At 50.0% G+C, this 144,179-nt stretch overlaps 1 protein-coding gene across 1 annotated transcript; it reads right to left on the reverse strand.

Moving 5' to 3' along the window:
• Positions 1–33,191: 33,191 nt before the first annotated feature.
• LOC144730622 (uncharacterized) lies at positions 33,192–108,137 on the reverse strand. The gene is made up of 6 exons (XM_078611269.1): positions 107,614–108,137; positions 45,529–46,690; positions 35,830–35,917; positions 34,352–34,637; positions 33,854–34,222; positions 33,192–33,215 (listed from the first exon to the last, which is right to left on the reverse strand). The coding sequence occupies exons 2-6, from the start codon at positions 46,688–46,690 to the stop codon at positions 33,192–33,194; spliced, it is 1,929 nt and encodes a 642-aa protein (XP_078467395.1). The 5' UTR covers positions 107,614–108,137.
• Positions 108,138–144,179: the final 36,042 nt, after the last annotated feature.

A 144,179-nucleotide genomic window follows, 5' to 3' on the forward strand; every position in this document is an offset into this window, starting at 1 on the left:
CACGGTCCATGCATTGCTTTGCACGTGTCGGAATCCATTCGGGTTAATGGAAGTCAGTTTGCACATTCGTTAAAATAGATTAAATCACCCTGTGAGATTTGTTGAAATAAATATAATATGCACGCGACCAGACGCCGGATTCACAATCACGGAGGAGGAGGCGACATCGTCACAGCGGCGACGATGCACCACTCCTGACGTAATCATCTGGCTCAACCACCCCAAATGTGACATTATAGCCCTCGCTTCACAGCAGCGCTCTTCATTGCAAGGCCCAGCGGGCCACTGGCGGTCCTAGGCCTCGGCAAGGTAGGGTCATTTACCCTTTTTACCTAGCAACTCACCCACGCACTCACTCACTCATCCACCTACCCACTCACATCCTCACCCGCATGCCCACTCACACAAACACGCACTCAACCACTTACTCACCCATCCACTCACTCACTCCCCATCCACCCATCCACCCACCCATTCACTCGCACACAAACTGACTCACACACTCACCCACTTGTCCACTCGCACAACCATACACTCGCCCAGTTACTCACCCATCCACCCACCCATCCACTCGCACACAAACTCACTCACACACCCACTTGTCCACTCACCCACTTGTGCACTCACACAAACACGCACTCAACCACTTACCCATCCACTCACTCCCCATCCACCCACCCATCCACTCGCACACAAACTCACTCACTCACCCACTTGTCCACTCGCACAACCACAAACTCGCCCAGTTACTCACCCATCCACTCACTCACTCAACCAACCAACTCCGAACGGCAGTCGGCACTATCAGAAGCCAACGTGCGGAAGCGTGGCCACGCGTGACTGAGACGCACGGTCCGTGGAACATCTGTTGGTCGGTGTCTCGGCTCCACCCTGGAAGAGCCGCGTGCGTTCACGACCTCACCAGTGCTACAAACCCAGGCCACACCATCGTCATCATCATCATCATCATCGCGAGCCCACGGTCGATCGCTACGGGCCGGCAACCTGCGGCTGCGGAGACGCATGCGGCTCTTTTAATGACCGCTTCGTGACCCCATTCACATTGCATTGTGGCCCTTTGGAATGTTGAGGGGTCAGGGAGGGGGTGGGGGGTTACTGCATTAGTAAAACAAATGGCTCTCCGTGTTATTTTGGTTGCCGACCCCCCTGGTCGACCCGCTGCTGGCCATTTCACCATCATCACGTGGCCAGTTCTCGATGCACACGTGACTGGGGTGGCAGCACATGAGAAGCAGCAAAAAATACATCTGTGAACAAAAGCGTTATAGCTCATCGGATTCCTCCAGTATGAATACATATTCTGAGTCTGACTCCACGATTAACTCAATGTGGCACAAGTAATCCGAATCGGAATATTTATTTATGCCGGGGGAATCCGATAAACGCTCGTTTTTCGCAAAGATGTTCCAGCGGGGTGAGTCTCTGGGTACACGGAGCCACAGTGAGTAGGAAACAGCACAAAAGCCGTCGCCACTCTACATAGCGTTTCAATTTGTAATTGTTAGAGGGTTGTTGCATCGAGAGACAGAAAGAGGGACACGTGGATTAAAGAACGTACACGCGTCAAGGACATCGTTTCATTCATCATGGCTGATAATGAATGTGTGTTTGCTGAACTTCTTTCACACCGTACGTAGCCAACCGCGCTAATCGAAGGTGCGGGGGAAGAACAACAAACTAATAATGATCGTGGCTGATAATAATGATCGTCGTGGCTGAAAATTCACTGTGCAACAATTTTTTGTATTCCTGGGTAGTAAGTGTTATTTCCTAATTGCTCATGCCTCAAAACTACAGAAAATGGCTATAATTCCCCACAAACTTTCTTTTTGTGACCAGGACAGTGATATTTTGAAATTTACATAATTTCCAGAACATTCCAGATATATTCAGTGCTGAGAAAACTTGGAGTAACTTCTAGAAAATTCTAGAACTGTTCAGTAATATAAATAGTAGTATAAATACAGGGTCCTTAAGCCCACCAGTTCAGTTTAGTTCCAGCTGCCGAAGTGGATACACATCTGCATATTCCTGAGATGGCATCAAGAGGCTGCAAGCATTTGTCAGACGCATTTTGCGAGGTCTGCGGCCAATTTATCAAGACAGCATCTGCTAAGATGTGTGAGGCCGACAAGGCATATTTTGGCATGCCTGTCGGGGATCAAGACAAGAGGTGGAGCTGAGGAGAGAAACACATACTACCCCAACCAAATAGACCTCAACGACTTGATCAGAGATCTTGGTCTCACCAATTCCAATGCCGAGCTTTTGACGTCTAGGGTCAAGCAGTGGAACTTGTTGGATAAAAGCGTGCAAGTCGCAGATCAGAGGAAGCGTCACCAAAATGTTTGCAGCTTCTTCACCCGTCAAGATGGGCTCTGCTTCTGCCACAATGTGACCAGTCTGTTCGAGGCAATCGAAATCGCCTGTAACCAGAATGAGTGGCGCCTCTTCATTGACAGCTTATCCAGGAGCCTCAAAGTCGTGCTGCTCCATAATGGTAACAAGTACCCGTATCTTCCCCTGGCTCACTCGGTGCACCTCAATGAGGATTACAACAGCATCAAGACCTTGCTGGACCCCTTGAAGTATGATGAGTACGGCTGGGAGGTCATCGGACACTTCAAAATGGTCAAATTTCTGATGGGTCTCCAAGGCGGTTTTACCAAGTTTCCCTGCTATATTTTGCCTTTGAGACAGCAGGGACACCAAGGCGCACTACCACAAGCGGGACTGGCCACAGCGGACCGAGTTCTCTGTGGGGAGGAACAACGTCAAGTGGGAGCCACTGGTGGACCACCGGAAGGTGCTGATGCCACTGCTGCACATCAAATTGGGCCTTGTGAAACAATTTGTCAGAACTGTAAATAAAGAGTCGGCAGCATTCAAGTACCTTCAAGACTTATTTCCTAAGATCTTTGAGGCAAAGGTCAAAGCCGGTGTCTTCGTCGGACCACAGATAAAGAAGATCCTGGAGTGCAATTATTTCCCCAAGTAGCTCACTAGTAAGGAGAAAGCGGCTTGGAACAGCTTTGTCGCAGTGGTTCGTGGCTTCCTGGGCAATCACAAGGTCGAAAACTATGTGGAGCTGGTTGAGACTGGTGAAGAACTACGTCACAGTGGGCTGTAGGATGTCCCTCAAAGTCCATATCCTTGATGCTCATCTTGATCAATTCAAGGGGAACATGGGAGCGTACTCGGAGGAGCAAGGCGAGCGCTTTCACTAGAATATACTGGACTTTGAACGCTGCTACCAAGGACAGTATAACAAGAACATGATGGGAGACTACATTTGGGGGCTGATTCGTGAAAGTGATTTTGCAGTATAAATCGTAAATCTCGAAAAAACTACTCACTTTTAAATATTTTGTTGTAATTTTTGTATTACTTTAGTATAAATGCATATACACATATGTTAATTTAGATTCATATTTTGTTGTTTTTCTGACTTTATGTGAACGAAAATACACAAATTCGCCCGTTATCTCATTGTATATAGATAAATGTAAATATCAATGTCCTGGTCACAAAAGCAAAGTTTGTGGGGAATAATATCCATTTTCTATACTTTATAGGCCAAAGCAATTACGAAATAACACTTACTACCCAGGAGCAAAAATTGTGTTACATAGTGTAATGAGTGTGGCTGAAAATGATAGGCGTTGCCACAACTACAGATCCGTCTCCAAATCAACAAGGGCACGAAAACAAAAGACTGGCTTAATCAAGGGCTGCTGTTCGGGAGTGGGAAACATCATTGAGGCTTATTAAACGTTCCGTGGTTAATTCTAGATTTGAAGCTTTCGTGACTGCATGGATTCATATTTTTAGGTTTTTTCGGTAAAGTCACGTAGGTAAAACATCATCGTGATCTTTATTTTATTTTATTTTTATTAATTTTGATGTTTTACCTACGTGACTTTACCGAAAAAACCTAAGAATATGGTTCAGTGGTTATATCATGGCAAAACTTAAACGTGTGATTATTTACATGTTGCTACAGTGGCGTAGTGAACGACGTTAGGAGCTCAAGGAGTGCAGCAATCGGTCAGTCGGGGCCCCAATATTTGATTTGTCTCGCACGGTCGCACCTAGGCCATTGTATATCCGTGGCTCCTCTTGCCTCAATCACACCATCGTTTCGCTCACGGTCTCGCATATTTAACGCTGCGGGCAGTGTGGGGGTGGGCTCCGTCTTCGCAAGATGCAGCCACTACAGCTCTGTAGTGTGGTGGTTGTCAAGGGAGCCCACAACCCGATGCGTAGGCCACCAGGAGGGGGGGACAAGACACCCCCTGCCCCCACGCCGGTTACGCTACTGATGAACGTCATAAAATTTGAGTTGTGCGGTGGTTACCACTCCGCGCAGCGAACCTGGGCAACCCCGGGTTCGATTCCCACGTACGGCTAAGCCATCAGTGGCCAGTGATGTCTGAACTGGCATGAAAAAGTAAAATTGGTTTTACCCTTTTTGGCAATCAAACAGGTGTTAAGATGTTCAAACACCAAATAGAAACCTGTTGCAAGCAATCAATTCTGCCTTAACCACGCGTACTTGTGGTGAACATGCAAACAAACATGGTCTGATAATACATGGGCATTGTCTTTGAAACTGATTGACCTACACCAGAGACAGCAGCCTTCTTTAGGGCCTGGTCTCACCAGTGTCAGACCGGCGAACGCCAAAAGGTGAACACAGCAAAGGCAATGCACGGATCAGAACATTTATAGCTTGGGGTGAGCAGCTATGATCATGATCAAAGATCGTGACACCTGTTTTCTTTCTAGAAAGGGTAAAACCTATTCTTATTTGTTTCATACATTGATGCTGTCAAAAAAAAGGGTCCCATGATAGATGTCTGAACTGGCCTTGGGACTCGCCACCACCACTCACCAACCTGCAGTGAAGGGTGCCCCCCTCCCGCCCCTCCCCCGTTCATCCTTCAGGGTGCCCCCCCCCCTCACATCTGCTCCTTCATATCCCAGACGATGGCACGAGTGCTCGATCCAGAGTGCGCTCGTCGGCGAAGGTGATGCACCTTTGGTCGGGGTGTGTAACTGATGCACGGGGGTTTTGGTTTGGCCATACTTCACCACACGGGTCAGTCAGGTGTGCGGGTTGGCGAAGGGAGCACTTTTTCATCTCACTTGACTTCAATGTTCTCCAATTTTTTTGGCAGATCACGGTGGCCGCACAGACCACTGAAGACGCGGCATACCTGATGCACAGGTGGAAACTAAAATACAAGTCTCCCTCCTGTGTGTTTGCGACTCTGGCTTCGAAATCCAAGCCACGGAGTGTAGCACTTCACACTGCCCCTATGATACACGTGGAAGGCAGTTAGTGGGTGGGTGGGCGAGTGGGTGGGTGGGTAGGCGAGTGGGTGGGTGGGTAGGCGAGTGGGTGGGTGGGTGGTCGAGTGGGTGGGTAGGTGTGCCTGCAAATCAACAACCCTCGGACAAAGCAATTTGAACGGCTATGTCACTTAGAATAGAAACTTTCATAGGTGATCTTCATAGGCCAATCTGAAATCATCAACAGGGGGCGGCTCATTGAATCACACTAAGACCCAATGACTTACATAGAGACTCATAGACTCACACAGAGAGCATTGTTGCCAGCACCACGTCCAGCCGCCTTTGCCTCCCCACTACTGATGTTTGCACGCCGTACCAGATAATCATTTACGGCTGAGTCGGCGTAGCGGAAGCCTAGGACTTATTCAAATATCATCCACTGATGTTGGTCGCGGCCGGGAATCGAACTCGGGTGTGGCCGGACCCGTAGGGCAGTGCACTAACCACTGCGCCACCACTCCACGCCATATGATTGACAGCCAAATGCATCCAAAGACAAAGATCCCCAACATCGCCTGAGCAGACTCTTGGGGCAAGTGCTGTTAGCGAGCACATTTGATGAATACATCCACACACATATAAACGCGCTAATGAATTTAAACAGCGGATTCTTCGGCGATTACACCTTTATATATGAGCAGAATGAAATAGGTAATTTACTTTGAACGAGTGAGACGTAAAACCCAACAACGTAAAAAACCGACGGCGTATCTGAAACGCGAAACTTAATTTATTCAAGACGGACACTTACATTGATCAACGCACAAAGATGCAAAATTGCACGGACAAAACCTCACGGCCTTGTGCAAAACCACCAGTTCAGTAGAACTGCATTCTGGCCCGCTTCGCCTGAGCTCACCGTCAATGAATTGAGGCAAATGTGGACGGCCGACGGGGCAGCCTTGAGACAGAGACACGAGGGTAGACTAGTGATGTGTGCTTATCGGGACTCATCAGCCAATTACGATCGTTAGTGTTCGCTGCTGCCCATTTACCTCGAGGACATCTCGTCTGTATCTGAGAGGGCTTGTGCCGTTCCACCATGGCGACTCATTCGCGGCATATTTTCTGTTTCTCCATCATATAGCAAATAAATTATTGAAAGGGCGCCGCCGTGGCTAGGAGATGTTAACAACCTCGCCTGGTATACAGGAGATCGTGGGTTCGATCCCGACCCTGATGCCTGCTGTATATTTGGAGTTTGCGGTGTCTCTCTCCCCGTGGTCGTGTGGACTTTTCTGCGGGTCCTCCGGTTTTTCCTTCGACATTTAGAATCAACATGCATTTAGAGTATTTGGCTGCTATACATTTCCACATGATAGGCTACTTCGTTGAACTATCACTTGTGGTCAGGTCGCTATATAGCTCAGTGGGGCCTTTCCTGACAAAATGAAAACAAATGTTGAGTAGTAATTTAGCTCAAACCTGATTTCAAACAGAATTCCAATTTTCGAAGAAGCATAATTGAGTGTTGGATCAGGTCGCGCGAGTAAAATATTTGTCGTAAACCCTCGCCCACCGGACACAGTCGATTAATAAAGTTGTTTATGAAGTTATTCATTGGTTGTATCGGGTGGAGAGGGGGTTTTACGACACACATTGGACTCACACGACCTGACCCAAAAAAAACTTGTGAATCGTAATATCGGTCGCGTGTTCAAGCCCCTGGGAGCGAAACGTCAGACACCTTGCTTAAACAGCGCACCACCGGAGAGCCGTACGCAACCCGACCGCGGAAAACTGACGTGGCAGTTGGTAAATAATTCACCAATTTCATATAAAATATTGAAAGCGAGACATAAATTTGCACCCTTTGCGGGTAAAAAAAAAAGCACGCACAGAAACAAAGATAAATTATTAAGAAACAAAGTGCGACATAAAACAGAATTAAACATTAGTCCTGTAAGAAATCTAGAATCCTTTGCTTCTACCGCCGATGCAACCAGATTGCGCCCTTATTATGAGCAAGCGACTGCGTAGACAGTTGTTCGATGAGATGAGCGAGCGTCGCTCATGTAATATTTACAGCCGACTTCACAAATAAGTTTAAACTCTCACAAATTAGCCCCGCGCTTTAACGATCGCTTCCACTTGTACGCATTGATTTTTTTTCTTTATATTTTCACAAACTCCTTACCGTTGCAAAAACATTCAGCCGAAAGGCAAATTTTATTTGGTGTGTGTGTGTTAGGGGGGTGTGGGGGGGGGAAGCGGCCATTGGTCAGCTGCTGATCTTTATTGACGGACAAAAAAATTGGAACAAAGGGCGCTCCTTTGCGTACTTTCAGCCGAGACGGAGAGAGATGATGATGATGACAAACGCATGGAATCGAGAACGTCTCCACTAAAAATGGATAGCCTACCACTTGAACCTGTTGAGAAAAGTAAGTGGGCTTAGGGCGGGTCGCAGACAAACGACGGAACGGAGTGGCGGGCCAACGGGAGGGAACGCAACCGCCCGGGGGAGGACGTCCACCTGCTGAGGTTGAGCGATGGGGTTGAGCTCGTGGGCAAGGAGTGAAGGATGCCGACAGCTTGGGGAGTGAGTCCTTCATTCAGCAGTGGATAGATCAGAGACGACGACGACGACGAGTGAAATGAGTGTTCGCAGTCCGCCGTTCTCTTTAATCCCATCATCGCGGCTGGTTGCAGGGGGCCACGTGTCCCGCAAAACGAACGCTACAGAACTACTTCCTCTTCTTGGTTCTTTCGGTAAAGTCACGTAGAAGGGAAGTAATAAATAATAAAAATAAAACATAATAAAATAAAATAATTCTCACGACGTTTCGGCTACAACGCAAGCAGCCGTCTTCAGGTGAAGATGAAGAATGTCAGGTGAAGCATGACGGCAAGCAGCCGTCATTCTTCACCTGAAGACGGCTGCTTGCGTTGTAGCCGAAACGTCGTGAGAATTATTTTATTTTATTATGTTTTATTTTTATTATTTTATTACTTCCCTTCTACTTGACTTTTCCGAAAGAACCAAAAAGATGAATCCCTGCAGTCACGAAAGCTTTAAATCGAAATTCAGAGCTACTTCTGGGCCACTTTACGAACGATCCACAGAGCGCTCGCTGGTTGTTGTTCCGTGCTGCGTAAATTGTCGTCGCCGCTTGACGCACATTGTTCGCGTTATATCCCCTGGCAGCCGGGCAGCTTTGACAACCCTCTCGTTCCCGATGCATTATGGTTGTGTCTGCAACTCATTATGTAATACTGTGAGGGAGGTGGGGGGGGTCATGGGTAATAATCCGAAAAAAATGTGTTTCTCGCGTCTTTGTGAATAATTTTTTTTTATATATCGTTGTAGTTTATCAGCATGGCAGAGGCCTTTTGGAACAATGTCTGATGGCAGAACTTAGTTTCAGCAGGAAGACACCGGAGGCCCAGTGAGTGAAAAGCGGCTCCGTAAGCACGGTCTGTGCAGATATCCACGTTGGTGCCCCACTGCACATTTCGTCATCTGTTGGCACTTTCCTCTCTGTCTTATGCCAATATTCTCACGTCGTGGCCACATCTTTCCGGCACCAATATCTTACGATGTCGTCGTCAAAGCCATTGTCCCTGTTGGGTCTACGTCTCTTTCCGGTTCCTTCGATTTTCCGAACAACACACGTTTTTCTAGATGTGAAGTTTTCGTGACTGGTTCTTTCGGTAAAGTCACGTAGGTGAAAATAATAATAATAATTAAAAATATATATGAAAATAACTAAATTAAATCACGACGTTTCGGAAGCAACACAAGCCTCCGTCATCAGGTAGAGATAATCAGCAAATTATTTCTTGCTGTGACTGTCCTACCTAGATGACGGAGGCTTGTGTTGCTTCCGAAACGTCGTGATTTAATTTAGTTATTTTCATTTCAATTTTATTTGTATTTTTATTATTATATATATATTTTTTCACCTACGTGACTTTACCGAAAGAACCAAAGAAAACACACTTTTTATTTTCCTGTTTGTTGTCCATCCCACATATGTGCCCAAAAAGTAAAAATGTTTTCGTCATGACAGCCTCCACCATCAGGTCTTCTTCTATGTGCAACCTTTTTCTTACCTTTGAATTGGCCATTCTTTGAGTCCACTTTAGATCCAGCAGTATCCTTCTGTCGCAATACATTTTGAATGCCAATATATTACCTGTCGCTACGTTGACCAGCATGGAAAACAGCAAAAACACAATCGTGCTTAACGCGAATCGTGAGAATTTATTGAATCGTGGTGTGGGGGAGGGGTGCATTTAATTAGTCGCAATATAAATCACTGAATTGCGAGCCGGTGGAATTTAAAATGATCAAAGCCATACTTCACCGTACTTGTCGCAGACATACTTAACTATTTTTTTATTTTACACTTTTTTTTCTTTTTGTCCCATGAGAGAAAAACCGGAGGACCCGGATAAATTTTCACACAACCACGGGGAGAGAGTTAGAGACACGCAAACTCTAAATATACAGCAGCAGGCGTCAGGGTCGGGATCGAATCCACGACCTCCTGTAGACCAGGCGAGGTAGTCAACATCTCGCCACCGTGGCGCCCACTGCACCGCGTTCGTCTCATACTTCACCGCACAGCACACGACACACGCCACGACACGCGAGGCGACAAAGAAGGGGCACGTTTTAAATATTTTTTTCTTTTATTGTCACGAGGTCGCCGTAAGCTTGAATGGCACACACTTATAGGGCATTTTACACCCGGTTCACAAGCTATGCCTTTTAGGGTTTTTTTTCAATGGATACAATTTAATAATAATAATAAATGTTCACGAATCCAGGGCACGTTCGCCACGTTCGCATTCCGACGATGCAGGTAACTTCTAACTTTGCTGCTGAAAAGTAACATGGGAGGGGTTCTTTTTTCTCAAATACACAGCACAAGAAGTACAGGGGTTGGTCTCTCCTTTCCCCCGCCCACCGCCCACTCCCCTCCGGCTTGTCGAGTCTTCTCCATTTCAAGTCTTTTTGTTATCTTTATCGGAATCTCGAAGAATCCGATGAGCTCAGAAGCTCTTTTTGACAGTAGTTTTACTCACACGTGTGTCGCGCGGCCAGGATTAAGCGTATCCCTCCCTCCCGCACGACACACACACACACACGCGGGTGCTGTAGCATCACAGGCACTCTCACCATGGCAAGTAACAAAGTCGCATATCCGAACTGAACGTCGCACATCCGAACCGAACTTCGCACATCCGCCCCTCCTGGACAATTAATCGATGACCTCCAAAGACAAATATCCCCCGTGTAGGCTTAGCAGGTCGTAGGAGCAAGTACTGTTAGCGGAGGAGCACCTATAAAGTTCGACACTGCACAAGAGCGGGTGGCCAGCGCCACGCCCGGCCGCCTTTGTCTCCCCAAGCGGCGATGTTTACAAACCGCACCAGGTACTCATTTTGAGGCTGAGTCGACCTAGGGGAGGCCTAAAATCGGTTCAGGTAATTGCCACCGGTGTTGACCGTGCGTGGGAATCGAACCCCGGTGGCCGGGTTCGAGCACTGCGTGCTAACCGCTGCACTAACGCTTCCAACGTGTTGTACTCACACGTGCTATATTGCACGGGTGATGGTTTCTGCGTCTTCGCGCACGCCCATTGTATTCGTAAACACGACTCTTTGTCCGGTAACATGCGTGCGTGTGTGTGTGCCCAGTCACCTACGCGCTCACGAACAAAGGGGGCAATTGTCTGAAACGTGGCCGATTATGTATTCCTCCTTTTCAGGCCGCAGTTCCGATGTTGGGATGACGCTCAGAGCATCTGGATATGAAGAAATTAAAAAAAATGACTCGAAACACTTGTCAACAGCATCGCCTTGAGATATATATATAAGAGGAAACATTTTCATAGCACATGCCATGAATAAGGGCCGTTGAACAACTGAAACGTCGTCAATGATATTATTTTGTAATATGATTTTATAATAATTATATGATATGCTTTAAAGGCAACACGGTGGTGTTGGATGCGTTGAGTTCATTTGTTAGATGTATGTGTGTGGCGCAATGGTTTGGAGCGGTGGTGCAGCGGTTAGCGCACTGCGCTATGAACCTGGTGACCCCGAGTTCGATTCCTGCTCACGGCCAACACCGGTGACGATTATCTGAACCGGTCCTGGGCCTCCCCTAGGTCGACTCAGCCTCAAATGAGTACTTGTGCGGTGTGCAAATATCACCACTGGGGAGACAAAGGCGGTCGGGCGCGGTGTTGGCCAACCACCCCCTCGTGTGCCGTGGCCGGCCTTCATTAGGTGCTCGCTAACAGCACTTGCCCCAACAGTCCGTTCAGGCTATACGAGGGATCTGTGTTTTTGTTTGGCATAACGGTCTTTTTTTAAATAGATGTTAACAAAACCCACCCTGCACATATTTGCCTACACTCAGTGATGGGCAATTAAACAAAAAAAAAGAGAGATAGACATTTTTTTTTTATTCGGTAAAAACAAAAAAACCCATAAACTCAATTTTTAAAGTGCCGAACAACGCACTGTGGGTAAATACGAGACGGTGGTGGTTCCTGAACAAAGAGACGGTCACGAAACGGTCACTTAACGAGGCCGTCACGCGGCTCCGGAGTCGCGGGTTTGCCGACTCCTGTGGGCCTATTTACCCCACAGTCCACTGCGAGTCGGATATGCGACGTGGTACCGTACAGGCAAACTCTCGATTATAATCGAGACTTTATCCGGGGCAATCGCGAAGTTGGGGGGTGGGGGGGTGACCCAGAATAAACATGAACACGGATAGCGGAACACGTGTGTCAATTACGGATTATACCTTCGGCGGAATTCAGTCGATTGTGTTTATTCAGTCCGAAGAGCCATCGGAACGAGAGAGAGAAAAAAATCTCAACTCGTTTGGGTCAACCATTTCTAACGTGCTATAAAGATGAGCCGTTGCTCATTATATGCATTCCCCTCCCCCGCCCCTCCTCTTAAGACCACAGTGTAATTAACGAACGTGGTGACTTTTAATTTGTCCTCACGTACCACTGCCAAAGCAGCAGCAGCAGCAGAAGCAGCGGCGCCAAATAATTTGTTTGCGGTGACAGGAGCACTCGGGTTGCAATCCTCGGAGGCTTAAAATACCGGGGCACATGACACGGGAAGAAAAATATCTCACAATATGGGAAGAGGGATGGGGGGGGGAGGGGGGCAACTACACGTAAAATATGTCGTCTTCAGTAGTGTATTCCTACGCAACTGACAAAAAACGGGACTTGTCACGTCCCGGGGAGACTTGTAGAAGACTTTCCCCAGCCATAGCGACCTCGAAAAGAGGAGATCTTGGGGAGAAGCAGGACGGGTGGCAACCGGAGTGGACAAAGATGCGTTGGGATGTATTCAGGTGTTCTCGCGAGCTCGGTTAGCTTGCACCCCGCTTTCATCCGCTCACGGATAATCGAGAGCTCACGAAACGACGACTACCTCGGGCCCAAGCGAGCAGTTTCGATCGGGCACCGCCGCTCAACGGTAAAAAAAAAGTGATGAACCGAAATAAAATAACACCGACGGGCTTAGATTTCTCCACGCTCGTCAAAGAACGACAGTGTATTGTGCTACAGGGAATGACTTTGGCAAGCTGTGAGATAAATTCAACCGGTGTCATTTGTTTGAGTTTTGTAACCGACAACAAAGCTGAATAATTGTTTGTCAATGGAATCTATTTTAAAAATTATAAATGTGTAAAATCAATAACAAGTGAGTGTATATGTACAGTACACACAATGTACAGGACTGCGTTCCATTTTAACGTTTAAAAAAATTGTTGCCACTCAATAATGGATTTTGGACTGCAGAAATCAGCTTTAGAAAGCTATATACAAGAGGCTAATGGGTGATTGTATTTTATTTTTTTTATTTGGTAATTTAAATGATTTAAAAAGCCATATATTAACGGCACCCCGATCCATAAATACACACGAAGACTACATTCGATTTTTCTTCTTACTCAGACCAAAATATCGTCCCCATTTACATCCCGATATCCAAAGTCACATTTTAAATAGTGTAACTGGTCACGGAAAACAATGGTTTTAAAAACCACGTTGCGTAATTATAATAATGTAAAATATGTATCCAGGAAAGCCTCGACTGAGTCTCGTGACTCGCTTGTTTTTTTCAGGAGTATCCCACTACATTGCGATATTTTGCCCTATATCATTCGTGAGTGGGCTTCACGTGGGAGGGAGGGAGTGGAGGGAGGGAGTGGAGTGAGGGGAGGGAGGGTTCCAGACGACCCGGAGAAAACCCACCAATTTAAAACCCACCAAGCACACGTGGAGGGGGGTGGGGCATGGGGATTGATACTCGTCGCTGCAATCTCTCGTCACCACAGACCTCCGCAGCCTCCACGGCCGCGACAACCTGGCAGGCCCTCCCCTGGCGGTGGTCACCCACCCAAGTAACTTTAACCCGGCACAACCTCTGCTTTGGGTCACCGAGAGCCGACGAAATCGGGCACAAACGTGGAGTGGGACAAAAAACGCCTCCCTCTCTCCCTCTCTCTCTCTCTCTCGAGAAGCTCCATTGCCAACGTTCAACGTAAACAAAGCCACGCGGCCCAGTTTACAGGCTGCAGGTCGTTATTAAATGGCAATTTCGAGATGGCCGTAAACATGTTCACAAAGTGTCAATTATAGCCATTAACCGGCAGTTTTAAGTTCAGCACTGAAACAACACGAGTACTGTCTAAACTCTTACAGATAGCCGATATATGATCACGTCAGGCAGAGATGACAAAATAATAGACTTAGCAAAACAATTAAAGTGTTTCTCAACAATATAGATGTATTTTTATATATATATATAGTTTTGTATTCTCGATCTTTTTTCATTTTTCGTCACATTTCTGCAAAAACTCGCCATCACGGGAACAAATGCGCGCGTCTCTGCCCCGCGTGTACAAAAACATTGGAGACATTTGTAACATCATCCACGCCACAGACGCTCCACGCGGACAGCAAAGGCAACTCCTGACAAATCGCCACATTTTCAAAACGTCTCCATTTAAACGGCAAAACGGCAGAGATGTTTCCATAGTTCTTTCCTTCCGTTCCCGGAGGAGACCACCACCCAGCCACCCACCACAATGCACACACGGCGAAACAAACCCTCGACGATTGCTTTAGCCCACCCGTTTGGATGGCTCTGGAAAAAGGTGACGCGTCGCTTGCGAGTGACCTGACTTTATGCGTCCGATGCAAATCCGTGGGACGGCGGTTGGAAGCAGAAGGGGTGAGAATTCTACTGGGAGGGGGAGGGGAGGTGTGGGGGAAGTTGGTGGATCCGCTCGTTCGGTCGTTTCGTTCGTCTGTTTCGCTCGTCTAGCTTCAGTCAGCGATGGATAGCGAAGCGAGTCGGTTTTTTTGCGCGGCCGTGCAGGGCGCCATGACGCAACTGGCCACCCCAACATCACCGTCGCCTGTCGCATCACGATCTTAAAACGTATCGCAAGAAACGAAGCAGCACATTCCGATTGTGTCCTCAGGCAAAACTAAAATTTGTTTGCACCGGGAAATTCCAATTTGGTTGTTTGCAAAACTCGGCGGTCAAATAATTCAGTGGTCTGTCTTCCTCGTTCAGCGCAGAGCATTCAGAGGGCATCCCAGCCGGGTGTCCATTTCCACGCCAACAAAGACAGGTCTTCGGGGGTTCTTTCCTTCGGTCGTGCTGTTTTTTGTGTGTTGTTTGGTTTTTTTCCTGCTTAACCAGTGGTCAAACGTTGTGGGTTTTCTTGCTAATTCACGACACGTGTCCCTGCGTCTCCTTGCCCCTAAATGCGACAAATCATAGAACGGCCGCCGTGTTTTTTTTGTTCCAGCTTTTAAAATCTTGGTCTGTAAGAGTGAAGCGACACGATGTCAGTTATTATTATGATTAGTTGTTGTGGGATTTTTGTGTATGTGTGTGTTTGGTAAAGTTCCAAAAAGTGATTATCACCATTTAACGAATGGAAAAGTGCCAATCGGACAAAGTCCTCAATGGTGCGGTGAAGGTGAAGGTCAAAGGGCATGGTTAGACAGTGGTAGATCGCCAGGTTGCTCCCGTACAGTCTGTTTCTTCATACCTGACAAGATTTACACGTGTAGGCGTTATTCACTTTTGAAATGCTCTCGGTTAATAAAATATTGGTAAAAAACTAAAATTGTTAAGAAAAAATCATATCAAACTATTACAATTTGAGCAAAAAAAAAATTCCGTGAGATTCCATTATTAATATTATTCTTATTTTTGTCACATAATTATAAATAATCATAGTAGCAAAACGAAAGGGGAAGAAACAAACACACAAACAAATGTTACTCCGTTGTACTTTAAAAAAAAAACGTGGGACGTAAAAAAATATACAACTCTTGAGCGGGAAGGGGGACCGGGGGGGGGGGGGGGGCCTCTGTGAGGGGCGCCGCGATTGAACGATGGAGCAGAGCTCGGCCAGAGGGGGTTTCTGCTCGCGTGCAACAATAACAACAACAACAACAAAAACAAACATGGGAACGTCCCAACGCCGACGCGTGCGTGCACGGCGGGCAAAATGCAAAATACATGCTTCGGTAACAACCGCACTTTGCATTGTTTTCAGGAACGGAAAAGGGCGGGACTGGTTGGAGAGAAGGGGGGGGGGGTGTGATATGTTGCGGCTGAGCGCGGCGTTGAATCAGAATCGGAAAATGTATTTATACCGGAGGAATCCGATGAGCTGCAAAGCTCTTTTGTTCCACACATGTCCAGTCGTCTCAGATGTCCAGTTATTATGCAAAGCTGACAGCAAAATGGGGCCGTGCAAAAAAAAAAAATACCCTTTACGGTAAACGTTGACATTTTTTCGTCAGCATCGATTCCGCCACTAAAACTAGTAACGTTTTATTTTAATACATTAATTAATATATGTGTATTCACAAGAGTGCTCAACAGTGCAGCACTGCGTTTGTGGATATTTCCTCCTTCACCGTCGTTTCGATTGGCTTCAGGAGGATCGCGAATTTAGACTCCATCATCGAAATGCCTTTTTTGTTTGTTTAGAACTTCGGAAAAAATGTCCCACGACGCAACTGGGCACCGAATCACGTGGGACGCTCGTCTCTGCCGTCAACTTCGCCCCGACGTGAAGCCTCGGGAACGCGTTACGCTCCAACGCCCCCCCACCCCATCTTCTCTCCCCCAATACCTACAGCTGTTCAAAAACAAAGGTTTATAGTAAAAAGAAAATGATTGGCTCTCGCCAACTTGGAGAATGATAGGGAAGCACGGCGATGGGGAGGGTTGGCGATGAACAAGTCAGGGACGGGGACGAGCGGGGGGTGCGGTGCTAGGTGCGGTGGGTGGGGGTAATGGACAAAAGCTTAAGATGTAACTTGAGAGAGAGAGAGACAGAGAGAGATACAGCAGCTCATAGTCGCGAACAACGACACGCGAGACCCTTAAACCAAAAACCCGCGTTTTTTCCGAGTCACGGCCATGGAGTGAAGACGCTAAAAAATTAACCCGTAAAAACAAAGTTTTGCACTATAAATCCTTTATATGCGTGGCGGCTAGAGTCCTCTCGTCCTCTGGCTTGAGATGGCTGCCACCTATGGGTCAAATGATTGCCTGCCACCATTAAGCAATTGGTAATTAAATATTATTTATTTTTTCTTGAAAAGTGTAAAATTTTTGAAAAAAAATTTCACGAAAATAAATTGTCACGCACGACGAGTCTGTGTGCAAAATGTCAGCTCGATTGGATCACGGGAAGTGGGTTAAAAAACGACTGAAAGATTTGCACGGTCGTAAGCAAGCAAGCAAATGCGCAAGCAAGCAAGCGAACTTAATATAAAGGATTTTAAAAAAGGCACCCCCCTCCCCCCCGCGCCCTTTGTCCGCTTTCGCGGTCCGAGCCGTCACGGCTCTCCGATGCGACCTCGGGATGTGACCCCCCCCCCCCCCCCCGCGTGCGACGTGCGACGTTTCGCAGCGGCACCCTCTCTTCGGGCCACCGAGCTCGGCTTGAGAAATTGCGCCGAAAACAGTTTCCCCAAACACCCCACACACACCCACCACCCCATTCAACAACAACAACCGCCATTCGCCACTCAGTGGCGGTGACGTCACCACGACGCTTGTGCCAGGCTACGTGCACGTTGAGGCCACGTGAAGTGTCGAAGGCCTGCTGGCAGGAGGTCACGGGGCAGACCCAGATGCCACAGGTCGACTGACTGAGAATACTGGCTGATGCACCACCTGTGCCTCCTACTGTGCCAACTTGCTGTGCATTAGCTACCCGGCGCTCTGCTCGTTGTTGTGAGCGTTGTTCCTCCGCCCTCTGTTGTTGTTGGAGCGCGACTGCCTCCAACTGCCCAGTAGCGTCCTTCACGAGTCTCCTCTACAGAGGCCGATCTTGACACCGCTGGTACCAGTCATCGGCAAGTCCACTCAGCTCCACGTCCTCCTGTACCACATCACTCCATCTCTTCTCTAGCCCGTGCCGCGCCCGTTTAGCTCCCTCGATCCGGCCGAACAAAAGCTGTTTAGGCATGCGGTGGCTGGGCATGTGGGCTACATGACCCAGCCAACGCAGCCTTGCCTGCCAGAGGAGCTCACCGATAGGACTTTGCCCAGACCTTTCAAGGATATGTGAGCTCCTCACACAATCCAGCCTGGTTAAACCCAGGATGGATCGTAGGCAGGCCAGCCTAAATGTTTCTAACCGGCGAAGATGTTCCATTAGGGGGGGTCCACGTTTCGCAAGCGTAGAGAAGGGAGGGAATGACCCGTGGCACGAAAGCACCGGACGGCATTGCGGGACGGCAGCCGGGAACGTCCCGAGGGGCGCATCGGAGAGGCCGCGCCGTGACAACGAAAACAAAACAAACAAAAACGGCCGCGCGAGCCGCGGTGTCCCGGAGAGGCCCCCAGCGAGCGGAAGGGAAATCATTGCGCGCCGATGTCCCCAAAACGACGCGCGGCGTCACGCGTGGGGGGAGCAGCGACACGACAGGCAGAGACTTTGGGGGCGAGGCACTCTCGGGCCATTGATCGATGGATGAGCGAGGCTTAGCCGAAGATAAAAGGTCCCCTCCCCCCCCATAAAGCCTTTAAACAAACTGTTGGGGCGAGTGCCGCTAGCAAAGCCACCGCGGCGCACGAGGAGGTGGTGGTGCGGCCAGCACCACGCCCCCGGCCGTCTTTGTCTCCCCAGCGGCGATGTTTACACACCGCGCCATGTCCGAGTCGACCGAGCCGAGGCCCAGCGCCCGGTTTGGGACAATCGCCAACCGGCGTCGTTGCCCGCCACGTGCTGGCACCGACACTCGGGTCACATGCTGTGACCTCCGCGCCGCCGCTTAACCACCACCCACCCAGGGGCCTCGCACACGCTTGCTTCGTCGAGCACGCACACGGGACATTTTATATCGGAGCAACAGACGCGGGACATCCCCGCGCCGCTCCGGTTGACGGCGGATCATTTTAGAGAAACACCCCCCCCCCCACCCACCCCCGGTTCATTTTTTGCGATGCTCGCGATCGACCCGCGGCCGTGGGGGGGGGGGGGGGCATTGAAATGCGGTTCACGAAGTCGTTCTGCCGTCGGTTGTCTCCGATAAAAAAAAAAAATCGAGCGGTGGAAATTTTAAGAGATGCTCCAGAACACTCATTGGCACTTACCGGAAATGAACTCTATTGTATTATTCGCGTGCAGTATAATGCGTTCAGGAGCCTAAATGGAAATTTCGAGGTCGGCTGGCCACGTTCAGAGCACTTCTCCGTCGAAGGAGCGCAAACCGCAGCGGTTTAACTACGCGGTCCATAGTTATTTTGGTTGCACGGCCACAAAACAATTTTTAAAAATGCACGCATCGACTGAGATATCATTCTTCTAAGTGACTTCCTTGAAGTGGCGGTGCAGGGCACACGGGCAAATTGAATGCTCAAGATGTTTGAGCGTAAAAGCCGAACTGGAGGAGTATTGAATTTCAACCCCGTAAAAGTACTCGTGTCAGTTACTCGAGAACTTACTCGATGCCCAAGTTGTTTTTTTTAAGTATAATCTACAGCTCGTTGTCGATCCACTGCTGCTAGATCAAAGCCTCCCTTGCGCCGTCCTTGATCACGTGGGTTTTTTGACCACACTTGACCGCACTGGTCGGTGAGGGTTTAGTTAAAAGGTTGGTTCAGATGTCATTCCAAACTGATGGTGCTGACAGGAGTCATGTTCGTGGGTTCATTGTCCATTGCGCTAACCACTGCCCCTCCCATCCCCTTTCAATTATATATCAAAGAATATGAGAAATATTAATCATAGAGCACCGGACTACTCACAAGTGCAAGGCATTAAAAGTTCAAATATCAGACGGATCAATTCAGCCTACATCATTGACATGCTGCACCCACATGTCCTCTCAAGGTCTCTAAGATCTGGGCATGAGGCAGATCTTCTCTGCATTCCTAGGCCGAGGCTTCTTTCTATTGGTAACCGAGATGTTTTCCCGGGTAACCCCCCAGGCTAAGGAACGCTCTTCTACGAGACATATCAGGATCTCAGAGTAGTGGACATGATTTATATGCGCCTTAAAACAAATTTATCCGCTTCCGCTTATTTTACTTTCAGTTAATATAGTAAATTATTATTAGAAGATATTTAACACATTCCTGCGGAGGGAGCTGGTAGGAACGTTGGATTGCTCGGTCAATGGCCAGAGTCAACGGCGGCGTGGTGTATTCCGCAAATATGGCCGACTGTGAGGGCGGGCACAAGCCGGCGTGAGTCGGTTACACGTTTAAGGGCACCGCGGGGTGACCAGCCCCTCCCCACCCAGCCCCACCCCTCCTACCCCCCACCCAGCCCCACCCTCCCCACCCAGCCCCTCCCCACCCTCCCCTCTCCACCCAGCCCCACCCCTCCCATTTTTGGATGCACGACGGACGGACGGACACAATAATCCCCTGTGGGCTGGTGTAACCAGGATGTTCCTACCAGTATAATGTCATTGTTATGCTGAGTGTCTGCTGCTGCTGCTGTGTCCTGTACAGCGCTTTGAAAGCCTTGATGAAAATCGCTGTATAAATGGAATTATCATTATTATCATCATCACCCCGCTGGGTTTACAAACAAACAAACATTGTGTGGGTGATCCCAGCTGTTGTCACGGGAAGCCAATGATCTCTCGCTCGGATAATGGAAGGTTTCCAATCACTGGCTCGGGACAAGCAAAACTAAAATGTAAACTATTTTTACTTCATGTTAAACTAAACTATTTCTCTTTTGCCATGTAAGGCCCACTGAGCGATTCAGCTCTTTATCAGAAGCGACCTAGCTATCACAAACGAGAGCTCGACGAAGTAGCTCATCATCATCATCACGTGGGCCTTTATCGCAGCCAAATACTCTAAACGCGTGATGTTGATTCTAAATGTGGAAGGGAAAACCCGGAGCACCCGGAGAAAAAACCCACACGACCACTGGGACAGGGACACGCAAACTCTAAATATTAAACGGGCGTCAGGATCGGTATCGAAGCCAGGATCTCCTGCATACCAGGCGAGGTAGTTAACATCTCGCCACCATGACAGGCTTTGAGTATAGGGGACTTATCCATAAGAGGTTTTTGGGTTCAATCATGTAAACATAAATGCGTCGTTAAACCCGGCACCACCCGACACAGCCAATTAGTAATATGTCACTGAAACAAAACATGGCAATTAATTACAAAATCAACACACCGGTTGTGTGTTGGAGAGTAAAAACCCACAACACGACTAGTAACGAACATAACTAGTAACGATTTGCCACGCTTTGTTTACGTGACAAACCTTACTAATTGGCTGTGTCAGGTGGTGGCGAGTTCAACGACACGTTTATATTTACGTGATCTAACCCAAAAAACCCCGTCTATTATGGATAATATTGGTCGCGAAAGCCTATTGCGTGTTACAGGGGACTTGTTGAGGCGATAGGAACTCAAGTTGCCATTCGCTGTAGATTCCTCTCTCGGTGGTTCTCAGCGGTGTGTGAAATGTACGCCCCGTGCCGTACATCTGCACGTGCGTAGGCTGCGGTGGTAAGATCGGCGCGCGACGGTGCCAGGGTAGCGCTGTGCCGTCCGAAGACTCGAATCCCCCAAAATGGAGCAATTGCCCCAGGTGCAAAGGTGTCCCTCGCACAGATTAACAAAGTCCTCAAGTGTGACCTCCTGCTCAGGTGAGCGATTGGTTGCTCATCTCCTGCTTTTTTTCTTTAGTCCTGCACAGTCAGCGGTGGAAATTCCACGTTTTTCTACGAGGGAGCAAGTCTGTCCATATAACCATCCAACTGTTGCCTTCATCACGAAGTGGTACTCGTTTTATTCACCCTGAAGTAGGGAATGGGCCGAGTCAACCCGACAACCAAGATTACTCTTTGGTTCCTTCGGTAAAGTCACGTAGGTAAAAATGAAACAAAATAAATCACGACGTTTCGAACGCAACACAAGCGCCCCTTTTCAGGTGAAAATCGCGATAGCCGCAATGTCTGCTGCGACTTTACCAAAAGAACCAAAGAGTATGGATTCCTGCAGTCACGAAAGCTTCAAATCTAGAAACAACCAAGATTGTTGGTTGACCCCGTGGCTACTCCACCCCGACCCCGTGCCAACTCCACCCCGTGCCTACTCCACCCCGTGGCTACTCCACCCCGTGGCTACTCCACCCCGACCCCGTGTCTACTCCACCCCGTGCCTACTCCACCCCGTGCCCACTCCACCCCGTGGCTACTCCACCCCGTGGCTACTCCACCCCGTGCCTACTCCACCCCGTGCCTACTCCACCCCGTACCTACTCCACCCCGTGCCTACTCCACCCCGTGGCTACTCCACCCCGTGCCTACTCCACCCCGTGCCTACTCCACCCCGTGCCTACTCCACCCCGTGGCTACTCCACCCCGTGCCTACTCCACCCCGTGCCTACTCCACCCCGACCCCGTGGCTACTCCACCCCGTGTCTACTCCACCCCGTGCCTACTCCACCCCGACCCCGTGGCTACTCCACCCCGTGGCTACTCCACCCCGTGCCTACTCCACCCCGTGCCTACGCCACCCCGACCCCGTGGCTACTCCACCCCGTGCCTACTCCACCCCGTGTCTACTCCACCCCGTGCCTACTCCACCCCGTGGCTACTCCACCCCGTGGCTACTCCACCCCGTGGCTACTCCACCCCGTGCCTACTCCACCCCGTGCCTACTCCACCCCGACCCCGTGGCTACTCCACCCCGTGTCTACTCCACCCCGTGTCTACTCCACCCCGACCCCGTGGCTACTCCACCCCGTGGCTACTCCACCCCGTGCCTACTCCACCCCGTGTCTACTCCACCCCGTGCCTACTCCACCCCGTGCCTACTCCACCCCGACCCCGTGGCTACTCCACCCCGACCCCGTGCCTACTCCACCCCGTGCCTACTCCAACCCGTGCCTACTCCACCCCGTGCCTACTCCACCCCGACCCCGTGCCTACTCCACCCCGTGCCTACTCCAACCCGTGCCTACTCCACCCCGTGCCTACTCCACCCCGACCCCGTGTCTACTCCACCCCGTGCCTACTCCACCCCGTGCCTACTCCACCCCGTGCCTACTCCACCCCGTTCCTACTCCACCCCGTGCCTACTCCACCCCGTGCCTACTCCACCCCGTGCCTACTCCACCCCGTGCCTACTCCACCCCGACCCCGTGCCTACTCCACCCCGTGCCTACTCCACCCCGACCCCGTGCCTACTCCACCCCGTGCCTACTCCACCGCGACCCCGTGCCTACTCCACCCCGTGCCTACTCCACCCCGTGCCTACTCCACCCCGACCCCGTGCCTACTCCACCCTGTGCCTACTCCACCCCGTGCCTACTCCACCCCGACCCCGTGCCTACTCCACCCTGTGCCTACTCCACCCCGTGTCTACTCCACCCCGTGCCTACTCCACCCCGTACCTACTCCACCCCGTGCCTACTCCACCGCGACCCCGTGCCTACTCCACCCCGTGCCTACTCCACCCCGTGCCTACTCCACCCCGACCCCGTGCCTACTCCACCCCGTGTCTACTCCACCCCGTGTCTACTCCACCCCGTGTCTACTCCACCCCGTGCCTACTCCACCCCGTGCCTACTCCACCCCGTACCTACTCCACCCCGTGCCTACTCCACCCCGACCCCGTGCCTACTCCACCCCGACCCCGTGCCTACTCCACCCCGACCCCGTGCCTACTCCACCCCGTGTCTACTCCACCCCGTGTCTACTCCACCCCGTGTCTACTCCACCCCGTGCCTACTCCACCCTGTGCCTACTCCACCCTGTGCCTACTCCACCCTGTGCCTACTCCACCCCGTGTCTACTCCACCCCGTGGCTACTCCACCCCGTGCCTACTCCACCCCGTGCCTACTCCACCCCGAGCCTACTCCACCCTGTGCCTACTCCACCCTGTGCCTACTCCACCCCGTGCCTACTCCACCCCGTGGCTACTCCACCCTGTGCCTACTCCACCCTGTGCCTACTCCACCCTGTGCCTACTCCACCCCGTGTCCACTCCACCCCGTGGCTACTCCACCCCGAGCCTACTCCACCCCGAGCCTACTCCACCCTGTGCCTACTCCACCCTGTGCCTACTCCACCCTGTGCCTACTCCACCCCGTGTCCACTCCACCCCGTGGCTACTCCACCCCGTGCCTACTCCACCCCGAGCCTACTCCACCCTGTGCCTACTCCACCCTGTGCCTACTCCACCCCGTGCCTACTCCACCCCGTGGCTACTCCACCCTGTGCCTACTCCACCCTGTGCCTACTCCACCCTGTGCCTACTCCACCCCGTGCCTACTCCACCCCGTGGCTACTCCACCCTGTGCCTACTCCACCCTGTGCCTACTCCACCCCGTACCTACTCCACCCCGTGCCTACTCCACCCCGACCCCGTGCCTACTCCACCCCGACCCCGTGCCTACTCCACCCCGACCCCGTGCCTACTCCACCCTGTGCCTACTTCACCCCGTGTCCACTCCACCCCGTGCCTACTCCACCCCGTGTCTACTCCACCCCGTGCCTACTCCACCCTGTGCCTACTCCACCCCGACCCCGTGCCTACTCCACCCCGTGCCTACTCCACCCCGTGGCTACTCCACCCCGTGGCTACTCCACCCCGACCCCGTGCCTACTCCACCCCGTGCCTACTCCACCCCGTGCCTACTCCACCCCGTGCCTACTCCACCCCGACCCCGTGCCTACTCCACCCCGTGCCTACTCCACCCCGTGGCTACTCCACCCCGTGGCTACTCCACCCCGTGGCTACTCCACCCCGTGCCTACTCCACCCCGACCCCGTGCCTACTCCACCCCGTGCCTACTCCACCCCGTGCCTACTCCACCCCGTGCCTACTCCACCCCGTGCCTACTCCACCCCGTGTCTACTCCACCCCGTGCCTACTCCACCCCGTGGCTACTCCACCCCGTGCCTACTCCACCCCGTGCCTACTCCACCCCGTGCCTACTCCACCCTGTGCCTACTCCACCCCGTGCCTACTCCACCCCGTGTCTACTCCACCCCGTGTCTACTCCACCCCGTGGCTACTCCACCCCGACCCCGTACCTACTCCACCCCGTGCCTACTCCACCCCGTGCCTACTCCACCCGTGCCTACTCCACCCCGTGCCTACTCCACCCCGTGTCCACTCCACCCCGTGTCCACTCCACCCCGTGTCCACTCCACCCCGTGTCCACTCCACCCAGTGTCTACTCCACCCCGTGCCTACTCCACCCCGTGCCTACTCCACCCCGTGCCTACTCCACCCCGTGCCTACTCCACCCCGTTCCTACTCCACCCCGTGCCTACTCCACCCCGTGCCTACTCCACCCCGTGCCTACTCCACCCCGACCCCGTGCCTACTCCACCCCGTGCCTACTCCACCCCGACCCCGTGCCTACTCCACCCCGTGCCTACTCCACCCCGTGGCTACTCCACCCCGTGGCTACTCCACCCCGACCCCGTGCCTACTCCACCCCGACCCCGTGCCTACTCCACCCCGTGCCTACTCCACCCCGTGCCTACTCCACCCCGTGCCTACTCCACCCCGTGCCTACTCCACCCCGTGCCTACTCCACCCCGTGCCTACTCCACCCCGACCCCGTGCCTACTCCACCCCGACCCCGTGCCTACTCCACCCCGTGCCTACTCCACCCCGACCCCGTGCCTACTCCACCCCGTGCCTACTCCACCCCGACCCCGTGCCTACTCCACCCCGACCCCGTGCCTACTCCACCCAGTGCCTACTCCACCCCGACCCCGTGCCTACTCCACCCCGTGCCTACTCCACCGCGACCCCGTGCCTACTCCACCCCGTGCCTACTCCACCCCGACCCCGTGCCTACTCCACCCCGTGCCTACTCCACCCCGACCCCGTGCCTACTCCACCCAGTGCCTACTCCACCCCGACCCCGTGCCTACTCCACCCCGTGCCTACTCCACCCCGACCCCGTGCCTACTCCACCCCGTGCCTACTCCACCGCGACCCCGTGCCTACTCCACCCCGTGCCTACTCCACCCCGTGCCTACTCCACCCCGACCCCGTGCCTACTCCACCCTGTGCCTACTCCACCCCGTGTCTACTCCACCCCGTGCCTACTCCACCCCGTGCCTACTCCACCCCGTGCCTACTCCACCCCGTGCCTACTCCACCCCGTGCCTACTCCACCCCGTGCCTACTCCACCCCGACCCCGTGCCTACTCCACCCCGTGTCTACTCCACCCCGTGCCTACTCCACCCCGTGCCTACTCCACCCCGTGTCTACTCCACCCCGTGCCTACTCCACCCCGTGCGTACTCCACCCCGTTCCTACTCCACCCCGTGCCTACTCCACCCCGTACCTACTCCACCCCGTGCCTACTCCACCCCGACCCCGTGCCTACTCCACCCCGACCCCGTGCCTACTCCACCCCGACCCCGTGCCTACTCCACCCCGTGCCTACTCCACCCCGTGCCTACTCCACCCTGTGCCTACTCCACCCTGTGCCTACTCCACCCTGTGCCTACTCCACCCCGTGTCTACTCCACCCCGTGCCTACTCCACCCCGTGCCTACTCCACCCCGTGCCTACTCCACCCTGTGCCTACTCCACCCTGTGCCTACTCCACCCCGTGCCTACTCCACCCCGTGGCTACTCCACCCTGTGCCTACTCCACCCTGTGCCTACTCCACCCTGTGCCTACTCCACCCCGTGCCTACTCCACCCTGTGCCTACTCCACCCCGACCCCGTGCCTACTCCACCCCGTGCCTACTCCACCCCGTGCCTACTCCACCCCGACCCCGTGCCTACTCCACCCCGTGCCTACTCCACCCCGTGGCTACTCCACCCCGTGGCTACTCCACCCCGTGGCTACTCCACCCCGTGCCTACTCCACCCCGACCCCGTGCCTACTCCACCCCGTGCCTACTCCACCCCGTGCCTACTCCACCCCGTGCCTACTCCACCCCGTGCCTACTCCACCCCGTGCCTACTCCACCCCGTGTCTACTCCACCCCGTGCCTACTCCACCCCGTGGCTACTCCACCCCGTGCCTACTCCACCCCGTGCCTACTCCACCCCGTGCCTACTCCACCCTGTGCCTACTCCACCCCGTGCCTACTCCACCCCGTGTCTACTCCACCCCGTGTCTACTCCACCCCGTGGCTACTCCACCCCGACCCCGTACCTACTCCACCCCGTGCCTACTCCACCCCGTGCCTACTCCACCCGTGCCTACTCCACCCCGTGCCTACTCCACCCCGTGTCCACTCCACCCCGTGTCCACTCCACCCCGTGTCCACTCCACCCCGTGTCCACTCCACCCCGTGCCTACTCCACCCCGTGCCTACTCCACCCCGACCCCGTGCCTACTCCACCCCGTGTCTACTCCACGCCGTGCCTACTCCACCCCGTGCCTACTCCACCCCGACCCCGTGCTTACTCCACCCCGACCGGTGGCTACTCCTCGGGCCCGAGTCCATGCCCATCTCATTGTGCTGCCTGCAGCTGATTGGCCGTCTCTGGGAAGGCAGTAGCAAAGACAAAGATCCTCCGAATAGCCTTGAACAACTCTTGGGGCAAGTGCTGTTAATGAGCACCTACGTGAAGGCCGTAGCGACCCAAGGTCTCACGCTCAACCGCGGAAGACAGGGCAGTGTCAATTAAATGCAGAACGCAATAATAACACCATTACCAATGCGTTACAACTTGTAACACATTCGAATTACGGTGCTGTGCTCACTAATCGGAATTTTTTCAGACGCTGTCTCCCCGACAGACCTGGTTTCACCTGAGGACGGCTGCTTGCGTTGTGGCCGAAACGTCGTGAGAATAATTTTATTATGTTTTATTTTTATTATTTTATTACTTCCCTTCTACGTGACTTTACCGAAAAAACCAAGAAGATAATCGGAATTTGTACACGGTGGGTGGCAATATTAATATGACTTTGGGCCTATTTACCAGATTCCACATCTGAGCCTGGATTGTAGAGCCACTCATAGCGTCAACTCAGCCAACCATGACTGTTGCTTTGGTAGAACATTATGAGCACTGGAAAAACAAAGGTGGCCGGGCATGAGTTAACTTCCCCAACGTAAATTTCAGCCCATTTCCATGAAAGAGGCTTAATAACAACACTCGCCCAAACAGTCTTGATAGGCCCATACGTCGTAAGTTAAGGAGCCACATTTGAATTTGTATTCCTGGACGACAATTTTAAAAGTAAAATAAAAGTAAAAAAAAACAATACATGCTAATGATTTATTCGGACACGTGACATCCGTGGCATTGTGTGTGGGGGGGGGGCGGGCACGATTCGCCTCGGAGAATTTGCACATGAACAATCACGCAGAGGACAATCGCCGTTCATATTTCGCTCAAACCAAACCCTCTGCCTACGCCGATGCTTTGAGCACACAGCGCCCCCCCCCCCCGCTGCTTGGGGGCTTGTGCCACGGGACGGAATAATCCGAGGGCTGCAGCAACGGCCGCCTCCTCTAAGGCGGCCCCCCACCGTCACTTGACCCCTGGCCAACGCTCTCGTTGCTTTTCTTGCAAAAGTGTGGAGGGAGGCACGGTGGGGGAGGGGAGGGGTTGGACGGCACCTCCGATTAGCATGGTTGGCTACGTACGCTACGACAGAAGTTCAACGCACGTGCATAGGAAGGTAGGTGAGGGGGGGGGGATTGGTGGATCACGCGAGGAGTGATCGAGTAATTGTCATCCGCGGGCTTGCGCAACACGCGAAATTACGATTCGATGTTTACGATTTCACAAATTAGCCTCCTTTTCGGGTCGCTAGACCGCGTCCTCGGGGTGAACGCCAATCAATTGCAAGCGTCGGTTACACCAACACGACCTAACCCAAAAATAAACCAGTGAGGAATTAAAGGCAGCGGTGCCTGCAAAGATGTTGAAGTACAGCAAAGACGGTTTCCGACCATGCGGCGACGGAGGGCGGGGGTAGGTTGGGTGTTGTTGCGACCTCCTCGCGTGGATGGGAGGGGTTTTTCTCTGGGCCACCCTCGTGTCTCGAAATCAAAAGCACTCAATCGGCCAAAGAAAATGATCGGCTCGACTCGAGCGAGGCTTTGAGTATATGGAATACAATCGTGGGGTTATTGGTTTAAACACATTCCTGCGGAGGGAGCTGGTAGGAACGTTGGGTTGCTCGGTCAATGACCAGGGTCAACGGCGGCGTGGTGTATTCCGCAAATATCGCCGACTGTGAGGGCGGGCACAAGCCGGCGTGAGTAGGTTAAACGTTGAGTTTTTAAGGGCACCACGGGGTGACCAGCCCCTCCCCACCCAGCCCCACCCCTCTCACCCCCCACCCAGCCCCACCCCTCTCACCCCCCACCCAGCCCCACCCTCTCCACCCAGCCCCTCCCCACCCTCCCCCCAACTACCTCGTGTATACCAGGCGAGGTGTTAACTACCGATGGCGATACCATCAGCGTTGGATAGATTGCGGCTGATGTTAAGTAATGGTCATGATTTTGCCCATCAAGATAAGGCCATCGGTCTATAAATGTGTTTGCTTGTTTGTTTTATAGCAGACAATGAGCCAATTCACTGAATGGTGTCAGCCCTCGAGGAGAGAGCTTAAATGAGATTCATGCAGCCTCTCAATCGGCACTTCAATGATGCATCGGTTTTATTCGAGTTACATTCTTAATTCATCGTTCAAGTAACTGGCCCCGGTGTTGTTAGTGGCCGGCGTATGCACACGACGATTCTCACTCTCGCGATACACCTGCCAAGTTTCGATTGCAAGCTTTCGTGACTGCAGGGATTCATAAGGAAATATTTCCCTTCTACGTGACTTTACCGAAAGAACCAAGAATATGCCTGCCAATTGACAAGTCGTAGAGATGACATGCGATTGAAACGTAAATATACGCGATTTTTTTTTATGGGGGAGAAATTGAGCAAATGTTTTGTTTTTCATTCTACAAACAAGATGCTTTTTTGGGGGGTCTATTTTGTATTCACCAGGTCAGAACTCAAGAGACCAGGATGACGTAATTGGCAAGTGTCACTTGGGCCATGGGTCTGCCGGTAAGGAAGGGGGAGGAGGGAGGAGGGGAGGCGATGACTGCTATTGCGTAATCCCAATTGAGTAATTATTTCCAGGAAATTTTGGAATTTGGAAAATTTGACCTCCGATGCCGGGCACACGATGGCCGGACTATATTTAATATCCACCGTCTTCTTCTCTCGTACAGCTGCCGATGTAGATTAAGAACAACGACTTACGATTTCACATTCAGGTGGTCGAGCACAGAAACAACGGAGTGTATCATCACTGTGACGTCTCCTTCGCATTTGTGGATCGGGGCATTGCGTCATTATACATTATACGGTCCGTTCTGGATTACCAGTAGCACACTACTGGAGAGTTTCAACACTTCCATTCGTGCATCGGGTATCCCGGCAGCTACTGCCAAGGTTTGTGCAGTAGATACGGTTTGGGGTGGACCAATTTCCACCGTGAGTGAGGCAGACAGAGCGTAGTACAAGTACGACTCATATACACACACTTCTTCCCTTTATTAATGCTACCCCTATCCCCTCCCTTTGATGCTGCTAATCCTGCATAATGCACGGGCATAAGTAGTACTAATCACATACCTGCATTTCCCATATCCCCTCCCTTTCATGCTGCTAATCCATCATAATGCACGGGCATAAGTAGTACTAATCACATACCTGCATTTCCCATAAATATGCTAAATTCCTCTTGATATGCAAATTCTTTTGTCAAGGCGCCCTTTCCCCCCCTTCCAACCCAGCTTATATATATGCTCCAAGCACGTGTGCTGTTTCATTCAGACGCTGTCGCCTCGACAGACCTGGTTTTCACCTGAGGACGGCTGCTTGCGTTGTGGCCGAAACGTCGTGAGAATTATTTTATTATGTTTTATTATTGTATTATTTCCCTTCAACGTGACTTTACCGAAAGAACCAAGAAGACACACCGTACTATTGGCCATTCTCGTTCCGATGACTTACGTCATCATAAACGAACCAGAATAAAACAGTGCCGAGGCTCCCACACAAGGCCGTGCGGGAGCGCGTGTAGCGCAGTTTGGCATCATCTCTCATCGAGCGTGGTCGTGTCGCTACAGTTTTCCGCAGTGAGTGCGATTGTCTTTAAAAACAATGGAGCTCTGCCTCTCTGAATAGAATTAACGTCGAGCTTGCTTGCGCGTTCCGAGATTTAGCAGTGAACGGGGACACCCACCACCCTGCAACTTGCAGACGTCTCAGAACGACGGGAGAAAAGGTTGATCAGGGCGGCCGCTGGATTCGAACTGGGAACCTCCGTAACAAGCTCCGGACACGCTACTGCTGAGCCGCTGCGTCACCGCTCCAACCGACAACAACAATGGTAGTAATCATCATTGTTATGCAAATGAGATGGTTAACATTTCATTACTTGTAAAAAAAAATGCAAAAGTAATAACTTATCAAGTAGATCGAATTTATAAGAATGAACAACAACAGCTACAGCGATAATGAACAACGCCAAATAATGAACACATCTGTTTCAATGCAGCCGCTCTGATAAGCAATGCCTTTTGAACTGCACACATTCACGAATGAACGTTCAGAGCGCCCATTTGTTTCGCACCATTCGGTTTAAAGGAAGCGGCAAGACTCTGGACCGGTTTCTACTTTTTTTTTAAGTCTCATCAGCAGAATCGGGCTTGTTGACCGAATTATTCCGGCCCCATAGAGCTGACGGATTCACTTCTCGTTAAAATCAATTCACTGCATCGCGTTAAACATTTTTTTCCCTACCCGTGAAACACCATGTGGTTAAGGGGAGTGGAGACCACGGAATGTAACGTGCGGGGAGAAGAGCATGGAACGGGAGAGGGAAGAAGAGAAAGAATGGGGAATGAGAGGAGGGGGGGGGCGGAGATGGAACGGAGAGACGGGAGCAGAGGGTTCAGGGAAGACGAGGAGAGGGAGAGAGAGGACACACAAGGATCTAGATGCTGCTGCTCATGCTGCTGCTGGTGCTGCATGGAGGAGACTAAACTAAACAACTATTTTCTTTTTATTATTTTACCAGGTAAGGCCCAGTGTGCTTTTAGTTATTTTTTTTCAGAAACAGTCTCGCAGCTCAACGAAATGTCTGGTCACAGCGTGGAAATTTGCACCAGCCAAACAATCTGACCGCACGTTGATTCTAAACGTGGAGGACCAGGAGAAAACAAATCCACGCGACCACGGCGAGAGAGACGCGGAAACTCCAAATATAGAGCAGCAGGGGTCAGGGTCGGGATCGAATCATCGACCTCCTGTATACCAGGCGAGGTAGTTAACATCTCGCCACCGTGACGTTAGCCGTGCAATGCACGTGCGTCTGAAAGGCATTTATTTATTCAATAAAACAAAATTGTACGAGGATGTTTAGGTCCCGGACTTGGGCTAAGATACATTTACAATAATATTATAATTCATCAAATAAATTTAAAAACATAATGTGAAAAGGCGAATGGGCAGTGCTTAGTGGCACTGTTCGGTTAGCACGGTGGTTAGTGGCACGGTGGTTAGCGCATCGTGAGATACAGTAAGCCTCGGCAATGTGTAAAACTCAACACGTTCATCGACAACACTGTGGCCTTAGAAGGAATATATATATAATAGTCGACGTTTAAGCAAATTGCCCTTCTTCTGAGCACGCAAGTGACAACACGAGTACGAATCCCGGCCACAGCTCACGTGAGTGGCGGAGTGATATATCTGAACCAATCCCAAACACCCTCCCCCACCCCACACTTCACTCAACCCGCACTGACCAGCGTGGTGAAGTATGGTCAACCCGTAACTTTGGGGGACCCTTCAGCCAGCAGTGAATTGACAAAAGCATTGTTCATTATTTCACATTGTAACAGTAATTGCTGGAAGCTCCAGTAACTGCCTGTACCCCTGCCCCCTGCCCCCTGCCCCCAGCCCCCAGTACCCCACCTATCACAAGTGTTAAAGGAACGTAAATGTTGATTTAAAGCTTTCGTGGCTGCAGGGATTCATACAAGGGAAATAATAAAATTTATATAAATATAAAACAATATTGATATTCTTTTATCTTTTCCCTTCTACGTGACTTTACCGAAAGAGCCAAGAATATGTCGAAGGAACGTTGTCAAAGCTCGCAAATCCACCCTGCCCCAGGACGAGAAGGAGTCGCGTTCGCTACGACGCAGAGCGCCGCCCCCTCTGGATCGTAGTTGTCGCTGTGCAGCCTTCTTCAAACGAAACAAAAAAAGGTTCACCGACCACGTCCATTCCCTTGTAACCTTCCGGCGAGGACGTTCATTCATCGCCGGAGGAACAAAGCTTCGTCGGCGGACACACAACGCATCGTGCGGAGGCAATGCCGTTTGGTTTTACTGAACCGTACCACCACCTCCCCCCCGCAACAGCCTCGACGAGTCTCAAGTCTCGTTCTAAGCAGCCCCGCCCCCTGCTTAACTCGCTTGGCCAATTACTTTTCTGTGAGAATGATTTGCACACAGCAGGGAAACCAGAGCACCCAGAGAACCCGCCTCCCCCCCCAACTCGCAAACTCCTCTGACAGACAGCGTCTGCCAGAAGAAATCAAGCATTAAAAAAAAACCCTACTTGCTGTACTGCCAGCTGCCTGGCACCGCTTCATCATTGCCTTGCAGTCGGACATCTCACACATGAACACCATCACCGCCATCACCACCGTCGTCATCGCTCCGTCTGCGCGTGACCCGCCAACCCCCACCACTCAGTGGCTGACCTATGACCTATTGGCATGCGAACACCTAGGTCACCTACCTGTTGCTGCCGTATGGAACTTTGTAGATTGTTGGTATCAGCGGCTGTTGCTGCTGCTGTTGCTGCTGTTGCTGCAGCTGCTGCTGCTGTTGCAGCTGTTGCTGCTGCAGCTGCTGCTGTTGCAACAGCAGCTGCTGCTGCTGATACTGCTGCTGCTGCTGCTGCTGCACTTTCGGCTCGTGAGCGGCGTTCCCGGCTGGCACGAGGCCCGGCAGCGACACTAGCGAGAGGCGCGGCCCGAGCGGGAGGCCCGGGACGATCGACGCAGCGGCGGCGGCGGCGGTGGCGGCGGGCGGCGCGATCTGCGCCAGCGTCTGCGGCGCCTGCATCATCTGCCCCTCGGCCGGCCTCTCCCGCGGGCGCTCGCAGATGACCGCCGTCACCGTGGAGACGGACGGCGCGCACTGCAGAGCCGCCGCCGCCGGGGCCGCCCCGCGCGCCACCGCCGGCATCGCGGCCGAAACGGACGGCGGCAACATCGTCTCGTGCTGCTGCTGCTGCTTTTGATGAAGCACGTGCAGGTGCTGCTGCTGCTGCTGCTGGTGGTGGTGCGACGCAGCGTGGTGGTGCGCCTGGTGGTGGGGCGGCGGCGGGTGGTGGTGGTGGTGATGCGCCGCGGCGGGGTGGTGTTGCGGCTGGCCCTGCAGCTGGTGGTGGGCACGCTGGGCCAGGTGCTGCAGCATCTGTGGCTGGCCCGGCGCGGTCGAGCAGGAGGAGGGCGGCCGCGCCGGCTCCGGCGAGGGCGGCTCGGCGTAGGGGGCGTACGTCCCGACGCGCGACGACGCCGTCATGGACGAGGTGGCCGCCGAAGCGGCCGCCGCCGCCGCCGCTGCCGACGCCGCCGCCGCCGCGGCCTTGCAAGCGTGGAACGGCGAGACGGTGGGGCAGGTCTCCTCGATGCCGCTGCCCCCGTCTCGCTGCAGGACGTTGCGGCGGTTGCGAGAGCGCACCCAGCTGCGGTGCGGGCGAGCGTGCAGAGCGGGCAGTCAGGTGGGCGAGCAGAAGCCCCATGTCCGACGGTTGCAGGGCAGGGCAGAGGAGGGGGTGACGGGTGAGAGGTTGAGAGGGCGAGGGAGATCGGGGCAGTGGTTGAGAGGTGAGGGGTCACAGTCGCGGTGGGAAAGAAGAGAAGTGAAAGGAGCGGTGGATGAGTGGGCAGGAGGAGGTGGGGTGATGCGATGAGGTGGTGGAGAGAGGAATACGGAGGTTTGTGGAGAGGGTGCCATTGTGGGTGGTGGAGGAGAGAGTTGGCAGGGATGACACAAGGAGAGAGGGACAAGGAGGTGGTGGAGACGGTGGCGTGATGATGATGATGATGGATAGAGTGGACAGGCGATGAAGAAGATATCAGCGGTTACACTTTCTTCCGTTGTCTTCAATCGTTTTAAAGAAGACGACTGGTTTCACAGAGTGCCAGCGAGCGTTGGGGAAATAAGTCCCCGTGAGTCTAGCAGATAAACATCGCGACCAGATCATCGTTCAGCACCTGTCCTCGGGTACCACGCGGTGCTGTTTATTACAAAACTCATGAGAAAGTTTCCTAAAGCCGATTTCCGGAAGAAACGTCTGCTGAATAAGGGACGTTTGCCCTGTAGTAGTTTTCGAAATAGCTATCATTGTTATAATAGCCAATGATTGGAACGAGTCCCTCTATGACATAATGGAGGATTTTATAACCAACATTAATAAAGTGTAATTAAGAATAAGCTTGCCCTGTGATAACGTTTGATTATAATGCTGTATGTGATAGATTTGTATCAAGCTCTGTAGTGTTTCCCACAATAATTTTTTTCCATTTTTACGTAATCGATAAGCTAGCAACAATCGTATTTGAAATAAAAAACGGGAATAAATACTACATCATCATTAAGGGTGTAATGATTCATTAATAAAGGTGTGTAACTATTCACCCCATGACAATTCAATGAATTATGAAGATTTTGTGTCACGATTCGATTCAATAATATATTTATTACAGTGGTGAATTGTAGCGCCTCTTGTGATGCATGCCAATCTAACATTGAATATTAAAAACATCGACCGTTAGACACAAGAATCGATGCGTCTACCGTGAGCTGACGAATTAACATTAATTGATGAACGTATGTATCGTCACTCTGATAATAATCATCGTAACGACCATCACCTGGTTCGCAGGACAACAGCAGCAGCAATGACCACGAAGCTGATGGAGCAAATGCTGACGATGGTGGTGACCTGGCGCGCAGTGAGACCTAAAGGGAACACACGCAGCCATTCAGAACCATGAACAGGAAACCCATACGGCCATTCAGCACCATGGACAGGGAACACACATAGGCGTTCAGCACCAAGAACATAGAACACACACGGCCGTTCAGCCCCATGGACAGCGAATACACAGAGCTATTCAGCACCATGGAAATGAAATCCACACAGCCATTCAGCACCATGGACAGGGAACACAACCGGCCGTTCAGCCCCATGGACAGCGAATACACAAAGCCTTTCAGATCCATGGACAGGAACACACACGGTCATCTGTGAAACTACTGGACATCTGTGAGACAGAGCTTCATAGCTCATCAGATTTCTCCAGTATAAATATATATACAGTATTCTGATTCTGCCATTCAGAACCATGGTCAGTGAACACAGAGAAGGCAACCACAAGATATGACGCAATTTATTAGGTTGTGTTAGGTATTTGCATTGCAACGTGGACCTTCACGTTAAATAGCGGATCTTAGGATATTACATGTTTTCAGCTCACCAGCATTGGCCCAAGCAAACTTGATTGCTGATGAAACACAGTATTCCGACATTGTACACTCTCAGACATGTGGTTGACGCGAAGTATAAAAATGTATGCACTTGTTATGTGGAGGGACAGATACACGAAGGAGATATATTGTCTGCTCATTTCTTTTGCTGGTTGATTGGATAGTCTGGGGCCTGACTTTGAAAGCAAGCACAGACTGTAAAAAATTGTTTCTTTTGAAGTGGAGTAATGTGCTGCAGCCGAACTATGGCATACGTTGTATTCAAATTACACTTCTCATTATACCATAATGTAGCTTTTTACCAATTTACCCAGATACTCCTGATTGTGCTAAATCTTTGAAGACAATCAGGATTGCGCTTGCACATTGCCAGAGTGCACTATTAGCTCGCCTGTTATACAGGTGGTCGTGGGTTCGATTCCTACCCTGACGCCTGCATATTTGGCGTTTGTACGTTATCCCCGTGGTCATGTGGATTTTTCTCTGAGTCCTCCCGTTTTTCCCTCCACGTTTAGAAACATGCATTTAGAGTATTTGGCAACTATAAATTTCCACATGATGATAAACCACATTGTTGAGCTATCATTTGTGGCCAGGTTACTTCTGAAACAAAGCCATATAGTTCAGTGGGCCTTACCTGGTGATAAAAAAGTCATATAGTTTAAATAACGTATTGTGCGTGCATTTATTCCAGAAGAACCCGATGAGCTATGGAGCTTTGTGTCTCGCACGGTTGTCCATCCATGGGTAGGGGTCGGCAAGGGGGGAACATTGCAGAGGGAGTTGCGCGCTGGAGTCTCAACGACACGCCAGCATCCTTGGAAAGTGGCGCCCCACCACGAAAATTGCACAGATCCGCTCGGGCTATTAATCGCCTTTGACCAAGGCAGTTAGGCAGCAGTAGCAGCCGTGCGTGTCCTGTGTTGGTGGCAGCAGTGGCGGCGCTATGTGTTCCTGTTGTGGCTTCATGGAACACGAGCGAGCCTTTATTTTCCACGGAACAGCTGAGAAATATTGACGCCTCTTTTGTTATGCAGCGTGGCAGATATGGCTGCTGTTACACGTTGCATCCAATCCAATTTGCAAGAAATCTCTTTCTTTTCTTGATAGGTATATATATATTTTTTTACAACAGAGTGGTTTTTTTTTTGAAAGAAATTGTAAGCAGAACAGTTTATGCACACTATTTATTGTAGCTAAACACACGCTCAGTTCTTCTTGGTTCTTTCGGTAAAGTCACGTAGAAGGAAAATAAAAAAATAAAAAACATAATAAAATAATTCTCACGACGTTTCGGCCACAATGCAAGCAGCCGTCTTCAGGTGGAGAACAGGTCTGTCGAGAAGGCAGAGTCTGAATGACAGACCTGTTCTCCACCTGAAGACGGCTGCTTGCGTTGTGGCCGAAACGTCGTGAGAATTATTTTATTATGTTTTTATTTTTATTATTTTATTATTTTCCTTCTACGTCACTTTACCGAAAGAACCAAGAAGATGAATCCCTACAGTCACGAAAGCTTTAAATCGAAACACGCTCAGTTATTATGAAAGTGGTGTCAAGGTGGCATGATGACATTTGGGAAATGATCATCCTCTTATAGACTGAGTCACTCGTACACACTACACGTGACAGTGGCAGGGCCCGCTCTATCTTTCATTATTTAAGGCAACAGCTCTGGCTGGATGGTGGGACAGTTGAAGGAATGTTAAGAGCAGTAGCATTGATTTATATATTTACGTAGACATCGGTAAGTGGCAAGATTATTGTTCATGGGACGCATTGCATTTTTGAGGGCACAATGCTCAAATATGCACACGGATAGATTCAATACTCTTTTTCTGTATTTCCATCTTATGGCCTAAATAGAGGACAACAGAGCTTGGAAAATTGTTGGTGGTGACTCATTGGCCAGCTGCCTTTCACCTCGGGATCGAACCCACAACCTCCTGCATATTATGCGAAGTAGCTGACATCTAATCACCGACAGTGCAGGAGTGAGAATATTTTGAGACTCTGTGGTCTTAATGATAGAACATTAATGCGCAGCATTTGTCAAAGTTCCCGAGGTATTTTTTTTTTTACCAAATCCAATTATTCTTTTTACTGTGACTAATAAACAAATACATCTACAAGCAACTTTAAACTGGCTTGCACATCGTCTAGACACCCATCAGACACTGGTCTATCAGTCTATTGTCTAGACACCCCATCAGACACTGGTCTATCAGTCTATTGTCTAGACACCCATCAGACACTGGTCTATCAGTCTATTGTCTAGACACCCCATCAGACGATGGTCTATCAGTCTATTGTCTAGACACCCCATCAGACACTGGTCTGTCAGTCTATTGTCTAGACACCCCATCAGACGATGGTCTATCAGTCTATTGTCTAGACACCCCATCAGACACTCGTCTGTCAGTCTATTGTCTAGACACCCCATCAGATGCTGGTCTGTCAGTCTATTGTCTAGACACCCCATCAGACACTGGTCTGTCGGTCTATTGTCTAGACACCCTATCAGACGATGGTCTATCAGTCTATTGTCTAGACACCCTATCAGACGATGGTCTATCAGTCTATTGTCTAGACACCCCATCAGACACTGGTCTGTCAGTCTATTGTCTAGACATCCCATCAGATGCTGGTCTGTCAGTCTATTGTCTAGACACCCCATCAGATACTGGTCTATCAGTCTATTGTCTAGACACCCCATCAGACACTGGTCTGTCTGTTTATTGTCTAGACACCCCATCAGACACTGGTCTGTCAGTCTATTGTCTAGACACCCCATCAGACACTGGTCTATCAGTCTATTGTCTAGACACCCCATCAGATGCTGGTCTATCAGTCTATTGTCTAGACACCCATCAGATACTGGTCTATCAGTCTATTGTCTAGACACCCATCAGATGCTGGTCTATCAGTCTATTGTCTAGACACCCATCAGATGCTGGTCTATCAGTCTATTGTCTATAGACCCCATCAGACACTGGTCTATCAGTCTATTGTCTAGACACCCCATCAGATGCTGGTTTATCAGTCTATTGTCTAGACACCCATCAGATACTGGTCTATCAGTCTATTGTCTAGACACCCATCAGATGCTGGTCTATCAGTCTATTGTCTAGACACCCGTCAGATGCTGGTCTATCAGTCTATTGTCTAGACACCCCATCAGACACTGGTCTATCAGTCTATTGTCTAGACACCCATCAGATGCTGGTCTATCAGTCTATTGTCTAGACACCCCATCAGATGCTGGTCTGTCAGTCTATTGTCTAGAGACCCCATCAGATGCTGGTCTATCAGTCTATTGTCCAGACACCCCATCAGACACTGGTCTATCAGTCTATTGTCTAGACACCCCATCAGACACTGGTCTATCAGTCTATTGTCTAGAGACCCCATCAGACGCTGGTCTATCAGTCTATTGTCTAGACACCCCATCAGACACTGGTTTATCAGTCTATTGTCTAGAGACCCCATCAGACGCTGGTCTATCAGTCTATTGTCTAGACACCCCATCAGACGCTGGTTTATCAGTTTATTGTCTAGACACCCCATCAGACACTGGTCTGTCAGTCTGTTGTCTAGCGACCCCATTAAACACCAGTCTTTTGTTAAGATGCAGTAGCGTCACTGAACAGTTTGTTCAAAACGAAGGAACAGCAGCGGCGTATTGTGGGGTCACCAGGAGAGAAGAAACATTTGCTCAGCTGCATGAAACTACTTAAGTGACATCTTCCCTTACTTTGCAATCTACAGGAGCGTGACTCCTCACGTCCCACATGCCAAGGCGTTTTACGTGTCAAGAAGCTGGTACCTTCAGGGCAGTTATAGGATCTGGGTCGGACAAGAGATGGCTCATAATAGTTGATCGAATGACATCGACTTATGATGAACAAGCTACTCCACCTGGGTATGGTGTCGACTTGATTGCCAAGAGGGCTAGGTGTACGAGTGAGTGGTAGATGGATGGTGGGTGGTTGAGTGAGTGGATGAGTAATTGGGTGAGTGGATGGGTGTGTAAGTGGGTGAGTAGGTAGGTGAGACGGTGAGTGAGTGGGTCGGTGAGTGGTTGTGTGGAAAAGTGAGCGAGTGGGTTGGTGAGGAGGCAGGTGGATGAGTGAGTGGTTGAGTGAACGGCTGTGTGAGTGATGGATGGGTCAGTGCTCGAGTGGGTGGATACAACTTTCTAGATGTAAAAGTCGCGGTTTTACACTTGTATATATCGTAAGAAATACATTCACTTGATGCTAGGGACCGCTACGTTCATTACAACTTAAAAAAACTAAAATCATATTGAATTAACAAACCGAATTGTGAGCAACTTTGAATCTCAACAACTCATCGGTTTGTCACGGCCGCCCTGTGGAGCAACTGAGGCATGCCATGGTAATGTTGAATTTCCATCACTGGCTCAGCATCTCCCCCCGGAGACGAGCGTCGACCAAATGCTCACTCGAGCAGAGGGAGACGCTATTGGTCCGTTACGTGACCCGTTAGGTTACCCATTAGGTGACCCGTTAGGTGACCCATTAGGTGACTCATTAGGTTATCCGTGAGGTGACCCATTAGGTGACCCATTAGGTGAGCCGTTAGGTGACTCATTCGGTGACCCATTACGTTACCCGTGAGGTGACCCATTAGGTGAGCCGTTAGGTGACTCATTCGGTGACTGTGAGGTGACCCATTATGTTACCCGTGAGGTGACCCATTAGGTGACCCATTAGGTGAGCCGTTAGGTGACTCATTAGGTGACCCATTAGGTGAGCAGTTAGGTGACTTATTTGGTGACCCATTATGTTACCCGTGAGGTGACCCATTAGGTGACCCATTAGGCGAGCCGTTAGGTGACTCATTAGGTGACCCATTAGGTGAGCAGTTAGGTGACTTATTTGGTGACCCATTATGTTACCCGTGAGGTGACCCATTAGGTGACCCATTAGGTGACCCATTAGGTGACCCATTAGGTGAGCCGTTAGGTGACTCATTCGGTGACCGTGAGGTGACCCATTACGTGACCCATTAGGTGACCCATTAGGTGAGCCATTAGGTGATCCATTAGGTGAGTCGTTAGGTGACTCATTCGGTGACCCATTACGTTACCCGTGAGGTGACCCATTAGGTGACTCATTAGGTGAGCAGTTAGGTGGCTCATTAGGTGACCCATTAGGTGAGCCGTTAGGTGACATATTAGATGAGCTATTAGAGGACTCATTAGGTGACCCATTAGGTGACTCATTAGGTAACGCATTAGGTTATCCATGAGGTGACCCATTAGGTGACCCATTAGGTGAGCCGTTAGGTGACTCATTCGGTGAGCAGTTAGTTGGCTCATTAGGTGACTCATTAGGTTAGCTGTTAGGTGACTCATTAGTTGACCCATTAGGTGAGCCGTTAGGTGACATATTAGATGAGCTATTTAGGGGACTCGTTAGGTGACCCATTAGGTGACCCATTAGGTGACATGTTCGGTGACCCGTTAGATGACCCGTTAAGTGACCCATTTGGTGACCCATGATCGGCTCGCTTGTCTTCCAAGCCGGCCCTGCCGGGCGCCATGAGGCTCGCTGCCCCCCGATGCTGCCCTGCTGAATTCTGGCGGCGGCAGCATCAGCGGCAACTCCGATGACAACAGCAATGACAATGACAGCAATCCTGCCCACACCCTGTCAGCACTTTACCAGCACTTAAGGACATTTGCCTTCGTTTAGAGAAGCCCACCCTTGCAGCTTTATTGCGAGTACTTCATTATTATACTTCGTATAATACAAGGCTGGTTTTCTTAGTTTTTGCTGCGTGCCTACGCTCACAACATCTGGAGCAACGATTTCTATTTAAAGGACATCGCAAAGGGGGGTGGTGATGACGTTGCCATGACTCAAGGATCCATCATTTGCACGATTCCTTCCTTTCCAGTTTACTCGGTCGACAGACGCCTGCGGCGCACGCAGTTTTACCGCTGACAGCGATAATTGCCTCCACCGCTTCCATCGCCACCACCGCAACCACCGGCTCTACCGCAACCATCGCAACCACCAGCTCCACCACCACGAACTCCTCCATCGCTTCTACCGCCACCACCGCAACCACCGCCACAACCGCAATCATCATCATCACAACCACCGGCTACACCACCACCACAACCACCGCAACCACCACCACCGCCACCACAGCCTCCACCACAACCACCGCCACCACTGCCACTACCCCCTCCAGCACCACCACCACCACCCTCGGATTTCATACCTTGCACCAACACCAGGGCGCTTACGTTAGCCGTGCACTGTTCCTTCGAGGACCCTGTTACTCATTCCAGGCACTGTTGGTGGGGGTTTTTTGTGGTCGTTTCATCTCCGTCGCCGCGACTCCTTCTGTGCTCATGCAGCACCACCATGGGCGGATGTCCCACGTAGAACAGCGGGGCTGTTCTACGTGGTATGTATCTCTATGGGTCTCTATGTAAAATAGCCAGGTATCTTGGCTACTAAAAATGGCACCATCGTCTGCGTTACAAACCAAGTAACCTTCACAAGTGCGCTCCCCGTTATGATCACAGTTCACAATGCCCCCGATCGGTGCGCTCTCCGCGGAGGAGTTACAACGTGGCAGTTTGGTGAATTTTGTTTGATTTGCAGGTGTCAGAAAGAAGGGATGCGGTTCGATCCCTGGTCCCAGTGCCCTTTCTGCATGGAATTTACATTTTCTTCCCCTGTTCAGCATGGGTTTCCTCTGGCTTCTTCAGTTTCCTCCCAGAGCTAAGAATAAATATATAAAACCACGTACGATGTAACTGCTGTGGTATTTGCCCAAACATCCCAAAGCTGAACGATTGCAGTGGACATCTCCCCCCATTTACGTCGTTTCGCACATACGTCATCACTTGATTATAAACACCGTGAACCCCGATTTGCTGTCGCCTCAAACCCCACACGCTCACGTCACTGACGGCATCGTCATCCGTCCCTTCTCTCAGCCGGTCCTCCTCCACCACCCACTACTGCCCCGTAAATCGCCTCGACGTACAAATACGTCGTTTCGATATTCGTCGCTGCAACTTTCAGAAACGCGTTGCCCCTCCATGGACGTACACAGCGGGGTAATTTACTCTGCTTGTGCACGGCTCCAGTGGTGTCGCGTGCACAGCAAAAGCATCGCCCTCTGCCGTGAGCAACTCTCCCCACCGCCCCCCCCCCCTCACCTAGGGCTCGGTGAGGCCGTGACGCAGAGCCTCTGGCAAACGCCGCCACCCCGTGAATGAACGAACGAATGAAAGGCAAGCGGAGGAAGAAGCAAGCGGATGAAGAAGCACGCTGCAGCACCGCACCTCCGATTAGCACGGTTGGCTACGTGCGGACACGTGGGTGAAGTTCAACATGAATGCATACATATGCAGAGCCAGAGTGTTGTCGAGATGCATTCTGAGGATTCAGATCTCACCTTGATGGGGGGAACTCAGAGCTCCGGGAATGCATTATTAATGAGCAATAAAGCTCGCTGCAAACGCGCGCGATTGTTCAATGACTTATTAATAACAGCTCGGCAGATTTGTTTATCGTGGAGTGGGAAGCGCGCGCAACTATTAAGCGGCGGTGCTTCTGGGTCGTTTGGAAGTTGACTTGAGAGCCGCGCGCAAATGACAGCGTAGAGTTGATGAGAGCCGGGGGATGGGGAGGGGGTGGGGGTGGTGAGGGTGATGGAGGTAGAAAGAATTACACTCGCTTGAAAATGATGAAATGTCCTTCGCGAAAAATAAACGTTGATGTTTTGCAACCCCCGCCACCCACCCCCCCTCCACAAATAAATATATAAATGGCGTTCACAATTTCTCCCCCCCAAAAAAGTGGTGCCGCACACTGGCGCGGCAATCGAGATGGTGAGGTTTGGCGACGGCGCTTTGCGAACGAGAACAGAGTGTTGATCTCTGCGCATCTCATGCGACGGGTGCCATCGAGGCCGGCGGCAGCGCACGGCCGCGCATAGAGGACGGGGGAGGAGCGTAGAGAGATCGGGGCGACTGGGAGTGGCTCGGAGGGCACTGCGCCGAGCTTGGGACCTTCACGATTGAGGATCTGGTGTTCGGATCCGAGCCGTCGCCGAACTTGTTTAGAATTATAAAACTGGTCAACAACAAAAAAAACATTTTTTTTCTGGCCTGGACTTTTGCAGCTTTTTTTGACTAATTTCAGGGTGCTGATTCCAAATCTGATCTCAGATTTGCTCTATCACATCTCATTTTTATGCTATCGGCATACCCCATTTTCATTGATTTTACCCGAAATTAACTCTGCCACTTATGATTGCAAGTTGTTGCGAGTCAGTGACTGCTTTAGTGTTAAAATATAGTGCTGTATTTTTAGGATAGTGTGTTTAGAATATCATTTTATGTACATATCCACATTTATTTAATATTTTTCTTCTGCAGTTTTTATTGAAAATGCAATATTTGATATCTCAAATATTGCATGGAATCAGTACCCCAAAATTACCTTAAAACCGTTGGAATACCTTATGCCAGAAAAAGTGTGTTGACCAGTGTAATTCAAGTGTAGAAATGTGCATGCCTCTTTAAAGAGATGGGTTTTCAAAGCAGACTTAAATATATCTACCGACTCTGATTGCCGGATTTCAAGTGGCAAGGCGTTCCATAGCTTGGGTGCCACGCTATCAAAAGCCTAATAACCATAAGGGTGCAACAAAAACTCCGACACACATTCGTCAACAACACTGCCATTATTGATCATTTGTAATGGACGTTGTTGGGTAAGATCGCGTGAATATCAATGTGTCGTTTAACCTGCCAACACCCGACACAGCCAATTAGTAAGGTTTGTCACGCAAACAAAACGTGGCAATTAGTTACGAGTTCAGCACACCGGTTGTCCATTGGAGAGTAAACCCACGACATTGAAAAAGCCTACATGAGAAAATAAAAAGGGATCCTTGCCCAAAACGTTAGTCTTGGACAATGGCCTCCAGCCCGCCCCCTCGCCCCCTTCCTGGATCCGAATGATTTTTTAACTCGACCGATCGTCACCGACCCGTCACGGTGACTCTGCGGACGCGGCGCATCTCACCGCTGGAGCGCGCCGCTCCGCCAGGCGTCCTGTCTACGGCGATGTCCTTGCCCCGCCCCCAGTCCACGTTCGCCGGCGTGCGGATCCGCACCGGCGACGTCGTCCCTTCTCCCCGTCTGCCGTCGCCATCGCCGTCTCCTCCCGTCCCCGCCTCCTCCTCCTCCTCCTCGCTCTCGCCGTGCTCGTTCACCTTCCTGCCATCGTCGCTCCCACGTCTGTCCCCAGTCTCAGTCGTCGTCGCCGTCGCCGCCGGCACCGCCGACGCCGCCGCCGCCGCCATCCCGCCGACCGGGCTCGGCAAATCCTCCCCGTCCTCGATCGAAGACAGGTCCTCGTCCGCAGCCGTGGGGCCCCACTCCACCGTGCCGTTGTACGTCGTCGTTTCGGCTTCGCCGATGCCGCCCCTCCAGCCGCCGCCGGCTCCCAAGTATTCCGGGGCCTCCGTCGGGGCCTTCCGGGGCGGCCGAGGTTTGGGCCGGCCGGTCGATGTCCCCCGCCGAGTCAGTCGGCGACGACGACGACGCTGCCGCTGCTGCTGCCGCTGCGGCCGCCGCCGTGCGATCGTCGTCCGGTGCGGCGCTATCACCACCGCGGTTGCCGTTGCCGTCGATGGCGCTTTGGAAATGACGGCACCCGGAGAATCCTGCCTTGCCCGCGGCAACACCGGCAGAGTGACCGACCGCGTCCACCGCCCGTTCACACTCTCGCTGCCCAACCCAGGGAACAACACCGCCGCCGCCGGTGCCACCGTCCATCGAGCTGCTGGCCACCGGTGCACAGCGTTGCTGTGAACTGGGCCGGTGGGGAACGCCATCCGGTTAGCGGCATCGCTTTCTGCCGCCGCTGCACCTTTGGATCCGAGGAGACGCCCCGTGGCTCCGGCGTCCACTGCGCCGCCAGGGCGCCGCTCCGCGGGGTTCACGCTCCGGCCGGGGAAGTCCAACGCGGCGAGCCCCGGCGAGCGCTTCGGTGTCGTCGTCGTCGTTTTCCACCGCGGGCAGACCGGCGCCAGGCATGGGCGGGCGCCAGGTGGCCGCGGGCCCGGAGCGGTGGGAGCGTCCGGGTGGAGCGCGTGAGTGCCGAGGCCAGGCCACGTGGCGGGTGCCAGGCTGACCAGCACCATCCACAGGCCCCATGCCCAGAGCGGCCTCACGCAAGACATCTGTGGGCGGAAAACGGAGTTGCGGTCTTAGAGGAAAGAACGCGGCGCTCGTCACACGTGCACAAGGTGCTGTGCCGCGAGTGAACCACGACACCTCGCCGATCTTGCCGTGGCGCATAAACCATCATCGTGCGAACTCCGGTCATCCTTACAGCAGCGACGTCGGTGGCTTTTGGCAGTCACCACATTGCGCACTTTCAGATGCACTTCTGCAGCCATCTGGAACGCTCTTCCTTCAGATATTAGGAAGCCACTGGAGCCACGCAATATTATATTATCTATATTGACAAACTAATTTCTAATTTCTTTACCACGGCGTCTTGTGTTTCGTTTGTTGTCCTTCCCCCGCACACTCCGATGGGCACAATGTCTCGTCTTCATAGCGCGATAATATTAGATTTTATTACATGACATGAAGTAGGACCGTTGCCCGAAACGTCGTCTGTTATATATATTTTTTTCCCTTTAAGACAACACACACACACAGACGTATTGAAGAACGTGTCGAGTGTTTGATGCTGTTAGTGTCATCGTGCACCACTGTCAACGCAGCAGCAGCATTACTAAATACTCCGTTTAATAACATAATAATAGTACAGGCTGGAAAACCATGCTGCTTCAAACAGCAATAACAACAACACAAAGAGATGTCAAAACAAAACGGCCTCTGTGCAATACGCAAGCAAAGAAAACAATCGACATTTCCTGACAGCAGCAGTGATGCAGTGGCAGACATCTGTGGACCCGTTTCGTGCTCACTGGGACTCTTCACCGCAGCGTAGGTGAAACCGTTCTAAAGTTGCCTATCCATGCATCACTGCTGCCCGTCAGTTGGGTCACATCCGCCAAAAAGTGGTTGTCCACATGTTATCCATGCCCCTTGCCAACCATTGCTGCCGTTCGGGGTCGCCACCTTTGAGCTATGCAAAACTAGAATGAATCAAGGGCAGAAGAATATCTCACAATACCGGAAGAGGGGGAGAGCTCAACACCAATGCATGGGCTTGTACAACTGATTCTGATCTCCCACGAAGCTCATGGTCCACCCTAAATAGCAGACACAACCCATGGCGGTCGATGCCAAGATACCCGATGGACAAATGGAAAATGAAAAAACTCTCCAGCAATGTGCGACTGTGGTCGTCCAGAACAGACCGTACAACACGTGACGACGCAATTCCCAATCCACAACAAACATTACGGTGATACACTCTGCTACTCCTGACGCGGTTGCCTGGCTTGACCACTTGAATGGGAAATTGCAGTTGTTGCTCTACATCAGCAGCCATTCGAAATGAGAAGAAAAAGAAGAATACGATTGTTCAAGTGACAAAAACTGGGCCAATTCATGTCCCGGGAAAACGTAACCGATTTCCAAAGACAGCCAAATGAACAAGAGGGCGATCCTGGGAAAACTCAACCGGAACAGGTGGGCAACCATCGCTAGGTCACTGTGAAAGCACGGCACGGTCATCGGAGGTCCCGCAGTTTCTCCGCCGCCTTACTTGAGAGGAAGGTAAAAAAAAACACGTGGTTGATCTTAACAGCTACTGAGTTTGAAGGCGGTGCAGCTGCACTGAGAGGACCACAGAGAGGCCACGAGGAGGGGTGGTCCAGAGGCACCGGGCTATGATGCTGGGGGGGGGGGGGGAGGGATTATTGGACAGGTAGACGGTGGTGGATGGTGGTGGACAGTTCCATTTCACCCCTTGCACTAGGTGGGGGGGGGGGGGGGCGAAGGGGCATGCCAGCGACGGTAGCGCTGTTACGCCGCCGTTTGAAAAAAGAGTTTCTCTCGAAACTTTTCCTCTCGCGCGGCACTCCAGCAAAACGCGGCGACGAGAACCCGGAAGATCCAAAAGGTGTGTGGGGGGGGGAAGACAAATTCCCAAGGCAGCACGTGGCGCAGCAGCGTGCCATCATCGCTCCTCGCCCAGGAAAGAAAAAAGTCCATCAGCCGGATTAATTTGGCCGCGGGTCAACTCGACTCCGTCTCCGGTGACTCAATTTGCGAGAGTTCGGCCAGCTCAAACTTTTCTTCCCCCCCCCTCCCCGCGCGCTCCCCCAGTGTGGCTGAGCAGTCAGTGAGCTATCTTGTTATTTCATTCGTCGTGTTTTGGCTGAGAATTAATACGATACATCCAAGTAAACGCCGGCACACAAAGCGCATGAGTAGTGGTGTCGCCGGGGCCCTCCTCCCGAAGTGTGCCGAGATGCAATTACCACTTTGCCCGCTTGCAAGCGTTACACACTTTGACGGCCCCTGCACTTGGGTCGTGAAAAAGACCCATTCATTCCAAGTGTCAAATTGTGCAATGTTAAACACCAACTTGGGAGAACAGTGCTTCGGTGGTTAATGCACGAATGCGTTGAGTGCCCTGAATCCAACGACCTTGGCTGTCTGATTGTTATGCAAGTTGCCGTGTGGAGTGGGTAGAAAAACACTCCTGTAATTATTTTTTAGACAATCGCACATTTAAAATGACACACAGTACACACTCACCGCCCCCCCCCCCGCTACCTGACCGGCAAATAACCCAACAGGGGGTTGGGAGGCCTTCATCCAGCAGTGGATTGACAAAGGGCAGTGGTGGCTACGCTGTCGCACGAGCATTGCCGGAGGCAGCAGCGAGGTGTTGGTGGTGGGTCACCGCAAAGATGTTGCGAAAACTCCCGTGGGCGTTGAGGTACCATACTAAGCTGTATAGCTCTTTTCAGAAGTGACCTGGCCAACAAATGACATCTCAACAAAGTGGCTTATCACGTGGAAATTAATTGCAGCCAAATACTCTCAACTAACCATTTGATTCTAAATATGGAGGGATAACCCGTGGGACCTGGAGGAAAAATCCACACGTCCAAGGGGGAGAGAGAGATGCAAACTCCAAATATACAGCAGGCGTCAGGGTCGGAATCAAACCCACGACCTCCTGTATACCAGACGAGGTAGTTACCATCTCGCCACCGCAGCGTTCAACGTTGTTAACCTAACATTGTCATTCTTTACTGGGTTGGCAGAATGGAAATGGTATTTCGTTTTTACAATTAAGGAAATTATTCCATACTCACTCCACCCCTCTCTTATCGTCCCCACTTAATTGCATCATCTTTATCCCTACCTACCTGCAACAACTGCCCGAGGTGCACAAAGATGTGCAAAGACAAAGATCCCCCATAAAGCCTTAACATACTGTCAGGGCAAGTGCTATTCACGAGTACCTATAATGGCCGGCACGGCACACGAGGGGGTGGGTGGCCAGCACAACGCCCGGCCGCCTTTGTCTCCCTAGTGGCGATGTTTACACACCTCACCTAGGGGCGGCCCACGGACGGTCAAGATAGTCGTCACTGGTGTTGGCCGTGAGCGGGAATCGAACCCGTGTCGCAGAGTTCGTAGCGCAGTGCACTAACCGCTACGCCACCGCTCCCCACACACACGCGCACACACGCGCGCACACACGCGCGCACACACACAAACGCATGCGCTCTGCCACCACGTTGGCCAGCTGCGTCCCCCCAACGGTCACCCTGCAATTTTGAAGGCGGGTAGATAGAGTAAATATTTCTGTAGCACGTAACGCAGAGCCACCCAAAAACAGGCGCGCGTTTATCTCCCTCCCTCCTTCTCTCTCTCTCTCTCTCTCCCGGGGGTTCAATTTGATCGGCAACCTGGGGAGGGGGGGTCACGAGGGGTCACGGGAAGCCACACGGTTCCGCGTGCATTGTCCGTTCACAACGGCCATCACACCGGGGTAATTTCTCCGGGACTCCAGGAATCAAATAAGATTTTTAAGAAAATAAAATAAAAACACCTGCCGCACATTTATCTCGAAGCCCAATTACAGCCCACGAGTCTTCACCGTTTGCTTGACGGTGATGAGAGATGTTTAAGTCGGCGCAATGTAGCCCGAAAATACGCGCGCGTTTTCCTCTCTTTTTCTCTTTCGTATCATTCGTTCAAGTGGACAATTCAGGGCCGGTTCATGAAATATCACGAAGCCTGACTTTGGAATAATTTCCGATGAGCGGACGATATCCATGGCAACGTTGGGCCAACGCTTGGCCCCAAACCGCTCCCACCGCACGCCGCCGACGCTAGCCCAAAACGTTGCCGTGTTTGCCGGGATGTCTCTCTCCGCCAGCACCCTGAACCCCACCCGACACGGCCAAACAAATTAAATTAAGTCACGCGCCGTGAGCGTTCAGCAAGGCGCCAGGCAACGCGTAATTCTACCGGCTCGCCGGTCGATTCGAGGAGCAAAAAAAAACACTCACAGGACGAGAATCGGACAGGGAGAGGCTCTGCGTTTGATGATCCTATTTCGGCCGCCAAATAGGATCATCAGTATCTTTACTTAGTCTGGACGAATCCGATGAGCGTACGAAGCCCTTCTTTCACAAGATGTTCAGCATGGGGCGGGTCAGCAAGTCACGGCAATGACGGAAAACGAACTGGTTTAAGAGAAGGCCGGAGCCAGGCCCTGCCTTACTGAACCGCGCTCACAGCGACCACCTCGTGTGACCCCCCCCACCTCCTTGCTATCGAGGCGGTAAGTGGCCGGGTGGGAAGAGAGCTGCCATGTGAGGGTGGGAGTTGGGTAAGTCCCACATCCCAGCAGCTTCCCCCACCCTCCCAGACCTCAAACCCCCTCCCCTGCCCGCCCCGCCCCTCCCCACATCCCAGATGAGATGGACCATGACCCCACGTATTGTCCGCTTGCCTCCCCACCTCACACCATCCCTCCCCATCCCATATCCCCCCCTTCCACCACCTCGTGCTATTTTCCATGACGCATCACACGAGATGCTCTCTACCGTTTGGACAATTATTATTACGACGCTTCTTCACTCGGTGAACGCTGATGAGTCTTGTGATTCTATTTTGGAGGGTCCCGTCAAGTTGTCACGATGATAGGAGGAGGAGGACGGTGGTGATAATTGCTGTGTGTATTCCCAATTGAGTAATTTGCGGTGTCATTTTCTTCCTGATTTGGCCCCAAAAACATTTTTTGACCATGACGCCGGCAGACGATGACCCCACCCTGGGCAATTGATGTCACGGGATCTACACACAAGCGGAAATATTCATCGCACGGCAGTCGAAACGACGTGAGAATTTTGAGGCCTGGAATTTTGTCAAATCGAGTGCAAAACCGAATGTTACGTGACGGGAGTTCGATCCCGACCCTGACGCCTGCTGTATATTTGGAGTTTGCATGTCTCTCTGACCGTGGTCACATGGCATTTTTTTCTCCGGGTCCTCCAGTGTTTCTCTCCACGTTTATAATCAACGTGCGTTTAGATTATTTAGATTATTCGGCTGCTATAAATGTCCACACATCAAGTGACTTCGTTGAACTTTCATTTGTGGCCATGTTGCTTCTGAAAAAGCTAATAACTCAGTGGGCTTTACCTGATAAAATAAAAAAATAGTTTAGTTTTTCTTGTACATATTTTTTAAATTAAATTTGCTTACGTTTCCTATACTTTGCACTCCTATCGTGTTTTCATATTGTTTGTTTTTTGTGACGTTCTGGCCCTCCCCTCTGGACATCTGTGAAAAAAAGCTTTACAGCTCATGGGATTCCTCCAGTATAAATACATCGTCTGACTCTGAACTCACTGCACTTGAGAACAAGGTTTAAATCACAGATGGCCGAGGACTGGATTCGAACCGAGCATCTAAGCAGTGCTGGCTCAGCTTTCTTGACCTTGGAGCCACCCGGCTATCGATCCTCGATTTTGCTTTGGTACGTGGCAAAGGTGACGACCAGGAGTGAAAACAGACCCCCATCGCTTGCGAGTGGACTCTCAAACGACCTGACGGCGATCATCATTGCTGAAGGCATTTCCCCTACAGAGAACGAAGAGAGAAAGCTATTTTTAGAAATCCATACGTTTCTTCTTTACCTTACTTAAGATGTTTCTTTCATTACTACTTACAACGCAATTGCGCCATCAGACTCGTGTCATTTGCCTCCCATCTAGAGCAAGAAATCACATTTTTTTTTTTTTTACCATTTTTCGGCCACGGGAAGGCGCGTAAATTTAGCGATGGGGTGGCAAATGGTATTGCGATCCAGACGGCGACGATTGGGAAGATCTGCGCTGTGACATCGTCGTCAGCGTGCGGGGTCGCGGTGCTCAAGGGGGTCTCCCGCACGACCCCCGGTGCCACGCAATCATCCGCGACCGCTCGTCGGGTCTTTGATTGTTTGGTTCTCTTAATTTCGCTCGCCGACCATTTTCTTGCTGTCGTTGCCGTTGTTGTCGTGTTGTCCGTTCTGTTACCCGTGGCGGCCGGGATAAAGCGTTGCCCCCTCGCACACGTGAGTTTTTTAGTTTTTTTGTACGGGCGCTCTGGTTTCCTCCCACGTGTAAACGCTCATTCATTAGCCGATAATAACTTAATTTCGAGATGTCAACTACCTCGCCTGGTATACAGGAGGTTCGTGGGTTCGATTCCGACCCTGGCGACTGCATACATTAGAAGTTTGCCTGTTCTCCCCATGGTTGCTGGGATTTTTCTCCGGGTCCTCCGGTTTTTCCCTCCACATTTAGAAACACGCACTTAGAGTATTTGGCTGCAATACATTTCCACGTGATGATCAGCTTTTATTTGTGGCCAGGTCGTGGGCCTTACCTGTTAAAAAAAAATATAAATAGAGAGGACCTAAGCCCTTGAGCAATTGTGGTTGCTGCTCCCTTCCCATTCATCTGAGATGCCTCCTCCTGGCGTCTCCGAGTTGTTTTCTCTCTCTTTCTCTTCGAGAGCAAGGGAGGCGAAAACTGTGTGGCGGTGGGAGCAGCTGCAAGATGAAAATCGTTACTTTTTGTTGTTATTCAATGCCAAAACAAAAACCGAGGGCAAAACACACCGACACAATGCAATTCGTTGCCCTCACTAAAAAAGAGAACATTTCGTTAATCAGCCGCCAAGGCATGCATTGGCACACATAAAAGCCATGAAGTAAAGTTGACTAACGGTGTTGTATTTTGTCCAAAGGGGCTCGGGAATTGCTATACCCCCGGAAATTATATTAATATTAATGGGTGAAATGTGCAAATGCCTGTTACGATTACGTATTATACATACGCCGAGCGGAGCAGAGATTGACTAATGCAGGGGGCGGGGCGAGGGGGGAAGTTACCTCCATTAGCGGAACAGTGGTGGTAGACATTTTACATTCCCATGGCAGATGCCGCTCGCTTCACGCGACAATCAAAGAGAATGAGGTCAACGTGGCCGATTTGCGCCCCCTTCTTCTGCGCAACATCAAAATTGTCAAACGTCAACGGTAAAATAGATCGTTTGTCAATGTCATCTACGACGTGTGCGCATAGGAGGCAGGTGGGGGGTGCGTAAAACTAAACTATTTAGATTTTACCAGGTAAGGCCCATGGAACTATATAGCTCTTTTTCAGAAGCAATCTGGCAAACACAAATGATTGCTCAACGAAGTGGCTCATCATCATCACGTGGAAATTAAGAGCAGCAGCCAAATACTCTGAACGTGGAATGTTGATTCTAACTGTGGAGGAGAAAACCAAAGGAGCCGGAGAAAAATGCCACGCGACCACGGGGAGAGAGAGACACGCAAACTCCAAATATACAGCAGGCGTCAATGTCCGGATCGAACCCACAACCTCCTGTATACCAGTAGTAGTAGGTTTTTACCCTTTAAACTGGTACAAAAACTGACACCTTTATACAAGGCATTATGTTTGCAATAACCACAACACAAGCAGTCAAAATGCAAACAAAAAGAAACAACTCTGATAATGATAATGATATGCACTGTCCTTGAAGTTGATTGGTCCACACCCGAGACAGCTTTTCTTAGAGCCTAGTGTCTCCATTGGCGTTGGACCAGATGACGCCATAAGGCGTACATCTCAAAAACAGCGCACTATCAGAGTATTGAGAGCTCGGGGTAAGCATTTACACTATGAGACCTCCTTTACCAGTGGCAAAATAAACTGTACCAGTTTAAAGGGTAAAACCCTACGACTATGGGGGGCGCCGTCGGTGGGAGGGGGGGGGCTTATTTTGAATTAAATTCCTAGCTGTGAATGAGATGAGATACCCAAAGCATGGGAGAACGACACAAGAGCGTTTGAAACAAAACGCAACATTTCTCATCGGAGGCAAATAAACCTCCCGCACACGGCTGCGTACGCGTGGCTCGAATGGCTTCGTATGCCGGTGCGGGAAAACAAAAAAACACAAAAGGTGCAAGTGACATACCATGGCGTACCGCGGCGGCGGCGACGGTGGCGACCTCCTTCTTCACGCGTTTCAAAACGAAGGCGTTCGTGGTGCTCTGTCACCGTCAACTTTCCGGGAGTTCATCCGCGGCGATCGGTTTCTTTTGGGAGAGCAGCGGCGCGCTTTCGTGCGGCGGTGTTTATAATAAACGATCATTCTGATCGTGGAGGTGTGCCCCTTTCTTTTTTTGTAAACACGAATAAAAGCATCGATTTAAAGCTTTCGTGACTGCAGGGATTCATCTTCTTGGTTCTTTCGGTAAAGTCACGTAGAAGGGAAATAATAAAAAAAAACATAATAAAATAATTCTCACGACGTTTCGAAGGCAACACAAGCTTCCGTCTTCTGGTGGAACCGTCACAGCACGATAGCTGTATCAAGTAACGTCGTGAGATTGATTTTATTATGTTTTATTTTTATTATTTTATTATTTCCCTTCTACGTGACTTCACCGAAAGAACCAAGAAGACGAATAAAAGCCTCGACCCGAGCCGCCAAACGTGAATTTGTCATCTCAGGTGGAGCGGACGGAGACGGAACGCAAACGCGACGGAACAACGCGACGCACGGGCACGAGGTGGAACAACGCGGTCGATGAGACGGCCCAAAGGAGACAGATGATTCGAACGAGACGGTACAAACGGGGGCCAAAAATAGAAAATCGATCCGCGTACCGCATCGTCTAGACTCTAGAGGTTCACACTGGGACCCATAGACTTGCATAGAGACCCATAGACCCACACACAGAACCCAATGACTCACACAGAGATATATGATTCACATTGGAGCCCATAGACTTACACGGAGACCCATAGACACATACAGAGATCTAGAGATTCACACTGGGACCCATAGACTTACATAGAGAACCCCATAGACTCACACAGATCTAGTGATTCACAATGATACCCATAGACTTACATAGAGACCATCATAGACTCACACAGAGATCTAGAGATTCACAATCAGACCCATAGACTTGCATCGAGACCCATAGACACACACAGATCTAGAGATTCACACTGAAACCTAAAGACTTGCATAGAGAGACTCATAGACTCACACAGATCTACACAAAGGAGGCATCATCACAGCTACTCGTGACGCAATCTCGACGTCAACATCAGGACATCACCTCCGCGACGTTCAACCTTCTCCGGTGCGCTTCTCTCCTTTGGGCTGCCATTCCATCGCCAGTCTTGTCCCCGGTGGACCATCAATGCATTCCAGCGATGCGCCCCGACCCTATACGCAACCGTCGCCACGTTTCTCTCACGCTACGGGGCGGTGCAGCAAAACAAAAAAAATCCGTCGGACGACTGCAACGACGACGACGACTGTCATCGCTCCGTTTCCGCGGCGGTCACGTGTCTCAAAGTGTTTCGTCGATAATTCCGGCGAAGCCAAAAAAAATAAACACTTCTGGTGGCCCGAACCCATTTGACACAGCGGAAACGCTCTGCTCTGCGGCGCGTGTGTGTGCCAGCTATATAGCATGCCGCTTAGCGCGCTGCGCTACAAACCCGGCCACTTGAGTTCGATTCCCCGCTCTCCGCCGACACCAACACCAGTGACGATTACTTGAACCGATCCTCGGCCTCCCCTACATCGACCCAGCATCAAGTGATTATGTGGTGACGTGCATAAAATCATCGCCACTGGGGAGACAAAGGTGGCCGGGCTTGGTTCTGGCCACCTAACCCACTCGTGTGCTGTGCCTTGCCTTCATAGGTGCTCGCTAACGGCACTTGCCCCCAACAGTCTGTTGTGGGCTATACGGGGCGATCTTTGTGTGCGACCTCAATTTCACGCTCTAGTCAATAAGGCCATAAATTGCCTTCCCACGTTGCGGGGCGGTGGGGCGCAGTCGGGCCTGCCAACTCACAGCGGGGTCTTTACCATATGCCGGGGGGGGCATTGCGATGAGGGTAGACTTGGGAGGCAGGTTCCGTGGATCACGACGAGTAAGCAAATAAGTACCGTCCAAAGTCCTTTCGTCAAATCAACGGTGCCGATCGCGAACGCAATTATGTCCGAGCGCAGCGCAGCTCAGCGCGGATTGCCGAAGGTGGGACGGCATAGAAGTGAGGAGCATAGAGGTGCAGTACAACGATGTGATTTTCTGCTGCGTTGTACACCCTCCGTCACCATGTGGGCAATAACCGCAGCAGGCCATCGGCCACGTCCGGCGTACACGCACGGCGCTCGCTCGGCTTTGTCAACCTCTGCGCGACAAAGAAACCGCCACTTATCACGGGAAGACGAAGATTACTCGCAGCACAATTCGATGGGGAGAACTACATGCCAATGCATCCGTATTGACCGGTGTGTTGTTGTTATTATATATTCTGGTCGCTATCGCGCAACTGTCATCTAAGGAACACATTATTTATTATTCTTGAACGTTTGACTTTCAATTGATTTCTAAAATGACGATAACAACAACAAACATTCATAATATATATATTTTTTTACTTTGAAGTGATTTTGACGATTTGCGTAATTTCAAGTCGCCTTTAAAAAAAGTCGTCTTTTATTTACAGCAACGATTCCTTGCCGTGTTTTCATTCTGAAATCCCCAGCCGGATACATATTTCATAGACATCGCTCAACTTAATCAAACATTCAGAGGGTGAATAATTAATTGCTCTCGGCACAAACCAAACAGCGGGGAGGAGGCGGGTAATTGTCGCTTGAATGTGCAATGAGCTTGCTTTGTTTATTCCATCGTTCGCTTATCTCTTCACGGGATCACTCAACAGGTGCGAGCGCTCGTCATCACAATCACGATCCATGGGGCAGGTAGCCCCGTAGTGGGTGCCCCCACTGCACATTTCGCCATTTGTTTTCAATTTCCTCTCTATCTTGTGCCAGGCAGTGGCCGCGTCTTCATGGCACCAATCCCTTACGATGTCGTCGTGAAGCCGTTCTCTGCTCGGTCTTCCTCTCTTACCGGTAGCTTCCATTTTTTAATCCTTTATATTAAGTTCACTTGCTTGCGCGCTTACGACCGTGCAACTCTTTCGGTCGTTTTTTAACCCACTTCCCGTGATCCAATCGAGCTGACATTTTGCACACAGACTCGTTGTGCGTGACAATTTATTTTCGTGAAAATTTTTTTCCAAAATGTTACACTTTTTAAGTAAAAAAAAATTATATTTAATTACCAATTGCTTAATGGTGGCAGGCAATCATCTGACCCATAGGTGGCAGCCATCTCAAGCCAGAGGACGAGAGGACTCTAGCCGCCCGTTTCAAAGACCAATGTGGGCTGGGTTGTGGCCCATTGAACACGCATATAAAGGATTTATAGTGAAAAACTTAGTTTTTACGGGTTAATTTTTTTCTCTCCCAACAACGCAATTTAAATGTTCCTGTTTATTGTCCATCCTGCGTATGTGTGGCCAAATAGGGCCCAGTTGCCCTGCATCGTCAGGCCTTCTTCTACGTGCAACCTTTTAATTGCGTCTACGTTGATCGCTCTTTGGGTCAAGTTTAGATGCCGCATCCTTCTGTAGTGACATATTACGTCACTACTGTGTCGGCCCGTACGAGGGCTGGGGGCCCCAAGGGGGTGCCTGGGGGGGTCACGTGGTGGAGGAACCCAGACCTTCCCGTGAGGTGGGGGAAGGGAGGCGTGGCCTGGGAAGGGAGGCGTGGCCTGGGAAGGGAGGCGTGGCCTGGGAAGAGAGGCGTGGCCTGGGCAGAGCCGGCCACGCCGGAGCGGATATAAGCGGGGTGTGGATGCAGAGCGGGGCTGTTGAACTCCGAAGTGAAGACGACATCATCAGTCCTCAAGTCCCGGGTCGTCATCCTGGACCAGGCAGCCCGTTGCCTGCCTGGTCCACTCTGTGTCGTGTTCCAGAATGTTAGTGAGGTGAGGAAGGTGGTCACCACCTCGTGTACAGTGTTATATTACTTACCGTTGAATAAATAGTGTTGCCTCCAAGCTGTGTGTGTGTGCACCTAATTCGAACCCACTACCGGAAAAAGAATAAACTCCCACAGAGAATGGCCTAACGACGAGAGCATGTGAGATCGGTGCCAGAAAGATATGGCCACCACCTGAGCAAATTGGCACAAGTCAGAGGAAAGTGGTAAACAATTGACGAAATGTGCAGTGGACACCTATGGATCGTGATGATGATGATGATGATAATCCTTCTACAGCAATACATTTCGAATGCCAATATCTTATCTCTGTCAGTCTACAGCGATGACAAAAACAAATATTTGAATGACGCAAATTGCCTCTCCTTGCCAAATGCAGCCACACTTGCGACTGTGATTGAACAACTGTGACTCTGCGGGTGTAATTTATCCTGTGGTTGTATAATTTGTGACTATTTCTGTTGTTTTCTTCCAATATTACGCAAGCAGCCGTCCTCAGCCTTCGCCTGAGGACGGTTGCTTGCGTTGTGGCCGAAACGTCGTGAGAATTGTTTTATTGTTTTATTTTTATTATTTTATTACTTCCCTTCTACGTGACTTTACCGAAAGAACCAAGAAGATGAATCCCTGCAGTCACGACAGCTTTAAATCGAAAAAAAAGCTCACTATAAACATGTTTTTGTTATTTAGGTAAGGCACACTGATATATAAAGCTCGTTTTTAAGGAGTGTTCTGGCTCTCACAAATGAAAGTAAACAAAAACTGGCTTTTCACGTGGACATTTATAGCAGGCAAATACTCGAAACGCGCGTCGATTCTAAATGTGGAGGGAAAACCAGGAGGACCACGGGGAGAAAGACATACACCATCTCAAATATACAGCCATCAAGGTTGGGATCGAAACCCACGAACCCCTGCATACGAGGCGAGGCGGTTAACACCTCGCCAGCGCGAGACTGCTCCGTTTCACTTCCTGTGCGATCGGGTTTACGTACGAACTGGGTCACGTATCGACCCGCGTCACCAACCTTGGAATCTTCTGCTAATTTACCAACCCCCAGCGTGGGTGGGGCTGGACAGCTCGAGTCTGTGTATAGTAGTGTATAGTAGTGGTAGTGTGTAGTAGTGTATCGTGTAGTGTATAGTGTGGCAGTGTATAGTAGTGTATAGTGTAGTAATGTATAGTAGTGTATAGTGTAGCAGTGTATAGTGTAGTAGTGTATAGTGTAGTAGTATAGTGTAGTAGTATAGTAGTAGTAGTGTATAGTAGTGTATAGTGTAGCAGTGTAGTAGTGTGTAGTGTATAGTAGTGTATACACTACACACTACTACACTATACACTGCTACACTATACACTGCGTAAAGTGTATTAGTGTATAGTAGTGTATAGTGTAGTGTAGTGGTGCTGACACCAGGGAAATGGAGGTGTGCACCGCCACTACTCAACACGCTGCCGCCACGAACCTCACCAGAACAAGTGGACTGAGAAACGAACGAACATATTTAAAAAAACATAACTTCTGAAATCCATTCGAGCGACGTTATTTTGTCCACTCTCTCTTCAGGGGTGCACTTTCCCACATGGCGTAGCGACGGATAAACGGTCGTCGCATTTCCCAGATCTCAAATGTCAACGCGCGCATAGTCGAAGCCCCAGAATGTAATGTCCTCACGCGAACTCAAAAGAGTGAATATTCGTCGCGCGACGGTCAAAGCGACGTTAGAATTATTGGGGCCGGAATTTAGCCAAATTAAGCGTAGAAGCAATTTACGCCTATGAGACCTCCTTTACCAGTGGCAAAATATAGTAGTAGGTGTTTACCCTTTAAACTGGTACAAAAAAAAATCAACTTCAAGGACAGTGCATATCATTACCATTATCAGAGTTGTTTATTTTTGTTTGCATTTTGACTGCTTGTGTTGTGGTTATTGCAAACATGATGCCTTGTATAAAGGTGTCAGTTTTGTACCAGTTTAAAGGGTAAAAACCTACTACTACGTAGAAGCAATGTTGAGGTTTCGTATGTTGTCTTGCTTTGTGCAGTTATTGATGACCAAGTTGCAATCACCAGCTCACTAAACTCGCGAACCCGTTTAAATTTTTATTCGTTTTATTCTACCAGGCAAAGCGCACTGAGCTACGTTGCTCTTTTTTAAAAGCGACCTGGCCATTACAAATGATAGCCAAACGAAGTGGCCCATCGCCGTGTGGAAATGTATAGCAGCCAAATACTCTAACAGCGCGATGTTGATTCTAAATGTGGAGGGGGAAAACCGGACCCAGAGAAAAATCCACTCGACCACGGACAGGGCAGAGAGACACGCCAGAGGGAAACTCCAAATATACCACAGGCGGCAGGGTCGGGATCAAACGACCTCCTGTATACCAGGCGAGGCAGTTAACATCTGGGGGAAAAAAAGATACGAAAGCAAGAATTGGGTGATTGGACACGGCCAAAATGACCCCCGCCCCGCCCAAAGTCACCGAGCTACCCAGCGTCCTTTGCGCGTCCCCAAGGCTATGCGCGCGTTGTAAGTTCGAGAAACGACGCGTCATGCATGTTCCGCGCAAACGCACTCCCGTGAAAGGGATGCATGCGCATACACATAAATAAGTCCGTGCAGGGAACCGGAGCGCGCAGGAATGTATATTTAATTTGTATTTAAACTCTTGACTCAGAACGTGCCAGAGGCAAGGGAAGCAAGAAAAACGTACGGGCGACAAATTATTGACACCAAAGCGATGCTTTGTGGGAAACAAACTCTTGGTTGTCTCGTGGAGAGGCTCACTGGCCCCTGCCATAGAAATGTGGAATTGCACCACTGGTACAGGGCAACCAATGGGGATGATGATCGACACCACGTGGCAGCATCATCCCTACGGCACAACTACAAACCCTTATATCACTACTGCTAATACCACGGGCACTCTGCCCATGAATTTCATTCTCATGGATTCCTTCCTACGCCTGTGTTGAGGACTCGGTGTTCCACAGACTGATTGCTTCCTTTCATCTACAAGACGATCAACCACTACACTGCAGGTCACAACAACTCACTCGCTCATTCACTCATTAGCACGCTTGACCCACACCACCTAGTCACTTAGTTACTCACACACTCACTCACCCATTCGTTCGCTGGCCCACACCGCCCAGTTTCTCACTCACTCACCTAACCACTCCACTCATTCGCTCACATACTCATTCACTCGTCGCTCACATACTCACCTCCTCACTCACTCACCCACTCACTCACTCACCCACTCATTCGCTGGCCCACATCGCCCAGTTGCTCACTCACTCATTCGCTCATACACTCATTCACTCGTCACTCACACACTCACCTCACCACTCACTCACCAACCCACTCACCACACCACAGGTCACACAACGCATCTCTTTCTGCTTCTACCCTCACACTGCTCCCCTTGAGAATTCACTCCCATCGTCTATTTTCCCCAAATTCTAATAATAATAACGTTACCGGTCATCAACAGTGATAAAGAGACAAAGATCCCCCGTGTAGCCTTAAAAGACTGTTGGGACAAGTTATGTCAGCAAGCACCTATGAACTCCGGCACGAAACACGAGGTGGTGGGTGGCCAACACCACGCGCGGCCGACTTTGTCTCCCCCAGTGGTGACATCTACACACTACACCAGGTACTCGTTTTGAGGCTTAGTCGACCTAGGGAAGACCCAGGACCGATTTAAATAATCGTCAATGTTGTTGGCCTTGAACAGGAATTGAACTTGGGTCGCTGGGTTCGTACCGCTACCCGAAATAAATAAATAAATACATATACATTTTTAAAAAACACCACGATGCAGGACGGCAGAACTAAACAAACCGCGGTGCCCGTGTAGGGAATCGAACCCTGGACCCTTCTCGCTTCGAGGCAACCGGGTACCCGATACGCGTACCCTACCCGATACACGGCTACCCGTACCCGACCGGGTACGCGTACGGGTAGCCGTTTGCGACCCTGGTGCGGCCGGGTACGGGTACGGGTAGGCCGTGAGTCACTGGTGAGTAACCGTTTGTCACCCATTTCGGGTAGGGTATGGGTAAGCAACGGGTACCGTACCCGCCCGGCCGGGTACGGGTACCCATTTGCGACCCTGGTGCGGCCGGATACGGGTACGGATAAGGAATCAAAACCCGTTTGCGACCTCTGCCGCGCCGCCACTGCCGCCCGTGACTCCGAGGTCCCCGAGGCCGAGAGGGACACGGACTCGCTCTCCGGCAGGGCCCAGCCCATCCGTCGCCATCCCCCACAACCGATGCACTTCCCCGTGTCGCTCTACGACGCGGCTACGGTAGCTTCGTGCGGCTTGAAGCATTAACTCTTTGGCTTCGGCGGAAATATTTAATGGGTACAAACGAAGCACGGTGGGGGGGAGGAGGGGTGGACGATGTTGCCACACGCGCCCGTAATCCAGCATGCGTCCCGTGTGTGGGTTGGGTTGGATCACGGAAGGGATGCGAGCCCATCGAATGCGCGTGGCGCCCACTCGCTGGCGACACGATGGCTGTGATTGGAGCCTTGAGAACTTCAACGACCGCAGGGGGTGAGAGCGCCGTTAGCGAGCGCCTATCGGAGGTTGCGAGTGGTCACGTACCCCGGCATCGTGTCGGGGCCGACTTCTGTCTCTCGCCAAACCCAACCTACAAAAATGTTGGTGTTGGCTCGCTGCACCAGCTACGCATTTAATGCCGAGTTGAGCGCAGGTGAGATCCGGGATAAGTTCCGATACAATTTGCCAAGGCCGTAATTATAATATATATTTGGGGGGGAACACATCCCAATATTCAAATATGCTCAAAATGCCCCCCCCCCCAATATATTGCATAAAAACAAAAATTTGCTTAACCTTGGCCACAATATCTGGACTTGTCTTCATATAACAATGCATAGATTTCTGTTCATATGATTGTGGTTATGGTTGTACTTTATTAATCCCTAATCTCAAACATTACATACAATGAAACAAGAAAAGGTTAAAAAGAAAAACAGAGCAATGTAATACAATACACTATTAGACATTATTGTAAAAAATAAGTCCATCCCATGAGTTAGTGAAGTTTTAATATTTTAGGCAGGAAATTAGTTTTCAAATCATTGATATTAATCGCGGCCAAGAATCGAACCCGGGTTGTCAAGCATTCCAAAGCCCCCCCCCCCCCCCCGAGCTAACCGTAACTCTCGCTATTAAACGCCAGGCTCTTGAAACGACAGAGTAAATTATACGGTAAGATAGTTAGATAATTAAGGTCGCGATGATTTCCTCTTCGGCTGATTTCATGCTCTCGTCGCTTGTTATGACATCTTCAATCAATGTCGCGTTGAGTTCTGCAATTAATTTTTCTCATTGTCTTCCTAATGGGTTTTTTTTTTTACTTCCAGAGTACAGCATATTCTGTCTTGCGTGTGTGTTTTTTTTCTTGGCACGCTCAAAGACATAATAGCCGTGATCGTCCACGGTAAGAACGAGGGGAAAGCACCCGCAACAGATGTAAAAAAAAAATGATGGTGAATATCATTAAAGAAGATGGGATCAGGTCTTGGATTAAAATTGAGCTGACCTGTGTACGAAACGATTCGTAATTAAGTTTATTTTGCGTTAGATCGTGTATCGGTGAAACTTGGTCTTCGAGCGTACCCGATGCGACACGAAATGAACTAATTACGGATAAGTCACGTAGAAGGGAAATAATAAAATAATAATAATAAAATAATAACGTTTTTTATTATTATTTTATTTCCCTTCTACGTGACTTTACCGAAAGAACCAAGAAGATGAATCTCTGCAGTCACGAAAGCTTTAAATCGAAATTTAATTACGGATATTTTTCGATTTAAAGCTTTCGTGACTGCAGGGATTCATATTCTTGTTTTTTTCGATTTCATTTTATTATTTCCCTTCTACGTGACTTTACCGAAAGAACAAAGAATATAATAACGCATCATAATACAGGGTGCTTCAAAAAAATCTTCATGCTTTTTTGAAACGATCGTTTGTAATGCAAAAATAACGGATAATTCACTGTAACACGATCACAAATGTAATGTTGATAGCTTCAAAAAGTCAAAGAATCTCCCACTTGTTCGCCATCGTTGTCAACACGTGGCCTGGAATCTTCTCCAGGTGGTCTCAAGAGCCCAGAGGCGGCACATGTCTCCTGCTATTGTTGCAAATTCTCCCAAGTGTTCACATTTTTTTTTGCAATAAACCATTTTGCGGAATGTATCTTCACGCACAGAGATGGAAATAACTCCGTGAGTGGAATGATGCCTTGATCGTACTTCTCTTGAGTAAGGGGCCAACAATGTTGCTTTGAGCAATGACCGCACGCTAATTAATAAAACTGGTCGTTGGAAAATTATTTTTGTGCTTTAAACGTAATTCTCAGTGGAAAGAAAAAAAAATGCTCGTTTAGGGCCGCCTCGTGTGGTTTTTTTTCCATTCCTTTATGTCAGCTGTGTTGTTTAGGTTATAATCGCTCTTAGGTTTTTTCGGTAAAGTCACGTAGGTAAAAAAATCAAAATTAATACCTACGTGACTTTACCGAAAAAACCTAAGAATATGAACACTTGCAGTCACGAAAGCTTCAAATCCAGAATATAATCGCTCTCTCCCTCCCCTTGTCATCCCTTCCCCCTTTATGAGCAAGTAACCCTTTCCCCCCCTTCAGTGGGATACCCCTTGAATGGTTTGGGGCAGCGAGCCTCCCATGCTTTTCATCACCGGTTCGGCTTATCCCCAATAGAAGGGTTGTTTGGGTTACATCGCGTAAATATAAATGCGTCGTTAAAACCCGCCACCACCCGACGCAGCCAATTAACAAGGTGGCGTCACGTAAACAGAACGTGGCAATGCGTTACTCGTACAGCACTAAGCGGTTGTGTGCTGGAGAGTAAAACCCACCACGACATTTACAATTCGAGTACTGGACGACGTTTCGCCGGTAATTACAACAACCAGCATCATCAGGCGAGAGCCAGAGTTGTGGAAAACTCCTCCCGTTTCGATTTAAAGCTTTCGTGACTGCAGTGATTCATCTTCTTGGTTCTTTCGGTAAAGTCACGTAGAAGGGAAGTAATAAAATAATAAAAATAAAACATAATAAAATAATTCTCACGACGTTTCGGCCACAACGCAAGCAGCCGTCCTCAGGTGAAACCAGGTCTGTCGAGGCGACTGGACGGCTGCTTGCGTTGTGGCCGAAACGTCGTGAGAATGATTTTATTATGTTTTATTTTTATTATTTTATTACTTCCCTTCTACGTGACTTTACCGAAAGAACCAAGAAGATACTCCCGTTTCGTTTTGAAATAGAAGGATAAATGTGATCTCGTCACTTGTGAGCCAATCGAATGCGAAGGCCTGGGAGGTGGGCTTGCTAATGTACGCAAATAAATCACGACGAAAATCCATCGCCGTTGAGGTTATTCATCGCGATCCAACCCAAACACCTCTATTATGGATAATATAGGTCGCGAAAGCCTACTGCTGCTGCGTGTTAAACTGGCTTGGCGTATGTTGACGGTGCGTGCGTGTGTGTGACCGCGTGCGTCAACAACGTGAGGTATGGGAAAGCCGCACATTGCCTCAATACAAATTCAATATTAAAAATAAAATTATTCTCATCAGGCATCCTCACGGTGTAAACAAGTTCCGTCTCCCAAAGCATCACCTCTCTCCCCTGTCTCTTTCTACTGCCCTCTCTATGTACGTGCTATGAAGAAGGACCATTGCCCGAAACGTTCCCTACCTTTTTTTTTAAGACGACGCGGTGTTACAGACACGTGTGTTGAGTTTTGTTGTCGTCGCTGTGGTTGTTTCCGTTGTTGTTGTGATTGTTGTTGTTGTTGTGGTTGTTGTTATTGTCTGTGCACCGCTGCCAACGCAGCAGCGGCGACAGCAGCGGCATCACCACCCCCCGAACGATGTCAGTTAAACTTTCGATGTAGAAAGCATCACGATTGCAATCCGAGATCGCTTAAAATTCCAACTCGCAGAACGTCGAGAGGGAAGGCCAAATTAGGCGAGAGCAAAGCTGAGCTCAGAAGAGGAATATTTTGCCACGGGCCTCATGTATCCTTCGATAATTAGAATTCGAGAAGAGACACGAATCAGTAGCAAACATGCCATTCCACGTCTGCATTGCGTCGACTGCGACGAGGTGGAGAGGCATTTTGGAGCCTGTGGAAACGAGCGCAGTCGGCCTCAGGCTGTCAAAAGCCAGGTTATGGCTTATAAGCACACGCAGAGATGATCAAACGCATTATTAATGATCCTATCTTCTATCGATGTATATAATGCCTCATTCCAAGGCGCCTTTTCAAAGACTATAAAATTGGCCATAAGATGATAGTGGTTGAAAGAAAGAGTGGGGTTATTAAAAAGTAGTGGTGTCATTACGGTGACAGGATAGGTTGGAGTGGTTAAGGAGGGGTGTGGGTAGGTGTTGTGATATGGGTTGGGGTGGTGATAGGGGTTGGGGTGGTGATAGGGGTTGGGGTAGAGGTAGTGATAGGGGTTGGGGTGGTGATAGGGGTTGGGGTAGTGATAGGGGTTGGGGTAGTGATAAGGGTTGGAATAGTGATAGGGGTTGGGGTAGTGATAGGGGTTGGGGTAGTGATAGGGGTTGGGGTGGTGATAGGGGTTGGGGTAGTGATAGGGGTTGGGGTGGTGATAGGGGTTGGGGTAGTGATAGGGGTTGGGGTAGTGATAGGGGTTGGGGTGGTGATAGGGGTTGGGGTGGTGATAGGGGTTGGGGTAGTGATAGGGGTTGGGGTAGTGATAGGGGTTGGGGTAGTGATAGGGGTTGGGGTGGTGATAGGGGTTGGGGTAGTGATAGGGGTTGGGGTGGTGATAGGGGTTGGGGTAGAGGTAGTGATAGGGGTTGGGGTGGTGATAGGGGTTGGGGTAGTGATAGGGGTTGGGGTAGTGATAGGGGTTGGGGTAGTGATAGGGGTTGGGGTAGTGATAGGGGTTGGGGTGGTGATAGGGGTTGGGGTAGTGATAGGGGTTGGGGTAGTGATAAGGGTTGGAATAGTGATAGGGGTTGGGGTAGTGATAGGGGTTGGGGTAGTGATAGGGGTTGGGGTAGTGATAGGGGTTGTGATAGGGGTAGGGGTAGTGATCGGGGTTGGGGTAGTGATAGAGGAAGGGGTAGTGATGGGAGTTGGGGTAGTGATAGGGGTAGGCATGGTTGTAGCCGGGGGTGGGGGGGCAGGGAGTAGCAGTAGCAGGATAAGCAAGGGAGAAGAGAACGAGGTTGTTTCAAGTCATGAAGCAGCCACGCTACGATTGCAATGAAAAACATTACAACAATGAGACGGCGAATTATGCAAGGAGACGAAAGTTCCTCGACGAGGCTATTCCCGCAGCATTAGAGGCTGGCGGTTCATCTTCTTGGTTTTTTCGGTAAAGTCACGTAGAAGGGAAGTAATCAAATAATAAAAATAAAACATAATAAAATAATTCTCACGACGTTTCGGCCACAACGCAAGCAGCCGTCCTCAGGTGAAGAATGAAACACCACCAAGCTTGGAGCGTATATTTAAGCTGGGTTGGAGGGGGGAAGAAGAGCGCCTTGACAAAATAATGTGCATATCAAGAGGGAATTAGCATGCTTGCTGCTTGCGTTGTGGCCGAAACGTCGTGAGAATTATTTTATTATGTTTTATTTTATTATTTCATTACTTCCCTTCTACGTGACTTTACCGAAAGAACCAAGAAGATTAATCCCTGCAGTCACGAAAGCTTTAAATCAAATTTAAGCTGGCGGTTTTCTATTTCCCCTTCGAAAATCGGAGCAGAGAATCAATCATTCGGTGTGGATATTCGAAAACAACTAGCGGCGAAACCGTCGGAGGCACATCGGAGTTTCTTTACCGAGGCAATCGTCGTCGTTGTTTGTAAAAGGGGCCGACAGAGCAAAGGAAATTAACTCACGCACGGTGCCCGATTGAAGAACGTTCACAAAAGAGTGGTGGGGGTCAGGGGCCTTCAAATTTGACCCCCGCTCTTAACGGTGACCGCGTGCACAGCAAGAGAGTTGCGTCACGACACAAAATCCCGCTCGAATTTTGGGGGGAGCAGGGTCGAGGGGGGGCGCAGGGGGGGGGGGCGAAGGGGGGGGTGCGAGGTGCCGCTGCCCGACCCAGTAGTACGGCTCGACACCCCCCGCAAACCCGGCAAAGCCCCCCAGTGTTACGCCGTGTCGCTCAATTGGGATCGTACGTAGCGATTACACCTCCCCCACCTCCACCAAGCCCAAACCACCGCCCCGCAACTACTGCGGAAATTTTAAAATAAAATACTCGGCAGGACCATCCTGCGAAAGGGTCGGTGGGGTATTTCCTTGGTAATGAAGTTGAGTAAAATTAAGTAAATACAAGTACTGGCGCCGTCTGCTTCATCCGCAGCGAGCGATTCAATATCCCCTGCCCTCGTCACACATCGTCACAAATGTCTGACACCCCCCCCCCCCCCAGGTGCGTGACGTCATTTATGGACGGCCCCTTGGCTACGAAAGGTACGAAGTTCGGGATACATCCATACAAAGGGGATTACACACACAGCAGCAACATCTCCCCCTACTGTGAGACTACGACATAGCAGCGGTTTCGTTCGTGATGATGCCTCGCCCTATGATGCCTTGTACTGACGCGAATTGAACTTATAGTGACTCCTCTACTTACGAACGAGTTAGGTTCACAGAGGTCTCTGTTCGTAAGTCGATTTGCTCCTAAGTGCAACTTTACTCCTGTAGATAACAACCATGTTGCACGGCGTGTACACCAATTACGGGGAATGGCTTTAAAAGTTGTATAATCTCCTGTAGATGTAGATGCCACTGGTTCTTCACGTTCTGCAGATGTAGATGCCACCACCGCCATCTATTGCGCGGTGGTTGAACTTACGACTCTCAGTCCGAACAGGCAACTGGACATACAGGCACGCTTGTTCGTATCTCTGAAAGTTCGTGAGTCGAAGTAGAGGAGTGCATTGTATACTTTATCTATTTTCCGTATTTATTTTGAGTGATTTGCTTCCCTTTCCTTAAACGTTTCACTCCTATCGTTTGTTTTGTTTTCGTTGTTGTGACTTTCTGCCCCTCCTGGACATCTGTGTGAAAGAGCTTCATAGCTCATCGGATTTCTCCAATATAAATAAAATATTCTGATTTTCATAAGAATGGCTCGCGACGTAGATTAATTTAACCCAAAAAAAATACGCTTTGGAGAGGAATGGAAGTTGAAAACACATCCGTGTATGTACATCAATGTTTGTAGAGCAAGTTGGAGCGTTTTGGAAAAAAACTGGGTTTGACATTTGTAATAAAATAGCAACATATCAATGTACTGAGAAGAAATAAAAACATTTCAATCATCGCACGTTGCCTGCTGTGACGCTCCGCTCCGTGTGCTGGGAGTTGCCGTTCCCTGTGGAGCAGCTCCCAACGGCGGGCGGAGCGAAACGTCGGACATCCCGCCGAATGGCACACGCGGCTCGCCGAACCCGGCACCGCGCCGGAGAGCGGCGCAACCGCGAAAAACCAAACTCAGCCGGCGGCGCTCTCCGTTGACCGATGAGGTTCTTCATCAATATCTTTTACGTAATTTTTGTTGTAGTGATGGGACATTTTTTTTTTTTGCCAGTATCAAGGTAAGAAAAATAAGAAGATATTTTACCTTAAGCTATAAATAAATGCTCCGATACGTGTGCCATTAGCTTTGTACTGTTGGCCTTTTGGCGTTCTCTGGTCTGACACTGGGTGAGACTAGGCCATAAAGAAGGGCGTCTCTGGTGTAGGCCAATCAGTTTCAAAGACAATGCAAATGTTATCAGAGCGTGGTTTTGTTTGCATGTTCACCACACGCACTGTGTGTGGTTAATGCGGACTTGATTCCTTGCAAAAGGCTTCTATTTGGTTTTTTAACATATTAACACCTGTATTGTTGCCAGACAAAAGGGGAAAACCTATTCTTATCGTTGAGTTCATCTTTACCATTTCCTTGTAGCCCTTGAGTTTGTCCCCTCATTTTGATATTTTCATGTGTGTTGATTTCATAGCTAGGGCTACCTTCGTTTCATTCGTACTGTGAAGTATTGCGATGCCCTCTTTAGTGGGGCCGAAATTTTACGGAAAAAAAACTTGGAGGCAGGACCCTCCTGAACTGGAGTCTTGAGACTCAGTGAGGCTTTCCTGCGTCGACAAGTGGAACAATAACAATAATAATAGCAACAACAATAATCCAGAAGTGGTGGCAATTCATCCTATTATGCGCGATAATGGGCGGATAATAATATTATACTGGTAGGAACCTCCTGGTTACACCAGCCCCCAGGGGATTATTGTGTCCGTCGTGCAGGGAGGGGCTGGGTGGGGAGGGAGGGGCTGGGTGGGAAGGGGAGAGTGGGGTGGGGCTGGGTGGGGGGTGGGAGGGGTGGGGCTGGGTGGGGAGGGGCTGGTCACCCCGTGGTGCCCTTATAAAACTCAACGTTTAACCTACTCACGCCGGCTTGTGCCCGCCCTCATAGTCGGGCATATTTGCGGAATACACCACGCCGCCGTTGACCCTGACCATTGACCGAGCAACCCAACGTTCCTACCAGCTCCCTCCGCAGGAATGTGTTTAATAAGGCCAGGCACGGTGGTGGTTTACGCCCGTGACCCAGCGCTTTGGAGGCAAGGGTTGGTGGATCACGGAAGGATTTGTGAAGCTCCGAAAACCCGCCAGGTTTGTGAAGTGGCCAGGAGGCGGCAGGACAGCAAGCGGATTTACGAACCCATGTGTGTGGATTTTTTTCAGTCTTATCCCCTTTGCATACTCGGCGGGTTTCCGAAGCAAAACGCGCATGAACCAACAAAAAAACTGCCCACACTTCCAAAAGTGCCACGCTCATGAACAGGAGTCTTGAAACTCAGTCAAGCTTTATGTGATTAATTATTGCAATCATTATTATTATCAATTGGGTGTCTTAAGTGCAGTCCAATGACAGTCTCAACCCAGTCATCGATGACTGCCCCAAAAAAGCCAGCACTTGAAACTCGTTTGTGAACTTAAGGTGGAAAAATTCCAGCCATGAGAATTAAAAATGTCATCCAATTGACTGACACGCGCAACAAGCGCACGGTGCTGTACGTGTAACAGAGTGTGCCCCCACGTTTGGATACCACGTGAATCCACCAACTCTCGCTGCTGCCTCCACAGTGTTGGGTTATAATTACTTCATTCAATGTAGCGTCATTCATGCTAGTGGCATCACACAACGCTGCACATTAATTATATACGAGAGCTTACATCATATAGACAGCTACTACCAAGCAAATGAAAACCCCAAAAAAATAATGAACAAAGAAAGGAATGGCACCAGAACAAAAGGCACAAACAGCCAGAGGTGGGACAAAGTCATTGTTATGCAAGTCCAAGTCGAGTCGCAAGTCATCAAATTCATGACTCGAGTCTGACTCGAGTCCAAGTCACATGACTCGAGTCCACATCTCATAGGTGGGACAAAGTCATTGTTATGCAAGTCCAAGTCGAGTCGCAAGTCATCAAATTCATGACTCGAGTCTGACTCGAGTCCAAGTCACATGACTCGAGTCCACACCTCTGCAAACAGCATAAAAAAAGTTAGCACAACAGAGACATGAATCCATTAAGCCTCACATCCCAGACCACGATCCAAATTTCTCACGCAAGCCAGGAAACCTTCAGAGGAGAGGCCACGTGCAACGCCGCCACCACCACTGTGGCCCGTCCCACGAATCGTTTTTCTTCTTAAAAATTACAATTGAAGTCATCGCATCGATGTGTGTGTGTATCACTGTGAGTTGTGCGTTAGCCGAGTCATGTAGCCCGCATGTCTAGCCACCGCATGCCTAAACAGCTTTTGTTGTGTAGGCAAGGAAAGGAGTGATTTGGTACAAGAGGATGTGGAGCTGAGTGGACTTGCTGATGACTGGTACCAGTGGTGTCAAGATCGGCCTCTGTGGAGGAGGCTCGTGAAGGACGCTACTGGGCAGTTGGAGGCAGTCGCCCTCCAGCAACAACGGAGGGTAGAGGAGCGACGCTCACAACAACGAGCAGAGGGCTGAATGGCTAAAACACAGCAAGTTGGCACAGTAGGGGGCACAGGTGGTGCATCGGCCAGTAATCTCAGTCAGTCAACCGATGGCACCTGCTGGGTCTGTCTCGTGACCTCCTGCCAGCGGGCGTTCGACACTTCACGTGGCGTTAACGTGCACGTAGCCTGGCACAAGCGCCGTGGTGACGTCACCACCACTTAGTTACGAACGGCAGCTGAGTGTTGTGCGTAGCGTGTGAACATCGCCACTAGGGAGACAAAGGCGGCAGGAAGTAGAGCAGGCCACCCGCCGCCTCGTTTGCCGTGCCGACCTTCATAGGTGCTCGCTAACAGCACTTGCACCAACAGTTTGTTACGGCTATACGGGGTTTGGTCGGGATTTTAGTCTTAGTACGTTGATTTAAAAAAAAAAGCTGATCGTGAAAACTTTGATGCAGCTTTACAATTCGTCTGTCGCATTGAACAAAAGGAGGGGGGGGAGGTCTGGACTGAAAAGACCAAGGTGAACAGCAACGGAGTGATTGGCAACACAAGGTCAATGTGTGTCCTGGTGAAACAGTTAGAGGAAGGAAGTGAATTATCAAAGTGGGGCTTCCCCCCTCAATAGCCAGCGCTGAATGCTCTCTGGAATGCGGATACGCCGGCTTGGCAGCATGAATTATCGGCATGAAGCACTCCACGAGATTTAAAAATGTACGAAAAAAAATGTACGAAAAATGTCTTCTTTTTTTTACCGGGTAAGGCCCATTGAGCTGTATCGGTCTATTTTTCAGAAGCGACCTGGCCACAGATGATAGCTCAACCGAGTGGCTTATCGCGTGGATATTTATATCCGCCAAATACTCGAAACGAATGAGGCACGCCAGATCCGTATGCATAATCTTTGGAAGAACGTAATCAACCAGGTAAAGTGTGAACTGCCGTGTTAGCTGACTACTAGGTTTGTTTTCTCAAACTTGCAATTTCTATCCCCCTGCCGCTCTCACTGACATGCTAATTTATCTGCCCTAATTCCCCCCTCTCTATATATATAATGTATCTCTCCTCTATGTGTGTCTCTCTCTCTGTGTCTGTGTTTGTCTCTCTCTCTCTCTCTGTGTGTCTCTCTCATGGCGGTGTACAGAACGAGAAAAAAGATGCTGGAGGGTGACACTGACGGCTGCTCTGTGCTTCCAGTGTTCAGAGGCCTGCTTAAGGCGCGACTCCGGCTGGAGCACGCATACCACACACACGTTGGTGATGTGCACGTCTTCTACGAACGCTGGGGAGCCGGAAAGGCCCCTCTCTGTACCAGCGTGGACGGCACCCTCGTGTTCACCTTCTGAAGCGCTCGCTCGTCCCCCTGGCGTGCGCGATGACACCACAACCACGTGACTTTTCTTTTGTATAGTGCGCGGTGCTTTCAGCGCCATAGCGCGTCGATTTGTAACGTTTCTTTTTTTTGTTTGCTGGTGACTTTGTGTATTTCATATTGAAATCGCCTCCAGTGATTTTGCTGCTGGCGGCAATAAAAGTTGTTTAAAAGTCAAAGTCTCTCTCTGTGTCTCTCTCTCTCTGTGCGTGTCTCTCTCTGTGTGTATGTCTCTCTCCGTGTCTGTGTTTGTCTATCTCTGTGTGTCTCTCTCTGTATGTCTCTCTCTGTGTATGTCTCTCACCGTGTCTGTGTTTGTCTCTCTCTGTATATGTGTCTCTCTCCGAGCTTGCATTCACACCTGATGACTGTTGCTTGCTTCGCAAACGAAACGTCGTATTCTATTATGTATTTTATTTTCTTTCTACGTGACTTTACCGAAAGAACCAAAGAGTAAGCACAAGGAAGTCGCGTATAAAATGTCCTTTGAGGATATGCGTTATTTGAGCAATTCAAATCTGTAAAACGGTGAGAAAATCCATCAAGCAACAGAAACATTGCAAGCGGGCTGAAAAACAAACATATGTAACGACGTTCACACGGCTTCCTAAGTACATGCCACGCACACACCAGTGTGTGCTGTCAAATCGACAGAGGTTACATCTACGCACCACGCGTGCACGTCTTTTGCCTGTCACCAAAGACGAAAATCCTGCGTGCCGCCTTAAGCAGGCGGTTGGGCTGAGTCACGTTAGCGAGAAGCACCTATGAAGGCCGGCACAGCACACGAGGGGGTGGGTGGCCAACAACTCGCCCGACCGCCTTCCTCTCCCTCGTGGCGATACTAACACACCGCTCCAGGAGCTCATTTGAGACTGAGTCAAATTAGGGTAGGACCCAGCGACCGGTGCTGATCTTTGAAGGTGCATTTGAAAAATGTTGATACTCCTACTGATTGCTCCTGTTGTTGTAAAGTGACTCATGCAGCCAGCTATGCTACAGGGTTTGGTGGTACATGTTGTTCATGTCGTTTATTGTGAAATTTCGGTTTGCTTTTATGGCTTTATTTTGGTGATTTCGAAAAGTGTTTTGGTTTTGGTTTAGCCATGTTTGTTTGTTGTAGTATGGAGTTAGAATGATGGCTTTAATCTAAGTTATCTTGTGGTTGTTGTTGTTGTTGTTGTTTAACTTGCATCTCACTGGGTTTTTGGCACAGCGTTGGTGTACGGTACTTTTTTTCTGGAAGACTTTGCAGTTTTTTTCCTGGATTTTTCTGTTTGTGCATAGTCACTTTAATATGTTTTCTTGTTCATGTTTTTGTTTTTTGTTTGCTGTGTTTGCACCCGATTCAAGAGCCGAATGGCTCACAGGGCTATACCTAATAAATTTCACAAAAACTGAAAGATAAATATAATCTTTTTATTATATAATTTTATTATATTATTATATAAAGTTTTATTTTTATTATTTTATTATTTACATTCTACGTGACTTTACTGAAAGAACCATGAAGATAAATATAATCGTCACCTCGTGTTGGCCGTGAGCGGGAATCGAACTCGGCTCGCCGGGGTTTAGTAGCACAGTGCGCTAACCGCTGTGCCACCGCTCCCCGCAATGTGAGTCGTCACCGCCGTGGCACTGCCCGGCATTGCGGGAACACGACGAGGTGGGCCGGGTGACACGCCACAATCATTCCCGGGAACAGCGGTCGCGCACTTGACATTAAAAGCACTTCCAAAAACACTTTCACAAACCCTGGGAAGCCCCTACCCCCCCACCTCTCCCCCGATCAAACTTAATCGGGCCCTGACCCAAACGGCTGAAAACTACTTGTGAACCCGACCAAATCATCGGCTGTAAAATCACTATCGGGATGAGCCGGTGGTGGTTGTTTTTAAAATATATGTAATGATAACAATAATAATAAAAAATAAATACAACGGATGTTTGAAAACGAGCGGTGCGTGCATCACGCGCACGAGCGTCCACACGGGAGCTGGAGGGAGGGATGGAAACGTGGATGAAACGTGCATGAAACGTGGATGAAACGTGCATGAGAGACGTGAATGAGACGTGGATGAAACGTGCATGGAAACGTGCATGAGAGACGTGAATGAGACGTGGATGAAACGTGGAGGAAACGTAGCATGAGAGACGTGGATGAGACGTGGATGAAACGTGGATGAAACGTGGAGGAAACGTGGATGAGACGTGGATGAGACGTGGATGAAACGTGGATGAAACGTGGATGAAACGTGGAGGAAACGTGCAGGAGACGTGCATGAGACGTGGATGAGACGTGGATGAGATGTGCGTGAGACGTGGTCCCCGCTGATCGTCAGCGGCGTTCGCCCGTAATTTGTCGCAGCATCGCTTGACGGCAGTCGCTGCGCACTTCACACGGCGATGGTCCCCCCCCCCCGCCCAACTCCATCTCCCCCCCCACCTCTCCCCCCAACCCCCCCCCCCCCACACCTTTTCGCGGCACCCTTCGCCGAGCGTTCGCGCTAACTGTGCCGTTCGTCACGCCGCCAGGGCGTCGGGGTGCGTGGCGTGGCGGAGATTGTCGCGGTTAGCTACGTACGGGTGCAAAGGAAGTTCAAGAGAGTTCGGCTTACCCTGAAGTACACGAGGGTGGGGGTGGGGGGGTCTCGCAAGGTTCTACTCGCGTCCGGTGGGGCTCAAGAGTGCGATACGGTCGTATCTTACCCCACCCCCCCCTCCATTGCAATAGGTGCCTCGCTCCCACACCATCATCCATCATGAGCAGTAGCAGTGCGATCGGCTTGGGCAGCTTGAGGCTTGCAGCGGCGCCACGTGCTGTAGTCCCAATAGCACAAAAGGCATGCGGCTCGATTCCCGACCCGAGCGCCTTTCCGTGTGAAGTTTGTAATGTTATTTGTCTCAATGGGTTTTGTTGTTGTTGTTGTTTTTGCGAGATGTTAACTACCTCGCCTGGTATACAGGAGGCCGTGAGTAACGTGGCAGGTAAATCCTCAGCACCGGGGGGGGGGGTGGTGTTTTTTTAGGCCGATGCACAGTCACATTACCCCAGATTTACTGCATCATCGTCTTCCGTCGCCTCTCAGCCTTCGCTTTCACCGCCTGCTACACCTGCCAAGCGCTTTGATTGACGTCGTTTTGATATTCGTTGTCGCACCTTTCAGGAATGCACCCCGCCCCCCGCCCCCTCAACGTAAACCGGGATATCGCTGTACCAGGTACTGTAGTGGTGAGATGTTAACTATCTCGCCTGGTATACAGGAGGTCGTGGGTTCGATCCCGACCCTGACGATGCCTGCTGTATGGTTGGAGTTTGCGGTGTCTCTCTCTCTCTTCCTGTGGTGAGATGTTGACTACCTCCCATGGTATACAGGAGGTCGTGGGTTCGATCACGACCCTGACGATGCCTGCTGTATGGTTGGAGTTTGCGGTGTCTCTCTCTCTCTTCCTGTGGTGAGATGTTGACTACCTCCCATGGTATACAGGAGGTCGTGGGTTCGATCACGACCCTGACGATGCCTGCTGTATGGTTGGAGTTTGCGGTGTCTCTCTCTCTCTTCCTGTGGTGAGATGTTGACTACCTCCCATGGTATACAGGAGGTCGTGGGTTCGATCACGACCCTGACGATGCCTGCTGTATGGTTGGAGTTTGCGGTGTCTCTCTCTCTCTTCCTGTGGTGAGATGTTGACTACCTCCCATGGTATACAGGAGGTCGTGGGTTCGATCACGACCCTGACGATGCCTGCTGTATGGTTGGAGTTTGCGGTGTCTCTCTCTCTCTTCCTGTGGTGAGATGTTGACTACCTCCCATGGTATACAGGAGGTCGTGGGTTCGATCCCGACTCTGACGATGCCTGCTGTATGGTTGGAGTTTGCGGTGTCTCTCTCTCTCTTCCTGTGGTGAGATGTTGACTACCTCCCATGGTATACAGGAGGTCGTGGGTTCGATCACGACCCTGACGATGCCTGCTGCATGGTTGGAGTTTGCGGTGTCTCTCTCTCTCTTCCTGTGGTGAGATGTTGACTACCTCCCATGGTATACAGGAGGTCGTGGGTTCGATCCCGACCCTGACGATGCCTGCTGTATGGTTGGAGTTTGCGGTGGTCGCGTGGGTTTTTATCTGGGTCCCCCCCCCCCTCCACATCAGTGACAACCTGTGCTGCCATTGTCAACACCCGCAACTGAAATGGTGTGGCGAGCTTACGGTCAGACAACCCTCACGAACGACACGGAGCAGGGCAAGGCCATCGCCCAGCCACGTAACGACAAGGGGCTGTAAAGTCACTAATATTTTTTGTTTATAAAAAAAAAGATTAAAGCATCACCCAAGCAGCCCATCCGTCAGGCTATCTGCTCTTGTGATTGGCTGAAATGAGGTCATTCGGACTTCGGCCTCGCTCGCGCTTTGCCCGGCTCTGAGACAATGGGAGGAAGCTTTCCGCGAGATTACTTGGGTGGGGCGATTAAACAATAGCCGCAGTGGGGGCACGAGTGGGGGGGGGGGTACTGAGTGTGAGTATGTGAGTGTGTGTGCCAGCGGGCGTTCGACACTTCACGTGGCCTCAAGGTGCACATGGCCTGGTACAAGCGTCGTGGTGACGTCACCGCCACTTAGTGGCGAATGGCGGTTGTTGTGTGTGGGGGAGCGGTAGGTGTAGCGGTTAGCGCGCTGCTCTACGAACCTGACGGCCAACACCGGTGACGATTATCTGAGCCGGTCCTGGGCCTCCCCTAGGTCGACTCAGCCTTAAATGTGTACCTGGTGCGATGTGGAAACATCGCCACTAGGAAGACAAAGGCGACCGGGCGTGGTGCTGCCCCCCCCCTCCCCCTCGTATGCCGTCTCCGGCCTTCATAGCTGCTACTCGCTAACAGCACTTGCCCTGAAAACACTTGGGGAATCTTTGGCTTTGTATGAAAGGGGGAGCGGTAGTGCAGTGGTTAGCGCACTTCGCGACCCGAGTTCAATTCCTGCGCACGGGTCAATGTCAGTGGTGAATACCAGAGGTGTGGACTCGAGTCATGTGACTTGGACTCGAGTCAGACTCGAGTCATGAATTTGATGACTTGCGACTCGACTTGGACTTGCATAACAATGACTTTGTCCCACCTCTGAGATGTGGACTCGAGTCATGTGACTTGGACTCGAGTCAGACTCGAGTCATGAATTTGATGACTTGCGACTCGACTTGGACTTGCATAACAATGACTTTGTCCCACCTCTGGGTGAATACTGAACTCGTCGTGGGTGAGGTGTAGGAGAGGGAGCAATGACGTCAAGAGACCCGTGAGTGGCGGGGTGGGGGGCGGGTTATGACGTCACGCGACATTGGTGTGTTGGAGCAGAGGGGGGTGATGGCGTCATGCTAGATTGGGGCGCTTTGGCGAGGAGAGTGGTGACGTCACGCGACACGGGTGAAGTTGACAAGGAGTGATGACGTCAAGAGACCGGGGAGTGAGGTGTAGGTTTCAGAAGCGATGAAAAACCTACAGATTCGGCATCCTATTTACCGCTGAAGTTCTGCGGGTTCCTGCCAGTGATGAATTATTAACCTTGCCACATCATCGCTCTCCTATTGCGAACACAAACAACAATTTGGCAGGACCCTCCTGGGGGAAAAAAGGAGTCTTCAGAACTCAGTGAGGCATTCCTGAGTTAACGAGCATGAGAAACAAGTAAGTAACATTGTCACGTAGAAGGGAAATAATAAAATAATAAAAATAAAACATAATAAAATAATTCTCACGACGTTTCGGCCACAACGCAAGCAGCCGTCCTCAGGTGAAGACCAGGTCTGTCAGACGCTGTCTCCCCGACAGACCTGGTCTTCACCTGAGGACGGCTGCTTGCGTTGTGGCCGAAACGTCGTGAGCATTATTTTATTATGTTTTATTTTTATTATTTTATTACTTCCCTTCTACGTGACTTTACCGAAAGAACCAAGAAGATGAATCCCTGCAGTCACGAAAGCTTTAAATCGAAATTTAACTAAGAAGAAGTAACATTGTTTTACGTTGCCGAGGAATTTAACTCATGGGACACCTGGGGTCACTTGGCCCCACCATTCCACCCCAGCCGGAACATGAGGACACGCATTAACAAACACGAGCTATAACAGAGAGGCAGTGAATCTCAAAGCGACCGTCACCCGGTTAAAATTCACATTGAGTCTGGCCCCGGGGTCTGCTCCGCCTACTTTCGAATGACGTCACATTCATCGCGCATTCGTTCTTCAACCACTCCTCTTGTGCCACGATGTCATCGTTTTGGGGGAAGCATCAACACACGCGCACACACACACAGACGCATTCAAACACAGATCCCCCCCGTGTAGCCTTAACAGACTGTTGGGGCAAGTGCTGTTCGCGAGCACCTGTGAAGGCCGGCACGGCGCACGAGGGGGGGGGGGGTGGCCAGCACCACGCCCGGCCGCCTTTGTCTCCCCAGTGGCGATGTTTACACAGCGCACCAGGTACTCATTTGAGGCATTCAACACACACGCACGCCGATAGTTATGGACACATGCAATTTTTTGCATGTAAATTGACAGGTATGTATTCTCTATGGGACTACAGTATTTGTGTATCTCTGTGTCTCTATGGGTCTCTGTGGGTCTATGTATCTCCGTGTATCTCTATGGGAATTATGTATCTCTATGGGTCTCTACGTTTCTCTATGGGTCTCTAGGTATCTCTATAAATCTCTATGTATCTCTACGTTGTCTATATATTTCTGGGGGTCTCTATGTATCTTTATGGATCTCTACAGAGGTGTGGACTCGAGTCATGTGACTTGGACTCGAGTCAGACTCGAGTCATGAATTTGATGACTTGCGACTCGACTTGGACTTGCATAACAATGACTTTGTCCCACCTATGAGATGTGGACTCGAGTCATGTGACTTGGACTCGAGTCAGACTCGAGTCATGAATTTGATGACTTGCGACTCGACTTGGACTTGCATAACAATGACTTTGTCCCACCTCTGGATCTCTATGTATCTCTACGTATCTCTATGGGTCTCTATGTATCTCTATGGGTCTCTATGTATCTTTATGGGTCTCTACGTATCTCTATGGGTCTCTATGTATCTCTATGGGTCTATGTATCTATATGTATCTCTATGTATCTCTATGTATCTCTATGTATCTCTATGGGTCTCTGTATCTCTATGTATCTCCATGTATCTCTATGGGTCTCTATGTATCTCTATGGGTCTATGTATCTATATGTATCTCTATGTATCTCTATGTATCTCTATGTATCTCTATGGGTCTCTATGTATCTCTATGGGTCTCTATGTATCTATATGTATCTCTATGTATCTCTATGGGTCTCTATGTATCTCTATGGGTCTCTATGTATCTCTATGTATCTCTATGTATCTCTATGGGTCTCTGTATTGTGTGGGTGATCCAGGCCATTCTCCAATGCTCCCCTGGTGCTCCCCCTCCGTTATCAGATTGTGAATTTGTATTTATCCTGGAGAAATCCGATGAGCTATGAAGCTCTTTTTCACAGATGTCCAGTCGGGACGGGTCAGATCGTTACAACAACAAACAGTACAAAGACACGATAGGAGTACAAAGTATAGGAAAGGTAAAGTACAACTGCTAAAAAATAAATAACCTACAACTAAACTACGCATTATGTAACCAGGTAAAGCCCACTGAGCTATTTTTAAATCCTTTATATTAAGTTCACTTGTTTGCTTGCTTGCGCGCTTACGACCGTGCAAATCTTTCGGTCGTTTTTTAACCCACTTCCCGTGATCCAATCGAGCTGACATTTTGCACACAGACTCGTCGTGCGTGACAATTTATTTTCGTGAAATTTTGTTTCAAAAATTTTACACTTTTTAAGAAAAAATAAATAATATTTAATTACCAATTGCTTAATGGTGGCAGGCAATCATTTGACCCATAGGTGGCAGCCATCTCAAGCCAGAGGACGAGAGGACTCTAGCCGCCACGCATATAAAGGATTTATAGTGCAAAACTTTGTTTTTACGGGTTATTTTTTTCAGAAGCGACCTGGCCACAAATGATAGCTCAACGAAGTGGCCCATCGTGCGGAAATGTACAGCAGTCAAACAAACTGGAACCACACACGAGGGGTGACCTCCGAGTAGCACGGTTCGCTACGTAACGGCGCGACGTGAGTTCAACGTTCAAAGTGAAAGCGCTGCGCTGGTCAAGGTCGGCGCACGGGGGGGGGGGGGGGTACCGCGATTATCGCTTTCGCGAAATTTGCCTGCGTTGCGTACGTACGTACATACGTTGAACTTCAAGTTTTGTTTCTTTTTCGCGAGGCTGACTTCTACGAGAAGGCAAATGCCCGCAAGTTGTGTGCGTATGTCAAGAAATCCCTGCGACCACTTTCTACTATTACGTATGGTATGCTGGACTTCTTTTGCACCGTACGTAGACCAATCACGCAAATCGGAGGTGCGGGTCGAAGGACAACAGATTAAGCACAAAATGCAGTTGTGAAAGAAATTCGTTTTCAATCTAGGTTATTTCAAAGTGCACAGCTCCAGTGGCTTCCTAATGTACGTTCGTATGTAGAACTTCTTTCGCACCGTACGTAGATAACGTCGGAAATGAAGAGCGTTCCAGACGGCCGCAGAAGCGCATCTGAAAGCGCTGTTGTCACAAATCGTTCTGCTGCTATTGTTATTAAGTAGAAGCCCTCATAACGACCACCCCTGTTAGCGACTAATCGCTTAACGACGGGGCTACAGAGAGCACAATGTGTAGTGTATAGTGTAGTGTATTGTAGTGTAGTGTATAGTAGTGTAGTGTATAATGTAGTGTAGATTAGAACCCCTCTTAACGACCACCCCTGTTAGCAACTAATCGCTTAACGCCAGGCCTCCAGAGCACACAATATGTAGTGTATAATGTAGTGTATAGTGTAGTGTATAATGTAGTGTATTGTAGTGTAGTGTATAATGTAGTGTATAATGTAGTGTAGAGTAGAACCCCTCTTAACGACCACCCCTGTTAGCGACTAATCGCTTAACGCCAGGCCTCCAGAGCCCACAATGTGTTTGCTTTCTGTAAACGACGGGCTGTTGGCGGTATAACTAAATTCGAATGAATGCACGTATTAACCGTGTTTCTTTTAATAGCAAGTGTTTATAATGGGGTTAATAACTTTACGCATTAATATCCATCGATTCATATTACAAGGTGCCTTTATTTGAGTGGAGAAAAAAAATGGTATAACTTTCGATGCTGTCGGAGCGAATTAAGTCTTCAAGCGCGCATTTCCTAGTCTCCCTTAACGACCTAATCACTTCACCGGTTTCGTGGAACCAATTATCGTGGTTAAGAGGAGGAGGTGCTACACTGCATTATCATTCAATTTCGATTTAAAGCTTTCGTGACTGCAGGGATTCATCTTCTCGGTTCTTTCGGTAAAGTTCCGACAGACATGTTCTTCACCTGAGGACGGCTGCTTGCGTTGTGGCCGAAACGTCGTGAGAATTCTTTATTTATGTTTTATTTTTATTATTTGATTATTTCCCTTCTACGTGACTTTACCGAAAGAACCAAGGAGATGCATTAGCATTGTTAAAATAGCCCGAAACTGCCAACACGGATTGAAGCAGCGATTGGGGGTGGAAGGCTGGGAGGTGAAGGGCTTGGGGGGGGGGGAAACAGCTGTGGGTCTCTTTCTGTGTAAATATCACTAAGCTCCTTACAAACGTGGCGCAAATGCTCAGAGACCCGCGAGAGCCTCTGTGGAGGAATCGCAAAACGAAGGCGACGGCACGGAATTCCAGACGAATTGCGCCGGGTGCCGTATTCACCTTCGGCGGCGCTCAACTCCGTCGGCGGCTCCGAGTCGCGCGGTGGAAATTCCACATTACTTCGACGGGGGCAAGTACATCCACGGAAATGACCGCGGATTACTTCTCATGAAGTAGTATAGATTAAAGGACCCTTATTTCACGCCGATATGGGGGTGGAAAGGGCATATTCAAGTATCCGTTCGTGGTCGCGGATAATTCGATTGTCAGAACGTACGGGTTATCATTATTATTATTATTCTCTTACACCCAGAAAAGCGTCACCGAGTCTCATGCCCCTATTTCAGGAGGGTCCTGCCAAGTTTTCGCAGTTGGGTGGGGAGGGTTGGGACGATTACTAGTTGTACAGCAAACCAATTGAGCACAGTCATTTGCACTTACATTCATGACCTACATTAGCCACGCATATTCCATCAAGATCAGTAAGAAGATCCTCAAGATTGTGCATTGCTCGCCGTCACCACGGTCTCTGGGCTTACACACTTGGGGGGGGAGGGTGGGTGGGTGGGATGATCGTTGCCTTCGCAATTGCGGCACCTCAACTCTGGGACTCCTTGCCCCTTCGAGGTGAGGACTGCAGAGAGACACATGCAAATCTTCAAATATCGACGAAAAACGTATCTGTATACACATGGCTCTCTCTCTCCCTTTTTTTACGATCAGAGGAAACAAGATGCTCGGTGTAGTCGGCACTCTGCTTCGTTCATCATTTTTTAGTTTTTTAATGCTTTCCTTTATGTACCCCCCCCTCACTCTCTCGCTCACTCGCTCACTCTCTCGCTCACTCTTTTGTTTTTTAAACTACGACAAGTGCTGCATCTGCACGCAGCCCTTCTCTCTCTCTCTCTCTTCAGTTATTTTCAAACGTCCTTCTCACTTCTTCTTCCCTCGGTTGCCATCAAACTATTTTTTGCTTGCCATGCATAGCGCCCCTGAGAACGATTTCTCACGGGTGCTTTAGAGATGTAAATCATCATCATCATTATTTGCGGCGCAATTTTTCAAATTCGGACATTGACGCCGGCACACAATTGTCCCTGCTCCATGCGCGTGACGCCACGTGACTCTTGACACGTGTCCACTTGTCAGAGCGAAGCAGCTGCCCGAGGCGACGGCGGCGACGGCGTTGCCTCCGTGTCGTGAATGCGCACAGCCGCAGTATTAAATCGGGGCGGCCGCCGGAGGTCGAACCGCGGGCACATCGCCGACAATACAAGCTGCGAAAGACGCTCGACTGCTGGGTCGCGTCGGCCCTGTGATTTTTCGCAGCCGCGAACTGCAACAAAAACCCCGGGGGTCGTATCAAGGGAACTTTGTTTGTATTCGATGTTATCAGGCAAGGCCCGCCTGAGCCTTAGAGTTCTTTTTCAGAAGCGACCCGGTCACAAATAATAGATGAACGAAGTGGCTTATCGTTACGTTGGAGATGTATAGCAGCCAAATACTCGAAACGCACGTTTTTCTACATGGTGGAAGGAAAAACCCATAGGACCCGGAAAAAGTCCCACGACGAAGGCACGGTTGTGGTAGTCAATGGTTATTTATCGTCCATAATACACAGGCAATTAGTAAGGTTTGTCACGTAAACAGAACATGCCATTTCCTTACTAGTACAGCACACCGGTGTGTTGCAGAGCAAATCCACAACATTCACAATCCGAGTACTGGTATCTTCTGTTTATGCGACAAACCTTACTCATTGGCGGTGTGGCTGGTGGTGGCGGGTTTAACGACACATTTGTATTGACGCTCTCTAACCCAAAAAAGCTATATTTTGGATTTTCAACAATTTACAAAAAAAAGAAAAACTACACGCACAAGGCACTAGCACGCCTTGCAAACAAAACCGGAGGACCTTGAGAAAAATCCACGCGACCACGGAGAGAGAGGCATGCAAACTCCAAATATACAGCAGCAGGCGTCAGGGTCGGGATCGAACCCACAACCTCCTGTATACCGGACGATGTAGTTAACATCTCCTAGCCACCGCGGTGCCTCGCAAATGCTGGACATCTGTGAAAAAGAGCTTAATAGCTCATCGGATTCCTCCTGCAGTCTAAATAAAGATTCTGATTCGAGAAGAACGGTGAAAATCCCTCAATTCCAGAAGAGGGCAACAAGTGCAATGCATGCATCGTCTCGAATGCTGCTGCAGCTGCAGCTACCTCTCTCAACAAGGGGGGGGGGCAGGCATGGTGGTGGTGCGGGGGAGGGAGCGATTCTGGAGCAATCCTGGAAAGGTTGGCAACCCTGGCGATTTCGATTTAAAGCTTTCGTGACTGCAGGGATTCATCTTCTTGGTTATTTCGGTAAAGTCACGTAGAAGGGAAATAATAAAATAATAAAACTAAAACATAATAAAATACAATTCTCACGACGTTTCGGCCACAACGCAAGCAGCCGTCCTCAGGTGAAGAACAGGTCTGTCGGAAAGACAGCGTCTCTTCTACGTGACTTTACCGAAAGAACCAAGAAGATGAAACCCTGGCGATGATAACGCCCGAGACGAGAAGTCCTGCTTCACCCGCGGTGCGCGCGCACGAGTTGAGCCACTCGACGGAAGCGTCGGAGCCATCGTTCTCACGCATCCCTCGGCTTTTGGTAGCGGCGGGTCACCGCTCGCTCACTCTCTAACTCTCTCTCTCTCTTTCGCTCTCTCTCGCGCGCGCGCGCTCCGTCACTTGATCGCTCGCTCGCTCTCCCGAATCTCTCACTCGCTCACGCACTGGTTCGCTTGATCGTACGCACAATCGTAAAGTCACTCGACTGAGCTCTCGATCGCTCGCTTGCTCGCTCAACCACTCACGAGCTCATACTCTTAGTTTTTTCGGTAAAGTCACGTAGGTAAAAAAATGAAATTAAGATTAATAAAAAATAAAATAATAAAAATCACGACGTTTCGGAGGCAACACAAGTCTCCGTCATCAGGTTGGACAGTCACATCCAGATTTGCTGTATCAAGTGAGGCAGGGATTCCAAGATGCAAGTTCTTAAATACAAGTTAAGGGCGAAGGAGAGGGGGGGGGAGCTTATCAGAATGTGGTAGCCAATGAATGGAACGTATTGGGAGGGGGGGCGGGGCTCACTCATTTGACCGCTTGCCCACTCACCCTCTTACTCATTTGCCAAGCCAACCCCACTCACTAGCTCACTCATTTGGCCACCTGCCCACTCACCCTCTTACTTATGTGCTCGGCACTCACTTGCTGAACCAATCACTGCGACCGAACCACCACGTGCCCCTTTGGCCCACTAAAGTTAATTATCTGCCCTGTCCACGTGAATCACTTACGGCGGCCAACGCAACCGCCAGGACATGCATGCAATGATGTTAGCCGATCCATTCTCCCCCCCCCCAACTAACTGGGCCCTGCCCCTCACTCTCTGGCAGAGGTCGCAAACAGGTTTTGATTCCTTATCCGTACCCGTACCCGACGCACCAGGGTCGCAAACGGGTACCCGTACCCGGCCGTACCCGTACCCTACCCGTACCCGGCCGGGTTTCGGGTAGGGTACGGGTATCGGGTACCAGGTTGCGACCTCTGTTCTCTGGGCCCTGGGACTTCTCAGTGCCGCCCCTTCTCTTACAAAATAAATGAAACACATTGGCCGCCTCATTTAGTTTCTTCATCTGACGCGATATTGCTACAGCTCGCACGACCTTCGCTGCTTTAATAATTATCGATGTGGTTGTTGTTTTGTTTGTATTCGTCCGTCCTATAAATAACACCACGAGTCCCGTACAACGTCCCTCATCTGCGGCGCTAATTACCCACGGACTCCTGTGTGAGCCGCAGTCAAAATCAATCGACGAAACACATCCTATTGACACCATTGGTACCTCATTTGCCAGTAAAAAAAAATTCTAATTTTTTTTATCATTTTTTTAAATCATTTTATTTTTACTGGCAAATGAGGTACCAATGGTGTAAATGCTTACCCCGAGTTCTCATACTCTGATGGTGCATTGTCTTTGAGTTGTGCGCCTGTTAGCGTCATCTGGTCCAACACCATGTGAGACTAGGCTCTAAGGAAAGCTGTCTCAGGTGTGGACCAATCAACTTCAAGGACAGTGCATACATTATCAGAGTTATGTTTTTGTTTGCATTATGACTGCAGGTATTGTGGTCTATGCAAACATGACTCTTCGTAAAAAAGGCGTCAGTTTTGTTGCCAGATTAAAGGGTAAAAAACAATTATCACATCCTATTTAATTTAGTTTTTGTGGTTTTATTCGCGATGAGAGAAAACCGGAGAACCCAGAGACGGGTGGACACCCAGGCTGAACCAAGGGAGAGGCACATCAGGACTCCACAGAGAAGACAAACAAAAAATAATCGCGATTGAAATGCTTCCGCGGACAAACAAACACGTTGATTGCCATTCAAAGCGTTCCGGAATCGACGCTACATGCCCGGTTTTTCTTCCTCGTTAGCGTCCGTTACAAATCCGCGGCGTGCGGTTTTGGTTTTTTCCCCTTTCGCCTACCCCCCCCCCCCGTGCCCGCGACCCCTGCTGTTGCGATTCATCGCCGAGCGAGCCGGCGCTCATTAAAGTGCGAGGAGGAATCTCATTAGCAGAAGGCCTCGAGCCGTTGTCGCCTGCATGGGATGCAAGCGCATGGAGGAGGATGAGGAGGAGGAGGGGGGGGGAGACACGGGGAGAAAGCAGTAGCGTAGGGTGAGAACCCAACCCTGAGGCCTTCTGTATATTTGGATTCTAGATTTGAAGCTTTCGTGACTGCAAGGATTCATACTCTTAGGGTTTTTCGGTAAAGTCACGTAGGTAAAAAAAATAATAAATAATAAAAGCAATAGAAATAATAATGTAATAATATAAATAATATTCATATTTCTATTATCTTGGTTCTTTCGGTAAAGTCACATGTTTTATTTTTATTATTTTATTATTTCCCTTCTACGTGACTTTACAGAAAGAACCAAGAAGACGAATCCCTGCAGTTACGAAAGCTTTAAATCGATATTTCTATTATTTTTATTATTTTTTACCTACGTGACTTTACCGAAAAAATCTAAGAGTATGTATATTTGGAGTTTACGTGTCTGTCTTTTTCTCCTCCCGTGTGCTCGTGGATTTTTCTCTCTCCGGGTCCTCCTGTTATTTTTGTAACCCCCCCCCCCACACACACACACACAATTAGAGTCAACGTGCGTTTAGACGATCGCTTGTGTTGCGATCGAAACGTCGTAGTTTTTTGTTCTTTTTATTTTCTTTGAACCTATGAACGTGACTTTACCGAAAGACCCAAGAAAATCAGTGCGTTGAGAGTATTTGGCTGCTGTATATCCCCGCACGATGATGATAACCCACTTCTTTGGGCTCTCATTTGTGGCCAGGTCGCTTCTGGAAAAAAAGTGAATGCCTCCGTAAGCTTTGCCCGATACGATGGGGATGTATTTCGTTTATTTTGTATGTTTTTTTAGGGGTGATTTGTTAACATTTCTTGTATTTTGCACTCCTCTCGTGTTTTTTTTTGCTGTTTGTTGTTGTAACGTTCTTACCCCATGCCCCTACTGGACATCTGTGAAAATGAGCTTTATAGCTCATCGGATTTCCCCAGTGTAAATAAAGATTCTGAAGTTTTTTTTTTAAATGCGTCACCCCAAGTGGCAATGCGAGAGCGTTCCCGGGCGATGGGTGGATTATTTTTCGCGATTTACAAGTCCGTAAATGTTCTTATTTGGCCGGTGTGGTCCTTCTTGCTCCCGTCAGAGTATTCAACTCGTGAACGCAAATGAAATACAATTTGGATTTACCGCGGGCAAGCATCCGCACGCAACTTAACGTCGTATTAAAGGGCGGTAGGGTGGTGCAAGTCAGAGGTCGCAAACGGGTTTTGATTCCTTACCCGTACCCGGCCGCACCAGGGTCGCAATCGGGTACCCGTACCCTACCCGATAACCGGCTACCCGTACCCGGCCGGGTATCGGGTAGGTACGGGTACCATATTGCGACCTCTGGGATGAAGCCATGTTGCAGGTTGCGGGTGGGTTGATTCTAGGAACTTGAATTGTGAGAAGAGACAAGACGTTGGGAAATGAGTGACAAACGGTGACTCACCAGTGACTCACGGCCTACCCGTACCCGGCCGCACCAGGGTCGCAAACGGGTACCCGTACCCGGCCGGGTACGGGTAGCCGGGTATCGGGTAAGGTACGGGTATCGGGTACCTGATTACGACCTCTGGTGCAAGTGGTACTGTAGCAGCGACCTGTGCGTGCATCACAGCAAGAACATTCCTGGGCTTCGATTCCAGACTCGGGTGTCCTTTCTGCGTGGAATTTGTGTGTCATCCCCGCCCCCCACCCGCCCGCTCCCCACCCACCCGCCCCCCACCCCCCCGCCCTCCACCCCCCCCCCCCCCGCTGTTGCCCATGGGATTCTTCCTTGTTCTCCACTTTTCTCGCCGAGCTAGAAAAAACTACATTTTTGGGGGCAACTGGCAATTGACCAAAACGTCCCACTGCTGAAAAAGTAACCTGAAAATGACTCATTTGGGATGACGGGAAAGCGACTTGGCGACCCGCCTGCTGCGAAAACTTGGCAGGGCCCCCCCCCCCCCCCCGTGACAGAGGGTCGTGAGGACTCGGCGAGGCGGATTTCCAGGCTGCACGCGCGCAATAAGTAAAACATTAAAATAGATTTTTTTTTTTTAAAAATTGGCTCGTAGTAAATACGCCCAACCGAGATATTAATGATTTGACATTTGCATTGCCTTTGTGCCGTTCGCCTTTTGGCGTTATCTGTCGTCTAACGCCGGTGCAGACACAAGGCCAAGAAAGTGGCCGTCTCTGGTGTAGGACAATCAGTTTCAAAAACAATTAGAACGTTATGATGTTTAATATTATGAGCAAAGTACTTCGTTTTTTGCATGTTTTAACAAGAAGCGTGTGGTGTTAGTGCCAACTTGATTCCTTGCAACAGGTGTAATCTAATCTACGTGGTGTTTGAACATCTTCACACCTCCCGTATGATTGCCGGAAAGGGCTAAGCCTATCCTAGGTTTCACCGTCATTGACGAACGGTGTTTGTTCTTGTCGTCGTTGTTAATTGTACTCGTGCACCACCACCACCAGCGCTGCAGCCGTCGCCAAATAATGCATTTAATACAGGTAACAACAACAGTTTCACACTGCCCACCAGGCATTCTTTGTCTGTCGTGCATAGCCCCTTCCAAACGTGTACACTCCCGGATTGGTTGAAGTGCGTCACGTGACCGCGAGCTTTCTGTCGTGCACGAATGCGCTGTCCAACCAAGTTCCTACCTGCCCACTCCGAAGGAACGTGTTTCGGAAAAGTTGGTGGGGGACAGTGGCCGGTGACCGAGACGAGCGATGGAGTGATAGTCAAAGGGATGGAACACCAACCCAGAGGACGTCCACCGACGGTGGGTGAGACGTTAACTACCTCGCCTGGTCTACAGAAGGTCGTGGGGTAAATCCAGACCCTGACGCCTGCTGCTGTATATTTGGAGTTTGCGTCTCTCTCTCTCTCCCCGTGGTGAGATGTTAACTACCTCGCATGGTATACAGGAGGTCGTGGGTTCGATCCAGACCCTGACGCCTGTTGCTGTATATTTGGAGTTTGCGTCTCTCTCTCTCTCCCCGTGGTGAGATGTTAACTACCTCGCATGGTATACAGGAGGTCGTGGGTTCGATCCAGACCCTGACGCCTGTTGCTGTATATTTGGAGTTTGCGTCTCTCTCTCTCCCCGTGGTGAGACGTTAACTACCTCGCATGGTATACAGGAGGTCGTGGGTTCGATCCCGACCCCGACGCCTGTTGCTGTATATCTGGAGTTTGCATTTCTCTCTCTCTCGGTGGTAAATTGTTAACTACCTCGCCTGGTATACAGGAGGTCGTGGGTTCGATCCAGACCCTGACGCCTGTTGCTGTATATTTGGAGTTTGCATGTTTCTCTCTCTCCGTGGTGAGACGTTAACTACCTCGCCTGGTATGCAGGAGGTCGTGGGTTCGATCCAGACCCTGACGCCTGTTGCTGTATATTTGGAGTTTGCGTGTCTCTCTCTCCCCGTGGTCGAGTGGATTTTTCTCCGGGTCCTTTTGCGCTCCCACATTTAGAATCAACAACATCACGCGTTCAGAGTTTTCGGCTGCTGCTATAAATGTCCACACGCTGATAAGCCACTTCGTTGAGCTGTCATTTGTGGCCAGGTCGCCTCTGAAAACAAAGCCCTCTAGCCGAGTGGGACTTACCCCGGTAAAATAAAATAACAAAAATTGTTTCGTTTTCAATTCACGTCATGCTGGGGTGGTGAGTGGATGTTTAAATCACGGGGTCGTGATATATGGCAGCGTCTCGGGGGAGGAATTCATCTAGCAGTGGATCGATCGTGCCTGACGATGATGAATCTTCTCGTCATCGTGAACTCCACCTCAATGCGCCATGCAACGAGATGTTTATTTTTTATTATTTCCAAGCCGGTATTTAAAAATATTACAGGTCTGTGATCAACACGTTGGTCAATGCGTGACCTTCAAACCCAACCGCATCGATTAACTGATAGAGTGATCGATGTTCTTTATTTATCCGGGTTACGACCCATTCAGAGCCATGATCCTCTTTCTCAAGTGCAATGTGGACACCCGCGTCACTGCGAGTGCACGCGCAGAACCTCGTCGCTCCACTGCTGGATGAGGGCCCACTCCCACCCCACGCAGCCCCCCCCCCCCCCACGCAGCCCCCCCCCAACCAACCCCCTTCCTCCACAACCCATTTTGGGCTTCGTGATATTTTAACCATACTTCACCGCGCTGGTCAGTGAAGGGTTCGTGAAGCCACGGAGCATAGACATTTGTCAACACGATGTGATGGTGATGATGAATGGCAAACGGTGATTATTGTTATTGTTGTGGTCAAGGTGATGATGATGATCATGTTGGATGATGAACAATTAATGATTGTGTTGGTTCAAGTGATGATTGATATGATAGATAATGGTTAAGATGACAATGATGATTCATTGATATGATAGATAATGGTTAAGATGACAATGATGAATAATTTATTATGTGGGTTATAAGGTGGTGGTGATAACAATACTGCGGAAGGAGATGATGGTAAAGATATGATGATAAATGAATCATTATGGTGGTTGAGGACATGATGATGATGACGACACTTGTTATTATGATGAACATGTTTTAATACTACGGCGGTTATAACAACGAGAACTGACCACACCAGTACCGGATATCCAGTGAGGTTGTAAGTGCTAATTTTATGCCGAGTTAACATAGGGTCCAGTCCAGCTCCATCAAACCAAGAAACACGTGAGATGATTTCTCCTCGTGTACCACGTTCTCTTCTAGAACAAGGACGTCACGGCAATAACTCCAATTCAGGTGACAGCACGAATCTCGGTGCACAGCCCGGACTGATAGCGACCCTGCCTCGCTGTCTGGCTCTTCTCTGTCTGTCTCCACGTGTCTCAGTGTGTCTCTCTCTCTCTGTCTGTCTGTCTCCACGTGTCTCAGTGTCTCTCTCTGTCTGTCTCCACGTGTCTCAGTGTCTCTCTCTCTCTTGGCTGTCTGTCTCCACGTGTCTCAGTGTCTCTCTCTCTCTTGGCTGTCTGTCTCCACGTGTCTCAGTGTCTCTCTCTGTCTGTCTGTCTCCACGTGTCTCAGTGTCTCTCTCTCTGTCTGTCTCCACGTGTCTCAGTGTCTCTCTCTCTCTGTCTGTCTCCACGTGTCTCAGTGTCTCTCTCTCTGTCTGTCTCCACGTGTCTCAGTGTCTCTCTCTCTGTCTGTCTGTCTCCACGTTTCTCAGTGTCTCTCTCGCTCTTGGCTGTCTGTCTCCACGTGTCTCAGTGTCTCTCTCTCTGTCTGTCTCCACGTGTCTCAGTGTCTCTCTCGCTCTTGGCTGTCTGTCTTTACGTGTCTCAGTGTCTCTCTCTCTCCCTCTGTCTCCACGTGTCTCGGTGTCTCTCTCTGTCTGTGTCTCCACGTGTCTCAGTGTCTCTTTCTCTCTCTGTCTCCACGTGTCTCAGTGTCTCTCTCTCTCTGTCTGTCTCCACGTGTCTCGGTGTCTCTCTCTGTCTGTCTTTCTCCACGTGTCTCAGTGTCTCTCTCGCTCTTGGCTGTCTGTCTTCACGTGTCTCAGTGTCTCTCGGTCTCTTTCCTCGTGTCTCCACGTGTCTCCACGTGTCAATCTTCCTATCCCAGTCACCCTGTAAGAGGCGCTCTCTGTCCCTGTCTCCCTGTGCGCGTGTCTCTACCCCCGCCTCTCTGCCCCCTCCCCCCAACAACAATGTATCTGTCTCTCTCCACGTGTCTCTGTTCCCGTCTCCCTGTCTGTCACGCTTACACGCTAAAGCCCGGCAGGGAGCGGCCATGTACGCAGCGTGACTGCGTCACCACAGCCCTGTGATACACAGCCAACACACACGCCATAAAACCTTTACAGACTGTTCGGGCAAGTGCTGTTCGCGAGCACTTATGAAGGGCGATACAGCGTACGAGTGGGTGGGTTGCAAACACCACGCCCGGCTGCCTTTGTCTCCCCAGTGGCGATGTTTTAACACACCGAAACCACGTACTCAATTTCGAGGCTGAGTCGACCTAGGGGAGCCGCAGGACCGGTTCAGATCATTTGTCACCGATGTTGGCCGCGAGCGAGATTCCAACCTCGCTGGTTTCGTCAAGGAACTCAAACCACCACGTGACCTCCAGTCACACTCCTCGCATCGCATTCGGATGCGCTTCTGCGGCCGTCTGGAACGCTCTTCCGTTCCGATATTAGGAAGCCGCTGTGCGCTTTTAAATCATCATCTAGATCGACGAACTCATTTATTCGGAACTGCTTTTTTTTGTGTTTAGTTTGTTGTCCTTCCCCCGCACCTCCGATTCGCACGGTTGGCTACGTACGGTGTGAAAGAAGTTAAGCGTGCAATACATAGCGCACATACATGTGTAGAAAGACAAAGATCTCCCTGTAGCATTAACAGACTGTAGGGGCAAGTGCTGTTGGCGAGCGGCTATGAAGGCCGGCACGGCACACGAGGGGATGGGTGGCCAGCACCAGGCGCAGATTAAAAGACAAAGATCCCCTGTATAGCCTGTAACACACTGTAGGAGCAAGTGCTGTTAGCGAGCACCTATGAAGGCCGGCACGGCACACGAGGGGTGGGTGGTCAACACCACGCCCGGCCGCCTTTGTCTCCCCATTGGCGATGCTTAACACATCGCACCAGGTACTCATTTGAGGCCTAGTCGACCTAGGGGAGACCCAGAACCGGTTCAGATAATCGTCACCGGTGTTGGCCGTGAGCGGGAATCGAACTCGGGTCGCCAGGTAAGTGGCGGTGACGTCACCACGACGCTTGTGCCAGGCCATGTGCACCTTGAGGCCACGTGAAGTGTCGAACGCCCGCTGGCAGACCCAGGTGGCACGGGTCGACTGACTGAGATGACCGAGATGACTGGCTGATGCACCACCTGTGCCCCCTTACTGTGCCAACACAGACACACAAACACGTCTACGCAAATACCCACATCGATATCGTATTTGGCTGCTATAAATGTCCACGTCATGATGATGATAAGCCACTTCGTTGAGCTATCATTTGTGACAGCCATGTCGCTTCCTGAAAGAGCGACACATACCTGTAAAATAACAATTAAAATATGTCTGAGTTTAATAGCGTATGTTGTCTAGAGACGCCGCCATTGGAGACATCATCATCAGCCTTTCGTTAAAGCAACCGCATCAGATACCAGTCTGCCGGTCGGTTATTTAAATATGCAACCGTGGCCTGATCCGTCTTTCTATCATCGTCCATCATCAGCCTGTTGCCTGAGAACTCCACTCATTGACTGGTCTGTCTCTGATTGTCGATCACCAGTTTACTGTCCGATGACTCCCATCAAGAGCTTGATCTGTCGTTCTATCGGTGTCCCCCGGCAGTCTATTGTCCGAGGGCTCCCATCAAGCCAGAGGTCGCAACCGGGTTCCCGATACCCGTACCCTACCCGATACCAGGCTACCCGTACCCGGCCGGGTACGGGTAGCCGTTTGCGACCCTGGTACGGCCGGGTACGGGTAGGCCGTGAGTCACTGGCGAGTAACTGTCACTCATTTCGGGTAGGATATGGGTACGGAACGGGTACTCGTACCCGGCCGGGTACGTGTACCCATTAGCGACCCTGGTGCGGCCGGGTACGGGTAAGGAATCAAACCCCGTTTGCGACCTCTGCATCAAGCCGACTCTTGCCAACTCGGGCCCCCCAGTCGGCTCGCTCCCGACGTCAGCCGGGCCAGAGAGGAAGCGCCGAGCTGGTTGGCGACACGACGGCATTTTGAATTTGCTGCGCCATGTGAGTTTCAGGGCAACAAGAACAACAGAAATGGGGGGTGGGGGGGACACGGCGGCCTCAAACATCGCGAGGGGAAAATCATTGGGATGGAATTCCACACAACTCCGTGGTGCTTGTAGCACTTTACACGCGGCGTCGCCACCGAGCTGCGAGCTGCTGTTGTTGTTGCTGTTGTTGTTGATGTTGTTATTGTTGATGTTGTTGTTGTTGATACAGCCCCCAACAATCACTACGGCACGTGCCGACAGAGTGGACGTCTGGGTGAGGGCGAGATTGTGAGTGAGTGTGTGTGAGTGAGTGAGATGGTGTGAGTGAGATGGTGAGTGAGTGTGATGGTGAGTGAGTGTGTGTGTGAGATGGTGTGAGTGAGATGGTGAGTGCGTGTGTGTGTGAGATGGTGTGAGTGAGATGGTGAGTGAGTGTGTGTGTGAGATGGTATGAGTGAGATGGTGAGTGAGCGTGTGTGTGAGATGGTGTGAGTGAGATGGTGAGTGTGTGTGTGAGTGAGATGGTGTGAGTGAGATGGTGAGTGAGCGTGTGTGTGAGTGAGATGGTGTGAGTGTGTGTGTGAAATGGTGAGTGTGTGTGTGTGACATGGTGAGTGAGTGTGTGTGAGTGAGTTGGTGAGTGAGTGTGTGTGTGAGATGTTGAGTGAGTGTGTGAGTGAGATGGTGAGTGAGTGTGTGTGTGAGTGAGATGGTGAGTGAGTGTGTGTGTGAGTGAGATGGTGAGTGAGTGCGTGTGTGAGTGAGATGGTGAGTGAGTGTGTGTGTGAGTGAGATGGTGAGTGAGTGCGTGTGTGAGTGAGATGGTGAGTGAGCGTGTATGTGAGTGAGATGGTGAGTGAGCGTGTGTGTGTTAGTGAGATGGTGAGTGAGTGTGTGTGTGAGTGAGATGGTGAGTGAGTTTGTGTGTGAGTGAGTGTGTGAGTGAGTGAGATGGTGAGTGAGTGTGTGAGCGAGTGAGATGGTGAGTGAGTGTGTGAGTGAGTGAGATGGTGAGTGAGCGTGTGTGTGAGATGGTGAGTGAGTGTGTGTGTGAGATGGTGAGTGAGTGTGTGTGTGAGATGGTGAGTGAGTGTGTGTGTGAGATGGTGAGTGAGTGTGTGTGTGAGATGGTGAGTGAGTGTGTGTGTGAGATGGTGAGTGAGTGTGTGTGTGTGAGATGGTGAGTGAGTGTGTGTGTGTGAGTGAGATGGTGAGTATGTGTGTGTGTGAGTGAGATGGTGAGTGTGTGTGTGTGTGATATGGTGAGTGAGTGTGTGTGAGTGAGATGGTGAGTGAGGGTGTGTGAGGATGAGATGGTGAGTGAGTGTTTGTGTGTGAGAGTGAGATGGTGAGTGTGTGTGTGTGAGTGAGATGGTGAGTGAGTGTGTGTGAGTGAGTGGTTCACTACTGGGTGAGTGAGATGGTGAGTGAGTGAGTTTGTGTGAGTGAGATGGTGAGTGAGATGGTGAGTGTGTGTGCGAGTGAGATGGTGAGTGAGTGTGTGTGAGAGTGAGATGGTGAGTGAGTGTGTGTGAGAGTGAGATGGTGAGTGTGTGTGTGTGAGTGAGATGGTGAGTGTGTGTGTGAGTGTGTGTGTGAGTGAGATGGTGAGTGAGTGTGTGTGTGTGAGAGTGAGATGGTGAGTGAGTGTGTGTGAGAGTGAGATGGTGAGTGTGTGTGTGTGAGTGAGATGGTGAGTGAGTGTGTGTGCGAGTGAGTTGGTGAGTGAGTGTGTATGTGAGTGAGATGGTGAGGGTGTGTGTGAGTGTGAGTGAGATGGTGAGTGAGTGTGTGTGTGAGAGTGAGTGGTTCACTACTGGGCAGAGGTGTGGACTCGAGTCATGTGACTTGGACTCGAGTCAGACTCGAGTCATGAATTTGATGACTTGCGACTCGACTTGGACTTGCATAACAATGACTTTGTCCCACCTCTGCTACTGGGTGTGTGAGATGGTGAGTGAGTGTGTGTGAGAATGAGATGGTGAGTGAGTGTGTGTGAGTGAGTGGTTCACTACTGGGTGAGTGAGATGGTAAGCGACTGGGTGAGTGACTGGGTGAGTGAGATGGTGAGTGAGTGTGTATGTGCGAGGGTGAGATGGTGAGTGAGTGTGTGTGTGAGTGTGTGAGTGAGATGGTGAGTGTGTGAGAGTGAGATGGTGAGTGAGTGTGTGTGAGATGGTGAGTGAGTGTGTGAGGGTGAGATGGTGAGTGAGTGTGTGTGAGAGTGAGATGGTGAGTGTGTTTGTGAGTGAGATGGTGAGGGAGTGTGTGTGTGAGAGTGAGTGGTTCACTACAGGGTGAGTGACTGGGTGAGTGAGATGGTTCACTACTGGGTGAGTGAGATGGTGAGCGACTGGGTGAGTGACATGGTGAGCGACTGGGTGAGTGAGATGGTTCACTATTGGGTGAGTGAGATGGTGAGCGACTGGGTGAGTGACTGGGTGAGTGAGATGGTGAGCGACTGGGTGAGTGAGATGGTGAGTGACTGGGTGAGTGAGATGGTGAGCGACTGGGTGAGTGAGATGGCGAGCGGGTAAAATGACGCCAGCCACTTCACACACACTCTGCAGACAAATTTAACAATTACACCTGCAGCCTTTGTTGGGGGCATTTTACAAGCGCTGTTAACACTTCCCACACAGCCCCGGGGTTAGGAGCACAAGTACATTCGCCATCTCTGTCCGTTGTGTCTGCACGTCCCGGCCGTCTCGTAAAACGAGGGGGCACACAATGGACCTCTTAAAGATTATATTCTCGCGTATAAAATGGCACTCGGCCCAGGAGATGAATGTCAGTGTCGTGGTCTGCTGCTGCTGCTGCTGGCCATGACGAGAGGGCTTCGGCAGACAGAGAGTCCGTGTCGTGTCGCTGTTATGGTCCATAGTTCGGTTTGCATTTCCACAATGGAACGATTCTGCTCCGTTGAAGTGGCTTGTCTTTAATGTATATCTCGATGAGTCTCCATGTATCGCTATGGGTCTCTGTGTCATGTTTACTATGCGGGTCCATGCTTTGGGTTGCATGTCCACGATCGCACGACTTTAGTGGCATTTGTCGTTAACTGTTTCACTCGTGAAGGGGAGGTGGTGCTTCATCGGGCAAGTCGCTGTGGACGTTCTGATGCGTGTGGTGGCTGTCAGGCCGCTGTCTGCGAGGATGAAAAGGGAGGGAGGGAGGGGAGGGATGATGGAAGGATGGAGGGAGGAATGATGGAGGGAGGGGAGGGAGGGAGGGAGGGATGATGTAGGGAGGGTAGAAAGGGAGGGAGGGATGATGGAGGGAGGGATGATGGAGGGAGGGGAGGGAGGGATGATGTAGGGAGAGGAGAAAGGGAGGGAGGGATGATGGATGGATGGGAGGGGATGGGAGGGAGTCATCGGGGATGAGGAGTGTCAGAGCCAGGAAGTGTGGGATCTGAAGAAGACGCAAAAGATCCAATTCAAAATGAAACTTCACTGTTCTCCTGTTTCTGGATCATCAACCGAGAGAGAAAACCGACCACGTGCACCAGATCCGACGATGTGTCTGTCAAGTGCTCGCTCAGCTGCATTGGCTTCCGCTTGCCGAACGACTGCGTTTGTAGGGTCGCACTAATTGCGCGCACACAACACAAACACGCAGAACACAAAAGTGCTTGCTACAAATGAGCCACAATTACCTTGCCGATCTCGTGAATGAGAATGAAACACTCCGATCATCCTCGCCGCAGCGGCTTTTGGCTTGGCGGTCGAACAAAGGCGGTCACCGCATCGCGCGCTCTCACTTCCGATATGACGAAGCCAATGCGATCAAGGCACTTTTAAATAATCTTGATCAGCGGTTCTTAACATTTACTGTTGCCTTGCCCCCCTCCCCCCCGCTTTGGTCCTTAATTGTGAACAAAAAAAATTATAATATTAATAAGTACATAGGTTTGATGAAACAAAGTAGTTGAACGCAGGTGCCCGTAATTAATTTGCGTGTTTCGATGGTTGACCTAAAAAGAAACATCTGGCCATGTCTCGGACCCCAAGAGAGGGCATCTCTCACCCCCAGAGAGGGCATCTCACACCCCCAGACAGGGCATCTCACACCCCCAGAGAGGGCATCTCACACCCCCAGAAAGGGCATCTCTCACCCCCAGAGAGGGCATCTCTCACCCCCAGAGAGGGCATCTCTCACCCCCAGAGAGGGCATCTCACACCCCCAGAGAGGGCATCTCTCACCCCCAGAGAGGGCATCTCACACCCCCAGAGAGGGCATCTCACACCCCCAGAGAGGGCATCTCACACCCCCAGAGAGGGCATCTCTCACCCCAGAGAGGGCATCTCACACCCCAGAAAGGGCATCTCTCACCCCCAGAGAGGGCATCTCTCACCCCCAGAGAGGGCATCTCTCACCCCCAGAGAGGGCATGTCTCACCCCCAGACAGGGCATCTCTCACCCCCAGAGAGGGCATCTCACACCCCCAGACAGGGCATCTCACACCCCCAGACAGGGCATCTCACACCCCCAGAGAGGGCATCTCACACCCCCAGAGAGGGCATCTCTCACCCCAGAGAGGGCATCTCACACCCCCAGAGAGGGCATCTCTCACCCCCAGAGAGGGCATCTCTCACCCCCAGACAGGGCATCTCACAACCCCAGAGAGGGCATCTCTCACCCCCAGAGAGGGCATCTCACACCCCCAGACAGGGCATCTCACACCCCCAGACAGGGCATCTCACACCCCCAGACAGGGCATCTCACACCCCCAGAGAGGGCATCTCACACCCCCAGGGAGGGCATCTCTCACCCCCAGAGAGGGCATCTCACACTCCCAGAGAGGGCATCTCACACCCCAGAAAGGGCATCTCTCACCCCCAGAGAGGGCATCTCTCACCCCCAGAGAGGGCATCTCTCACCCCCAGACAGGGCATCTCATACCCCCAGAGAGGGCATCTCTCACCCCCAGAGAGGGCATCTCACACCCCCAGACAGGGCATCTCACACCCCCAGACAGGGCATCTCACACCCCCAGACAGGGCATCTCACACCCCCAGAGAGGGCATCTCACACCCCCAGGGAGGGAATCTCTCACCCCCAGAGAGGGCATCTCACACTCCCAGAGAGGGCATCTCACACCCCCAGACAGGGCATCTCACACCCCCAGACAGGGCATCTCACACCCCCAGACAGGGCATCTCACACCCCCAGAGAGGGCATCTCACACTCCCAGAGAGGGCATCTCACACCCCAGAAAGGGCATCTCTCACCCCCAGAGAGGGCATCTCTCACCCCCAGAGAGGGCATCTCTCACCCCCAGACAGGGCATCTCATACCCCCAGAGAGGGCATCTCTCACCCCCAGAGAGGGCATCTCACACCCCCAGACAGGGCATCTCACACCCCCAGACAGGGCATCTCACACCCCCAGACAGGGCATCTCACACCCCCAGAGAGGGCATCTCACACCCCCAGGGAGGGAATCTCTCACCCCCAGAGAGGGCATCTCACACTCCCAGAGAGGGCATCTCACACCCCCAGACAGGGCATCTCACACCCCCAGACAGGGCATCTCACTCCCCCAGAGAGGGCATCTCACACCCCCAGAGAGGGCATCTCACACCCCCAGAGAGGGCATCTCACACTCACAGAGAGGGCATCTCACACCCCCAGAGAGGACATCTCACACTCACAGAGAGGGCATCTCACACCCCCAGGGAGGGCATCTCTCACCCCCAGAGAGGGCATCTCACACTCCCAGAGAGGGCATCTCACACCCCAGAAAGGGCATCTCTCACCCCCAGAGAGGGCATCTCTCACCCCCAGACAGGGCATCTCATACCCCCAGAGAGGGCATCTCTCACCCGCAGAGAGGGCATCTCACACCCCCAGACAGGGCATCTCACACCCCCAGACAGGGCATCTCACACCCCCAGACAGGGCATCTCACACCCCCAGACAGGGCATCTCACACCCCCAGAGAGGGCATCTCACACCCCCAGGGAGGGAATCTCTCACCCCCAGAGAGGGCATCTCACACTCCCAGAGAGGGCATCTCACACCCCCAGACAGGGCATCTCACACCCCCAGACAGGGCATCTCACTCCCCCAGAGAGGGCATCTCACACCCCCAGAGAGGGCATCTCACACCCCCAGAGAGGGCATCTCACACCCCCAGAGAGGGCATCTCACACTCACAGAGAGGGCATCTCACACCCCCAGAGAGGACATCTCACACCCCCAGAGAGGACATCTCACACTCACAGAGAGGGCATCTCACACCCCCAGTGAGGACATCTCACACCCCCAGAGAGGACATCTCTCACCCCCAGAGAGGGCATCTCACACCCCTAGAGAGGGCATCTCTCACCCCCAGAGAGAGCATCTCACACCCCCAGAGACGGCATCTCACACTCCCAGAGAGGGCATCTCTCACCCCCAGAGAGGGCATCTCTCACCCCCAGAGAGGGCATCTCACACTCACGGAGAGGGCATCTCACACCGCCAGACAGGGCATCTCACACTCCCAGAGAGGGCAACTCGCACCCCCAGGGTGTGCGGGCACCGAAGGCCAAGGAGCCACTCATCTTGAAAACCACTCATCTTTTTTCTTAGAATTGTTTTTTTGTTCTGTTTAGTTTGTTGTCCTCCCCCCGCCGCACCCCTGATTAGCACGGTCGTCTGCGTGCGGTGCTAAAGAAGTTCAACGCACGTGTAGATACACAACAAACAAAGGACAAATATCTCCGTGTAACCTTAACAGACTGTTGGGGCAAGTGCTGTTAGCGAGCACCTATGAAGGCCGGCACGGCACACGAGGCAGTGGGTGGCCAACACCACTCCCGGCCGCCTTTGTATTCCCAGTGACAATGTTTACACGCCGCACCAGGTACTCATTTGAGGCCGAGTCGACCTAGGGGAGGCCCAGAACCGGTTCAGATAATCGTCACTGGTGTTGGCCGTTTGAGCGGCAATCGAACCCGGGTCGCCAGGTTTGTAGCGCAGCGCGCTAACCGCTACACTACCGCTCCCCACACACAAACACAAGATTTCGTCCCCAGCAGAACCACAGATCCACCATCCAAAGCGTGGACGTCTCATCATCACCCCCGCCCGAGCCACTTCTCCCCAAACAGCGTGCGTGGCGTGTCGAGGTTGTCATCACCAGTGGTGGAAACTCCACGTTCCTATGCCAGGGCGCAGTCCGTTCGAAGCGCAGCCGCTTGGCGTACTGATGCAGACCGCGTATATATATAGAGGGTGCTTTGAAAAAAAAAAACGTTGACGCTTCTGAGAATTTGCGACAACGCCGCCAGCAATGGTGCGTCTCCGGGCGCTGGAGACCACCTGGAGAAGATTCCAGGCACGCGTTGACAACGATGGCGAACCAGTGGGAGACTCCTTACGTAGGTAGAAAAATAATCGATTAGTGATCGATTATTATTTTTCTACCACCTACGTGACTTCACCGAAAGAACCAACGAGTATGGATTCCTGCAGTCACGAAAGCTTCAAATCTAGATTGGAGTGGAAACTATTTTGAAGCTATTAACACACATTTGTTATCGCGTTAGTGTCATATTATCCGTTCTTTTTCCATGAAAAACGATAATTCCATATAAGTGTTTTTTTGTGTTGTTGAAGCACCCCCTGTTTAATTAGCGCGCTGCTTACAGTGGCTAGCAACTAAAGCACGGGTGGGATTTTTGTTTTTGTTCTACCAAGCAATCGAGATACGTTCCACTAATTGGGGGAAATTAATGTCGAGTCGTATTCTGTTCGCCAAGTGATACATCATAGAAGCTGTTGACTATCGCAACAACAACAACAACGGCAACAGCAACAAACCCAACGCGTTCGTGAGTAACGCCGTGCGGTGCGTGGTCTTAATTAGGAAACAATGTACGATGGGCGACGTTTCGGGCAATGCCCCTTCTTTCCGAGCACATCGATTGCCGGTCGCATTGCCCATCGCGCAATCAGCAACCTTCGTCGGGTCCACCTCGACAATACCATCAACGTCGTCACCATCGCTGTCATCGACATCCGTTTTAGAACCAGCACCACCAGCACCACCACCAGCACCATCATCATCGCAACATTAACGAGCACCTGTTGCCTTCAGCAACATTATCGTCATTAAGCTTCGTCATAATAACATTTAGAGACAGATATTTTGCCATCACCGCCAGCACCACCACTCTCATCCATCGCCACCACCATCATCATCATCATCTTTAAGACGTGTATCCGATCGTCAGTCACATGGTCGTCATCATCATCATCATTACGCATAACGATGTAAGATCAATTACTGTCACAACGGTAACCAACAGCCCATCATAAATCAGCATTCCACAACGAGGTGAAAGTCCACTAACTATCGCAGCGATACGTGTGATAGTAGAATTAGGGGAAAGCTCGTCATCATCATGACTAACCAAGTCAGTTCGATACTTGTGCAGCTATAACCAAGTGACCAACATCATCATCATCATCATCTTCGTCGGTATTTATAACGAGGTGAAAGCCCATTACGACCACGTCTATAACGTACAGCCTATGATCACCGTTGTCGAGCAAGGTAAGACCTTATTTTTCAAATCTGTAACTGCAACATCACCATCCTAAACATCATCCATAACGAGGTGAGAGTCAGTCTCCATAATAACGTTTTTCGGGTTAAATCGCGTAAGTGTGAATATGTCGTAACCCTCCACCACCCGACACAGCCAGGAAGGTTTGTCACGTAAACAACGCGCCAATTAGTTACTAATATAGTGTATAGTGTAGTATACAGTAGTGTAGCGCATAGTGTAGTGTATAGTGTAGTATACTACTTCAGCCCACCGGTATGTTGGAGAGTAAATCCACAACGTTTACAGTTCGGGTACGACGTTTCGCTGGTAATTACATCCGGCATCATCGGGCGATTTGCCAAAATAGTCAATCTGTGTGACTACCCACCGTCAACATTAACATCATCTGTAACTGCAACATCGTAAGCATCGTCTATAACGAGGTGAGAGTCAGTCTGTCTATCCACAGTCAGATCTATAACTGCAACGCCAATCGTCATCTGTAACTCCTTCATAGCGATGCCATTGCATGTGTAGCGTGGTGAAGCCAACCTCGTCATCATCATCATCATCACGAGGTGCAAAGACTGTTACCACATCATTATACAGTACTCACCGTAGCACGACACCGAGAGGATGGACGGATGGATGGCAGCTAATGCTGTTGTCGCATTTTCACTGTGGTTGTGGTGTTGCGTGATCCGAAACGCGCGGGTGTGTGGCCGCGTGTGCGATAGTGAGCATATTAAAACGAGCCTGTGTGTGTGTGTGAGAGAGATGGTGAGCGAATGAGTGAGTGAGTAAAGGCGTGGATGAGTGAGATGGTGAGATAATAAGCTGCTGTGTGAGCGATATGGCGAGCGGTCAAGCTACTGGGCGAGTGAGATAGTAATCGAGTGAGCGAGTGGGTGAGTGAGATGGTGAGCGGTTAAGCGTTGGGTGGGTGGTTATCAAGTTCGGCTGTGAGGCAGTTAATGACATGGTCAATGAGATGGTGAATGGGCGAGATGGTCAGTGGGTGGCATCACGGATGCGTGCGATAGTGCATGCGACAGGGTGATTATTGTGAGTGAGTGAATTAGTGAGTAGGTGGGTGGGTGAATGTGGGTACGAGTGGATGGGTGAAAATGTGAAGCGGCGAGTGCGTGAGTCAGTGGGTGAGAGGGCAAGTGAGATTGTGCGTGAAATATTCAATTCGTGAGAGTTGTGTGTGTGTGTGTGAATCAATGTGTGGATGGGTGAATGAATATACCGGTGAGTACGACTGGCAGTGCGCTGGGTGCGCGCGTCTGTTCGTGAAGGAGTCGATGGGTGGGTGAGAGAGCGAGTGGATGCGTGCATTGATTGATACGAGTCGATGAATGTTTGTGTGAGTCACTGGGGGAATAGGTGAGATGAATGAAAAAGCGAATGTGTGGGTGAATGGATGAGTGTGCAACTGGGTGACTAGGAGAGTGGATGAGCGAGTCGGTGGGCGAGTAGTTGTGTAGGTGAATGGTTGGGTGAATGAGCGGGGTTAAGATATTAGTAGTAGGAGTGAGTGACTCGGTGCGTTTATAAGAATGTGCGTGAATGCGTGCATGGATACATGAGTGGCTGAGTGAATGATTGGGCGAGTGTGCTGGCCGAGTGAATTAATAAATGCCTTTGTGGGTGGGTTGAACGGGTGGCTGGCTGGGTGAGCAAGCCACCGAGCGACTTTGTGCGTGTGTGCGGCTGGCTGGGCGGATGCGTAATTGGGCGAGTGGCTGGGCGAGTGGCTGGGTGAGTGATTGGGTTGGGCGCGTGGGTGGGCGCGTAAGTCGGTACGTGGCTGGGTGCGTGGGTGAGTGAGTGGGTTGGGTGTGTGAGTCGGTGCCTGGCTGGGTGAGTGCGTGGGTGGCTGGGTGAGTGATTGTGTGAGTGATTGGGTTGGGTGCGTGGGTGGGTGCGTGGGTGAGTGAGTGGGTTGGGTGCGTGAGTTTGAGTACGTGGGTGAGTAAGTGGGTGGGTGAGTGAGTGAGTGAGTGGGTGAGGGGGTGAGTGAGTGGGTGAGTAAGTGAGTGACTGAGTGAGTGAGTCGGTGGGTGGGTGAGTGGGTGGGTGAGTCCGTGGTGGCTGGGTGGGTGGGTGAGTGGGTTGGGCGCGTGGGTGGGTGGGTGAGTGAGTGGGTGGGTAAGTAATTTGCTTGGGTGCGTGGCTGGGTGAGTCCGTGGGTGGCTGGGTGGGTGGATGAGTGGGTTGGGCGCGTGGGTGGGTGGGTGAGTGGGTGGGTGAGTGGGTGGGTGAGTGGGTAGGTGAGTGGGTGGGTGAGTCCGTGGGTGGCTGGGTGGGTGGGTGAGTGGGTTGGGCGCGTGGGTGGGTGGGTGAGTGGGTGAATGGGTGAGTGAGTGAGTGGGTGAGTGAGCGAGTGGGTGGGTGAGCGAGTGTGTGGGTGAGTGAGTGGGTGGGTGGGTGAGTGAGTGAGTGGGTGAGCGGGTGAGTGGGTGGGCGGGTGGGTGAGTGGGTGGGTGGGTGGGTGAGTGGGTGGGTGGGTGGGTGAGTGGGTGAGTGAGTGGGTGGGTGGGTGAGTGAGTGGGTGGGTGAGTGGGTGAGTGGGTGAGTGGGGCACCTCTGCTGATATCGCCTTCTTCTGTCACTCATCCCGAGTCGCGAGAGATTCGCCTCCGTCTCTCTCATTGGCCGGGAGCTCCGTCTGCCGACCCCAGCGACGCAACGTTGCCCAGATTTATTTAATGAATTAATGATAAATAAACGACATCTACCACATCGCAAATGATTATCCAAATTATCAGCAGCAGTCGAGGCAGCAGTCGTATAGTACCGCTTGCAGCAATTCTCCCTGCAGTTAGATCTGCAGCAGTCAATGTATACTGCACATCAGCTGGCGTTCGCGATTCGTTCTCTCATGAAGCTGGGCAGGTGATGTTGTTGTTGTTGTTGATGGTGGTGGTGCCGATGGTCGGGACGATGCCGCTGGCGATGTTGAATGACATCACGCGCCCTGACCACGCGTCCTTCCTTTGGTGTCACGTGTATTCCTTCACTCCGTCCTTGACTTTCGTGCCGACGACGTGACTCGTTCATTCGTTCGTCGATGTCGTTCGCTTCGCGCTCCCTCGGGAGGTTGCACGCGCACGGCGCCGAGTCTGTGCAGACGGGAACACGCCTCTTAAATAAACGCCTATCATCATTACCACCACCAACATCATCTCATTATCATTATCTAATCAACATCATCGCGAGCATTATCTCATTATCATAAATTGGATCGACATCAGCATTATCTCACGATCATCAAATCGACATCACGAGCGTTCGCATTAACATCATCAGTATAATCTCATCAATATCATCATTATTATGATTATATCATTAACATTATACTAATATTATCAGCATACTAATCAACAGCAGCAGCAGCATTCCAAATCATCCGTCACTTGTTGCGCCACGGCCATTCCATTGTTCACACGCAAGTCAAATATAATTGCATGATTCACGTTTAATTGCACTGTTACATTCCCATTCAATTATGCACTCTTGTCAATCCACTGCTGAATGATAAAGCCCCCCCCCCCCTAACCCTCCCTGTCATACTTCACCACGCCGGTCAGTGCGGCTCGAGCCGAGAACCGGTACAAATCTCGGCGTGCCACCGATGATTGCGTCACCCCGTGGTGCCGGGAATCGAACTCAGGTCCGCCCGGGGTTCGTAGCGCAGTGGTATTCGCTACCCCCCCCCCCCATCGCTGTTATTTTTTTAATTATTGTTTTAATTAACACCGTTTAACCCATTCAACGGCCATATTCGTCGCCGCTTTGTGAACTATTTTGCTTAATTTCAATCACCTACTTCACGCGTTTCGTGCCGCAATTCCCGGAATCACCCGAGCCGTACGAAATTAAATGCTCTAATGAGCCCCCCCCCCCCCCCCCCGTTAAAAGTGTGTTAATGTATTAAAATTAACCGCAATGTATTGATTAACCTTAATTATGAGTAGGCGCAGTGGAGTCATATTTAGCCAACACAATTCCATACGAGGTAGAACAGGTGCAAATTTAATAATTTCCCCGTGATTGATTATTAAGTATGGGGCTATGTTCAGCGATGTGACGACTCCGTGTGCTGTACCGCTGCAATTCTTCTGTAGAAATAATAATAATTATTATTACATTCACAATACTCACGTGGTAATCCGCGACGTTGTTAAGATGAACTTCACGTTTGATAAATACCCCACCATCAAAACATATTATTACAACATAAACACAAACTGATATTGTATTGGATATAGTTTGAAATTCACATCAGCCTGCAACGTTCAACCAATGCACTTTGGGCTATGCACTATGTGTCGTTGTGTGATCACTGAATATGATGCTAAGCAGCAAATTGCTCTTATCACACACGGACACTCACGCAAAATATCACAACACTAACAATAATGTGTACTCTGGCTGTAGGCTGAACTGAAAAATTATCCTGTAATCGTTGCGTCCACTTGAGCTGCTCCCGTGTCTACGTGCGTGTCTAAATGAATACTATTCGAAGCGCTCTCGAAACACACACACACACCCCACTAACTCAGGAGACGGGGCTGGCTTAGGCTTAGCTCGGCTTGTATGAGCCCAGCTGGCTGCTGCTGCTCTACCATAGACGCATCAACCACTGGAGCGTGTGTTGATTCGCCTGCGAGCGAGGCGCCTTCTGCTGAGAGAGCGAGCGAGAGAGAGTTGGAGTCTGTACGGCTCTGCACACAGAGAGAGGGGGGAGAGAGTTGGCACGGCTCGGCACGGTTCGACACAGCCTGACTCTCTCTCTCTCCACGCACGCCTACCGCGCCCACTAGCGGAGGAGCGAGCTACTGCTGCTGCCGTTGCTGCTTGCAAGAGATGGAGGAAGGGAAGGATGCGTGGGTGATGGGGAGCGGATGGGAGAGTGGATAGGTGGGAGATGAGCGGGTGGGAGAGTGGATGGGTGGGAGATGAGGAGAGGGTGGAAGAGTGGATGGGTGGGAGATGGGGAGAGGGTGGGAGAGTGGATGGGTGGGAGATGGGGAAAGGGTGGGAGAGTGGATGGGTGGGAGATGGGGAGAGGGTGGGAGAGTGGATGCGTGGGTGATGGGGAGAGGGTGGGAGAGTGGATGGGTGGGAGATGGGGAGAGGGTGGGAGAGTGGATGGGTGGGTGATGGGGAGAGGGTGGGAGAGTGGATGGGTGGGAGATGGGGAGAGGGTGGGAGAGTGGATGCGTGGGTGATGGGGAGAGGGTGGGAGAGTGGATGGGTGGGAGATGGGGAGAGGGTGGGAGAGTGGATGGGTGGGTGATGGGGAGAGGGTGGGAGAGTGGATGCGTGGCTGATGGGGAGAGGGTGGGAGAGTGGATGGGTGGGAGATGGGGAGAGGGTGGGAGAGTGGATGGGTGGGTGATGGGGAGAGGGTGGGAGAGTGGATGGGTGGGAGATGGGGAGATGGTGGGAGAGTGGACGGGTGGGAGATGGGGAGAGGGTGGGAGAGTGGACGGGTGGGAGATGGGGAGAGGGTGGGAGAGTGGACGGGTGGGAGATGGGAAGAGGGTGGGAGAGTGGATGGGTGGGAGATGGGGAGAGGGTGGGAGAGTGGACGGGTGGGAGATGAGGAGAGGGTGGGAGAGTGGATAGGTGGGAGATGGGAAGAGGGTGGGAGAGTGGATGGGTGGGAGATAGGAAGAGGGTGGGAGAGTGGACGGGTGGGAGATGAGGAGCGGGTGGGATAATGGATGGGTGGGAGATGGGAAGAGGGTGGGAGAGTGGATGGGTGAGTGATGGGGAGAGGGTGGGATAATGGATGGGTGGGAGATGGAGAGAGGGTGGGAGAGTGGATGGGTGAGTGATGGGGAGAGGGTGGGATAATGGATGGGTGGGTGCAGGACCGGATTAAGATTTTGTAGGCCCCTGAGCGACAGGGAACTTTGAGGCCCCCCGTAATATTTTGAAAAGGAAAACAAAGTTAAAGAAAAATACAATTTATTCTTACAAGGCTAACAACAACAATACAAATTCAGAATTCACAAACGAAATCACTTTTCACTTCATCTCTGGAGGCCCTCTAGCTGGCGGAGGCCCCTGGGCAGCATCCCCTAAAGCCCCCGTGCCTGAATCGGGCCCTGAGTTGGGTGGGAGATGGGGAGAGGGTGGGAGAGTGGCTGGGTGGGCGGGTGAGTGTGCTAGGGGTGTGGGCGATCGGGTGTTGGTTTATTCGAGTTTGATTTCCGCTCACGGTCAACACCGCCAGTGACGATTATCCGAACCAGTCCTGGGCCACCCCCGAGGTGCGGTGCGTGTACACACATCGGCACTGGGGAGACAAAGGCGGTCAGACGTGGTGCTTGGACCACTCACGCCCTCGTGCGCCGTGCCCGCCTTCATAGGTGCGACTCACGAACAGCACTTGCCCCGATAGGCGAAACGGGCGGATGTTTTACTTTGTTACGTGGGGGGGGGCTGGAGGAGATGGGGATGGGGGGTAAATAGAGGAAGGGTGGATGGATGGGTTAGGGGCGTATCCTATGGGGTGTGTGGGCTATATATGGGAGGGATGATGCAGGGAGGGATTGAGGGGGAGGGGAAGTGGGGGGTGGGGGGATTGGTGGTGTGGGTCAAGTTGGAAGGGAGGCAGGTAGGGGAGGGTGAGATGGGTGTGCGGGTGAAGTGGGAGGGGATAGGGAAGGTTTGGCGTAAAGAGAGGTGGGAGAGAGGAAGTCGATGGCGGGGGGGCTACGAGACGGGCGAGAGGGGAGCGCTGAGGTGAGCGAGCGGTGAGGGGGCAGCGAGAGCTGTGGGTGGGAGATAGAGGAGGGGAGGGGGGAGAGAGTGGGGGCTGGCGGGGAGGAGGGAGAGGAGGTGGGCTGGGGGGTGGGGTGGGAGGGAGAGAGGGGGTTGTTGCGGATCGGGGAATGGAGATACCAGGGTTGAGTGGGTTAGGGAGTGGGTTAGGGAGTGGGTGTAGGGGGATGAGTGGGTTAGGTAGTGAGGAGGTGAAGAGGGTGAGTGGTTAGGTAGTGGGGAGTCTGGGGTGGAGGGGGATGGAGGATGAGTGGGAGGGAGAGAGTGATTGCTGTGTGGGAAGAAAGGCAGGATTAGTGGTGGAGAGGAGGGAGGTGGTGGGGGGGTTGAGGTTGGGTTTGAGTGTTCGCCGCTGAGTCCACGTGAATCAGGGCTCGTGTTTATGTCGGTATGTAATCACCTACGTGTTGGCATTACTGATATCAGTGAATACCTGAGTGGGTGTGCGTGTGTGGTGAATAATCTTTATAAGAGCTAAGCAGTGCTTGCCGATCGTTGGGTGACAGAGAGAGATCGCCAATAAAGGTGACACCATCAGTTTAACATTTCTCACCACATTCGAGGGGTATACTGGATGTGGTGTGCTGCTGGGTGCCTTCCATGTTCTTTGGGTCGTACGAACGTGACTTGTCGCCCATAACCACGACGTAGGGCATACTGGATGTGGTGTTCCGCTGTTGCTGCTGCTGCAGCTGTAGAGCTACGGGGTGGGCAGCAGAGGGCAGCGCAGAAATTCTCGCCGTTGTGCTGCGCTTCTATGCTCCCCCGGCATCACCAACCCTCGCTGACCGGCGTGGTGAAGTATGGGCAGTTAACTCCCCACGCCCCGCACGGCGTGGGGAGGCCCTCATCCAGCAGTGGAGGAGCAAAGTGCCCTCCAGGTACGATACAATTGAAGCGTGATGACATACGATGACGATGATAGTGTTTTGGCTCGCGAATCAAATTTTTTCTTTGGGGTGCTCCTCAGTTATGTCGACGGTTGCTGCTTATTTTGTTGTTGTTAAAAAAATTGTGAGGCAGTTGTTTGAGGTATAGTGATCAGCCGGGACGGCTGAGTTTTACGAAGGGGGGGGGGGGGGTGATGTAGTGACATATAATGGGTCACTGCGGTGCCTAGCGCCATCTACGGACAGAGAGAAGACTAGTGGGTACAGTAGCCCTCTCTGCAAGCAGAGTATATGATGTCATTGAAGAGGTATCTGAGGCTGGCAGAGTAGGGGGCAATTGAGGACGTAGTAGCCCGATTGGCCGGCAGAGGCACGTGATGGGATGTAGGCCAAAGGTGACAGAGGGGACACGCGTTGAAGGGCCCAGAACCTTCTAGTGAGTTCCAGAAGGGGGCGTGGCCGAGGGCGGAGCCAGGCAGGGGACACGTGGAAGGCGATTCAGAACCTTCCAGTAGGTTCTGGATTGGGGCGTGTCCGAGGGCGGAGCGGGGCCACGCTGAGGGGCATAAAAGGGAGGTCCCGGAGCTGCATCGGGGCTGTCTGCTGGAATGGAACCCGCCGTGCTCCGTCTTCTCTTTGGTCTTCGTGCTCGGCATCGTGGGTCAGGCAGTGTGCCGACTGACCTGACCCGTTTATATAGTTACCCCGTGGTGGTTACCGGTTATGTAGTTACCCCGTTGTGGTTACTGGTTATATAGTTACCCCGTTGTGGTCGTAGAATACACGTGTTGTCTCCTGAATTAATGTGTCTCTCAAGTGAACCCACTACACATATACCGAATTCGAACAATAATGTATCTTGTTATTATTGCTTGCCGACCCCCATTCCACATGTAGTTTTGTTAGAAAGCGCCTATTAAGGCCAACGATGGAGACGTGGGAGCGGTCGAGCCGGCGCCACGCAAAAAACCCGACCGCCTTTGTCTCCCCGGCGGTGACGTTTCGCACCGCGAGCCCGTTTAAGAAGCTGTTGAACAGGTTCGGATATAAATTGCAATCGCTCGGCGCCGGCCCCCGGGGTATCGAACCTAGGTTTTGCCGGGTTCATTAGAGGTGCAGTGATCTGACCTCTATGGCCCCACCGCAAGGGCTTCTGTGGAGGGAGTTTTAATTCAATTTGGCCGTGCCACTCACTTAAGTTCGCCCGAGCGCGTGGAAAAGGGTGAGATACGCACAAAAGGCAAAGCTCCCCCCCCCCCCCCCCCCCCCGTATAGCCCTCAACGGAACGTTGGGGCAAGCGCTGCCAGACAGAGCCTATTGAGGTTTTCGCGGCCCACGAGGAGTTTGCGTTGCCCGTAAACCACGCACACGCGGCACCAATGTGCTGATTTTTTCTAAGGCTGAGTCGACCTAGGGGAGGCCCAGTACCGCCACGGTTATTCACCACCGATGTTGTGCCGTGAGCGAGACTCGAACTCGGGCCGCCGGGTTTGTGGCGCAGTGCGCTATCCAGTGCACCACCGCTCCCCAATGCACACACACAGAAGGGCAAAGTACCCCCCTTTTTTTTGGCGGACCATTGGACCAAGTGTGTGTTTGGCGAGCACCCGTGAAGGCCGGAACGGCAAACGAGGTGGCCAAGACACCCGGCCGCCTTTGTCTCCCCAGTGCTGACGTTTACAGCAACGCTGCGACACACTCACACAGGACGCGACCTGCAACTCGACCGTCCTCTGCGATCCACGCTCTCCGTGCTCGGCTCACGCGTGTCAGAGCAAAATATGAACCCACGCAACTTGAAACTCTAATATCGAGCGTCTTCAAAGTGTAGTGTTCAACACGGAGGCACACACTCTGCACTGGTAGGCGACTCCTTTATTTAACAACTTCCCTAGCGGGTAACACTGAACGTAACTCGGGTTCTATAGTAGGTGATATGGCTAACGACGTGAATAGCGAGTTAACTGGAGATGACGAGACGCGGGACCCAGGCTTGATTCCACAAACCAACTAAGAACTCTCTCTGCCCCTTGATGCTCCTGGGCGTGGCCTCGCTCCGCCCGTGGCCACGCCCCCTTCGAGACCTTTCCCGAAGGATCCCGACCGAGCATCACGTGCCCCACTCAGGCTACCACGTGCTCCCTTGCCCTCTCTCTCAAGCCATCGCCTATGCTCCCTAGCGCTGGCTGACACGCCGCACTTACTCTGGTGCTAGAGAGAGACTCCAGACGCACAGTTGCACTCCTGTAACAGTAGCTGTCGCGAACACCTTAGTGACACCATTTACGTCACTACAAAAGTAAGTATACTGTGTGTGTCTGTGTATATACACACAGAGAGAGAGAGGGTAGAGGGCGATTTAATTATAGACACTCCACTTAAAATAATAGGATGTGGAGCACATTTCTGCATCTTATTTCAAAGCATCTGTCTAAATGTATATATTTTTGTCTCCCACCAATCCCAATGCACGCCATGCCAGGCAAGTTGCATTTTAAAAAAGAACACCCACGATATCATGTACTTTCTATTCGTGTTCGCTACGTGTAATGTATGTTACACTGCAGCCACTAGAGGCCGCTACATTCATCACAATAAAAAAAATAACCCGTAAGAATAGTGTACCGTTTAAGGGATTCTAGTTTTTGTTAATCGAATCGCGACAATTCATCGAATCGCGTGCTGGCCGAATCGCTTAACTCCTCCCAGCGATGTGCAGTTGTGTTCCCTCTTCATTCGCGAGGGATACGTTCCGGGGGTGCTCGCGAATAGCAAATTTGCGAATAATTATATTCGCCTACGAAAATCTGTCTTGTTAAAGGAATGACCAAATTTATAAATGAGCATTTCCATACATGAACATTATCTCACCGCTTTATCTCTCGTCACTTTATATCTCTTCAGTCTATCTCTCATCAGTGTATCTCTCGTTTCAGTGGTCGTGTAAAGTTCCAGATGCGATTCTCGAATAGCCAAAATTCGGGAATAGCAAGTTCGTGAATAACAAGGGAATTCCGTACGTTGATATATATTCAAGAAAGTCTCACCAAGTCCCAAGACTCGTTTGCAGTTGCGTCCTGCGATGGGATGTTGGCCAGTACCTTAATTTAAGCAATCGCGAGTTGAAATTAGTATTTTTCTTCTATTTTACCATGTAAATCCCACTGAGCTATGTAGCTCTTTTCCAGAAGCGACCTGACAATCACAAATAATAGCCAACGAAGTGGCTTATCGTAATGTGGAAATGTATAGCAGCCAAATACTCTAAACGAGTGATGTTGATTCTAAATGTGTAGGGAAAACCCGGAGGACCCGGAGAAAAATCCACGCGACCACGGGGAGAGAGACACGAAAACTTCAAATATACAGCAGGCATCAGGGTCGGGATCGAACCCACGACCTTCTTTATACCAGGCGAAGTAGTTAACATCTCAAAAATGAATATGCAGAGGGAAAAACATGTTTGGGGTTAATTAATTGAGGGGTCACAAGACACCTGTGGCGAGATGTTAACTACCTCGCCTGGTATACAGGATGGTCGTGGGTTCGATCCCGGCCCTGACATTTGTATATTTGGAGTTCGCTTGTTGTCCTGGTGGTCGCGTGGATATTTCTCCGGGTCCTCCGGTTTTTCCCTCCACATTTAGAAACGTGCGTTTAAAGTGTTTGGCTGCAATAAATATCCACACGATAATCCACTTTTTTTAGTTATCATTTGTGGCCAGATGGCTTCTGAAAAAGAGCTATATAGCTCAGTGGGCTCTACTTGATAAAATAAATAAAATAATTAGGTTAAATATAAAAGAGCATAGTTTAAAGACACCGCAACTCCGAGAAAAATACCTGGAATGCGTCCCAGCCCGGGTAGATCTGAGATGCTCAGCAGATATTGAGCCTGGATTGCGGCTGGATGGGTGACCAGCATTCACATTGCCATCGAGGCTTTAAGGAAGGAGGCGGCTACGTGTGTATGTATGTGTGTTGAATTTCTTTCGCGGTGTACGCAACCAACCGTGCTAATACGAGGTGTGGGGGGATGACAACAAACTAAGCACAAAACGCAGTTTTAAATAATCGAGTTTTCATTCTAAAATTCGTTTTCAATCTAATAAATTCGATTTCGGAGGGCATTGGCATCAACACCCGTTGTTGTAATGTACTCCTATGTTCCCGTAGTTTTTTTTTATTGCAAGTGTGAGCGGCAGCCATTCGTACATCGAATCGGCACAATCATTGGTTCACTGCAGCTCAAAGACCATACAAACTTGGGGTGAAGTTAGGAGATTCTAGATTTGAAGATTTCGTGACTGCAAGGAAGTTTTTTCGGTAAAGTCACGTAGGTAAAAAATGTAAATTTAAATGAATAAAATTAATAAAAAATAAAATAATTTCAATTAATTTAAATTTTTTACCTACGTGACTTTACCGATAAAACTAAGAGTAAGTTAGGAGATGTCCATGTGCTCGGCATTTGAAGGCCTGAAGACGCACCCGCACTTACCAGCATGGTGAAGTTATTATCAATATCAGCCATTGTCTATCCACTGTTAGATGAAGCCCCCCCTCCACCCCCACCCGCTCGCCCCCGCCACCTCCACAGTGACGGATGACAGGTCACGTGCGTGGTCACAACTGTCCCGCGTCATTACATCCTGCCTCGTATTTGCACGCGCTCGCTCGCTCCGTTATATTGTCACATCTGTTTGCATATCGATCGCTCGCATGTTTGTGTTGCATGCATTTTAGCGGGCGGCGGAGGACAGAAAACGATCTCACACGCGCAAGGCGAATTGGGGGAGAGCGATAATCGATTCCGCTCGCCCTGGCCCTTCGTGCGACAAAAAAGACACACACACACACACAAAATCCTACCCGTGTCATTGATGCAACAAAAATTATACTTTTGAGCTGGTGAGCATCTGATGACGTTAAGGGGCTTTAGGCAAATGTCACGGAATTGGCTGAGCCGCATTAAGTCAAATAAAAACACTCAGCCGAAGATTAAAGGCACGGCATGAAATCGCTTTCAGAGCAAGAGGGCTTCGTGACCTCGTTTCGCGTTGTTGCTATTATTTATTTGTAATAATGATAAATCAATATCAATTCATTTTGTATTCGTCTTCCTTTTTCAGAAGGGTCCTGCAAAGTTTTCGCAGTCGAGGTGGGGGGGGCCGCGAGATGAAATTTTCATTATTTATTGTAGTTTACCACGCCGAGCGTATGGTATCTTTTGCGGGAGGGTCCATGCCATATTTAAAAGTTTTGTTAGTAAAAAAAACAACCACATATATATATTTTTTTATTTTAACATGCCAGAGCGCTGAAAGAAAACCCACGCGCAATATGGTGCAACGCTTCATCCCCATACAGATAAAAACAGATGGCGATGAGTCCCCTTGCTGTACCGCCCTCTCCTGGTGAGCCAACGTACGACTTCTCCTCGACGCCCACGGCAATGTCCCCCCCCCCTCTGGCCCCACCAAAGATTAGAGACAAAGTTAAAGACAAAGTTCCCCCGTATAGCAAGTGATGTTAGCGAATAGCTCCAGCGGCTTCCTAATATCGTAAGGAAGAGCGTTCCAGACGGCCGCAGAAGCGCGTCGGGGAGCGCGCGATGGAGTGGCCGTCTCTGTTCGAAGGCTCGACAAAAGCCGCTGCTGCGAGGATGACCACCGGAGTGTCGCGTGCTCGTTTAAGCTCCTCGACGAGATCAGCGAGGTATTGTGGTCCATTTGTGCAAATCACTTTGTGTGCAATGTGTGCGATCTTGTCATCATGGATTCGTTCAGCAACCGAAAGCCAATGCAGCTCGGCGAATACTGGACGGACAAAATAATAATAATAATTATTAAAATGTATACTTGGCATTCCATCCTAGGATGCCTGCAGAAACCCGTCACGACACGTGCCAACGAGTTGATGACTGAACCGGAACCTGGGCCTCCCCTAGGTCAATTCAGAGTCCAGAGAGTCGCTTCATCAGCAGGACCCCCCCCCCCATCGCCCCCCCCCCCATCGCCCCCCCAATCGCCCCCCCCCATCGCCCCCCCCCCCCCCACTCCTCGGGGTATTTGCGGGGACGTGAACTCTCGCGCGCGCTGCAATTGGCCACACATTTAAGCAATAATGAGGGGTGGTTTTTTTGTTTAAATCCATAATTTTTAATTTCGAAAGGAAAAACGACGAAAGAAATCGAGCGTTAAATGGGACACTGTACGTAAGACGTAGTCTGGCATCTAGATGTATATTTATTCGGATGTATAAAATGGTAGCGCCACGGTGGTGAGATGTTAACTACATCGCCTGGTGTACGGGAGGTCGTGGGTTCGATCCCGACCCTGACGCTTGCTGTATGTTTGGCATTTGCGTGTTTCTCCCTCTCCCCGTGGTGAGATGTTAACTACCTCGCCTGGTTTGCAGGAGGTCGTGAAAAAGCAGCTGCTGCTGGAAGAATGTGTCCACACGTCGTGTAGGTCATGGGGGGGGGGGGGGGGGGGGGGGGGTTAGGGTTCTGGCCATACTTCACTCCGCTGGTCAGTGCGGGTTGGTGAAGTGGAGCAGCGCAGGGCAAGTTCAGACGCGACTCGCCAACTATGTTAGCCGTGCCTAGAGTCGAACTCGGGTGGCCGGTTTCAACGGCACAGTGCGCTAACCACTGCGCCACCGCTCCCCCATCGTTCCCCGAGGTTTGACAACGAGAACGCACCGCTGTGTGGGAAGTCGTTTGTGGTTGTATTGTTCATTTTAACCGGCACGTGCCATGGTAATGTGGAATTTCCACCACGGGCTCACTTAGTATTCCTACATCATCGGCATCATCAGCCACGTTCTATTCACTGCTGAAATAATAAAGGGCTCATACCAAAAACAACATCGGCTCTCCGATGTTGTCACCAAGGCAACTGCTTAGTCATATCCCTTATCTGGCGAAAGTGCCCAAATTGTTTTCATTACACGTGTAATTGTTTGTCTGCCTGGTTATTTATTTTGATCTTCACATCCATTACAGAGCCATCGATTTTGGGCCATCGCTTAGCCATCCGAAACAACATTCCGCAGAGATGTTTGGCTTGGGAAACCTCATCAAACACTAATCTCTTGGGTTTTTTTTTTATGGAGAAAGACTTTGTCTAAGGACACCCCGTCAGGCCACTGGTCTGCCAGCCTATTGTCTACAGACTCCGTCAGACACTGGTCCGTCAGTCTATTGTCTAGAGACCCCATCAGACACTGGTCTGTCAGTCTATTGTCTCGATACCCCATCAGACGCTGGTCTATCAGTCTATTGTCTACAGACTCTGTCAGACACTGGTCTGCCAGTCTATTGTCTAGACACCCCATCAGACGTTGGTCCGTCAGTCTATTGTCTAGAGACCCCGTCAGACACTGGTCTGTCAGTCTATTGTCTAGAGACCCCGTCAGGCACTGGTCTGTCAGTCTATTGTCTGAAGACCCCGTCAGACACTGGTCTGTCAGTCTATTGTCTGTAGACCCCGTCAGACACTGGTCTGTCAGTCTATTGTCGGAAGACCCCGTCAGACACTGGTCTGTCAGTCTATTGTCTAGAGACCCCATCAGACACTGGTCTGTCAGTCTATTGTCTGAAGACCCCGTCAGACACTGGTCTGTCAGTCTATTGTCTGAAGACCCCGTCAGACACTGGTCTGTCAGTCTATTGTCTGAAGACCCCATCAGACACTGGTCCGTCAGTCTATTGTCTGTAGACCCCAGCATGGTTGATTATAATCGTTAGTCGTTTTATATTTACGGAATTGTTGATATAAAGCAGCACCTGTTGGATTTTGGTTGCTCGCTGCTGTCAGTGGTCAAGCACGGAAGGTTTTCTGGCCGACACTTTCAGCACAAGTGCCGGATTAATATTAATAATCACAACAATAATCCGTAATAATGATGTCAACTTGGGATGCACGGCACAACGTTTGGTCGTTCTCGTAGAGGCACGAGGAGGCACAACAGACAAGCAGAAATGCAGCCGTGCGGTGACCCCGTGCCAAAAAATTGTCGAAGCTCTGCGGCCCGATGTATATAAAGGTGTTACCAGACGATTAATTAGTGTTTACATGTGGGAAAAACCGGAACTACCCGGAGATAACCCACGCGTGCGAGGGGGGAAACGCTTTATACCGCATTAACGGAACAGGTGGAGTCCATTCTACTGGCGAGACAAGCTAAGGCACCTCCTCGACCCTCACGGGAAGGGTGTTTCGCACGATTCGTGCGGTGATCCACGACCGCTCGCTGCCTGCGCAGTGCTGGATGGCAGGCATGTGTGGTCACCACGACCACCATCCGGCTAATTCTGAGAAAACATCTCCCACCGCGAGAAATAAATTGAGGGAATGCTATGTGCAAAATCACTAATCTCATCTCTCATTTCTCTTAAGTCATCCTTGCTTTGATTTGCACGCAGGCGACTTTTTTTAAAAATGTTACATGGTTGTGCAGGGCATTCGAATTTTTTCCCGAGAGGGCTTAACCATTTATTTTATTAAATACAAGAATCGCAAGTGGCATTCAGCAGGACACATCGCGAAGAGGGATGATTGCCAGTTGTCGAGACTAGCAGCGGATGGACAGTCTAGCAGGAAGGAACGCGCCTACAGAGAGCACCTCCTCAGAGGAGACGGAGCGATGAGAGTGAGGTGGCTCTGGGTTCAAAAGTCAGGTTAACTTTATTTGTTCTCAATCTAAGAAATTAGATTGCGGAGGGCATTGGCATCGACACCCACTGTTGTTAATGGATCCACCTGACGAATCGCGATACACGAAGCAAAGATATCCCTGTAGCCTGCATCGACTGTTGGGGCAAGTGCTGTGAGCGAGCACACTCCCCATACCTTCACACGCACATCCACAAACGTTCTCGAGCACACGCGCGCACACGCACGCGCTCAAGGCTCTGCACAAAGACCTCCAGTCGTACTCGCAGTGAGTGAAAATGAAATAACGTCAATTTCCCGGTGCACCATTTTTCGAACAGAAGCACTCCAGAGGACATTGCGGGAAGGAATAACATGTAAATTTTACGATGAAAAATCTAATCGCCCTATTTGAACATCGGCAGTGTTTGGCGAGGGTTATAGCGGCCCGGCTAAATTGCCTCTCCGACTGCACACAAAGTAAACACGTGAATACGTCAAAGACGACACACACACATGAACATACATTGTGACTTTCCCATCGTAATTGTGATGCTGCATTTGCTGTAAATGTGGAATTTCCACCAAGGCAACATCACTTTTCTCCTCCCAGTTGGGCAATTGGCGCTTTGTAACGAGATAACAAAACATGCGATGCTATTGTGACACTCCTGCAGTGAGCAGTGCACCACGCTGTGACAGGGAACGGCCGTGGAACGATGACGTCAACTATGAATCATCGAGGACCCATGTCTGAAAGCAATGGTTCTTAACCTTTACTGAATCCTTGCTCCCCTTTGGTTACTCAATCGTTAAAACACGAATAATGTCAATAAACACGGAGGTTTGATGAAACAAAGTAGTTGTGCTTACGTGCCAGTGCTTCATTTGTGTTTCGATTATTTACTTTCTAAAAAAATCTGACCATGTCCCACACCCCCCGAAAGGGCATCTCGCACCACCAACGGGTGCGTGCACCCCAGGTGCAGAGCCGCTGTCTTGAAGGGAGGGCCCTCGCCTGTAACAATGTGGCGGTTCACCGACATCGATTCAAGCGAGCCTGACTCTGCCAATGAGAGACTGTGTGTCAAAACCGGTCCCGAGATTTGCTTTGCATTGAATCTATTGTAACGAAATGACGCGCTCCCAAACGACTGCGTGGCCAATGGTTTATGACTCAACGTTCCCGTGCCCTGGGCTCCCCAGCAAGTTGACTAAACTCGTCATCTGTTACGGGGATAGAGCGTTGCTCCCTCGCGTGCGTGAGTTTTCTCTGGGCGCTCCAATTTCCTCCACGTTTTGCATGAACACTGAAGCATTCGTGTGGCTCTCCTGGAAAATACGATTTAGTATTTACATTGTTTTTGTTGCTGCATCATTTTTATAATGATCTCGCCCAAAAGAAACGATTTGTCAATTACGAAATACATGAGGACCACAATGCACGTGTGCAGGAAGTGCCTGTGGCTTTCCGCATCATTCACAAAAAAGGCTGTGCGACGTGTATTGACGTGTTTGTTTTTTTAAACAAACTTATTTGCGCACTTCTCAGCTCTCATTCTATCCTCGTTATCAATGCCCTTGCCTCTTCTGACCCGCGCGTCGATTGCGGGCGATGCACACTGAACAAAGGCGCGTTCTAAAATCCCATATCGTGTTCGTCGCGTTCTTTGAGTGGAGTGGGTGTTTTTTCTTTGTTGATGAACGGCGGTCGCCGATCGCGTCCTCCGTTGTGTGCGCCTGAAACTGGCGCCTAGCAGATGTGTTTATGTGTGTGCGTGTGTTGAACTTCTTTCGCGCCGTACGTGGCCAACCGCGCTAATCGGAGGTGATGCCATAGCCGTACATTGCACGTGGACTACAAGTAACCATTCAAAGTCAAAGTGAACTCCTCCTCGGATGAGCGTTCAAGCTCTGCTCTCACCTTCCCCCCTTTTTACAGCCTTGAGAACGGCGGTGGAAATTCCATATTCCTCTGGCAGGGGCGAGTTTATCCCATAGGACAACCGCCGATGACTTCCCCACAGAGTGCTTAACTATGTTTATCGTCCCCCTCCACCCCCCACCCCCCGGAGAGATTGTGGATCGAGTCAACCCCCCAACCAGGATTTGAACTCGCATGCCTTCTTTGCATTGCGAGTCGCCTTGCTCTATACCATTGCAACAGCTGGCCAGATAGTCAATGTTAGCTATCTCGGGGCGCCGCGGTGGCGAGACGTGAATGACCTCGCTTGCTATACAGGAGGTTTTGGGTTCGATCCCGATCCCGACCCTGACGCCTGCTGTATATTTGGAGTTTTGCATGTCTCTTTCTCCGTGGTCGTGTGGATTTTTCTCCGGGCCCTCCGGTTTCCCCCTCCACATTTAGAATCAACGTCACGCGTTTAGAGTATTTTGCTACTGCTATACATTTCCACGTGATGACAAGTCACTTCGTTGAGCCATCATCTGTGACCAGGTCGCTTCTGATAAAGAGCTCAATGGGCCTTCCCTGGTCAAACATCTTTTTGTTACGTTTCGTTTTTTTTTATCGTCGAGTTTTTGCAGTGCCACCTTTGCAGGGCTATGGTTGTGTAGTGTAATAGCGCCGCCTGGTGGCCAGCAGCGGCAACTGTAGTGGACACGCGGGTGACCATATACGCGGGTGTGTCGGCAGGGCGGAAGAACTGGGGCAAGGGTCATGGAGGACCCCATCTGGAAGCCCCTGGAACCCGCTAGCGGAGAGCGGGAGCTCGTGGATGCCGGTTCTGGGAAGTGGACTCGTCTCCTTGACGCTGTCGTCTTCGCAGCCTTCGTCGCTGCCGTCTTCACTAGATATTGCGCGGCCGGAGAGTTATATTCTTTGGGTCTTTCGGTAAAGTCACTTAGATCGGTTCAAAGAAAATAGCAAAAAACTACAACGTTTCGATCGCAACACAAGCGGTCGTCATCAAAACGTTTTTCCTGATGACGACCGCTTGTGATGCGATCGAAAAGTCGTAGTTTTTTGTTATTTTCTTTGAATCTATCTACGCGACTTTACCGAAAGACCCAAAGAATATGAATTCCTGCAGTCACGAAAGCTTGAAGTCAAGGCCGGATAGTTGTTGGCTGTCTCGGCTGGCGCCGTCGGTGCTACACGGTCAGGGTTGAGTTCAGGGCTAGGCTAGACGACTAAGGAGATCGACAGGACGGACTTGTGAACCTGAAGGTGTTAATAAAGAAGGTGCTCCTGAAAAACCTTGTTTCCCGCTCCTCTGACACTACAGTTGTAAATCAACATCCACGCGCCAACATCATTGTCACTGATTTTGTTGTCGTTGTTGCCTGATTTGTCATTCGCCGCTTCTGGTCTCTCAGTTTTGCGAGAGAGGGGTGGTGGTGGGAGAGAGGGGGGAGAGAGAGGGAGGCCGATTGAAGCGACTTCCAGAAGTCACTCTGTGAACGTCATCGTCGTCTCGCGAGGGGTCGTTTCCTGGCACGCGACGATCGAGCCCCCCCCCCCTGCCACCCCTAACCAGGCCGAAGGGAGCTTGAGGAGGAAGCGAGGTTTTTCTCATCTTGAGAGAGGACGTCAATAGCAGCGGCAATCGGAGACTAATTGGTGATAAAATCCACAATTATTTATTTTCTTTTTTAAGATGATGACGCTGCGACAGCACAACACCTAAAAATAGGAGGCCGTTTCCTCGGCTTCGTGGAGCCAAAAAGTGGAAATCTTAAAATATCCACGGTTTAATTGTAACCAGCAAGCAAAAGAAAGAGAAGACATTTAAAAAAAAATCTTCCCCCTAAAAATAATAAAGATCCATTTACTAATTATGGGTACCCACACGTGTCTGCGTTGCAAACAGCCTAACGAATCTCAGTGGGCTGTTGTCACCCGCTTTAAATAAATGTAATTACTTTATTTACCTTACCCTCTTGAGACATTTGAAAGATCACCAGACAATGATTTATAATTATTATGGTTGTGAGATCCGTTCTATTCACAGCCCATTCGTTTCATCCACTGCTGTACGATGGCTTTCCCTACGGCCACGCCAGTTGTTTGAACATACTTCACCATGCTGGGCAGTGTACATTGATTGAAGAGGTGGTGGGGGAGGAGATACCCAGGACCCAGGGTGGGATGGAGCTCAGGGAAACAAACTCGGGTCACTGACTCGATTTCATCTCTCATTGAGTGTTGAGTTTATTTATTTCTTAACTCGGGAACTCCGTGGTTTCGTGAGCACAGCAGCAAGAACGAAGCAAAAAAAACATCGACATTGCCAAGAACGACAACAGCAGGGTCCTTAAGAACTATTTGCACAACTAACAAACCGGGCATTTACCGGTCGTAAACAAAACAAAAACGCACGCGAATAAAACAACTTAAAAACTGCGCAAACGTAACGCGACATCTGTGAAAACTCCTGGACATCTGTGAAACAGAGCTTCATAGCTCATGGGCTTCCTCCGTTATAAATAGAGACTCTGATTCTGACGTTACGATTAGCCCGCAAAAAAGTGGGCCTACACAATTGGATGCGATCACAAACGTATTGATGCCCACTGTTTGCACGAGACGGGCCAGGAATCGAACTCAGGTGTACCAGGGTCATGACGCAGCGCACGAAACCACCGAGCCAATTACTTAACCCCTATCTCACGAGGCAGCTTTATATAATGTCAGTGCAAAATGAGATTCTAACTCTTTGTACGGTTTTGACTCTCTTTTCTCTCTCTCTCTCTCTCCGTCAATGGCCAATGATATCGCAGACGTAGTGCCAAAAGATCGGTGGTTGAGCCCCAAGTTAAATTGGAGTTGTAATATGCGTAGAATTGTATTCCACTTCCTCATTTTTCACGCGAAAAAACTTTAAATTGAAGTTTTTACCCAGCGCTGGGTGCCCTATGTCACCGAATGATAAATCCCGTGTCTACCGCAATGCAGCGTAGGAAAGGTTATTTTAGCGTTTTAGACATGACAACGTGGGTGGGCGATTTATGGCCACATGGGTTCAATTCCTGCCAGTGATGAAGAATATCACTTTTTTTCTTGGGGGGGAGGGTGGGGGGAGATGCATTGATTAATCAACCGGAGGAAGAAAGGGGAGGTGGCATTGGACGGTCCAAATGTGGTCCGCGATTCGATGCGAAACAATGGGGCAAGTTGATTGTTATGAATAATAAACATCTCCCACCGCCTCTGTGTACCCAGCAGCAGCGTGAATGAGATCACCACGGTTAGTTGATCAGCAGGTTTTTGTGTGCTGGTGGTGGTGGTGGGGTAAAGCGTGGGTACTCCCATCTCTTCAAAGACGTTTGTTTGGCCAGAGTGGTTGAATAGGCCAAATACCCTCGAGAGTGGCTCTCTCTCTAGAGGAGTTCCTTCTGACAGCAGTGGTGGCGAGCAAGACATTTCACGGCTGCACCTTTATCGCCGTCTCGCAGAGAGTCGCGTGGGTGATGTAGTATGGGTATTGAGTGCGCTGCGATCTAGGTCACATGGGTTCAAGTCCTGGCAACGCTGAAGGACAAAGCCCTGGTAATAAATGAAGGGCATTTTATTTTTTCGTAAAACTGTTCATATGTTTATGTGCTGCCCTGCACCAATGCTCCACTCCTTGTTGATGTTATAGATAAAGGCGCAGCCGTGCCCATCATTATTTGCTCGTGCAACTGCTGACAGAAGGGAGCACCTGGAGGGCACTTGGCCTACTCATCCACGCCGGTCATACACGCGTTGGAAGAAGGTGGGAGTAGCCCAGACTTTACCCCACCCCACACGCGACCTGCCGATCACAGACGAACCGTGGTGCAACCCACGCACACGGCTGGGTGGACAGGAGGGAGGTGGGGTCGTGCCGGGAGGTTGAACCGGTGACCTTTGGATAGCAAGTCCAGAGTACTACCCGCGATACAATGGCAGCAGTATGCAAGCACAAATGAGCATCAATATGAAACTATTTGAAACTATATTTTTTTAATTTCCATTCTACGTGACTTTACCGAAATAACCAAGAAGATGAATCCCTGCAGTCACGAAGGCTTTAAATCGAAATTGAATACATCCTGCTGTGTTTCGGTCTTAAATAGAGGGATCCATGTGATATAGTCACTTGTGTGCCAATCAGGGGCGACGACCAGAGGGGCATGGTTAATGTATTATTGGTTGGGTTATTCACAGTTAATCGACATACATAATGTATGCGCATCACGCGTGCATATTATACATACGCATTATGCACGCGCCCTATGCATGCGCATTCTTACGGGTATTTTTGGGGTGCATAAATGTTGAACTTCCTTCGCTCCGTGGATGCCTGCGCTGCACGTGACTGCCTGCGATGCAAGGCTGTCGAGGCAGCAGCAGCAGCGCGGGTTGGTGGACTAATCTCCATCTGTTCCGTCTCCATTCCTGTGGCTGTCGAGAAAGTAATATACTCTGGAGCTTGCCTGGAGAAGGCGGTACAGCAAAGTGTGTGGACTAATCTCCATCTGTTCCGTCTCCATTCCTGTGGCTGTCGAGAAAGTAATTTACTCTGGAGCTTATTCATATTCTTAGGTTTTTTTCGGTAAAGTCACGTAGGTAAAACATTAAAATTAATAAAAGTAAAATAAAATAAAAAATAAAAATCACGACGTTTCGGAGGCAACACAAGCTTCCGTCTTCAGGTGGAACCGCCACAGCCACGACAGCTGTATCAAGTAAATGAGAGATTACAAGAGCTACCACTCCGTATATATAATGGTTGGAGAGGGGAAGGGCCAAGTACGGTACACTTTTTATTAATATGGTAAGGTGAGGCTTAAGACTAAGTATAGACTGCATAACAAAAGGCTGAGCCTTTGTTATGGAGAGATACGGTTTGTGACTAAGCCTGGCCTACATAAGCTTGCCTGGAGAAGGCGGTACAGCAAAGTGTGGACTCATCTCCATCTGTTCCGTCTCACATCTTGTGGGTGTCGAGAAGGTGCCATACCAGGGCTCTGCCTGAAGAAGGCGGTACAGCAAAGTGCGTGGACTAATCTCCATCTGTTCCGTTTCCATTCCTGTTGGTGTGACATTGACAGACCTTCATCCAGCAGTGGATTGACAATAGGTTGAAAATGTGCATTCAAATTTAGTTTTTTTTCATATTTTATTCAAATCGCAAAGTCTTACACCGAAATCATCATGTCGAACATTTGGTGTGTTGCCATACAATGGGGGGGCAGAGGGTGGGCGTGACGCTGCACAGACACACAGCGGCGAGTGTGTCATTCTCTCGCTGCTAATTCCACTTGTTTATCGCTCTGGAACGCGACGCTACAACAACAACAAAGTAAATTTGCTTTCCTTAACACGAGACGACAATCTGCAGCCGCTCATTTGAATGGTTCTGTTTTTTTTTTCTTATTTTAAACGCGAGGTCTGTCTGCTTTTTTGGAAGCGGTGAGCGGTGCGATCCATAATAATTACGGCTGTGAGCTTCCCGGCACGGACATCAACGACTCCTCTTCATTCGCAAATCAGCCACTTGGCAGCAGAGACGCTGTCACAGCTGGAGCCTTCACGTGGGGCACGGAGGTGCGGGGGGCCACGGCGCCTCGCGTGGAATAACACAGCCGCTGAACAACAACAACAAGAGATATTAAAGGAATTTAAGGAAAATCTATAAAAGCGCGGAACGACAAATGGAAACTGATAACGGATATTTAAAAAAAAAATACTTTATTTAAAGCCGTAACAAATAAAAACCCTGAACAAAAAAATTTGATTAAAACCCTTGACAAATTAAACGCCTGACAAAAACAACAAGAACAACAACACTCCGAATACAACAGTGGTGGCCGGGTTCGATCTCCTGGCGTGGCAGCTTAAATAACGGGTGCAAGTTTATTACATTACCCCCCCACCCCTCCACATCCCACATTATGAATGGGTTTACAGGTCGCGTGTTGGTGGGTGGGGTGAAGTGTGGGTAACTCCAACCCCTGCCGAGGCGTCTGACCTGCGTAGACGAACAGGCCAAAAAATTTGGCGTCGCGGTGGCTAGGAGATGTTAACTCCCTCGCCTGGTATGCAGGAGGTCGTGGGTTCGATCCCGACCCTGACGCCTGCTGCTGTATATTTGGAGTTTGCGGTGTCTCTCTCCCCGTGGTCGCGTGGATTTTTCTCTGGTTCCTCCGGTCTTTCCGTCCAGATGTAAAATCAACATCACGTGTTTAGAGTCTTTGGCTGCCATACATGTCCACGTGACGATGAGCCACTTCGTTGAGCTATCATTTGTGGCCGGGTCGCTTCTGAAAAAGAGCTACGGAGTAGCTCAGATGAGCCTTACCTGGTGAGATAAAAAATAAAAACATTCTAGATTTGAAGCTTTCGTGACTGCAAGGATTCATATTCTTGGGTTTTTTCGGTAAAGTCACACGTAGGTAAAAAAATTCAATTCATAAAAGTTAAATAAAAATACATTATTATTCTTTTACTTTTAAATACAAATAAATTCGTTTTATTTACTTTTATTAATTTTAATTTTTATTAATAATAGTTAAACAAAGATACATTATTTTCATTTTACTTTAAAATAAAAATTAATTATTTTTATTTTACTTTAATTAATTTAATTTTTTTACCTACGTGATTTTAACCGAAAAAACCCAAGAAAATAATAAGCATGTTTTAAAAATACCATCTCGAGCGAGTGCCTCTCTAAAAAGCCCCCGCACCTCTCTCTCGATGAGTTCCCCAGGCAGCAGGGACACGCGACAGAGCAATCACGAAGTCGTGGCAACAAAAGTGTCCCCAAGGGGAGCCTCCTCCTCCTCCTCTTCACCCCCGTGTAACATTCCGTACCCCGGCAGCGTAACGAGCCTGGGGGGGCAGGGGGTGCCTTGCCCCCCTTCCCTCCCTGGCCGCCACCCCTTCCCCCCTTGTGGTCGAAGCTACGAGTTGGGACCCCCATGACAGCCACCACGAGAGGCGTGTTTTGAACAACAGGTGTAAAAGAACAACAACACCATTGGAACCTCATTTGCCAGTAAAAAATATGATAATTGTTTTTTTTTTACCCTTCTATCTGGCAACAAAACTGACACCTTTTCTTTTACAAGGAGTCATGTTTGCATAGACCACAATACCTGCAGCCATAATGCAAACAAAAAACATCGCGCCTTTTGGCGTCATCTGGTCCAACCCATGTGAGACTAGGCTCTAAGGAAAGCTGTCTTGGGTGTGGACCAATCAACTTCAAGGACAGTGCATATATTATCAGAGTTATGTTTTTTTTTGCATTATGGCTGCAAGTATTGTGGTCTATGCAAACATGACTCCTTGTAAAAAAGGTGTCAGTTTTGTTGTTTTCTTTTTTTGGAAACGTGTTCATTTACGTGCTACGTTTTTATTTCGATTTCATTAGAGCAGCAACGCGCTTGGCTTCCGCAAATTGGGCATCGCTTGTTTGTTTATGCGTCATCGTCGTTGTTGTCATCATCGTCATTGTTGTAGTCATCATCATCGTTGTTGTTGTTGTCATCATCGTCGTCGTTATCGTCATCATCATCATCGTCGTTGTCGTCATTATCATCATCGTCGTCGTTGTCGTCATCATCATCGTCGTTGTTGTCGTCATCATCATCGTCGTTGTCGTCATCATCGTCGTTGTTGTCATCATCATCGTCGTTGTTGTCATCATCATCGTCGTTGTCGTCATCATCGTCGTCGTTGTCATCATCATCGTCGTTGTCGTCATCATCGTCGTCGTCGTCGTCGCCATCATCATCATCGTCGTCGCCGCCATCATCATCATCGTCGCCGCAGAGTAACCAGGGTAGACAAAGCCGAGCGCTCCCCCTCCCCCGACAGCGTCAAATGCCCGAGACCGTGAGCGTCACGACGCCGCGACCAGGGCCAAGCGGAGGCCGCGATGGATTCCGTCTCGCCTCTGGGTGGCACCGTGCCGAGACAAATCAAATATTGGGGAGGGGGGCCGGCGCGGGCCCCCCACCTGACTGATTGCCACACCGCGCCTGAGCTGATCGTGGAGTTACTACGCCACTCCTGGAGCCAGACGGCCCAACAACAACAAAACAAACCAAATCACCTAAAATGTCTCTATATTCCTCACGTTCATACATCCGTGGCTCTCTTCTGCTCGCTGCCAAAGGCGTTTGAGTCGGAACCGCGTCGAGGGACGCGGTTTTTTCTCCTTGGCTGTCAAGGGGGGGAGGGAGGGGTGGTGGTGGTTGGGGTGGGGGGGTGGTGGTTGGGGTAGGGGGTGTTAGGGTGGTGGTTGGGGTGGGGGGGTGGTGGTTGGGGTAGGGGTGTTGGGGTGGTGGTGGTGGTTGTGGTAGGGGGTGTTAGGGTGGTGGTTGGGGTGGGGGGGGTGGTGGTTGGGGTAGGGGTGTTGGTGGTTGGGGTGGGGGGGTGGTTGGGGTAGGGGGTGTTAGGGTGGTGGTTGGGGTGGGGGGGTAGTGGTTGCGGTGGGGTTGGGGTGGTGGTGGTTGGGGGGGCCTCTAACTCGTTGGTGGTCCAGGCCGAGTGGCTCACCAAAGGGGCGGCCCGAGACATCGTTCGTTGAACTCGCTCCCGAACAAAGACAAAGGTCCCCTCCCCGTGTAGCCTCAACAGACTGTTTGGGACAAGTGCTGTTAGCGAGCACCTATGAAGGCCGCAACGGTACACGAGGGGGTGGGTGGCCAGCACCACCCCCGACCGCCTTTGTCTCCCTAGTGGCGATGTTTACACACCGCACCAGGTACTCATTTGAGGCTGAGTCGACCTAGGGGAGGCCCAGGACCGGTTCAAATAATCGTCACTGGTGTTGGTCGTGAGCGGGAATCGAACCCGGGTCGCCAGGTTCATAGCGCAGCGCGCTAACTGCTACACTACCACTCCCCACGCCCGAACACACGCACACAGACACACACACACACGCGCGCTCGCTCATGCGTTGAGATTGCAGGTGGTGGGAGCGGGGGGGGCTGCGCTCCTTGATGTGGGCAAAGCTGCGGGGGGGGGGGTCGTGGAAGTGTAAAACGAAAGCTCGCTCGAGATGGTATAATACTCCAAACGTGCGTTGATGCCGCATTACACTTACACGCAACATCGCCAAGCAAAATCCATGAGTATTAAAAACGGCGGCAGTAATGCCACTTCAAAAGGGGTGAATTATATTTATATATGATTTTCCCAGGTAAGGCCCACTGAGCTCTTAAGCTCTTTTTCAGGAGCTGCTTGGCTGTCACGAATGTCAAAAAAAATAAGTCCAACGTCTCGCTTCCACCTGCTGGGAGATTGTCCTGCTTCTTCATGAACTGATCTGGGAAGGGCACTTTTCCACCATTTGAAGCTTTCGTGACTGAAAGTATTCATATTCTTAGGTTTTTTCGTTAAAGTCACGTAGGTAAAAAAATTAAATTAATAAAAGTAAAATTTAAAAAAAATCACGACGTTTCGGAGGCAACACAAGCTTCCGTCTTCAGGTGGAACCGTCACAGCACGCTTGCTGTATCAAGTAATTTACATTTTTTACCTACGTGACTTTGCCGAAAAAAACCTAAGAATATGAGCACTTGTTCACCGACTGACTTTCTTGGGGTCAGATCTCGTGAGTGAAATGCGTGTCGTCCACCCTCCTCCACCCGACACAACCAATGAGCGGCCGCTTGTCAACGCTGTGTGATGATGGCAATGAACGGTAGTTACTGGTGAGAATTGTTAGTGTGGTTAAATGTGATGATGATGATGTTGGTTATAAAGGCGATGATGAGGAAATGATGTTAGTGGATGATAATGGTACAAAAAATCGATTATTGCGTTTAGTTTGTTGTCCTTCCTCGCACCTCCGATGAGTACGGTTGGCTATGCAAAGTGCGAAAGAAGTTCAACGTACATACATACGTAATGATGATTAATTGATGATTCAGGTAATGATGATGAATTGATGATTCAGTTGATGATGATGATGATGGCAGTTCCTTCATGAGCATCTTTTTCCTGAAACGTCGGACGTCGTGTGAATTCCGTTCCAGAAGAAGCTCCCAGCACGTGGAACGGAACGTCGGACATCGTGCCGAACGTCCCACGGGGACACATCGGAGAGCCGTGCGGCACGGCCACAAACTCCTCGCAGCCGGCCTTTTTATTTATTTAGAGTCGCAATTACCGCAATGGATATCACGTTCAATTTGTTTTCATTTTACTCCGATAAATGACGTTTATTTAAACACCAGTTGTCTTGAATGTGTATAGTAGGATGGATAAAACATAACGAATGTACCACGTGCATTCCAATAACAATCTTAGCCCGCTCGCTAACAGGATGAAAATGTTCCTTTTATATATATGGGTTTTTTTGGTTCGTCCAATAATGTTTCTTGACATTTACATTCTTCACCGGGCGGATATCCCTCGCTCTGCTCCGGGCTTTGCGCGCGGAACGTCAGGCAACGACTTGCGACGAGGAAAACAAAAAACCACCAAAAAAGAGCTTCTGACCGGGGCGCAGAGAAAACGTGGCAGGAGATGGCACGCGGCCCGGCATTGCGCCCGAATAGAGACGGACACAAAAAAAAGATTAAACCCCCCGTGGATCGGGCATTGCAAAGCTCCGTCCGACTGTCTGCGAGTGCGTACGTCTGTATTTATACTGGGAGGAATCCGATGAGCGACAAAGCTCTTTTACACAGATGTCCAGAGAGTGGGGAGGGTGGTGGGGGGCGGGGCTACGGACTAAGAACGTCACAACAGTCAATACTAAAACACGATAGTAGTGCAAAATAGTCACGTCGTAAGAAATGAAATAAAGCAACTACGTGACTTTACCGAAAGAACCAAAGAGTATGGATTCCTGCAGTCACGAAAGCTTCAAATCAAGATACAAAGGAGGGAAACAAATCGCCCGGACAGATAAAAAATAAAACTAAACCATCTCTAGATCCCACGAGGCAAAGGCCACTGAGACATCAACTTGCCGTCTCAGAAGCGACCTGGCCGCAAACGATGGCTCAGCAAAATGGCTTCCTGTCACGTGCAAATGTGTGGGATTCGTTCACGCATGCCGCCAACGAATGTGAACGACGACGCTTCCAGGCTTCGCTGAGTCTATAGCTATCACAGCGGTTTAAATTATTTGAATTCTTCTCAAGAAGATGCTGGATGTAATTTCCAGCGAAACGTCGTAACTCAAATTGTAAATGTTGTGGATTCACTCTTCGACACAACGGTGGGCTAAAGTAGTGAACTATTTGTCCTTTGTCAACGTGACACATTTTTTACTGATTGGCCGTGTCGGGTGGTGGAGGGTTGCGACACATTTATAAATAACGCGCTCTAACCCAAAAACCTGTATTATGAATAATACTGGTCGCGAAAGCCGACGTGTTAAACTGTTTCGTTTATTGTTGTTTTAACGAAAATAAATTTCAGGATTGATATATATATTTTTTTAAGTTAAAGTATAAAAATAATTCAATTGCGTCGAATTTCGTCGGTCTGCAGAGAGGAGAGAAAATTAGATTTCCTTGTGTTTGCTTTTTGTTTATCTTCAGACAAAAAAAAGTAGTTACATTAATTGTTTTTATTTACACTTGACAGATGGTGCCTCTTGAGATTCTCCGCATTGCGTTCCGGGACATGGAAACCTGAGCATCCAAAACGTGTTCTTATTTAGTCAACAAAACTTAGTTAACACGTGAAACTGTCACCGTTAACATTCGCAGCTGTTTGTTAATTTGTCATTTAAAAGCTCGACGCAGTTTACAGCCCCTTGATTAAGTTGCTTCTGCGTGGGTAGTGGTCTGTCACCGTGCTGTGTGGAGCGTGGCTGTTGTTTGACCATACTTCACCACTCTGGTCAGTGCGGGCTGGATCAGGTATCACTAATGTTAGCCGTGGTGGAATGCCATGAAACTCAGGTCGCTGGAAAATATGACCTTTTTGCCAGTATCAAAGTATGGGAAAATGAGAATAGGGTTCACCCTTTTTCGATTTAAAGCTTTCGTGACTGCAGGGATTCATCTTCTTGGTTCTTTCGGTAAAGTCACGTAGAAGGGAAGTAATAAAAAAATAAAAATAAAACATAATAAAATATTTCTCACGACGTTTCGGCCACAACGCAAGCAGCCGTCCTCAGGCGAAGAACATGTCTGTCGGAAAGACAGCGTCTGAATGGCGTGATAATTATTTTATTATGTTTTATTTTTATTATTTTATTACTTCCCTTCTACGTGACTGTACCGAAAGAACCAAGAAGTTGAATAGGGTTCACCCTTTGTGGCAATACAACAGCTGTGTTAAGATGTGTTTGTAAGGAATCAAGTCTCCATGTACGACACACGGTACTTGCGGTGAATATGCAAATAAACATCCTCTGACAATAAATGGGCATTGTCTTTGAAATTGATTGGCCTACACCAGAGACAGCAGCCTTCTTTAGGGCCCAGCCTCGCCACCAGTGTCAGACCAGAGAACGCCAAAAGGCGAAAAGCACAAAGACAATGCACCATAAGAGCATTTTTAGCTCGGGGAAAGCAGCTACAGCTCAGGTCAATGGGTTTGAACAATGTCGCTACGATCTCACCCCCCCCCCCCCCTATTTCTACGCGGTAGTGGGGCCTTGCCTGGTAAAATAAAAATACATATTTTGTTTCCTGAAACGTAAAAAAAAGTGGTAGCAGTAGATTCTTGACATACAGAGAGAATCTTCTTGGTTCTTTCGGTAAAGTCACGTAGAATGGAAATAATAAAATAATAAAAATAAAACATAATAAAATAACTTTATTATATTAATAAAAATAAAACATAATAAAATAATTTTATTAAGTTTTATTTTTATTCTTTTTTTATTTCCATTCTACGTTACTTTACCGAAAGAACCAAGAAGATGAATCCCTGCAGTCACGAAAGCTTTAAATCGAAAAATACAGAGAGAACTTGGGAAGCCATGTGCCTTCCGGGAGAAGTCAGCCCTCGCGAAATAAACTTGACTTGTCCTCTCCCTCCCTACCTCTCTCTCTCGCTCGCTCTGATCTCCCTCGCTGTCTGATCTCCCTCTCTCTCTGATGTGCCTCCCCGGCTCCGGTCGCGACGAAATTAATGAAAGAAGGGGCCGTGAACCCGCCGTTGCTACGCGCGGGGTTGTAAAGAGGAGTACATTTCTTTCTTTTTTTTGACGATTGACCAGATTTTTCGTTCAACAGCCAAGTTAAATATTATCACGTGGGGTTTCATACAACCCCCTCAGGGTGGAATTGGCATCACCAAATTAGATTCTGTTTTTTCCTTCTTCTGGCCATCATCCTTCCCTGCTCCTGCTACGACTCCGCTGTGAGACCCATCAGGGCGGGCTGCGTTCTGTTGTCAGAGTCGTGGGCAAAAAAAAACAATCAGCGGTAATGTTCATTGCGGTTAGATATTGATTTGTGAGTGCGCGATTTTATTTTGTTTATTTAGGTTTGGATTTTTGTTGATACATTTTTTTGTAAATAATGTGCGGCGTTTTCAAGTACATCCCCCTCCCCCAAATCTAATTATGTATTATTGGAGTTTTAAAAAATATATATGTATGTAATTGAACCCTTTTGAGGTTAAATTACTGTCGCCATGTTAATATTGATGGATTTTGTTGATGATGTTGCGTGCAAGTGTAATGCAGCATCAACGTGCATTTGGAGTATTTGGCTTCTATACATTTTCACAGGATGACGATAAGCCACTTCGTTGAGCTATCATTTGTGATTGACAGGTCGCTACGTAGCAGCTCAGGGGGGCCTTGCCTGGTAAAATTAAAAAAATAGTGAAAAAATAATTCCTCTTTCACACTGGCCAAGTGCCTTGGAAGATATATCTGGCCATCGCCCCTGAATGTCCTTTTAAATGTCAACATGCTCGCATAATTATAATGTCTAGTGACATCGCGCTGGCTGCTGGCGAAAAAGGGGAACTGCAGTGTACGGCAGTGCTCACGTCAGCAGGCCACGATATATACGAGAGGGGGACATCTACGGGAAAGGTCACAGAAGGGGCCCATCGTGAAGCCTCCAAGTCTGGAATGCTATTGCCAATAAACTGAAACTTGAGTCACTACCTATGAGATATTCACTCAAAACTGCTTAGAGGAGTTGTACACCCCTAGCTGCCATTGCAATTCAGTGGCCTAAAATACAATGTTTCGCTCCGGATGATCACTGCAAAGTATGATCTGTGTTTTGATTTAGTGCGCTGATCTTAAAGGTGCATTGAAAAATGTTGATACTCTGACTGATGCTCCTACTGTTGTGGAGTGACTCATGCGGTCAGCTATGGCTGCAGAGTTTGGTAGTACATGTTGTTTACAGCGTTTATTGTGAAAATTCGGTCACAGTTCCTATGACCACTGTCACATTGCTTTTATGGCTTTATTTTGGTGATTTTCGAAAAGTGTTTTGGTTTGGCCATGTTTGTTTGTTGTAGTACAGAGTTAGACTGATGGCCTTAATCTAAGTTATCTTGTGGTTGTTGTTGTGTGACTTGCATCCCACTGGGATTTTTGCACACAGAGTTGGTGTACGGTACTTTTTCTGCAATATTTTGCTGTCTTTTCTTGGATTTTCTGTTTGCACATAGTCATATTAAGATGTTTTCTTGTTCATGTTTTTTTGTTTGTTGCGGTTGCACCCGATTCAAGAGCCGAATGGCTCACAGGGCTATACCTAATAAATGAACTTTGAAAAATGAACTTTGAACCTCGGGACTGTCGTTGGAAGTGAGATCCCCATCGTGCTGCTCAAGTTCATCGTCGTCACCATCTCGTCGTCGTCACCATTCTCCTCGTCGGCGTCACCGTCTTCACCATCCCAGGGCGCCGCTAGTCAGACAGCCTAACAAGTGTACGAGCTAAGCAGTGCCGCCGACAATAGACGGTCTTAATAATATTCTTAGGTTTTTTTCTGTAAAGTCACGTAGGTAAAAAAATTTAAATTAATAAAAGTAAAATAAAATAAAAATAAAAATAAAATAAAAAATCACGACGTTTCGGAGGCAACACAAGCACGATAGCTGTGACGGTTCCACCTGAAGACGGAAGCTTGTGTTGCCTCCGAAACGTCGTGATTTTTATTTTATTCTTATTTTACTTTTATTAATTAAATTTTTTTAACTACCTTGCAGTCACGAAAGCTTAAAATCTAAATGTCTTAATAATAATAGTGTGCACCCACGTAGGGTGTTGTGTGTTATCCTGATGGTGCTCGTTAAATGAAGAAGTGCCTCCAAGTATTTCTGTCTGCGAGTTGAGTCACTACAAATGTTTATTAACGAACGAATACCCATGCTTGGCTTCACATTAGGGGGGCTGATTGTTGCCTTTGCAATTGCGGCACCTCAACTCTGGGACTCCTTGTCCCTTCGAGGTCAAGACTTCTGAGACACTTGCAAATCTTCAAATCTCGATTTCTCTCTCTTCAGTTATTTTAAACGTCTTTCTCACTTGTTTTTCTTTTCTCGGTTGATATGTTAAACTATTTCCCACCTTTCCACGTATAGCGCCCCGATAACGATTGTTTAAGGTTCACTTTATACATTACCATTATTATATGATCGTTATCTATATATATATAAAATCGCAAATCTGTCTGTCTGTCTGTGTGTCTGTGTGTCGCCGGACCATACGCAGTTTCATTGGACGGCGGTTGCCCCTGGCAACGGGTAGCGACGCATTCGCTGCCGGGTGGACGCCATTTTTAATTCCCGTTCAAAATATGCGCACGCATTTGTGGTATAAACTCGATTTACCCAGCGTTGCCCGGGGGGGAAATACATTTAAAATCTTATGAAAATTTTCAAACATTACATACCAATGAAAAAAACAACTGTGTAATTACTTTTAAACCCGACGCGCCAAAAATCGATTCTCTGAATCGCGCAAAGGAATCGAAGGTTGTAGATTCCTTTAGATTCCGACGATTCCCGTTTACTATAAGTTGCTTAAAGTCGATATAAACTGCTACGAACGGGAAATATCCGGCGTTGACCGGGGCAAAAATGTAATTAAAAACTCCAGAAAAAATAAAAAAATAAAATAACAATGAAAATGAAACTCTATCATTCAAAATGTAAACCCCCAACATGCCAGGAATCGATTCTTTGAATCGCACAAAGGACTAATCGAAGGTTGTAAATTACTTTAGGATCGCGCTTCCTGTTTAATATAAGTTGCTTATAGAGTTGATACAAACTGCTACGAATGGGAAATATCCGGCGTTGACTGGGGCAAAAATATAATGGTGAGGGCGGTTGTGAGTGGCGATTGTGAGTGGTGATTAGTGAGTGGTGAGGGGAGGTTGAGTGGTGAGGGTGACTGGTGAGGGTGAGTGGTGAGGGTGAGTGTTGAGGGTGAGTGGTGAGTGGTGATTGGTGAGGGTGTGATTGGTGAGGATGAGTGGTGAGGGAGAGTGGTGAGGGAGAGTGGTGAGGGTGAATGGTGAGGGTGAGTGGTGAGTGGTGAGGGTGAGTGTTGAGGGTGAGTGGTGATTGGTGAGCGTGTCATTGGTGAGGATGAGTGCTGAGGGAGAGTGGTGAGGGAGAGTGGTGAGGGTGAATGGTGAGGGTGAGTGGTGAGGGTGAGTGTTGAGGGTGAGTGGTGAGTGGTGATTGGTGAGGGTGTGATTGGTGAGGATGAGTGGTGAGTGGTGAGGGAGAGTGGTGAGGGTGAATGGTGAGGGTGAGTGGTGAGTGGTGAGGGTGAGTGTTGAGGGTGAGTGGTGAGTGGTGATTGGTGAGGGTGTGAGTGGTGAGGGAGAGTGGTGAGGGAGAGTGGTGAGGGTGTGATTGGTGAGGATGAGTGGTGAGGGAGAGTGGTGAGGGTGAATGGTGAGGGTGAGTGGTGAGGGTGAGTGTTGAGGGTGAGTGGTGAGTGGTGAGGGTGTGATTGGTGAGGGAGAGTGGTGAGGGTCAATTGTGAGGGTGAGTGGTGAGTGGTGAGGGTGTGTATATATGTAAGGTTATTAAGAAATATATTTTTCACCCGGGCAACACCGATTACTTAAGCGAGTCTATATATATGAAATCGCAAATCTGTCTGTCTGTCTGTGTGTGTGTCTGTGTGTCGCCGGACCATACGCAGTTTCATTGGACGAAATGTGAGGGATTTGCGAGACACGATTGGTCCGTTTGGTTTTCCTAGCGCTGCGATTGGCCCGTTCATCGAGGCCGTGGCGGAGTAGCGCAGTTGGTAGCGCCCTCGCTTCCCATGCCAAAGGTCGCGGGATCGATCCCCGCGTCCTTCACAGGCGAATATATTTTTAAATCCTTTATATTAAGTTCGCTGCCACGCATATAAAGAATTTATAGTGAAAAACTTTGTTTTTACGAACGCGTCCACATGCAAACCACAAAATACAAAGCCTCCAACTCAGACAACACGTGAAGACCCGTGCAACGCCGGGTTTTACTGCTATTTATATATATAAAAAAGGGAAATATGTCAATGTGTGTCTGTTGAAAATGTTTAGCGTACTTCCCGACATGCAAAAAACGTTAAATTTGCCATGTGGGTACTTTCCAGAATGTACACCATGCAAAACTTATAAAAACATTACTTTTGTATAACTAGACATCCTCGGAGACCGCCAGAAAATGGAATCGAACCCAGTAACTTTCTAGATTGCAAGTAAAGTCTGCTATGTTATCCGACTCTCTGTTGTATTACATTACATTTCTAAGTATGCTAGATTTGTGTTTCTATTTAATTTATACCTGATGATGATTGCTTGTGTTGCAATCGAAACGTCGTATGCTAGTATTTAATTTATTATTTTATCTTTATGCGTGACTTTACCGAAAGAACCAAAGAATAAGTCTGCTAAGCATTAAAACACAGCTAGAAAACAACACCAACAACAACAGCAATAGAATGTACATCATTTACTGTTTTGGCCATTCCAACGTGGTAGTCAACCCAGAGTTCAGAATCAGAATATTTTCGATTTAAAGCTTTCGTGACTGCAGGGATTCATCTTCTTGGTTCTTTCGGTAAAGTCATGTAGAAAGAAATTAATAAAATAATAAAAATAAAACATAATAAATTACAATTCTCACGCGGTTTCGGCTGCTTGCGTTGTGGCCGAAACGTCGTGAGAATTATTTTATTATGTTTTATTTTTATTATTTTATTAATTTCTTTCTACGTGACTTTACCGAAAGATACATAATAAAATACAATTCTCACGACGTTTCGGCTGCTTGCGTTGTGGCCGAAACGTCGTGAGAATTATTTTATTATGTTTTATTTTTATTATTTCATTAATTTCTTTCTACGTGACTTTACCGAAAGAACCCAGAGTTCAGAATCAGAATCTTGTTTTAGAGAAGAGGAATCCGACGAGCTGCGGATCACCAGTCAAGCCTCAGTGTTTCTCCGTTTTTGGAGGAGGAATCGAACCTTGGCCTCTCGTGCAGGGTTGGCTGGGCCAGATGTTCTCAGTGGCTACTCCCACGTCCACAGACATCTCCACGGCCAGACGAGGCGAGATCAACAAAAGAGTGAAATTGCAACGGACGTTAAATTTATGTGGCTCCCATTTGTAATATATATGTATATTTTTTACAGCACTCTTATTAACAATATCGTGCACGTGTGCAATGCGAAACAGCCTCGCAGATGGCCAGGGCGTGGCAATAAAAGAGCCGCAGATAATTTGAATCCTGGCCAGGGGTATGATTTAATCATCATCATCGTCGTTATCGCCACCATCATCATGAACACCACCATAACACGACGACAAAACCCTGCTGCAATGTTGACATCATCCGCATCTCAAGATGCTAGAACACAGTGTGGAACACGGGCATCCTGGGCGGAAGGTGGCACGCTTATGTTTAATCTATATAAAGAGAAGTGAGTGATAGGCAAAGGGTTAAAAAAAGGTCTCGAGGCTGGACTTGTACAGACGCAGGGTGTCGACAGCATGGATGGCTGGGGCAAGGGAGTTCCAGACCCTGGGGGCAATAGACGAGAATGAGTGACCACCTCCTGAGCAAACGTTGACAGGGGACTTCAAGATAAATCCTTGGCTGTTGTAGTGGAGAGAGTCAGGTGAGTGGGGAAGAGTAGGAATTTGCGTGGAGTGAGGTGAGATGAAAGGGGAGAAGGAGGAGATTGCGTGGATGGGAGTGGAGTGAGATGAGAGGGAAGAGGTAGCAGAGTATGTGGGGGGGAGGTGGAGTGAGATGAGAGGGGAGACGTAGGAGAGTGCGTGGGGGAGAGTGACATGATGATAGGTGAGAGGAAGGCAGGAGGATTTTGAAGGTGACGAAGTCACGCGATCTTGAAATCGATCCGAGATTGGGTTGGAAGCCGCGGTGTTGGCGCGATCCATGTGGCCTCACTTACAGGTGCGGGTGGCGGGGAGTCTTGGCAGCGGCATCGTGGGTAGTGTGAAGTCGCAGGATGGGGGATCAGGGTGGAGGGGGGGGGGCTGTCAAGGAGAGTGTTGCACGAAGAGCCGCGTCGGGATGCCAGGGCCCAAGGGCTTCTGGGATTGACGGTGCAAGTTTTAAGAAACCCACCCACGCCTCCTATATCCACACGGCACAAGGCGTCGGCAAGTGGCGGCTCTGTAAGTGACCGCTTCGTGACCGTCATTTATTAAGGGACCCACAGTGCATTGCGCCGCCCTTGAAATTTTTATTGAGGGTTTTTATTTTTTTCACCCAATTCGCAAAAAATGTCTCCTCTTGTTGTTTTGGTTGCCGACTACTGACCTGGCAGTACAGGCCACAGTTAGTCGATCGGCAGGCCGCGTGTCTGTCTGGTCAGAGTGGAAGAGCAGGCCAAATGCCCTCGAGAGGGTTTCGAGAGAGAGACAGAGGAGTTCCTGTAAGCAGTGGCGGCGAGCAAGACATTTAACGACTGCACCTTTACTGCCAGTGTGAGAGAGTACGCGTGCGTGATGGTGTATGGGTAGTGAGTGCGCTGTGCTGTGATCGAGGTCTCAAGTCAACGAATCTGACCAGAGTAGAAGAGTAGGCAAAAAACACACCAAGATTTTGGGCCTAAAAACGGCAGACTGTACACGCATTATGTGCATACATCATGTACATACATGATGTGCATTATGCAAGTCTCGCACCCCCAGAAAGGGCATCTTGTGCAACCCAGGCTAAGGACCACTGCTCGAGAGGTTGACGGTCTCTAGAACTCCACAAGACCCTTGACGGCGGTTGGAGGGCCTTCCGCCAGCAGCGGCGTGAGCAGGGAATTGCAGGGCTGCGCCTCTGCCTTCACCCGTTATAGAGACACGCACAGAGGCGGGGGAGTGCACAGAGGTTTGCCAACTGTCTAGCGCCCACCGAGCAGAGAGATAAGGGCCTCCTGAGAGACGCCTCGTATTGTAACTACCAGCGTTGGTCTCATAACAGCCAAGGGCTCCTGGCCCCCCACCCAACACAGAGCCCCCCCCCCCCTCCCCTAATGAAGTTATCCACGTGCCGATATTACAGCAGCAGCGGCAGTGATGGTGGTGGTGGCGGAAATGGTAAAAATCGGACACGGAGATTGGCAGAAAAACGACCCGTGCCAAAGAGTGATATCTGAACAGGTACCTGGGCCTCCCCTGGGTCGATTCGGCCTTAAATGAATACCTGGTGTCATTGTTTTAGCTCCAGCACTGTGGATACTTACTTAATAGGTGGCGTCATCGCCACCTTAACAGGTTCTCGCCAACAGCATTTGTTACAGCTGTCAGCAGGGTTATTCGGGGGATCATTGTCTGGAGCTAAATTTTGAACGTTCACTCACAGTCATACACACACACACGTGCAAGCAGTGCACGGACGTATTCAAGATGTAAAAATAAAATTAAGCAATAAATC

Source organism: Lampetra planeri, chromosome 36, assembly GCF_965212315.1.
Source record: "Lampetra planeri chromosome 36, kcLamPlan1.2.h2, whole genome shotgun sequence".
In the NCBI taxonomy this organism is placed as follows: Eukaryota; Metazoa; Chordata; class Hyperoartia; order Petromyzontiformes; family Petromyzontidae; genus Lampetra; species Lampetra planeri.

Bases quoted from the DNA above. Each gene is read 5' to 3' on its own strand.
- LOC144730622 (XM_078611269.1), bottom strand. From the start codon at position 46,690: ATGTCTTGCGTGAGGCCGCTCTGGGCATGGGGCCTGTGGATGGTGCTG. The intron at 35,918-45,528 runs GTGAGATGCGCC...TGTTCCCTTTAG, and splicing joins CGGAGCGGCGCGCTCCAGCG to GTCTCACTGCGCGCCAGGTC. The intron at 34,638-35,829 runs GTGATGGTCGTT...CCCGCACCGCAG, and splicing joins GCTGTTGTCCTGCGAACCAG to CTGGGTGCGCTCTCGCAACC.